This window comes from Epinephelus lanceolatus, chromosome 6 (genome assembly GCF_041903045.1).
Source record: "Epinephelus lanceolatus isolate andai-2023 chromosome 6, ASM4190304v1, whole genome shotgun sequence".
NCBI lineage: Eukaryota > Metazoa > Chordata > Actinopteri > Perciformes > Serranidae > Epinephelus > Epinephelus lanceolatus.
Window position 1 is genome coordinate 7,052,098 of NC_135739.1, and position 119,996 is coordinate 7,172,093.

Below are 119,996 nucleotides of genomic sequence, written 5' to 3' on the forward strand. Positions count from 1 at the left end.
GGTCTTTTTGCATCTCTCTGTGGTCTTTTTGTGTCTCTTTGTGGTCTTTTTTTTGTCTCTTTGTGGTCTTTGTGCATCTCTTTGTGTTTTTCTGTGTCTCTTGTGGTCTTTTGTGTTTCTGTTTGTGGTCTTTTTTGTCTCTTTGTGGTCTTTTTGCATCTCTTTGTGGACTTTTTATGTCTCTGTGGTCGTCTTGCATCTCTTTGTGGACCTTTTTGTCTCTTTGATATTTGTGCATCTCTGTTTTTTATGCGTCTTTGTGGTCTCCTTTGTCTCTTTGAGGTCTTTCTGCATCTCTGTGGTCTTTTTTGTCTGTGGTCTTTTTACATCTACTTTTGTACTTTTTTGTCTCTGTGTGGTCTTTGTGCATCTCTTTGTGTTTTTCTGTGTCTCTTTGTGGTCTTTTGTGTTTCTGTTTGTGGTCTTTTTGCATCTCTCTGTGGTCTTTCTGTGTCTCTTTGTTTTTTATGTCTCTTTGTGGTCTTTTGTGTTTCTGTTTGTGGTCTTTTTGCATCTCTCTGTGGTCTTTTTGTGTCTCTTTGTGGTCTTTTTTTGTCTCTTTGTGGTCTTTGTGCATCTCTTTGTGTTTTTCTGTGTCTCTTGTGGTCTTTTGTGTTTCTGTTTGTGGTCTTTTTTGTCTCTTTGTGGTCTTTTTGCATCTCTTTGTGGACTTTTTATGTCTCTGTGGTCGTCTTGCATCTCTTTGTGGACCTTTTTGTCTCTTTGATATTTGTGCATCTCTGTTTTTTATGCGTCTTTGTGGTCTCCTTTGTCTCTTTGAGGTCTTTCTGCATCTCTGTGGTCTTTTTTGTCTGTGGTCTTTTTACATCTACTTTTGTACTTTTTTGTCTCTGTGTGGTCTTTGTGCATCTCTTTGTGTTTTTCTGTGTCTCTTTGTGGTCTTTTGTGTTTCTGTCTGTGGTCTTTTTGCATCTCTGTGGTCTTTCTGTGTCTCTTTGTTTTTTTATGTCTCTTTGTGGTCTTTTGTGTTTCTGTTTTTGGTCTTTTTGCATCTCTTTGTGGACTTTTTGTGTCTCTTTGTGGTCATCTTGCATCTCTGTGGTCTTTTGTGTTTCTGTTTTTGGTCTTTTTGCATCTCTTTGGGGTCTTTTTTTGTCTCTTTGTGGTCTTTGTGCATCTCTTTGTGTTTTTCTGTCTCTTTGTGATCTTTTGTACTTCTGTTTGTGGTCTTTTTGCATCTCTTTGTGGACTTTTTATGTCTCTTTGTGGTCGTCTTGCATCTCTTTGTGGACCTTTTTGTCTCATTGATATTTGTGCATCTCTGTTTTTTATGCGTCTTTGTGGTCTTTTGTGTTTCTGTTTGTGGTCTTTTTGTGTCTCTGGTCTTTTTTGTTTCTGTGGTCTTTTCACATCTATTTATGGACTTTTTGTGTCTCCTAGTGGTCTTTTTGCATCTTTGTGGTCTTTTGCATCTCTTTGTCTTTTGAGTCTCTTCCTTGTTGCCAATGTGAGTGACATTTTCCAGATGTGTCAGTGCCTGGTAGGCCCGTTCAGTAATCCATCCATGCTTGTATGTTAATACCTTTTAGCCTGTTTTATTTCTTTTCTATTGGCTGTTTAATTACTGTTTTTAATTGTATTTAAATGTCCTTTTATGCTGTATTTTTTCTACATATACCTGTACTGAACCTCTGCACATTCCTGGGACAATTTGCCTTCATTTCAACTCAGATATGTTGTACAATCCTATTTAATGTTTTTTTTAATATATTTTTATCATAACTTCATGTATGTACTTTATGTATTTCCATTTTTTTTTTTAGTTTTGCAACACTTGCTTTCATTTGTATTTTTGTTGTCTCTAACATGTTTATGTTGTGCACCAAAGCACCAAAGCAAATTTCTTGTGTGTGAAAAGCTACTTGACAATAAACCAGAATCTTATTCTGATCCATTTGCACATTGTCTGGATGTTTTTGATGTTTTACTTCAGAGCACTTTGACTCGCCTTGTTGCTGAAATGTGCTGTATAAATAAACTTGCCCTGTCTTGCCCTGTCACAGCAGAAAAAATACAGGTGACACAATTTTTGTTGAAGATGGCTGAGTGCCATTAAATGTCTCAATAAACCATGTCAGAGAACTTGCACAATACCAGTACATGAGACTAGCTCACGTTAATGGAATGCAGCTGTTTTAATGTCATTAATTACACCTGAGATTTTCTTGTTATCACAAGCCAAAATATCTGCTGTGAAAAATGTCTTGCAGATTCAACATATTGCAGAGTTATTATAGTTTTGTTTGTTCATTAGTTTTTAATTTTCAGTTTAGTTTCAGTTAGCGTACAGAGTGGGTTTGCTTCTTTCAGTTTACTTTTTATTGTTTGAAACTGTTTAGTTTTTATTAGTTTCCGTGTTCATTTTATTTTTTCGTTTATTTTGTGGGGTGTTTTTCAGCGGCAAGATTTAAGAAGTTAAAAACAGGTATAACAAAACAAGCACAGCACTTTGTGAAGGCAGCTGGCTCACAGTCATGTAGACATCCCAGTCTCAATATACATTTGCAGCAGCGCCTCCTTGTCCTTATTTGGTTAACAAATTTGACCAAGTTGAGAAAGACTAGAACTAAAGACACCTCCTGAGACCCTGTGTCCTCATATGAGGACATCATATTTGGGGTTTACCGTTTACTTTATTCTACTTAACTCAGACCTATTGTCCTCATTCCTGGACACTTTATGTGCCATCTAGTGGTACTGAGACCACAATACACTAAAACATGTAAAAACAAGATGGCAGCCATCTCTGCCAAGTCTGTCTGCAGCCGATCCCGACACAAAAGTGGACAACGTCCAAAACCTGATCACATTTTATAATTGAAACTTGTTTATTTATTATTGATAATGTTTGTAGTTTGATATGGCAACAAATTTGACCAATTTTTAGCAACTAATAAGATAAGTGTTTATTAGGAAGACATTGGTGCTTTATTGTCTCGTTTCAGGACATTGGGACTTAATTATGGTTGACAGTGTTAAGTTTTTTATACTTATCAGGTCCTACTGATCCCAAATAGATTAAAAATATATACCAAACAAAAGTTGGAGTCTCAGGAGGATATGTTTTTATTTTATTTTGGTTAGTGGTAGTGCATTATTGGTGCATTATCCTGCTGGGGGGTCACTGCCATTGGGGAGTACTGTTGCCGTGAGGGGGGGTACTTGGTCTGCAACGGTGTTTGAGTGGGTGGAACATGTCAGGTGGTATCCACATGAATGCCAGAACCAAAGGTTTCCTAGCAGAACAATGCATTGGAACAAAATAATCAAAGTTATTGACTTCACCTGTCAGTGGTTTAATGTTTTGGCTGATCAGTGTATATATATCTTAGGAAAACTCATCTCTGACACAAAATTCACAGGAAACAATTTGATCAGAATTCATCGAAATAGCAAATTTCCTTTATTCCCTCTATTCGTCCCACAGCGGGGGAATTAGCAACATTACAGCAGCAAAGAGACAGACTGCAAGCAGGAAGCATCAGTAGAAAAAAACAAAGAGCAATATAATAAGGAAGCATCAGAAAGAAGCAGAATAAAATAAAGAGACAGACTGAATGCTTGATTTTACATTATTGGAAAATGAAAGTATAGATGTTGCACAGTTTCACAATACTGATATTGCACCTGAGTGATTGTAAACAGTAAAAAATAACAGCAATATATAATAATAAATAGACAGAAGTTGCATTATTGCACGAATCAAGTGTAGATATTCACAGGTAGTGTATGCAGATACAGATATTGCACGAGTTTATCAGTTGCTCTGTACGGTTATTTGTATGCAATGAATATAATATGAAATATCTGTAAAATGTGTCTTTTAGTCAGGGGTCATGAGTTTACTCTGATAGAAAAGGGGCCCCTTAACCTTTTTAAACCTGGGTCGACATTGTTTTATATAAAGAATAGGTGATTTCATTCAATATAATTCAGGTAATTTTCTTGTTTGTTTTTGTTTTCTATTTATTTATTTATTTTTGTTTAATTTTTAGGTAATTTTTCTTGTTTTTTTTTTTAACTTTTCTTTTTTTCCTTATTTTAGGTAATTGTCTTGTTTTTTTTTTTACTTTTCTTTTTTTCCTTATTTTAGGTAATTGTCTTGTTTTTTTTTTACTTTTCTTTTTTTCCTTATTTTAGGTAATTGTCTTGTTTTTTTTTAACTTTTCTTTTTTGGCTTATTTTTGGGTAATTTCTTAGTTAATAAAGCTACTTCTTAAAACTTTAAATATCTTGCTAGTTTTGGGGACATTTAATTAATTTCTCGTTGCCTTCTTTCCATGTTTTTACATGAAAATAAAATCAAGCCATTTGCTCAGGTGTCAAAGGGTTTAAGGGGAAAGTTTGGGAACCTCTGGGTTAAGGGACCTCTGCTGTTGTGGGACATGCTGCAGTACCTGTAGCAGACACCAGGTGGTGCTGTTGTACCACTTTATTCACCCTGCAGTCAACAACAAACCACAGTGTGTGTTCAGGGGGGAGTTGTCCCGGATTCAAACTTAAACTCGTGTAAACTATTGATTTATGTAGTTTCTGCGGTGAACTTGTCTCCACAAGATGACAATAATGATGAATTAAATGAAGTTAACAGGCAGTGATGACATGTGAATCCACAGGGAGTTGTTTGACAGTTGAACAGAGACGTTAGCTAAGTTTGTTCTCGCTGTCGCCGCCTCTTCAATCCACTCTGCCGCAGAGCTAAAACATTAAATAAGTGTTATCAAGTGTGTTTTCACGGCGACAACACACTTTAATGAAGTGTTGAGCTCTGAAGTTTTCCTATTGGACGGAGGAGCGGGCTCAGTCGTACGTCCGACCGTTTATGCAAATCAACTCAGCCCGAATATGGACACGGAGGAATGAAATATGGTGGAGGAGGCGAACATGGAGGACCGAGGACCGTGAGAGCACCGCGGTAGTGTTTTTTGGGGGGTTGTAAGAAGAAACGTGGATGTACCTCCGGCGGGGCTTTTTCAACGGACAACCTCGGTGGAAAGTTTCGTGTTTGCGTCTCCAGTGTTTGCGCCGACAAGTGCGTCGAGGTCGAGTTTGTTGTAATGCAGTGAAGAGCGACTTTTTCGGGGGGATAAAAAGCAGGGCAGAGGGCTCCAGCCCTCTCACCATCCCGACGCTATGCCGTGGGTCAGCGGCGGTAAGCGGAGAGAGAGCTCGGAGCTGCCGCTGCCCGCGGGCTGGGAGGAAGCCCGGGATTACGATGGCAGAGTGTTTTTTATCGACCACAACACCCGGCAAACTTCATGGATTGACCCCAGAGATAGGTATGCTACAGGCCTGGGAGCACTGGGATTACACACACTCACACTAAGTTTTAATTCAACCAGCTAACAAACTTAACAGGAGGAGCTGATACTGGACGGAGGGGCTACAAGTGAAGGCAGCTTGGTTTTAGGGACAGGGCAGTAAATTCCCTCCATTCCCTTTAATGTGACACAAGCTTGCGGTGGATATTAAAGCCACGACCGATGAATCAGATGAGATTTGGCAGCAGTTGTGGCCTCCCCAGCTCTTGAAGAGGTTCCCATGCAAACACGGGATGTAACGCCCATGGTCACCTACCACCGTGCAGCTGCTCTCATTAATAAATCTCCAATAGTCATGTATCTGTAACTCTGACAGGTCTTTGACATGAAATTAGACAGCAGCCCAGCCTTTCCGGTTTGTTATGTTTCAGCTGAGTATCACCAAACAGCACCACACAAACCCTGTCAGGCTGAGTTTTTACTAATGTGTCTTGATGTCTGTCTCAAAACTCAGACTCATCAGTGAGCTCTGTAGATTTATGACTTCCAGTGACCTGAAACATTCCTGCTTCACACACCTAACACAGTGAGCTATTGTTGTTCAGCTCCCCTTTACTTTTCATACAGTGACTACTCCGATTCAGCAATGAGTCAAGTCACAGCTCCTAATGTTGGAGTCCATCACAAAGTGACCCATAATGTATGTGTTTCACTGGATTTGACAATGCAGCGTAGTAGAGCCAGAGCTTTAAACTTCAACTCCCAGAAATCTTTGTGAAAATATGTGAGGAATGCTAGTTGGGCCACTGGGAAAGCTGCAAGGATGTGCTTTTGTGGGGACTGGGATTTCACCAGCCCAGAAACAGGCTCAATCAGGCATTCAAAGCAGACTTTGTGAGATTACTGGAAATTATAGCAAGTATTTTAACTCTGCTGCATGATGAGGGGAAAGGCAGAAACTCACAGAGCCTGACAAAAACAACAGCACGGTTGAGTTTCAGTCTCTTTCTGCGTAACATTTTAATCCAGATTTGTTGCAGCTGATTTCAGCAGTGGGAATGTAGTAGCTGCGTGTAATCTAGATAAGAAAAACCTGATTTCCTTGAAGGCCCCCTCCTCCCTGCAAGTTGATTAACCATTGTTATGTGAGGCTGATAGCAGCTTCACAAGATCTTACAGTCGTCAGCGTGTGGTGGGGGGATCTGGGGTTTTACATTTGCATGACTAAAGAATGTTTTCTGCATTTGTTCTGGTGCTGCTCGGTGATTTATGGGTTATCTCGGCCAGAGGAATGTCTTCTGTCACCACCTGATACTGACCTTCCAATAAATCACATCACAATGCAGCACTAAAGCTGACTTTCTGCTAACATGCAACAGATACAAAAAGGTGTCAGCCATTCTGTCAGTGTTGACGCTCTTAGAAAAATGTGGTTCTTAACATCAGCGGCAGATAAATGGACTGTTTGCATGGCACTTAAGCATAATGTGGATGTCAGGAGCAGGGAGATGAATGTGGCGATGATAAGAGTTTCATACTTTCCCCTGTCAAGGCCCCGTGTGACAGCTGTTCTGTTTTAAGTACAACTAAAAAATCAAAGGCTGATAGTTTGAGGATTGTTGTCTGGTATCTACCACATGTTGTTGTAGGTGTTCATCATCATGAGTTATGGCCTTTAACTGAATGTGACGTACTGCTACACGAGATAGTGCACAAGCCGCAGACTTAAAGACGTAGAAACAAAGTGATTGTGAGCAGATTCCTCAGATGTGTCACATGGAATCAGAGAAATGGGCCAGATGTAGTCAGGTGGAGGCTGATGTTTGAAGAGTTGCTCCAGTGAGGTAATCCAATTATTTAAGGCTGCAACTGAAAAATATCTTCATCACTAGGAGTGTAAGAAAATATTGGTACACTTGAGTATCATATTATGTTTTGTGATATAGTATCAGTTCTCAAAAATACTGCATCATTTACTATTAATTATTTACAAGCAAAGATGTGTGTTGTGTTTATACACCATAATGCTCTCTAGATAGCAGTTCTATATTCTGTCTTTACCCATTTGAGTCCTACACTCCAACAGCACAACTACAGTTGGATGCCACTCACATTTGAACTGATACCAGTATCTGGAATTCGGTACTGGTACCCAGTGGTACCTTTTGTCGCTACTTTACTTTCTCTGTAATAACAAAAATGTCATTTTTGAACAAGCTGAATGCGTGACGGCGCCTCTGCTGTTTTCTAATCACACATAGAGCTTATCTTCTGTCTCTGTCTGTCTGCTTGTCTGTATTAGAAATGCAAGAATTAATCAATTAGTTGTCAACTTTTAAATCAATCATATGTGACAGTGAATGGAATATCTTTGGGTTAAGGACAAAATAAAACATTTTAGGATGTCATCTTGGGCTTTGGGAAACACTGATTGACATCTTTCACAATTTTCTCACATTTTATAGACTAATCGATCGATTAATCAAGAAAATAATCGACAGATTAATCAACTATGAAAATATTTGTTAGTTGTGGCCCTAGTGTGTTTGTCAGCTCATCTAGCAGTGATTGTAGGCTATAACTAAAACAATAAATAAAATAGACCAGATGCCAAAACTGTCGTGGCAGATCGCCACTGCAACCATAGTTTTGATCTCTTGGCTTTGGAGCGCTTCTTCTTCCTGTCTAAAGTTGAACCAGGCGGCTCTGCAGAGCTCTGCAACTGTCTTCCAGGAGTTCCAGGAACTTCACCCTCTTGTCTAAACCTGATGTGTCCAGAAGCGCTCTCAGGTACCGACATTTGGCATTGATGAATTTAACGGTCAGTACCCTTAAAAGTACTTAGTAAGTTTGGTACCCAACCCTAACCCCCGTATCCTGACATGTATTGTATCAGATTCTTGCCGATACACAGCCCTATTCATTATTGATTAATCTGCGTGATCCAAAAAAAATGTCTGAAAATAGGTTTAAAAAATCCAAGGCAAGGTCTTCGAATTGTCTCACCAGACACACCAAATTAACATCGAAGAACTTGTGGCAACAAATGACGACTGTTGTTTTGCCTCAGGTCGCCTGTATCTCGGCCAAAAAGGTGTGCTTGAACACACCAGGCACAACCAATTGCCCTTCGGGGACATTTGAACTTTGAACCGCAAAGACTACAGCTGATGGCTGACTAGCACGTACGTTCTAAACCTGCGTGAGAGGAAACAACTCTCGGTACCAGCAGGCGGCGGTAGTCTATATTTGCCATTCAAAAAGGGAAACTGGAAGACCGACAGGATGGACTCAAGACTCTAGTTAGCACGTTAAGGACACAACCTGATGTTAAAAGAACAAATTATATTTACAGTGCGCTTGCTAAAAAGAAAATGAAGAACAAAAAATAATCTTAACTTTTATACAAGTTTATTTTGATCTCACGCCCTCTGTACTTTAGTCGTTTGTTTGATTTCCTCTCTTCTGTTACTTTTCTCGTGTGCTGAACTGAACTGCCAATCAGAGTGATTTCTTTCACTGACCGACTCTGCCAGCTCCGATGCTGATTCAAGATGCTGAACCAGCCGAAAAACAGGCGACAAGGGCCGACTTGTGCCAACAGTGCGGAACAAACCACAAAAGTACGAGGGACACTCACCGATGGCCAGCTGTCAGCTTGGTATGTCAGGGCCCTGAAACCAAAAACTATTCAGCGTACAATGATATAAAACACAGAAAAGGCATCAGAATTGCCAACTCACTTCCTGTCAGTCGACTAATGGTTTTAATGCTTCAGCGCTAATTTTACCATCTTCATTATACTGGTGATGTTAATATTATTAAAATTATTGGCTGATATTATCTTAAATTTTCAGATCTGTTCATATGTGATCAAATCAGCCCTCATAGTGCTGCCATCACTTTTCTTTTTTCTGATAAATGGGAAGAGAGGGTTTAATCTGAAATAACTAATTGTAAAACACAGTTGATCCCCACTCAGTATTCATTGGACCTTGGCGGTTTGTGTTGGAGACTGACATGACAGAAGTGAAATTTAGTGGAGTGAACCACGCCTTATTTGGCAGGGATCAAACGCTCCATATTTTGGGCATAATACGATCTGTGTCTGAGGTGTAACAAAGGCCGCGGGAGCTCCCCTCGAGCTCCTGGAGCTCACAGTTTGTGTGTACACCTTTTGGAGCAAAGCTGAGTGCAGGTACTACCACCCTATGATCTGATGTGTTGTACAGCTTGCAGACAGGGTGGATCGATGTGTGCGAACCTCCAGTCTGCTGACCCGCAGAGAGGCGTGTCACTGGTGGATTATCGCCTAATCAATAAAACACAAGAGCCATTGAGCTCAAACATAATTGTCAATGATGATCATGATGTGCTGTAACGGAAATGCATATCAGCCAGAGGTCAAGTGTTCCCGCTGGTACGTTGGACGTCTGCGGGCGGCAGAGGAGCTGCATGGCGCTGCTTTGGTTAGATGACAGCGTGTAGAGAAAAATTAGATGGATGTGTGAATGCAGTGTGCAAATACCTGGGAAACTGAGGGAGCATCTCTCAACACACAGCTTGCAGAAGAGCAAATGAAAACGTGTAAACACTGCACTTTTCAAACCATCTCCACCCGTCACTGCTCAGTGATGGTTATGTCTTTGAGGATGATGGACACCTCAAGCAGCTCGGGGCAGCCCTGCCAGCTCCTGCAGATAAGCCGAGCAGTTCTGTGGGACTTTTTTGTTACTGAGGAATGAGCGTTATGTTAGGCATGCCTACACTAATGCCCAGGGGCTCTGCTTGCTCGCGGCCCCAGACAAAGCAGCAGAACAGAGGCAGTTCCCACGTGTCTGCCTCCTCCTCTCCATCCTGGGCCCTGTAGGCCTCCTTTATTAGCTCTGTTATGCAACAGCCATGGCCGGCCTGCCGCTCAGCAAAGGGAGGCCTTTATACTTGGTCACAAAGCACACCAAATTCAATTATTCTGGAAAGGGTGAGCTGTGTTTCCAGCACCGAAAGGTTATTCACATGCGCTGAACCCCGCTGTTATTTTGCTTCCCCCAGTGTTTTCATTATGATGGCTCTTTTTTGTCTTTTGGTGGGGGGAGGTTACAAACACGCCATTGCTTGATCCGGTGTCATTTGGCCCTGTGTGTTTTCTGTGTTCTTTTTCATGAGCTGACAATATGTTTGTCTTCAGCTTCCACCTTGTTCCTTGTTCTGGAAGTTCAGACCTCTTTTCTCCAGCAGCTGTGGCTCCCTGTCATGTCCAGCTTTCCCAAAAGATGACCTATGTTTGGATGATTTACAGCAATAAAAGCACTGATCAGTTGCCTCGATGTTGCTTTGCGTCAGTCCTCAGGCTGTGTATCAGTGCCCTTTCTGAGCAGCCACATTCAGCAGTCAGAGCTGTAGGTTGCTTGTGTTTTATGTGTATATTGTGAAGAATGCTACCTAAACAGGACATGCCAAACTCAGAGGACCAACCTCGAGCTCTGGGCCACCATTGTTTTTTTTCCCCTTTCACACATCTGCACAATTCTCATTTGAAAAGAAAGAAAATGTAGTTGATAGCGGTGGCTCTGTCCATTCACGTTTGTTTCCATGTTTTACAGCTTATCGTGCTTTTTAAAATCCCAAACAGTTGCTGTAATTCAGCAGCGTTACAAGTGCTTGTAGTTTAGTGTGCTCACTCTAAAATGAGTGATTGCAATTTAACCTTCTGGGTAAAAAAAGAGTTTGGGTTTATATTATTGCAACAGGAGATGTGTGCAATCAGTCGACTAGTCCATTAAACATTGATTCCCTCGCTGGTCAGCACCAGAAAGAGTTTTTATCTTAATATTAAACTTATTTTATGCGGTTGCATTCACCTGATGAAAATGTGGTAATAATTATGATGGATGTTTTGGGAAATTCGCTTATTTGCTTTCTTGCTGAGAGTTTGATGAGAAAATTCGGAGTGTGTGACTCATGCAGTTTGATTCCAACCCATGGTGCCTTGCTGTGTGTCACTCCCTCTCTCCAGCCGTTCTATCTTCAGCTGTACCATCAGTAAAGGCAAAAACGTCCCAAAAATAATCATTAAAAAAGAGAATTAGATGAGAAAATTGAAAATCTCATGTCTGTATCGTAAATATGAAGCTGCAGCCAGCAGCCGTTTAACTTAGCATAGCACAAGCAAGCTTGTCCAAAGGTACCAAAATCCATCTACCAGCACCTCTAAGACTCACTGTCTTATTTGTATAATCCAAAAATAGGACATTTTGTTGTTTTCGAAAGGGTTTCGTCCATTTCCTGGCATGAGTGGGTCCCTGTTGTTTAAGGTAGGGTTGAGACAATATCAATATAAGGTCTTAACGTGACCTTAGAGGTGCTGGTCAGTGGATTTTGTTAATATTAGACAGACACACAAACTGTTTCCCTCTGTTTCCAGCCCTAATGCTAAGCTAAGCTAACTGTCTGTTGGCTGTGACTTCATATTTACTCTATAGACATGAGAGTGGTGTCAATCTTTTCATGTAACTCTTGACAAAAACAGGACATTTTGTGGTTTTTGAAGGGTTTCGTCCATTTCCTGGCATGAGTGGGTCCCTGTTGTTAAAAGTAGGGGTGAGACAATAAAATCCGATCCTGGAAGTCCAGTTGGAGTTACAGAATAATGCACCGAAAGGTTTATCAAACACCAAAATGCTGCACAACTGTTTTAATATTTAGAGACAGGAAGTACGCCATTCTTGTTACAAAGTAATCCACCGGGAATGAGTGCTTGCCAGTTCAGCCCCTTGTCATGTCGCTGCAAAGATGGAATCAGGCTCAGCTTTATTTTGGACGACCCAATGTGTTGGCACCCCCAGCTGCTGGACTGACCTCATTCAGATCAATGAGGAGACTACATTTTTTTTATGTAGGGAACAGTCTGAACATGACCTTAGAGGTGCTGGTCACTGGATTTTGTTAACATAAGACAAAGCCATGCTGATGGATTTCCTCCTTTTTCCAGTCTTTATACTAAGCTAAGCTAACTTTCTGCTGGCTGTAGCTTAAAGTGATCTGTGAGAAAGCATCATTATAAAGCGAAGATGCTCATTACTACAGAGAGCCTCACTGAATTGAGAGCAATCAAATGAATTTATACTAAACTGATTATGGTCATGATGCCACACTGCTCCCACAGTGACTGTATGTTTTTCAGTTTCACTTATGTCCCAGTAAACCCAGCTCTGCTCCACTCACAATAAGACCAGCCCTTCCCATGTGTCCACTCCAGACGCCATCTAAATGTGTACAGAGACAGAGATGTCTGTCTACTTATAGGAGACCTATTTCCATGAGATTCTACACATAATGGGAGAAGTGTCTGTTCGTCTGTCAGCTGCTTCAGGCCGCGCTCTGAAAGGAGGCTGGTCATGAATGACATTCCTCCCAAAGTTGTTTTCACATTTCTTTTTTAACACCAAAAGGAATTTTAGACCAACAACACTTGTGGCCTTTTTTCTTCTCGGAGACTGTGTCCATCACCCCGTCCAGCGAGGAGCTAACACTATGAGAATGAAAGCAGGTGGTGTTTGTGGTGCATGTTGGAGTTAAAACGGGAGACATGCAGAATTTTCTGTTATCAACTGGTGCTCGACCACGACCCTGTCGGTGTCATCACATTTGTTGTTTTCCTGGTCACATATGCAATGCTTGTCATCCAGAGGTCAAACCTCAATTCTTATTTGTAGACTTCAGCAGCTGGCTCGCTTGGATGATAAAAGACTTTCAGGGCTTGGATACATTCATCGTGACTGGCTGTTTTATCACACTACTTTATTTATTTACACGTCTCACAATTAAACGTCAATGTCAGTGCTGTGGTGACAAATTTAAATGAACACATTTGTTGGAGTCATCAACTACATGGTTTTTTAATTTAATATGAAGTGAGCGAGCTGTGTGGAGGACGGCAGCGGCAGGAGCGCCTTTGAATTTTGTTAGCTGCTTGAAAACTTGTGGCCACTGTGGTCAAGCTGAAGGATAGTAACTCACATCCAGAATGTCAAACCCGGCCTCCTTGGCTCCATAATTAAATATAAGAAGGAATATTGTGTGTTATGTAATGCAGAGTCCGCTGTTTGGCACATCTTAATTTGCACGTTGTCGTAGCAGAGAAACAAAAGGCTGAGGAGCTGCTGGTGATGACCGGACCAGACGAGGTCCAGTGGCCCAGACTCCAGTTTCACATGCCTTTCCCATGCAGCAGCCCGTCGCCAGGCAAAGGCGAGTCGCTGCAGATAGAAATATCCTCTGGGACGACCCAGGATGGCACAGATTATTCTAGAATTAGCAAATGTCGTTGACAACTAAATATATTTTGCTGGGAAGTTGTGAGATGCGAGGCAGGCCGAGCAGCATTTCATTCCTCCACAGCTGAACATGCCTGTCATTCTGTCAGTTGCTCACTTTTCTATTTCAGATATCTGTCTCATTTTCTGTTTCCTGTTAGATTGAAAGAGGATCCCAGAGAATGTGTAAAAGTTCGGAACAAAACTTATTAATAATCCCATTCTCTTAATGCTTGTGACTAACCATAGCAGCATTTGTTCATGCTCAGGCACGTATTCATTACAACTTAAATATACTTTACCATTTTAAACATTATGCTGTGATGTTTTTGTCACAACTTCCTTTGGTTTCTATTCATGTGCTGCAGAGTGACAGTTGTCTTAGATGCACATCATAGTGAACATAATCTCTGGGGATTATTTTTGCTGTGGTTATTGTTGCATGGCTATACGACAAAAATGATTTAAAAACCCTGTGACTGCAAAGAGAGTCGCTCAATTTAAGTTGATTTCAAACACATAGGTCCATATCAGTATAGAATAATATGAGGATCCAACACAGAGATATAGTTGCAGTTCACAAGTCCGCAATTGGTTACGAGGATAAACTTGCGTCACTTTGTGTAGGCTCAATTAAGGCTGTTATATTCCTTTTTTTAAATCAGTTTATCAACACCTGAATTTCTACACAAACTTTCTCAACACAGCATGAAGGGTGGGAACATTACGAGTCACAAACTTAAGACTTGCACTTGTCCATCTTGGGAACTTGGGCCAGAAATTCAGAAGGCATCATTGAAGGCCACCTGAAGCTTTTACAGTTTTTCTTTATAGTATCGTCACCATAAGTGGGCTGTGTAAAGTAGAGTAGGCTCTGTGTTATTTAGAGATTCATCATCAAAATTCATCAACTTCTCTGAACAATCCAGGTCATGAAATGAAAAACTAAATGAGGTAGAAAAAAAGACAAAAAATCTGCAGTGATTTTAAACTAAGCGCTGACATCTACGTGTCCACAATGACAATGCTAACATGCTAGTGTTTACCAGGTATGATATTTCTTTAATACCACCATTTCTTTACAAATTCCAAAAACATTTCCCAAATATCAATAAACTCTGAAGCTCTATTTCTCACTATATAGGTGAATTTTTCAAGAGCCAAACTCGCCGTTAAACCCTTCAACCAACGGCCAAGAGAGGGGCAAACGCACATTCTTCCAGCAGAGTGCAATTGAACATAATTCGTGTTTGGGAAATTTATTGGCATAGCGCTCAGGTGAGGTCGGGGCTTTTCAAAAAGGTAGGGGGCAGGTGTGCGAGAGACACAGGGCAGAAAAATGCGAATGTAACAGTGAAACACCAAATGAGAGTGAATCTGGGGTTGGCTTTAGGGCTGTACCCAAATATTCGGATATTAGATTACTCGTTTCTATGGGTAGGTATTTGTTATGAAAATCTGGTATTCGATATTCATTTTTACTTTTTTTGTTTGTTTGTTTTTTACATATTTTTCTGGTGCTAAATGTAGTCTTTTTGTTGTTGGTAAATGTAGGTTATCAATAAAAATCAAAACTTTTAAATTGCATAGTTAAAAATGTGAAAATATAGCATAGCCTACCAACTGAGCTTGTGCGCACGGCACACTTGAGCGCATCCGTCTGACGCTGTGGATCAATGCCAAGTTTTACCACTTTATCACTATTCCCTCTAACTTGTAGCTGTTTTTTCGTTATCTTTTGAATTTAATATGAATTATGGAACCGTTTTTGTCAATGTTTGTTTCCCCCGTTTTGTACAATAAATTATTGTTTAAAGTTTCAACAAGTTTCTTTTGGAGTGCGTGACACAAGTGTGTTTTGAAAATGACAGCGGACTGTCACCTGCTCAACGCATCAGTACCTTCGGATGCCGTGACAGTAATAGCCAATAATGTCAAAATATCATTTACAGACCGATTTAACAGACGATCACTGCTGCCCGGCCCGCAGGTCCATTTGCGGGTCCCGCGGGTTACGGGTCAACCCGCGCATCAGTACTCAGCTCAGTCTATAAAGGCTGTACACAACAGTAAGGCTATAGACATTATATTCTATTCAGGCCGGCAGAACCAGCAGCGCATCGGCTCTACAGTGCACGACACTGCTGATTAACCATTTTATTGCAGCACAGAGTGTCTGCCAACAACCAATTACTTGCAGAGGCTTCCTACAACTTGTTTCGGCGGTTCAGATTTAATCAGAAGACAAATTAAACAGGATGACTAGCCAATGTGAAAATCAAAAGAAAGCATAGAATAATGTACTGAAGGAGACTGTTGTGCCGTCACATTTTTTTGTGGTTTGACAGCAAAGATCCGGTCGCCGCTGTGCAAAACTCCGCAATACGATTAGGTCTGAAAAAACCCCTGAGTCCTGTCCCGTATAAAAAATATAGATATATATAGATCACAGGGTACAGTTATTTAAATGTGTAATTTGTGGTAGATTTTATTTAGTTGAACTATTAATATGTGTCATATCGTCAAAAGGGCCATCACCATCACCTGCCCCTACTACCTACACCTGCTGTACAGTCATAGTAATCCCATAGCAGCTGTCCTGTAGTGATATAGTTACTATAGAAATCAGTGTTTAGCCTCACATACCTGAGCGGAGCAGTGTCAGACCTGTACGTTGTGTAATGCATGTTGGTGACAGATTCATGGTGTCAGCAAACTCAGGTTTACCCAGGGTCACTGTGTCACTCTGCTGTCGGAGTGACACAGACAACATGCATTATGTCTCTTTTAGAGCTTCTCTGACACAACGGGGAAAAGTTATTGGTGGAAATGATCTGAAAGACGTGTTGTGTTTGCTTCACAGTGCAGATTTTATACTATTCATAATCCAAAAATGGCTGCTTTTCTGTTTTACGATACTTCAGCTCCTCTGAATGTATGTCATCAGACCACTCTGTGCGGCTGTGTGAGTGTGTGTGTGTGCGCTGTGCAGCAGTGGTTACAGAGTCTCCCAAGACCAAGACATGACTTGGAAAAACAGAGGCTGCTGTCACAAGACTGCGTAACAAACCAAACATTCACATATTTCATTCAGATCTGTCAGAGGACATGTTTTTCCCCTCTGTCTCTGTCTCTGTCTCTCTCTCTCTCTCTCTCTCTCTCTCTGGGGAGGTCGGAGGGCAGATCAGGACTGAACTCCCTCTGACATCGCACAGCTTCCCATCCAGAGCTTCTGGTGGTCTTCCCCCTGTTTGTATAACCTTTTTGACTGGATCCCAAGTATATCACCGTATTTTTACTTCACGTTTTTTTTTAATGCTTCTGATTCTTGTCATCACGGTTCCTCCTTCAGTGTATTTACATAAAACCCAACTGCTCCACCTGAGTGTTTTTTAAGTATTTACAAGTGCAGTTACAAGTTAGTGTCTGGACATTTGTTTACCTTGAACAAACACTAAAGAGGAGCAGGTGGGGAGTGTGCCTGTGTTTGCCTTGTCCTTGTGTTTGGCTGCGTGCACAATCCTTTTTACACACTGTCACCACTGTTATAGTGTGTAGTTGTTCAGTAAAGAGTTGCTTGAGTTGGCAGTTCTTATTTTGGGAATGTGTGTGACTTAATGTGGCATGTATCTGTGATTTTCTCGCAGGTAGAGGTGGGTGATGAAAAGCAGAAATGATTAAGCAATTAGCTGAGGTTGAGCCCCACATGGGGGTCACAAGATAAATCTAAAGGGTCAGTAGATCGACTAGTTAAAGGGTAACTTTGGTATTATTCAACCTGGAACCAATTTTCCCATGTCTAGGTGAGTAATGGGAACAACTTTTTTTTTTTAAAATTTGCTGAGTAATAGCTTCGAAACAGGCTGCAATGTCATGATACGGCACATATGCACCATCAATTTACGTCCACTAAAAGTGCTTATTTTGCCACTGACACACTCAGACTTTTCTTCTCACTCAGACCTTTTTGTTTAACCAGAAACAGCCCTGAAGTCATTATTACCAAAGTCACCAGACTTTTTTTTTTTCAACCAAACCAGAGCTGGTGATTGTTGAAACAGTGGAAAGACACACGAAGACAGCTTTTGTGAGTTTTATTTTATTTCTGTTGACTTTGAATCAGGTGTATTTTACAGTGATAAAACAAGTCTGGTGGGTTTGGTGACAGCAATTCCGGGGCTGTTTCTGGTTAAACAAAAAGGATCTTACTCTTTAACAAAGAGGTCTATCTCTGTGGGGATCATCTCCATAATGTTGTCAGACACTTAATAAAACAATCTGAGCCTGTCAGTTGTAAAAACAGACACTTTAAGTGGGCGTACATCGACAGTGCGCACATTCCCCGAGTGTTTACATTGCAGCCTGCAGCCCTCTCTCTTAATACTAGACAACAGGAGTGGGGAAAAAATCAATACAGCATAGTATCCCAATATTTTTGAGTGGCAATAACATATCATCACACAGTGCCAAGTATCGATTTTTATATTAAATAAATCATTAATATTACAAATACAAATTAAACTTTTGGTAGTCTACTAGAATAATATAATCAGTTGCTTTTTCAGTCCACAAGATGCATGTTGTTGCTGCAAAAATTGGCTAAAGTGAGATGAACAAACTTTATCTTATTAGATAAAACAGATCTTGACAAAGTTTTCCTTTGGGGACATTATTTACAGTTGAAAAAGGTAATAAATTGTAATATATCACAATATATTTTACGACAATACCCAGCATATTGCAACATATTTAAAATCACAGTAATATTGTGTTGTGACTTAGGTATCGTGATAATATCGTATCGTGGCTCCTCTGGTGATTCCCACCCCTAGTGGACAAATTTCAAAAATTGTTGTTTCATTTTGTCATTCTCACAAAACATGGGAATATTGTGTCCAGGGTTAAAAATACTGCAGTTACTGTTTGAGAGAGAAGAACAAAAACATCATTTCATTTATCATAAACCTTTGCGCACCTTTTTTAGGACATATGTTCTTTCAGTTTTTTTCTTGTAAAATACAGAATATAGTTTACCTCTTCAGGCCTCAAGAATTACTCAAATGAAACCATCTGAGGAGGTAAAAATCGCTCTCTGCTCACAGCTCATAGAAATACGTAATCTTAATGAGGGCTAGGGTTAGCCAAAAATGCTAGGAACTAGGGGTGAGAATCACCAGAGGATCCACGATGCGATATTGTCACGATACTTAAGTCTCGATACCACATTATCGCGATTTTAAACCAGTTGCAATATGCTGAGTATTGCAATAAAATATTTGCGATTTATTACCTGTTTTTAAGCGATAAATGAAGTCCTCAGGAAAACATTGTCAACATTTGTTTTATCTAATAAGATAAAGTTTTCGGTCTGTTCATCTCACTTCAGCCACTTTTTGTACCAGTAAAATGTGTCTAGTGGACTGAAAAATTTAGTTCAATTTGTATTTGTAATATTAATAATTTGTATGATTAAAAGATCAATAATTGGCACTGACGATACGATATTGCCACACAAAAATATCCCGATACTACGATGTATCGATTTTTCGCCTATCCCTACTGGGAACCACTGACGTATCTAATTTATGAAAATGTAATAGCCCACTACGCTGAGTATTTTAAGTAATTTTTAAGGCAAAAATACAAAACATTTTCATGTTCCAGGTTCTTCATCGTTTGTTAATTCAGTGCCGTTGCGGACGGCACTGCACTTGAGTGAATGGAAAAGGTCAAGGATTTATGAGCACACAAACGTTCAACATGCTGATCCATTACGTATCGGACACTAAAAGAGTTGTTAAAAAGGATTCTTTCATTTATTTTGCCCATCATTAGTAGCAGTATCACAATAGCTTCGTCGTTTTCGCAGGATGTTACCATCTACCAATCTTTCCAGAATGACAGGGTAAATTTATGTTCATCGCATCTCAGTCAGAGTTTTGTCACAATAATTTTACAGGATAAACAGTAAGGTTATTTTTGAGGGCTTTTTTCCTTTAATGACAGGACAGCTTGAAGTGTGAAAGAGGGAAAGAGAGGGAAAGATATGCAGCAAAGGGCCATGGGCAGGGATCGAGCCCACGGCTGCTGCAGCAAGGACACTGCCTTTGCACATGGGGAGCCCACTCTACCCACTGAACTACTGAGCACCCCATTAAACAGTAATATTGACTTGTAATCCAGCCTTACATGAGGAGGTCCACATCAGTGACATGGGCTGTAGAATTTCCCAAAAATGTGTGAAATGCAAAGGGAGTTCATTGAATTCGAGGCATTGTCAGAGTTTTGTGACGAGCCCATGTGATTCTTAATCCACCAGGCTTGTTTGACACACAAATAGCTACACACGTGCCAAAAAGAACATATTTAACTATTTATTATTAGCATGGGAACACTCTGAAGGCACTGAGGGTATGATTAACAAGTGCAGCTCATATATTTTTAGATATTGTTGCACTCTAATAAAGGCTTTATTGAGTGTTTTGAGAAAGTGGGAGTGCTTCTGTGCTTCCCACTAGTTTGAATCATCAGCATGTGTCTCACTGCTGGTGGCATTTGGCCTATAAAAACCACCTCTCTGCAACCAAAGGGAAGTTAAGATCTGGTGAAGAGTGCAGAGCGGAGAGCCGCTGTGTCTGTCTCCTGAGGAATGTGGTGCAGAATGCCTCAGCTACTCTCTCCGGGCCGTCCCTTCATTGTATGCATACCTTGGCAGAATCAGGCCTCGTGCACCGTCTGCATTGTGAGCATACTGTGGTGGACGGGGTCACTGTCACCGGACCCCCTTTTGTCTGCGCTGATTGATGGTAATCAGACAGTTACTGTATGTTCTGCTGTCATCAGACCCCGCTGGTTCACGGCTCGCTGATGTGTGTAGATTAGGAGAGTTAGCGATGTATCAGCCTGATGTCATAAGTTCTGCCCCGTCATAGTTGCTGTTAAAGCCTGACACGGTGTGTGCTGATGGGGCCTCTTACACACACATGGCTTCATAAATCATTACACTTGGGCATTTAGTCCCTCCAAAGTCTCATGTCTCATCTAAGAAGAGATGCATTGTTTAGTCTAAAATCTGTTAAGGAAAGAAGTGTCAGGTTTCACAGTGTAAGCGCATGTTGTTGTGCTGTATATATATGTATGTTTACATGCAAATATTGTATATTTATCAAACCATAAAGTCCTGATACTTGTCTGACTGATATGACGAAATTCAATCTGAACTTTTTACATTGGCTATATATAAGCAATCAACTTTGCTGCCCTACAGAGGCAGAGAGCAGAAAATCTGAAGGTGAGAAAACAGTTCAGAGCCTGAATGTACAGTATAAAAAACATTTTAAAGACTTTTTTAAAGTTCCAGTGAAATGAAAAATACATTTTCCCAGTTTCATTCCAGTTTCCCTGTGTTTATTAATCATTGATCTCATTTAAATGCCAAATGTATTTGGAAAAAGTAGTATTTTAAGAGTATTTTATATCAGACCCCTGTCTGTATTTTTCTGGTAAAACGGTTTAAAATGTTTCATGACTGATCCTGCACTCAGGTGTGTTTACAAAAGTTCACCCAATCAAATAAGACTCTGGGTGACTAGGGAGCCACACTGGTCGTATAAAACCTCACTTCTCTGCCTGTGGGTCATAGTAGCTAACAGAAATATGGAGAGAGAGAGAGAGGAAGAGATGTGTGTTTGGATATCAGTGGGCAAAACCTTTGTTTTCACTTCCAATACCATGGGGCAGAGGTCTAATTCATTTATCTTTCCCTCGTCTAAAGCTGGGCAATATATCAGTATCATATCCATGTTGTGATATGAGGCTAAATATCAGCATAGATTTTCGATATCATAATATTTTAAGTGTTGTCTTGTCCTGGTTTTAAAGGCTGCATGACAGTAAAGTGATGTCATTTTCCAAACTTACCAGACAGCTGCAGCTGTTCTATAATTTGCCTTTACTCTCTTAGGGTGCTTTCACACCTGCGTTGTTTGGTTCAGTTCAATCAAACTCAGGTACGTTTGCCCTCTAAGTGCGGTTCGCTTGGGCAGGTGTGAACACAGCAATCACACTCGGGTGTGCACCAAAACAGCCAGACCGAGGTGGTCTCAGTCCGGTTACAAACGAACTCTGGTGCGGTTGGTTTGTGGTGAGAAAGTGTTCTGACCTGGATGTGAACCAACTGCAGTCACATGACACATTGTCTGGGTTAAACATGAGCATGTTACAGTCCTGGAGGATTATTAATGTGCATCTCCTCCTGTACTACCTTAATATGCACATTCAGCACATCCAATGCATCAAAACATTGTTTTCTAGTTGGAGCCGCGCCTCGTTTTCAAACTGTATGGTTTGACTAAAATGAACAATGACAGCAATATAGTCCACGATGAGCAGCGCTAAAATCAACCTGCGTAGTTGTCCCTCCATTGTGACATTAGAAAGTGTCACATTTATCTTGCAAGTGTACTCTTCTTCAACGTTTGCTTTACTTCCTGGATTTTTCCCACATGGAAATTCTGATCAATCAAGAGCAGTTTTCTCACACAAGGCATTTGATCTGGTCTGCTTGTAAATGCTGCCGTGAGAACACAAACCAACTCTAGGCAATTAAACAACTTTGGAACAAAATTAGTCCCTGATTCAGACCAAAGGAGACGACTCTAGGTCTGAAAGCACCCTAAATCAGTGGAGTACTTCTTCTCAGACACATAACTGATGATTATTTATCAAAAATCTCATTGTGTAAGTACCGTCATCCTCCAGATCTAACATTGAGGGAAGTGTGTGTGTAGCTGACAGTCTTCTGTAAGTTAAAGCTAGCAGTTGTTATCTCCAGCTAGCTTTAACAGGATTTGGCTCTCTTGCTTTAGCTGTATTTGGATTGTCACTGTGTTTTGTTGTGACTGCACACTAAGAAATTCTATATTTCTATGGCACAAAAAATATATGGCAAAATAAATGTCAAGTCAGTTTCTGGTCTTAACAGAACTTTGACCTAATATGTGGTTACTGTATTTTGGTTTTTAGGGCAGTTGTAGCCACTTGGTTGTGATGATTTATGCCAGTGTGTCCAGTTACAATCACTGAGGTTTGTAGTACATGGAATGCTCTGTCAAAGACTTCAGCCATTAATTCAGAGTTTAGTAAGACTGACCACTGGAGACCATGTTGTTCTCTCTGCTGACCCTGGGAACGATCAACAGTTTATTCTCCTGACCACCTGAACTGATCTGGTGCCTCCCCACGGAGCACTGAACTGAACACCTCTGTGACCTTATAAAATGCACAAGCTTGTAATTATGACACTCACCAGTACGACATCAAGAGGGTTCCTGGTTTGAACCCCAGGGTGAGGGAGCCCTTCTGTGTGGAGTTTGCATGGTCTCCACGTGTCAGTGTGGGTTTCCTCCAGGTGCTCCAGCTTCCTCCCACAGTCCAAAGACATGCAGGTTAATTGGTGACTCTAAATTGTCCGTAGGTGTGAATGTGAGTGTGAATGGTTGTCTGTCTCTGTGTATCAGCCCTGTGATAGTCTGGTGACCTGTCCAGGGTGTACTCTGCCTCTTGCCCAATGTCAGCTGGGATAGGCTCCAGTCCCCCATGACCCCTAACAGGATAAGCGGTTATGGAAAATTAAAGAATGAATGAACCTGTTTTGATGGAACTGAAACACGTTCAGTGAGAAATCAGTATTTCTTTTGATATATTTTTTTGGGCATTTTTTAACCTTTATTTGATAGGACAGACAAGTGTGAAAGGGGGGGAGAGAGGAGTTGACATGCAGCTAAGGGCCACAGGCTGGAGTCGAACCCGGGCCGCTGCAGCAACAGCCTTGTACATGGGGCGCCTGCTCTACCACTAAGCCACCAACGCCCCAGAAATCAGAATTTCTAAGATTTGGCTTTGATAATGTGTCCTTACTATACGAGGAGTCTCTAAAATTTGTATCTTACAGGAATTATTATTTATGTTTCTTTATTAAAATCAGTCATTACCTACTTTTTACCCCGTAAAGCTGTTGCTTAACACATGAAATTACTGTAAAAGTTTTTATAATTTAAGTCTGTCATAGAAATACACACATTTATTACCTTTATGTATTCATACCTCATATCACATTCATTGTTTTTGCGTGTGCTGTGAAACAAAGTGTGTCCTTGGATTAATTCTGCACACACATAGTCTTAATGAGGAGATTCTGAAATTCTTGAATTGTGAAAGAGTTTTCTTTGTGATGATAATATGCATCTTAAAACGTACGTGGGAGGCAGTGATCATAAACTGTTGCAACTGTCGAGGGTCAGGACGGTGGGGGAGAGAATGAATATTTACTTTTTGCTTCTTTTCCCTCGATTAACACAGAAAACATCTTTTATAAACATGATAAATGAAGCAGAGCGCCCTGCAGGCCGGTTAATGCTAACAGGAAAAATTATGTAATGTGGGAGGGAGAAGAAGAGCTTTATGTAAAATTACATTATGAGAAGAATTTAAGCTGAAACACTGTGGTGTTTAAAAGATTATAGTTAAGTACTGCAGTGCCCCTGTGTTCATTATTTATCAGCATTAGTTTGTTTGATGCACACACTAACAGTTAACACAGACACTGTACATGATGTTATTCAGCTGATATGAAGGAGCGTTCCTTTGGGTGACTGTTGCACTGAGTAGATTTTAAATCATTTCAGGATCACCAAACCGCTGACGTTTGCCGACTGTGTTGGAGATGAACTGCCTCTCGGGTGGGAGGAAGTTTACGATCAGCAGGTGGGAGTTTACTACATCGACCACATCAACAGTGAGTACACCTCAGTTTGTCTCTAAGCACTTTAAAAAAAAAACAGATTCACTGTAAGATGAAAACTGAAGTAATGATGGTGGAATGATGATACAGTGTACTGAAGCTATTGTGTCTCAGATAAGCTACAATAAAACCTCAAAAGTTTGGGGGGGTGATTAAATTTAAAAAAGACGAAATGAAATTAATAGGATTCCTTCAGCAATTCAAATAATTAGACTGACAACAACGGTACTTTTAGATACTGACACATGACAGGTAGAGCATATTTAGAATTATGTATCATCCCACTTTTTACTAGAGCAATTTTGTTTGCCTATTTCATTCATTGTTTTACTTTTTAGCAATTATATTTTTTAGCAAAAGGAGTTGGCTTTGCAGTGTTGATTGTTCCAAACATCGTTTTAGGGCTTTTGAAGTTTTAGTGTGGTGATCAACCACCTGCACCTGAGCCCACATTATTAGAGCTTAGCGCTGCTGCGTGTGTGTGCGAGAAAGAGCGATATATAGGAGGAAGACAAGGTGGAAGGTGGACTATTGCACACAGTGTTTTTGTAAGATATTAATAACTTGGAACGCTGCGGGTTTGGCCTCGTCACTAGATGCAGAGCAAGTGCTTCACTACAGTTGGCAGCCACAGATAACAGTTCCTCTCACCTTTTCCTTTTTCTCTGCCGCACTGCCAAGTTAATGCTTGAAGTTGGGATCAGTGATTGAGCTGAGAACACTGGCATTATTCATGTCTGGCCACCACCTTTTAATTTCATCCACCATTTTAATGGTGAAGAACAAAACAAAAATCAAAGCGTTAGAATCCTGATGCAGACGTTGATCACCATGGCAGTGACTGAAGCTTCGAGTCATTCGTGTCAGCTCTATATTTTACCTAACTGAATAATGTTTTATTATCTGGGGACAGTTTTCATCAGGAACCCTCAACATAATGTTTAAAGGTGTAAATTTAAAATGGCCCTGACCAATTTTTGGATAACCGTACTTTTGGATTTGGACTGTTTATTTGGAGCACTGTTAGAATACGTTTGGTTATTCATTGCACCATAGTCTTGGAGTGCAGAGTGTGCTTTGGGCACAGACGGCGCAGTGAAAGTGAAACTTAACAGTTCATTGATTCATATAGAAATAGAACACTCTTTTTCTAAGAACAACAGCGGTCTCATTTTAGTGATGTCCATTGTTCTTCCAAACTACGAAGGTGAAACTGGCCGCACACCCCCACAGTTCCGGGCTGGGTCTAACCTGTGTGACAGCAACAGAAAGTTTGCTCTCACTCTCACGCCTCTGCGGGAGCAGCTCTTCTGACCGATCCAACCACTAACTGGTCGACTGATCAGTTCTCCACCACGCGACTCAAACTCAACAAACTGCTGCCAAGGATAAAAAAAAACTCATAAAGTTTCCACCTGTGCTGTGTTCATGGACTCACAAAAGCCTCTGAATTCATAGAGCTGACATATGAAGATCACAAAAGCACGCACACAAAAAACAAAGCAAAACAAAACAACCTGAACGTTTGCACTCTGGCCCCGTCATCAGCTACCACCACACATAGATTCTAATTCTGTGGGAAGCACTGTTGTCGACAAGCTTGGAACATATGCACAATAGAAAAACAAAGCAATGGTTTGTCTTTTGCATCACAGAATCTACATGACGATGATTTTTCCCTGTTAAACATGTTAAACATGTTAAGATGTTTGTAGCAGTCATGTTGTAGAAAAATCTGGAGTAGGAATCGTAGTAAGAAATTGTTGTTTTGTAAATTGATCTGAAAATATTAAATTAATTTTCCCAAAAAGAACAAACTAGATGTGGGAAAGCAAAAAGGCCTCTGCTCTCTCTGAAATTATTCTGTAATTCATCTTTGTTTTTGATAGATTATTTGCTCATGATTTGTGTATTGTCTTTTGTCAGAGACGACCCAGATTGAGAACCCGCGGACTCAATGGCGGCAGGAGCAGGAGCGCATGCTGAAGGAGTATCTTGTGGTGGCCCAGGAGGCCCTCAAAGCCAAGAAGGAGATGTACCTGGTCAAGCAGCAGCGTCTGGAGCTGGCTCAGCAGGAAATGTTGCTCTTCCACGAGCTCTCTGAGGACAACCGCTCCATCACCAGCAGTAAGACACACCAACATCCAGCTCACCTCAGTCACTCGCAACCCTGAATGTCATAATCGAAAAAATCTACATGAGCGTACATGGAAAGAGAAAATTAAAGGATGAGAGACGTGTGAACTCAAATGCTCCATGATGACCTGAGCTGACCTAATTATCTGGCCTGGACATGCTATAGTGTTGATGTCCCCTCAGTAACTGGTGGGGGTGCAGATCTATAGATGATCTTCCAAATCCCTGGTGCCCCCCCACCCTTCTTTTAACCACCTCCACCCAGTTTACCCTCTGACTCCAGCCAGCTGTCACACACAAAGTGTCCAGGGGGCGTCCACAGAGAGCAAAGGCTGGGAGACGACACCGGATCCCCCCTTCAGCTCTTTGTATTACAAGTCATCATTATCAACTAACTGATCTTTCTTTCTGTGTGTTCACAGCTCTCTCCAGCTCGTCCTCGAACGCGAAATACGACCCCGACCAAATAAAAGTGGAAATAGCTTGTAGACGAGAGCGGGTAAGTCATTATCGGAGGAGAACAATGGGCTGAAGCGAGGGGGCCCTTTTGGGTAGAAAGGGGGGCTGGGGTGTGGCCCCTACAGGATACTGTGGCTCTAGCTCGGGGCCTCGAGAGGATGAGGATGAGATCATCATCAAAGGGTCAGACAGAGGCTAGGTCACTGACTCACAGGGCCAAGTCGGACATTTCTCTGAGATCAGTCACATGGGTGAGGGTGTTTCCTGAGTCAGACATTTTAACCTCAAGTGTTGTGCTGAAAAGATGAGTAGAACTTAATTTAAGTGTTCCCATAGAAACCACAGCCAGAGATAATAATAATTAAATTCATTTTTTTACAATCACAGTTGTTGCAGATGAACTCAGTGGAGACAGGTGTGTTTTTGAGGATTGTATGTGTTCTTTATGATCTGTTGATGACCAGTTAAGTATACATTTATTATTCACAGGAAACACCCACAAATCAACATGATCATTTGAAGTGAAGCCTATGTGGTGATTTAGTTTAATGATTTAGTGATTTGGTACATTCATTGTGTCACAATAATACCTGTAAAACTAAAGACAGCCTCAGTTGTACTTTATGTTTAGTACCAATTAGCAAATGTTAACATGCTAAACTAATAAGATAACATGGTAAACGTTACCTGTTAACATTGGCCCAACCCCAGTCTTCACCCTGAAGCCTAAACCTTCACTGATTTAGCTGACGTCACCTTGGGACAGCACTTTGTTTGGACTTGTCACACCTTGACAACGGCAAAACATGTAACCTATGGTACAATTGTGCGTTCTGGACTTTTTTAACTTTTTCACGACGGAGGAAATTAAAGGTCCAGTGTGTGGGATTTAGTGACATCTAGTGGTGGGGTTGCAGAACTGAAACTCATCCAGTGTGCCAAGTGTGTACGAAAACTAGGATGGAACCAAATGACCAGACTTCATTGCACTTGCAGACTTGCGGACTTTGCGGGCGCACTCCTGGGAACTCTGGGAATGCTGAGGGCTGTGCAAATCCACAATTCATCCAGTCCACAAGCGGACTTTCTTCAGACTTCCAGAGAGTCTGCTTGGGGTGTAGACTTCAGCAGATCTCACTGATTTAATAACCCATTGCAATACAGACGCACTTTTTCCAATTGTATACAAAAACTTATGAATGTGTAAAATAGTTATTGATAGTTAAGCCTATTAAAATGCTACTTGAATTGTGTAGGCCAGAAATATAATAATATTAACTATACATGGGATTTATATCTTGTTATCTGCAGGAACAGATGAGTTCAGCACTATTCATCAACTTATATTACATATATATGAATATGACAGCAGCGGTAATTGAACGTTTCCACAGCAGCGAGTAAAACAGTCTCGAGGGCTGTCCATCAGCTGCTTGCAGTCTCTGCCCTCGCAGATTTACATGATGACAGCGAGGGCTCAGTCCGCAGGTCCAGAGAGAGGATATTTGGATTCAGCCCTTCTGTGCCAACACGAAAATGCTAATGGCCCTGCCCAGAGCCAGTGTTTGATTTGTCCATTCTGGGCCACTGTAGAACAACATGGTGGACTGTATGGAAAGAGCCAGTCGCTTTATTTTAACGTCTTTCAGGCTCTTGTGTCACAGAGTGGACAAGTTATTCATTTTTAACACATTTTTGTTAAAACAGCATAATTTAATAGAATTAAAATAAACAGTTGATGAGTAAACTAGGTGTGTAATATTGCCTGTGCGTACTGTACTGATTTCATGTGGGACTTTTCTTTCGGTACCGTCTGACCTAATTGTAAATGTAGTGTTTCAGTGTAACTTAAGGCAACATGCCAGTCTTGTGTTTACTGTGCTTTTTGTGGGCTTGCCCAGGTGACCTCGTATTTCATGTCACAGTGCTATGAATCGTTGGTTATTCACTCAGACAAAGTCTGCAGAGATGGGGACCTACAGAAAGTGTGCATGAAAGTCTCCAAATGTCTGAGAGAGCCCTCATGTAGTTGATGATGTGACAGTGGGACAGATCTGCATTTACTGGGAATGCACTTGAAGTCCGTGAGTGTGGAGACTGGGATTAGGCCATTGGGAGTTAATTCAAAGCACAGCTGTTCAAGCACAGCGATAGACCTTTAGTCTTGTTACTGTTTTACTGATAGCGATACACGGCACATTATGTCTGATGTCTATAAAATTACATAAAATCAGGCTGCAGAATCGTTATTTGGTCAGTTTAATATTGTGAAACTAATAATGTGACATGATCATGTCATCACCATATAGTTCCACTGACAGGGGCACGCCACTGATGAATTATTAGACTTCCTTTACATTGGCAGAAGAATCAAAAGTAGCACAGGCTGAGATATCTTGACACTTAATCCTACATTTCCCATGATGCAACTCAGCAGCATCTTTCATGAGACCCTCCCTGCCTGGTAGATTTTTACATCTTTCAAACTCAACTCCCTCAGTTTGTGACAGAGGATTTTTTCTTAAAAATGTGTTGTCTCAATGCTCAAACTGCGAATAACCCCGATGACATCATCAGGGTTATTTTGTCAAACATAAGAATTTTTCCAAAGACATCATGTCATCTGTCATGTGACAAGTAAACTGAACTTGATGTGTAAATTCAGAGGAGTTCCCACAGTGGTGGAATATAACTGGATACATTTACTCAAGTACAGTACCATATTTAGGTACTTTTTGTACTTTACATGAGTATTTTAATTTTATGCTACTTTATACTTCTACTCCATGACATATTGGAGGCAAACATTTTACATTTTACTCTACTATATTTGTTTTACAGCTTTGTTTACATATTTAGATGATTAATAGAAAATATAAATCAACTAATAATTCTGATATATTGTTACAAGCTACATAAAGTACATTAAGTGATTAAATTAGCCCCAGTTTTACAATGATGAACAATAGTGATTAATTAAAAATAATAATAATATAAAATAAAACAAAATAAGATAAATAAAATAAAATTAAATAAAACAAAATAAAAAAAATAGAATGATAATAAAATAAAATAAAATAAAACGAAATTAAAATGAAATATAATAATCCATCCATTTTCATCTGCATATCCGAAGTCTGTGTCGCGGGGGCAGCAGGCCAGGCAAAGCACCTCAGACATTCCTCTTCCCGGCAGCACTTTCCCTTAGTGTGTAATCCCTCTAGGATGTTCTTGGCCTCCTACCAGTGGGACTTGCCCAGAACACCTCCTTATAACAATAATAATAATGATAATATAATAGCAATAATATACATTATTCTGAAATGACTCATTCTGCATAATGAGTATGTTTACTTTTGGTTCTTTAAGGGTATTATAAAGCTAATACTGTTATACTTAAATAAAAATGTGAATGTAGGACTTTTATTTGAGTAGTTGTACACTGAAGTATTGGTACTTTTACTCAAGTAAAAGATTAGAACACTTCTTCCACCTCTTTAAAGTTGATATGTTGAATTATTAGAGACTAGAGTCACAGATAGAAACTTAATCAGACACCTCAGTATGTGAACCACTGTGTGTGTGTGTGTGTGTGTGTGTGTGTGTGCGTCTCTGTATAAACATTCCTGTATGTGAATAATCATGACTAAGCAGTTTTAGCTGGCGGCGGTGGCGGTGGTGGTGAGAGAAGCCCATTGTGCGCCACGGTAACCCGGTGCTCTGCCTTGTGTCCGCAGCTCTCCAGACTGAAGCAGGAGCTGGCCCAGGTGAAGCAGGAGCTGCAGTATAAGGAAATGGGAGTGGAGACCCTGCAGGAGTGAGTGTTCCTCTGCCTCTGTGTCCCCGGCCCACCCTTCCTCCCATGACCACCCTTCTCCTTCCTACAACACTCTGCCCCCGCTAATCCCCACCCAGCAGCCTTTTGCCTGTTTTATTCCCTCTCACCCTCGGTGTCGGGGCTCTATCTTTCTCTTTCCCTCTCCATGTTTCTGCTTGTGTTCACACAAAATATTTACTGAAGTTTAGCAGGTTTTTATATTTTAAATTTCCCTCCCTTAACCCTGCATCTCTTTTAAAATGTTTCACATGGCTCACAAATACAGTTTAATTACATTATTGGACATAATTCAGTTCGTCTAAGTGGAAAATGATGAGATTTGAAAGATGTGGAACAAAAAGCCCTTTGACCCATAAAGAAAACGAGAGGATTTTGAAGGAATATTAAGGAGATATTCCTCTTCAGCTTCTGGTTTAGAAGAGTTTTCCATTTTCCTTTTAGTTTGTGTTGCTATTCAAACACATAGCGTCTTTTGTGCTGGGAACATTTCTGAGCTGTTCCAAATTTCAAGTTAGAATTAGAGGCTCCACCTCTGAGAGGAAAAAAAGAGAGAGAGAGCATTTGAGAAAAGGCAAATGGAGGGAGTTTTTTGATGGAAAAGGGGACTCCACCTCAGGAAGAGGATGCACCAGTGGAGTGCAGGGAGCCAAGGCTCAGCCTGGAGAGGAAGTTGCTCCATGGAGAGGGGAGGAGGGGGGAGGTGTGGGCTCGAGAGCAGTTTCAAAAACACAGAGATATCTGGCAGCAAATTCCTTTGCACTTCCTGAGTCCTGGCAAAGAGTCCCTTATCTCTTAGATAATACACGACTCGAGTGATTCCCAGAATAGCCAGGAGAATACACAGCTTGCAGAAAACATGGATGCATCCTCCTCTGACTTTTTGTGTGTGTACGTGCTCATGTATGTGATTGTGCCTTTGTTTGTCTGTGTGTCTGTGTGTATATGTGTGTGTGCTTCCTATTGTTTCTTCTGGGTTGGTTTTTTGCCCAGTAGGGTTGAGGCCAGTAGAGACCCTACGGCTGTTGTTTTCCCAATCTCAGCTGTTGTCAGCAATATAGCTAATTGTTCTCCTCGCCATGTCGCATCAGATAAAGCACACAAACAGGCTCTGACATAGACGTGCCCCCCTCTGTCGTCACTGCTCGACTAAAAGAATTCAGGAGCTGGAGTCGGGAGTTTATCTCTTTTGGACTGTTTGCTGTACTTGTATCTGTTCTGCTCATCTGTAGTCCACCTTATCTTGACGAGTTTCACAAATTTTTCAGACACTGCACATATTTTCACCGAGCAGACCTTTACTCTGTGTCCACCAACATTTCAACTGGTGATTTAATCAAGCTGAAACAAAATGTGAGCATATTTCTCTACAGTACACAGGGTTGGGGGCTCAACTCAACACAGGCAGGCACTGAGGGGTGGGCAGTGCTTTTTTTTTTGCTAAGCATATAAACTCCCAGGCCCTGCCAATGGGGTGGGGGGAACAAAGCAGAGCTTGTTTGGGGAGGAAGAGGCAGGGTCGGGTGGATGAACAGTACCTGCTGTTGAAGGAGAGTGAAGGAAGCGGGCTGTGGTGAGAGCAGGGGCCACGTGCCAGGCCCAGTGATGGAGGAGGCACCGCGCCGCGTTCCTCCGACCAACAAACCAACCAACCGAACCCTCTCCTTGTACCCACACTGGAGAATACAGGACAACTCGCTTCAAAGCAGGAGAGCAGATTTGTTTGCTCATCAAATTTTTACAGGAATTTTGGAGACATTAATCAAACAGTCTCTCAACTTTAAAGCTCGACTTCATATGGGCTCTTTTCTGGGGTTTTCGAATGAAAATGCTCACTCAGCCATTAGCAAAAAGAAGTGACGTAGGTTAGAGCCCTGATAATAATAATAATAACTTAGTTCAGATTGGGAACGCCCACAAAATGTCACATCCTTAACACCAAGAGGGCAAACAAAGTATTCACTACCCTGCTGAGGAGATGCTATTTGACTTTCTGCGCATCAAGTAAACTTAAAAATCCAGAGTTAAAGTGTATTTTTCAACCTGGACCCTGTTTGTTTGTTTGTTTGTTTGTTTGTGTCAAAGTGACTAATGGGAACAACATTTTTTGAAACTGGTTCGGTATTGAGCGAAAGCAGCGGCCAGGCTGCAGTGTAAACACTCAGAAGAATTTACGTCCATGAACAGTGACATTTAAGACACTGACAGGCTCAGATTATTATTTTAAGTATCTGACAACATTATGGAAATGATCCCTAAACAGAAAGACCCTTTTTGTTTAACTAGAAACAGCCCTAAAATCGGCATCGTCAAACCCACCAGACTCCGTACAGTAATTTAATCATTGTGCAACACACTTTATTCAGAGTCGACAGAAGCAAAATTAAACTCACAGAAACCATCTTGGTTTGTGTTTTTACTGTTTCAACAATCACCAGCTCTGGTTTGGTTGAAATAAACCCTTAATTCACCCAGTTATGAGATAAAATATGGCGGCTCTATACACGCTTAAATTACTGTTTATTTAAATGGTGTCTGGTGGGGTTGGTGAGGGCGATTTCGGCGCTGCTTCTGGTCACACTAAATGGATCTTACTCTTTATCCCAACAGTGTTATGTTGTGTAGCCACTGGTTTAAAAGTTGTGACCCTCTAGGGACCTGTAGTTTTCCCCCTCGCCAACTCTGTCCCCTAGCTATGACTAGACATCACCTATATCTGTTACCTACAGTAGATGGCAGTAGGCACGCCCCCAGTTTGGAGAAGCAGGCGTATTTTAAACTTTACCCTGCTGTCAGACAGCCCTCTCAGATGAGGAACTAAAGCTGTTATATTGCTCTCTCTTCAAAGCCAGACTCAGTTGACAAAAACATTAATTTTACCTCACAGAACACAGGAGTTGCAGGTCTGCCACTGCTTTGATTGATTAGATTGTTTGCATCATTGTGTGACATCCAGATCCAAACTAACTTCGCGTCCGCAGCAGTGTGTTGCTTAACTTCCCTGCCAGTTCGGGGGTTAGAGTAACATCTAATTTGGAAGATTATTAACACAACATTCTCAAAAAAGGCTTGGCTCAGTCACAAAGAAGCACATTAGGGGTGTAAGGGGGTTTATATGACATCATTACCATCATGACCCCCCACAAACGAGCGAGCCTTTGAAAGCAGCACTTTTTAAAGGCTGACACAATATGTCAGCATGTGGAAACAAACAGAGGTTATCATTTACACCGGCCTGTCACATGCAGTGTCAGTATTTCATAACTGACCACAGTCAGTCCAAAATAAACACTTGAATGTTACCTCCCACACAAAAATACTTCAGATGTTCGTCTGATGATTTTTTCGTGACTTATTTTCCACTGACCTGTTTTCCAATATAAAGCACCACCCTGCTGTTAGTAAGTGAATGAGAGATGTCACTCCTCATTTGATTCTATAATAATGCAACCACATCTTTTCCTGCCGTTCCTTTTCCCGCTGAGGAAATAAGCAATAACGTTTTAGTAACCCCACATGATTGTAGTTTTACCCTTTGACACATTTTCATCAGTGCCCCTGTTCTGACTTCCTTCACATTTTGGGCCTTATTTAAACAATCTATAGTTCAAAGTCTATAGTGCCTGACACAAGTGCATTTAGGACGCGTCAAACTCCACTTTTGCTCGTTAAACGGCACATAATCTGGGCACAATTAAGGCGCAGGGGTCAAAGGGGTTGTATTTAGTCTCTTTATTCGTCATAGGTGTGTTTTGGGTCTAACATGGATTTAATCACTCAGTGTCTTCTCCCATTCCCTTTGAAACCCAGCTGTTGTAGTTATAAAGAGGAAACAGAACTAAACCTTTAACTTCTGAAATAATCAATGACGTTACGCTGTTCCCTGTATGTGAATGTGCACAGCATCTCTCTTAACAGGGAGTCAGACAGCAGCTCTGCTCTGATCTCTGCTATGTTCACATTTTATAGAATGTCATTAATATTTTCCTTGTTAATAATGTATTATTTCACCCATTTGCAACACATCCCTGTGTCCCTGTGTGTGTAACAAGCAGAGTGTACACACATTGTGAACCTGCCTGTGTAGGCGCATCTTACTATCTGAGTAATGTGACCTTTAACTAGCAGGGAAATATTGCTGCCCTCTGACTTTAGACCGGGTTTTTGTTGGTCAGTGGTGCCATCGCTTTCTAGCAACACACCAACAATGCACCTGAACACACCTTATTTAAGACCTTCACAGCAATGAGCGCACACACTGGCGCAAGTACATCAGTTGCTTACACAGCGCAGGTGCTTGCTGTGAGAATGACAACTGCGTCCGTTTGACTAGCAACGACAGTAGTGCTGCGCTGTGCGTCGCTTTGCGTCAGCTGTAAGATAAGTCTTTAAAACCGCAATGATTTGCAGTTGACGTAGAATTAATTTTCTATTTTGATCACTGAATAATCATTTAAGCCATTTTTAAGCCAAAAAGTCAAACATTTTCTGGTTTCGTGTTTCTTAAATGTGAGACATTGATGCTTTTCTTAGTCTCACATGGTAATTAACTGAATAGCTTTGTATGTAGAAAAGAAAATATTGTGCAGATTAATCATTATTGAAAATAATTGGTAGTTGGAGATCTAAATAACAATACAGCGAAGAATCTACTGACAGCAGATGATCATAGTTTAGTCCTTTGACACATTTTTCATCAGTGCTCCTGTTCCTCCGTCCGACAAACTTTAAAGTTAAGCTTTTCTTGGTTGCAACAAAGAAGACTTGTACTTATCTGTTCTGCGAGAGGAACATCATTGAAACGTAAAATCTTCCCCAAAGTTATGCGATATAATGTTTTAACAAATGTGCTAATACAATGTTGCTCAGCTGGCTGGCTGTTCAGATCAAGTTTTACTAGAATTAATGGACTCATAATTAAATTTCAGTTCTAATATTGACTTATGTGGAAGCCTGAAATTTACAAAATATTCAGGGTGTCTACAGGTCCTTAAAAAGTCTTAAAATGTCTTTAATTCAAGTCATTGAACAGTCTTGAGTTTTAATTTGCGAGGCTTTAACCGCTACAAACATTTGACCTAATTTCAGTTATCCATTTTTTAATTTCTTTTTGTGAAAATGAGTGAAGCCTTTCCATGTAAAAGGCTATGATACTGTTATTTACTCTGTACTTGCACTGACTTAACTCACCCTAATACCTATATTCCTACATAACACCTACCTCTGCACAAGACTTTATATATGCTACCTGCCTGCAATGATTACCAGCAATGGTTAAATAAGTAAAACATGATCTGTCCAAAACCCTGTCCTAAATTTGGTTAAGTTGTCTTGAACGGGTCGTAAAAAGCAGTAAATTTAATTGTCTGATACCTGTAGACACCCTGAATATGTTTTTATCAACTATTGGAAGTTAACTAAAAGTTAGTGTTTATTTTTAGACTCTATTTAAAGTATTTAACGAACAATATTGTTAATTCATGTGTTGAATTTTACTACATTTAGTCTGTTTTGAGGGCTCATAGACTTTAAGAATAATGGGAGAGAAAAGCCTAAAACACAGCGAGTCAGACTGTGTATGTGCTGATAGACACAAGGCGTGGACATAAAGCTCAAGCTGACAACTTCAAAATGTCTTTATTGGCTTTAAACTTAAAGTAGACAACCACTTAATTTAAGTTTATCCTCACAGAGCAGTTTGAACAAGCCTGATTATTCTGTACTTTCCTAAAGGATGAGTTCCGTTATACTCTGTAAACACTGAGACAGACTGTGAGATTTATCGCAAATCCTCCCTCCAGCATCAAACACGAGAGCATCAAACAGTCTGAACATCTGGGCTTTTAACACTCAGCGCCCCGGCAGACGTCTCAATGTGTGTGTTTGTGTCACAGGATCGACAGGAAGATGTCCTGCAGTCAGACAAACTACAAGCTGGACGAGGCTCAAGCCATCTTCAACGAGCTGCGGAGCATCAAGAAGGCCATCAGCACAGGCGAGAAGGAGAGGCAGGACCTCATCCAGGTATCTCACCTCCTGCTGTTCTCCTCTTTACTCCTGGAACAAACGTTGGTGGGGTATTCTCTGCTGACCTCTAGTGTCTGTTAACCTCTACTGTCCCGCTGCTTCTCATCATTGTCTTTTAATAAAACACATTTCCAGACATCTGAGTCACCGACCACGATTTTGTCAGTGAAGCAAAAAATGTAATGGAGTAATATATATAATGAATAATAGACGGTGATTCAGTCTGATTGTCAGGCCACATTTGCAGAGGCATTTCCTGGCAATCTATTTATGAACATAAACCGGAGGCAGATGAGACAGTGTATATGTTGAAATTCATCTTTAAAGACAAAGGCCGGACAATCTGACAAGTTCCATTTCTTGCTGTTATTGTTTTTTACTTTTAATTGTCAGTGAGATATTGTTGAGACAAGTTTTGTCTTGTTAAACATTGCTCCCTTCCACAGTGCCTGGCGAAGCTGACGGTGAACTTCCAAAACAGCTTGTCAATCCACGACTCGGCCGGCGAGGTGGTGAACAGCACTGGAAGTGTCGGTGACTCGTGCAGTCTGCAGCAATACTGCGACACTGGCTGTCAGACTGACATCATGGGAGAGGTAAGAGACACTGCTACTCCTCCCTGTCTCCCCCTAAAACAGGTTTTCAAACTGTGAGGAGGAGTTGAGGAGGTGAATGAAGGGGACGTGTCAGAATTTGTGCTCCTTCTTGATGCGGGTATTTTTAGATTCAGTGTGTTCAGTCATTTCTTCCAGTAAACGTCCATAAATCCTCTGAGAAATAACACAAAAAAGTCGTGACTCATGACTCCAGAGGTTGCCTGAGAATAATCATGCATTTAAGTATTCTTCAGTGTCAAGGTCTGTGCGTCCGTGTGGACAAACAGCAACTGCTAACAGATATTTTGGCACACTTTTAATGATCTAAATCTAGTCTAAAAATATGGGGCTCCAGTTGTAGCCCACAGCTAACTAACTGGGGGGTGATGAGGGATGTTGTTGCGGGGGAACACAAGTCTGACTCACTGGATGCAGACTGTGGCTGTGACTCTGCCATTGGCCGGCTATTTAGGCTGGCATTCTTCTCTCCACTATCCACGGGTTACCATTTTCAAAATCCCCAAGCAACAACACTCCCGCACTAACAACCTAACCTACACGCTGAAAATGACAAGTTTTAAAGAAGATCTGGATCGTGCAGTGAGGCATGTCTGCTTTGTTCTTGCTGCCAAGATTTACAACAAACAAAACAACTTGTGAACACATCTTAGAAAAGCACAGACTCCATCTCACAGGACTGTCATGCCTGATGTTGATCTGTTTTCTGACGCGGCCAGTCGGAGCTGATATGCCACATCTTTTCACCCTGACAGCAGCATGCACCACTGACACTGACTTCACCAGTGTACCAATCCGTTCCACTTCACATGAGCTGCTGTGATATCGTCATAATAACGTTCTGCTCGAGCCACATACAGCAAATCATGTATGCTTCACCTCTAAAGCCTCCTAGAGACTGAGTTTTTAGCAATCTTGTGAGTTTAGTGCAGCTACACTGTGCAACATGAATCTTATAAACTTGGTACGACATCAAGTTTGATGTACGCAGACTGTACGATGACAGCGCCTACTGAATCACAGGCTACAACGTAAGATGCAATAGCTTCCCATACTCAGTGCACAAGTATGCTCCGCGGATTATTACTTCTCCAACTGGAAGCACAACATAGAGGGTCACAAGTTTTGTGGGCACTATATACTGAGGTGTGTCTTTGTGTGTGTTTGCTAGCTGCTAGGTTGCTCACCTGGCAGCTGCAACTCTGCCACTACTTCCTTCCATGCTTCGTTCTTCTTTACGCAGTCATGATAAGCCCTGGATAACAAGGCTTCTGCTGCCACAACTCTACAAGGTTTTCTTCTTTGCCAGAATCCCACACAGTTTCTCTGGCTTGTTTTGCCTCCATGACAAGCTGCTGTCTGTCTGTTTGTGCTGATCAGTGCGTCATTTCATGCTGCATTTCTACTGGTTAGAAGACGTAGGTCGTAAAAGTAGTCACACAGTGAGATGGTCATCCCAAATTTCCGACACTGTCAGAATTTTATCCCAGGCTGTCTTTGATCACAAGACCGTGACAACAACCATCCTTGCACCTCTCTGATTGCCGTAGGACCACCATACAGAGCTACGACCAAAGATATCGCCAGGTTTCTCTCACGACAGCCCAAAATTGCAGTGTATTCCAGGCATAAGGCAGCCATTATCAAATTATGTTTGTCTTTTTTATCTGTAAAAGTTGAATCACACAGTCTACAGTCATCTGTTAATGTTTTCTGTGGTGTTTTCTTTTGGGGAGCCATTTCATTGACAGTGTTCACCTTCCCATGCTCAAAACGAGTAGCCCCCAAACACTATTTCACAAGGACACCATCACTGCATCCTGAGCTTAGCGCCACCCAAGACAATTGTGATTAGCTTAAAGAAATACAAACAAGCCAGAGCATTTTTCCCCCGCAGCAGAATGATAACGTTTGCATCCAGACCTTACTGACACAGCACTGTGGAGATCTGGCTGCTTGAGATGAGTGGGGTGCAGTTATATCAGTTTTGTCAGACTTTAAAAACCTCTGCCCCGAGAGAATGATCAGCTGCTCAAGTGATGACCAGATAAGCTGCAGGAAGCTCCCTCTACTCCCCTCATATATCTGACATGACTAATGGTCATGATTAAGCCGTGTATCTTCCACTATTTGTTACGTAAGCTGCTGTGACTTTGAATCATTTTATCATTCCTTTTTTTCCCCAGTATGGTTCCCAAGATGCCACACATTTAGTGGACAAAGTGAAACTCAACTGGCAGTACGAGGAAGCCAAGAAAAAGTAAGTGGGCTTGTGTCTAAATAAATTCCTTGACTATCAGTCTCACACAGCTTTACATACACACATAACATTGGTATGAAAAAAAATAATAATCCAAAGATATAAGGCAGGTTCAGCCTCACAGCAAGAGGGTCCTGTGGTTCAAACCCAGGGTGGGGGAGCCCCTCTGCATGGAGTTTGCATGTTCTCCCCGTGTCAGCTTCAGTTTCCTCCAGGTACTCCAGATTCCTCCCACAGTCCAAAGACATGCAGGTGAATTGGTGACTCTAAATTGTCCGTAGGTGTGAATCTGAGTGTGAATGGTTGTCTGTCTCTGTGTGTCAGCCCTGTGATAGTCTGGTGACCTGTCCAGGGTGTATCCTGCCTCTCGCCCAATGTCAGCTGGGATAGGCTCCAGCCCCCCTGCACTGTGTGTCAAGTTTTTTCTACTCGTACATCTGTTGTAAACATGTTTTTTTGGTTAGGCGCCTATTCAGACTTTACAGTTTAGAACGTGTAGGAGCTTTGAATATTATGTTGTTAGTATATGGCGGCTATTCCCGTGTTCAGCTATGTCTCATAAGTTGCTTGAGCAGTTTTTGGGTTGATACCATTTATTACACAGATTTGGTGCCACATTTAAGCATTTCTTTTACCACTCCAGAACTGATGAAAGTTTTCAAAAATCCCTCTGAAATACGACATCAATACACCAAGACCTTGAGGAGCACAACAGAGAAATCCATGCTGTGATTTGGTATCAAAAACTTTTGACATTTGGAGATTTCTGTAGGAATTACATTTTTCAGCGATGGGATGGCGAGCACTTCTATCCTGGAAACTGCTAAAAGACCCTGTGATTGTCAATATACCCGTGAAGGTCATTCATCCTCTGAATGCTATGGGTCTGTAGTTTGTGGCTGTGAAGTTTCATGAGGGTGTGATTATCCTAGAGGTCACAATAGGTCATTTTATACAGTGAGGTCAGGTTTAAAAGAAATGGTCTCACTACAGTGAAATGGCTACTATGGGGCCAAACATCACCACACATGAGTATGTTTAGGGACCCTAGTGTGCCCAAAACTGAATGGGACGAGCATAAAGTGAGCATGTCTGTGAAGGGGAGATTCATGGGTAGCTGAAGAGTCATTGTCATTCAGATATCTTGAGGTGCGAGGTGAAGGCACCCGTGTAAAAATGGCTTTGACAGTTTTTCCCTCGCCAAAATTTAGCCTAACTTTGGAGCACGAGTTAGCAGCCCAGTATAGCCTCTAGAAGACGGTGTCAGCTGAGGACAGAGTTAAAGTCACATCATCTCCAACAGAGAGGAGCAGATTTACCTTCATAGCTGGATGCAACTATTGGAGTTTTGAGAAATCTCATTTCCAGCTTCCAGCTAAATTCTTTCCACCATGGGCCACTTCAGCATTTATGTCGAGACATCCAGTGTTTGTCTGTTTGTTGTTTACCAGTCGTAGTACTATGACACACCGCCATGCAGCACTGACTCACAGGCCCTGTCAGCCCCCTCTCGTTCCTCGGGCCCTGCTTGTCGTCCAGTGGGAGGACGTGTTATGAATAGTATTTGCGCCCGGTGGCCGTGGCTGCTGAGCGATGTCTGGCCAGCGGAATGAGCTGGGTGGTCACATTCTTCCCTGGCCACGCTGCTGCTGACTGTGTGCTGCCTTTGTGTGAGCAGCCAGAGAGAGCTGTGCCCACCGCCTGCCTCGCTGTACACCCTGCTCCTCCACAAGGTGGTTTAATATACACACTGTTTGGTTAAATATATCCCAGCTCACCCTGTTAACGCTGGCAAAATTATATGTTGGCAGAATCAACATTGAAAGAAATTTCTGTTAGTTTTAAGAAGGGGTGATTGTGACTTGAGCTCAGGTATGTCATGAGGCTGTGTGTTATTATTATTATTCAAAGGTTTTTTTTAAATGGGTTTTCAGACATTTACACATTACACATTATGCCAACATCTGCATCCCAACCACCCTACACCCAACGGGAGACTGGCCAAATATTTGATAAATAAATAAAATAAAAACAATAACATATTATAAATAAATAAACCATAAAATTGATCATATAATAATATAATAATATTTATTACTATGATGATGACAAAGATAAATAATAATGAATAATAATGATAATAATTAAAAGAGCAACAACAACAATTATGATTCTAACAATAATAATAATAATAAATATTATTATTGTTGCTATTATAAAGAATTTAATTAAAAAAGATAAATGAAGCAAAAACTTACAAGCTCTATTATTATTATTGTTATTATCATTATTAATGATAATAACAATAATAATAAATATTATAAAGTAGATAAATAAATTAAGCAAAAAGATTAGTAAGATTTTTTTTAAAAAAATGTAATTAATAAATAAAATAATAACATTTTATCAAATAATAATATAATAATTATTACAATGTCAAAAATAATGATAATAATTATTACAACAACTATTATTATTATTATTATTATTATAAAGAATTTAAATAAAAAATATGGCAAAAATAAAAAACTTTATTATTATTATTATTAATATTAATAATGATAATAATAACAATAAATATAAAGAATATGAATTAATTAAAAATAAAATTAAAAAATAATATTTAATAAATAAAATAAAAACAATAAAAATAATTTGTATCAACTAATGATATAATAACAATAATAATAATAATTATAACAAATTATTAAAAAATAAGGCTAAAACCAAACAGACTTACAAGCTAAAAAAAAAAAAGATATCAATAAATATCATAAAGCATATAAATAAATGAATAAATGATGCAAAAAAAAACATGAAAAAATAATTAAAACAAAAAATATAGATTAAAAAAACTTAAAGTTAAAAACTCAGTTACAGGCATTAAGTTTTATTTCTTGCAGTGCAGACATTGTTATGATGTCCAAGAATGATTTCCATACTTTTAGGAATTTATTAATTAAGCTCTCATGTTTTCTCACTTCGGATGAACCGTTATCTCTTCAGCTGACTGTAGCCCAAAATAGTGTCATATTTGGGCATGCCCAGGGTTCATAAATTCAGGTTGCTGGATCTTGTGAGGTTGTGTGTTACTTAATAACTGACTTTGACAGCTTGTGTTTCAGCTGTAAGAGGCAGCCGAGTGATGATAGCTGCAGCAGCAAGAGTCCCCATGTTATTATTACGCTGGCTGTGTGCACACTTATTTTACAAGACTCATGTTGCTGTGGTGACCCAGCAGCAGCAATGCCAACCATGACATCAGGGAGGGAGGGAGAGTGAGGAGAGACCTGTGGAAACTTGCATGCTCTGTCACTGAGTCACTCTGTCTGAAATCCAGCTCACATAAACACAGTTATTTCATCAGAGCCCAGGACTCAGTCTGCGAGATCCCACTTAACTCTGTCTGAATAAACGTGTTGGTGATACACACACCTGTAAGACCGCTGGCTGATGCAGCACTTTGGCTCAGGTAGAAATTAGTGCGCTGAATGCTGTCATTATAGTCGCAGCATGAAGTGTCTGCTCGGCTCAAATTTGTGTTCTTACATAGAGCTGATTCTGCCATATTTCTATAAACACTGCAGAGTACACAGAGGCTGTACTGAACCCTGTAGGTAGCATTAAATCAGGAAACTAAAGTCATACTGAACGCGCACACACACACACACACACACACACACACACACACACACACACACACATACAGACACTTATTGATCAGTAGCCGTCCAGGTATTCACTTTATTTTAGTTTAAAAAAAAAACATATATACTACATATATACTTATTTGTTTTAGACTTTATTATATTTGTAAGAAACATAAATAATACTTAACCATATCAGTATACAAACATACATATAAGAAAGAAAGAAAAGAAATACAATAAAAAAATAAATTTAAACATTTAATTTAAAAAAAATTATGAAAATTATATAAATCACATTTTTAAAAAATCATGTTGTTATGCCAGTGTGTCAAAATAAATATATAAAAATAAAAAATAAAATAAATAATACATAAATAAATAAAAATAAATTAAATAAAAAAATTAATAGAAGTCTATAAAAATAATAAAATGTTTGTCTTTCAGCTAGACTAATGCCCAACTTTATCCCATCGTACATTTAACGTAACATTGTTTTTGTGCAAGTGTGGTAGAATAAATAAATATAAAATGGTAAAATAAATAGGTGTACAGCTTTGTTCTTAAACATTAAAATACATTAAATACAGCACGTCTTTGGGTGGAACAAAAAAATCAGTACATAAATGTATAACACCATAACACTCTTTAACTTCATAGATTAACAATCAATCAGTCAAACGTTATGTGTATAGCATCTTATATAGCATCGTGCAGGTTACTGCAGTTCACTTCACAGACACTGACTGACAAAAACAATTTAAAAATTTGAGACTGATAAACACGAGACAAAAAAATTATTGAATTTAATCAAATAGATTTTAAAAGATTAAACAACTAGACAAAATAGATTAAAAAGACAAAACAAGAATAATGCAATAAAACACATTCAAAAGATATAATAGTAATAAAAATAACTATATAGAAATTACAAAAAGGACAGTGGTAGTATGAAAGGGGGAGAGGGGGGATGACGCGCAGCAAAGGGCAGCAGGGCAGAATTGAACCTGCGGCCGCCTTTGTGCATTTGGCGCCTCCTCCACCATGTGAGGTACTTGGTGCCTCGAATAACCAGATATTTTAACGAGAATACTGTGTCTGGTGAGCCGGGGACACATTTCCACCCCTGGAATAAAGATATCTTCTGTTTTGCTTTCTGTCGGTTAACACGTTTTCCCATTGATGACTTTTTAAATTTGACATTTAAGCTACATATTGTTGTATCTGTGCTCCTAACACTAAGACTTTATTTGTCACAAACTGGCATAATTAAGTTGTATAGTTGTATATTTTTGAGGGAAGGAAAATGTGGTGTGATTCAGCAAATACAGGAAATGCCAAATTTGTATTTGATAAGAAAATTTGGCCATGTCAGAGGAGTGTGTTCCTGACAAGTTACGATTTGTTCATTGTTGATCACTGTGTATGAACTCTGTGCCATTTGCACTTGGCTGACTTGGCTGCAGCAAAGTTTATATAAACAAATGTTTGCAACCAAGTAGTAATCACAGCATGTACACGCTCGCCTCTGAACATAAATCTATCAATTGTATCAGTGCTTGACCGAGCGCCAGGTGTAAAGACATAATTTCTAATGTTCACCACATTGTTCCTCCTCGCTGTCCTCTCAGGGTGCAGAGCATACAGCACCAGCTAGCACAGCTGGACAGTGAGAGCTGGTCAGGCCGGGCCGAGGCGGATCGCGACCGGGACTTCATGCAGCTCCTGCGTGAGAAGGAGGCCCTCCTGCAGGAGCTCATCCTGGTCAGCAAACAGCAGCATTCTCCAGAGACGCTGCTGCAGCTGGAAGAGGAGCGCTGCAGGCTGGAGGAGGAGGTGCAGAGGGCACACAGCTCCCAGAGCCAGGGAGCCAATCAGAGGTGAGGAACATGACGGCCTGCACTCGGGCACAGAGACGAGGGTGCTGTCATCCTGTAAGATGAACACTATCTAAGTATTCATTTATCTTATTTAACTTGATTGTATTTCTTTGCATGGCTGTGCCTCGTGACAGGATCCTGCAGCAGGAGAAGAGGAATGCTCTGCTGAGACAGCTGGAGGAGGCGACACGCATCACCACGTACCTTCACTCCCAGCTGAAGAGGTGCGGCACACACTCATTCTTCAGGCTCTCAGCTCCTCTCTGTCTCATCATCTCAGCATCTGTGACTCCTTTCTGATATCTCTCTTGTCTTCTTTCTCTCCAGCCTGTCAGCCAGCTCTCTGACGGTGTCGTCCAGCAGCAGCCGCGGCTCTCTCGCCTCCAGTCGGGGCTCCCTGGCGTCCAGCAGAGGCTCCCTCAGCTCCATCAGCTTCAGCGACATCTACGGTCTTCCTCAGTACGAGCGTCATGAAGGGGCTGTGGAGCCACTCGACCCCCACCTACGCTACCTGCTGCCACCAGAGACCGTGTCCAGAGACTGCTCCATGTTCACCCCTGACCCCCTGACCCAAAGCAAAGCCAAACGCTCCCACGACACCCCGCAGTCCCTGGCCTCGCTCTCCTCCCGCTCCTCACTCTCCTCCCTGTCACCGCCTAGCTCCCCCATGGACACACCCTACCACTCCGCCCCTCAGGACTGCCCTCTCACCCAGATGACGGAGGAGTACATGGAGCAGGCGGGCCGCGGCCTGTTAGAGGGGCTGCGGGCACAGTCGCAAACCCTGTCGCACACCGCCATGTTGAGCAGCGAGGACACGGTCAGCCCTGCCGCCGTGCATCAGCTGGACAGCAAGACTCACAGAGACAGTGGGGCTCAGGGGGCTTTCACCTCCACAGGTAAGTCAAAGAGATCTGATCCCTGTCCCAAAGAATGGCGACTACCTGACAACTAACTGGACGTGTTTTCCTCTGTAGGAGTGACTCTGAGGGGAAACAGCGCCAACAGAAGTGGCAGGAGGGCGAGGAGAGTCTCTGCAGGTGTGTCGGAGGACGCTCTGGCCACGGACAGCGGCGTGTTCGAAGCCTGGGGCAGAAGGTGAGAGGAGGTCTACCCTCGCAGAACATTAATACACAGCTCTCTGGAGCAACTGTGCCCCCTAGTGACAGAGGAGGAAACTGCAGCGCCCAAAATACACACCTCTTTCAGCTTTGATAGACAGACACTTCTTGTGTGGTACAGCAGCAGCAGGTTATCCAGGCATTATACATGAACCGTAAACACAAATAAATGGACTTGGACTTGTACAGCTTTTTCTAGTCGTTCAACCACTCACCACTCTACTCGCTTTCACAGCACTTGTCACATTCACCCATTCACACACACATTCATACACTGGTGGCTGAGGCTACCTTACAGGTTTTGTTTTTTGTTAAATTTGTTAGTTGACGACCCGCTCTACCTCTTGAGCCACAGCCGCCGCACAAATGTTAAACATAGCAACACTAGCAGAGAGAAAAATGCATCAATAGAAACACAGCAAATAAAATAAAATAAATTGAAATAGCTCAATACATAAATACACGATGTAAGAATATTCTAGAATACACTATAAATGTAATGAGCCACTATTACTAATGTATACAGTCTAAACACAGGGTTTTTTTCCTTAAAATGCAAGGAGGTAAAGTGCAAACTCGCCATGTGCAAGGGTTACCGAAAGAGCAAAGCAGAGTGGAGTTTGGTTGAAACAGAAACTATAAAGCTGAGAGTTCTGGAAGTTCACTGTGAGACAGAGGTGAGATGTCGTAGAGAGTTATTGCTCTGAGCAGGAAACATTTCCTATTTCAGTCCCTGTGACAGTCGTGGTATTTGTGTCCTCTTGTGCAAGTGGGAATTTATGCCATCTCACAGTGTCACGTGACGTCAGTGTCTGCAAGAAAGCAAGCAAAGAAAAATAATTTTTAGATCTCAGAAATGAATCTTAAAATCTAAATCATCTTAAAGACAGAAAATAGAAACTGGACAAACATCTTCAGTTTGTGTCCAACAGGAGAGATTAACAGTTTGTTTATTGCTTGTTTTGTCGTCCCTCCAACAGAGCAGAGGAGTCTGATGAGATGTCATACATGAAAGAGCTGACCTCTGTGAGTGAGCCCACCCAGATCCAGCTGGGACTGCTGTGAGTAAACCACTAGTCTAGACTGTACTCTGGTGCTGCAGTTATTCCCTGTTAGTGTCTAACTCCATGTTTCACTTGTTCCTGTTCACAGGTGGGAGTCCAATTCTCAGTCTCTCCGACTACATCTGCTACAGCTCAAGAATTTAAACAGGTCTATTGTTAGAGACGGCTACAAAGTGTGAGTACCTTCAGCTCTTTAAAGCATAATCATTTTGATAAAACATCTGGACATCAGATGGACAAATCAACCCTCTCCTGAATGGAAATCGAAAAACTGCAATATTTTTGGTTGGGTTTTTTGCTTAAGGTCTTTTTATTGGTATTTGATGTCACACAAAATTCGATAAATCACAGATAGAGTGTTTCTGTTGCTAAAGAGACCCACTCCTATTGCACTGTTTAGTAATCACACAGAATCCATGTCATAAACAACTATATGTACTTAAAATAAGTTCAATATGACAACATTTGTAGGTGAGACACATAAAGAAATACAATAAATGATAAAAAAAAAAAAGATAAAATACAAATAATAAATGAGTAATAAGAAAAACATTCCAAAAATAAAATGAAATTCTAACATTACAAATAAATAACTAAATAAACTATACATGATATGGAGTCTGTAGTAATATAATGGGCTACTTTTGCGACAGAGGCTGTTATTTGACGCTCTAATGTGGTTATTTGGTGCCAATCAAATCTAGCAACGCTGCCTCTGTAGCTCACTTACAAATATATGATATTTATTTTTTGTTTGGTCCGATACAAAAGCCCCCCATTTTATTTATTTATTAGGGTCCGGGCAGCTAAGCTGCCAGGACACTATTGTAATCCTAGGTATTCTTCTTCTTTCTTCTTCTGAGGAAATCATACTTCCCATGGGTGAAAATTCACCAAACTTTGCACAAAGGTCCAGTCTCATGCCAGATATCCTCAGCTGTAAACTCAAGCCAATAGTCCTGATGGTGCTCAATTGACGCCAAACTTGCTACAGAGCATCTTCAGACTGTCCTACAAAACTATGTTTCTCAGATTTTTGATTTATCAAAAATTGAGCCTACAGTGCATCAAAATGTTTGACTGTAAATGGTACTGTAAACATATACATGCAAATTCTTGCTAAATAAATCTTCAATGTTCATGATTTTTTTTTTTACAAAATTCTAGAGTCATGGTAGATGATGTGTGGCAAATTTCAGAATTTTATCTCAAAGACTGAATTTTTGACAGCATTTTGAATTTTGCTCTAATGTGAACAATTGTAGTCAATGTAAAAATGGCAATTTTAAACATCAGTTTTTCACTTATGGAGCAAATCAATCATTGTTACAAACAAATTAAAAACATCTCGATGCTGTCTAGATGCAATATGTGTATTTTCAGATTTTTGTTTCGATAACTGAATTTTTTACAGTGGTTTGAAATCTGCTTTTCCATGCATGGATGGCTGCTAAACCTGCACGTCTGACTTAGTCAATTTGTGAAGCTACACATGACTTGTCACTGACTAATTAGCTCAGAGAGATAGAAATTGATTCTTAGTCTCAGAGGTTGTGAGTTCAAGCCTCAGCTGATGCAAAAGGCAGATTGTGTTGCTAAATGTCTTCCAGTTCTTCTGCTTGTTGCTCAGAATTGCCTAAAAATGCCCGGACCCGACCCATCGCTGCGCAGCAGCTATAATTTATCTATTTGGATCCCCATTAGTCACTACTAAGGTAGCTACTACTCTCCCTGGGGTCCACACAAGCAAACATTACTTCATAGAGTAAAACACATATATAATTAGAAATATGACCAAAAAACAGGAAAACTACCAAAAAATTAAAAAATAAACAAAGAAATCAAAACGAAAACAAACAAACTAAACCCATAGATTAACCACAAAATAGTCAGAAATTGTCAGAAAAAAATGATAACAATAATTTTACAGCAGATTTATTTTTGAAACAGGAAGTGAAAAACAACCTCTTGCTGCATGCCTAGTATTAATTTTATGGCCATTGCTACTATAGAAAAATTCATGGTGAAGGATATCTGAGGGGTTTTAGACCCTGTAAAACCACAAGTTTCCATTTTTACACATCAGTTTTTGTACAGATGTAACAGACAAGATATAACATGTTAATTAGTGAGCTTTAGATGTGCTTGTTTTGTGACATTTGGGCAGAGCCAGTCGAGCTGTTTCCCTCTGTTCACAGTCTTTATGTGAAGCTAAGCTAACTGGCTGCTGGCTACAGCTACATATTTATAATGCAGACATGAGAGGGGTATCAGTTTCATTTAACTGTCGGCAAGAGAGTGAAAAGTTGTGTTTTCAGAAAGGTGACGTAAAGCAGTGGTTCCCACATGGTCCAGTTGCGGGGTCCAGATTTCTCATCATTCATAGTTCATGGTCCACACAGTTTAATATATTCAGTGTCATACTTGCAGTTGGTCATGTCATCGAGCTAGTTGCTGTCTCTATTAAGTAGCTGTCTGTTAGTCACTCACTCTACAGCAGGAAACAGCACTTCAAAATAAAAGCTCTGCGCCAGAATTTCACTGTACTATAAATAAAGTGTGTTTTTAGAGACTTAAAAATATTGGTGAGTCACCTGCGGTCCTTTCAGAATGGATCCATGACCCACCAGTTAGGAACCAGTGACATAAAGAGTAGGGACATCACTCACTGTACAGTGTTACACCACACGATGGAAGAAACAGTATACAGCTAAAAATAAGTTCCTTTTTTATAGACAAAGTAATTTACAAGTCTGTATCTCATATTGTGACGTTGCTCTGTTGATGTCCAGGTATGTGAAGGTGCACTTGATTCCACTGGACGCCGGCAGGGCCTGTGCGTTTTACTGTTGTACGGCGTTGGAGCCGCAGACCCAGATGAGTTTCAACGAAGGCTTCCGCATTCCTGTCCCTGCAAACGCCCTGGCGGTGTGCGCCCTGCAGCTGTCTGTCTGCTCGCTGGGACCTCAGGCTCAGGAGGAACTACTGGTGCGTCTGAACAGCTCAGCAAGATCCCAAAGGCTCCGTCATACATGTTGCACAAAACTGATCTGCTGACATTGATATAATGATATTTTGTGTGTGTGTCCCTGCAGGGTACAGCCCAGGTGAGCCTGGCTGACTGTGAGGGAAGTACAGAGATGGTTTACCACTGGCTGCGAGTGCAGATGCTGAGCGGGACGGAGTTACCCAGGCCTGAGCAGAAGAGCCTCGGCCACCGCAGACACCACGACAGCCAGGAAGACGAGCAAAGGCCCAGAGCTATGGTGAGCATACCTGTTCAGTAATTAAGAGCAGTGTGGAGTGACAACATGAATAGAAAGTGGTCTCAGGTATCAGCTTCAGGGAGATGGAGAGAAAAGTGTTGACCAAAGTATTTTACAGGGAACATAAAATCAGATTTAGCTCATTAAAATGAAAATAAAGACATGTTATAGTTACATTAATATTAATTATGATTTGATAGTTGGAAAATCGTCTGTGTTGTGCTCAGTTTTAAGCAAACGTGTTGTCAGTGTCGACCCCTTAAAAACAAAAGTTTGCCCTTTTGTGACTCCATATGACAGGTTAAGGCCTTAGTGTGCGCAAGAGTAGTGAACAGTTATTGACTGTCATTTTTTGGTTGCTAATGCACAGCTTACAATACATTTCTCAAAGCTGGAAACACCACATCCACCTCAGATAAAAGATTAAAAAAAAACGTTACCTACAGGGCTAACTATCTTACAACGAGCTCAGTCTGTGTGTTGCAGTAGCACATTGGCTTGTTTCAGTTAACATTTTTGCAGTTGCTACAAACAGCTGCTAAACCAGCTGATTTTTGCTTTGTTGGTTTGAAAGCTGACTTATGAATTAAGATAAAACTTTTCAAAATCGTGTTTGTATGGTTAACTGACACAAAGAAGACACTCGTGGTTCTCCCCTGAGCTGCCATTGGTTAAAGGCTGAATTATTTTAGGAATATTGCTCTTATAGAAAGGTCATTTACTGTAATTCATAAAATGTGGGTGTCCACGATAGAGGCTGGGATATCATCATTATCATCATTGCCATCATTTTTGTCAACTTTAACTTTTACTCCACGAAGTTTCCTAAATGAAATGTGTATTTTTACATCTTTGTTACTACGAAATAGGGAAGGAAGGGACAGACGGACAAATGGGATAAATGGAAAACTTGGATTTTGTTTTGTAGGCTCCAACATTATAGAATTACTTTTGTTACTTAAGTACAGTTAATATCAGATACTTTTACTCAAGTAATGTTCGAATAGGTGACTTTAACTTCTATCAAAACCATTTCCTGGTGAGATATCTGCACATTAACTTAGGTGTGACTTTCCAGTGCGTCATCCACCACTGTCAGTCACAGTCAGCATTTAAACAGTAAGTTGATCAGGTGATCCCGGTGCTGTGCAGGAGAAATGATCACATTTACAACTCTTTGTGCACAGACAGAAAGTCAGACAACAAAATAAGTGGTGTTTGGAGACGTTAACCCTGGTGGGCTTTCTGTCAGAGAAGGATTTTGTGGTTAAGGGGAGGAAAAGGTTGTGGTTCTGGTCAACTTCTCCTAAGTGCACAATAAGTCGAGGCACTTCCCTGTTGCCGAAATTGTTAAGGTCGATCCAACAACTAACACGCCGTAGAATGAACAGAATTTCGTGTAACTGATTTATTTTCTTTCCCATCCCTGTCATCATCTTGTGACAGCTCAGGTAAGAATGACAGGAATGCAGAGGGCTCCGCTCAGGAGATATTTAGGAGATAATATAAACCTGAGTTAGAGAAGAGTCCTCTGAAGCTCCCACCTGCTGGCACCATACCCAAACAACAGCAATCCTGAGGTGTGAAATAAATAATAATAAGATGATTAATTTACTATGTTAAATTCATTAAAGTGTAAATCACGCCCTGCCCTAAAGAGGAATTCCTCCTCTTACTGTCGTAAATCAGCTCTTCGGTCTTCAGGTGTGAGTAACTGACAAGAATGTGTCTCAGGAGCCAAACCAGCCCTCACACTGCAGCTTCAACCTGCATGAACTCTCGCTGAGGAGGGAGGAGGGATGTTGGGAGTGTTTGATGGACGCTGTTTGACTATTTGCTCTGTGACATTACAGGACACTGTATGCACTCTGCTGTCACGCAACAACACCACCACCACCCATCTGGAGGAACGGGAGTCGGAGCTGGAGCTGCAGAGGCTGGAGAAGAAGGATGAGCCGGTGGAGGCGGTGTCCGAGAGGTGGTGACATTTTCTATCTTTCATTATTTTATTTTCAGATCTTACTATTCTGTGCTTTCACTGTACAGCACTTTGGTCACTCTGGTTGTTTTTAAACTTGCTTTATGAATAAATTTGGGCTTTAGTGTTAAAGTCACATGGATGTGTTTTGCAGGAGTTGGCAGGCGGAGTCGGTGGACAGCGGCTGCAGCAACAGCACAGCATTCACGGCTCCTTTCTCGGAGGGCCTGTGTGTGGAGGGCATCTGCATCACCGCAGGACGCTGTGACCAGACGACCAGCAAACTGTCCACAGTCAAGGTAAAGCCTGAGTAGCTGCTCGTTTTTATCCACCAGCACTGTAAGAATCTGTGGCACTAAGTGATTTATCGTTGCAGGTGGAGAAGGCCACCATGACAGAAGGCCTGTTCCCAGAGCCGGTGCGAGTCCGGCCCAAAGACAGAGGGGGTCGCTGGGGTCACGCCTCACCGTTCATGCGCAGCAGCACCATCGTTCGCTCTCAGACGTTCTCTCCCGGTGCCCGTAGTCAATATGTCTGCAGGGTGAGTTTCTGCAAACGTACAAAAAGAAACATGTTCACAGTTGTCTTCCCAGCAGGCTGGTGTCAGCGATGTTGTTTTGAGTTCCTTCTCTGCATAAAATGACTGATTTTTCCTTTCAGTTATACCGCAGCGACAGTGACAGCTCCACTCTACCAAAGAAATCACCCTTCGTCAGGAACACGTTGGAAAGAAGAACGTTGCGATATAAGCAGGTACAGTCTCCCTACTCTTTCTCAACCATGCACATACAGGAGTGTTTCTGGTTTCTGAGGTGAGTTTCTGTATGTGAGCAGCAGTCGTATCGCTCCTCCCTGGCCGAGCAGCCGACACGTACCTCCCTGGACCTGGAGCTGGATCTCCAGGCCTGCAGGACGCGTCAGAGGCAGCTGATGGAGGAGCTGAGCGCCCTGAGGGAGCTGAAGCTGAGACTGGAGGACCCACAAGCCAGGGAAACCACCGAGCTCCCCCACTGGGCCCTGAGGGATGAGCGTTTCCGCTGCCTGCTCAGAGAGGCCCAGAGACAGGTGAGACTGGAACAGCGATGGTTAAGTTTATGAGCCACGTGGGACGCAAACTCGTCCCAGCAACGATTGACTCTGCTTTGTTGTGCTTCAGGCCGGCCAAAGCAAGCAGGAGCAACGTCAGGAGGAGGCGGCAGAGAGGAGGTTGAGGAAGGCTTCCAAAGAGGTTCTGCAAATGAGGGGGCAGAGCCAGAAGGAGCCCCTGCCTGTGCAGACATTCAGGTTAGGACTGTGCTGATGTTTCAAATCTGTGTTCAAAGCATGGAGGCTTTTTTGGGTTTTTACAATATTTTCCATCATACTATACAATGACATTTTTACGTCATACTAAACTGACATTTTTTGAGGGTTTTCGACGACATACTATACTATGAGTTTTTTTCATGTTTTCGGACAACGCGCTATACTATGACGTTTTTCGTGATTTTTGACAATATGCTATGCTATGACATTTTTTCATGATTTTGGACGACATGCTATACTATGACGTTTTTTCATGATTTTGGTCAACATGCTATACTATGACGTTTTATCATGATTTTGACGACATGCTATAATACTATGACATTTTTTCATGATTTTGGACGACATGCTATACAATGGCGTTTTTTCATGATTTTGGACGACATGCTATACTATGACATTTTTTCATGATTTTGGATGACATGCTATACTATGACATTTTTTATGATATTTTGACGACATACTATACTATGACATTTTTTCTTGTTTTTGGTCAACATGCTATACTATGACGTTTTTTCATGATTTTGGACGACATGCTATACTGTGACATTTTTTCATGATTTTGGACGACATGCTATACTATGACATTTTTTATGATATTTTGACGACATACTATACTATGACATTTTTTCTTGTTTTTGGTCACCATGCTATACTATGACGTTTTTTCGTGATTTTTGACAATATGCTATGCTATGACATTTTTTCATGATTTTGGATGACATGCTATACTATGACGTTTTTTCATGATTTTGGTCAACATGCTATACTATGACATTTTTTCTTGTTTTTGGTCAACATGCTATACTATGATGATTTTTCATGATTTTGACGACATGCTATACTATGATGTTTTTTTTCATGATTTTGACGACATGCTATACTATGATATTTTTTCATTATTTTGACAACCATACTATGACGTTCATTATCATGATTTTGGTCGACATGCTATACTATGATATTTTTTCATTATTTTGACAACCATACTATGACGTTTTTTCATGATTTTGACGACATGCTATACTATGACGTTTTTTCATGTTTTTGGTCGACATGCTATACTATGATATTTTTTCAGGATTTTGGACGGCATGCTATACTATGACATTTTTTCATGATTTTGGACGACATACTATACTATGACGTTTTTTCATGGTTTTGACGACATACTATACTATCACGTTTTTTCATGTTTTTGACAACATACTATACTATCACGTTTTTTCATGATTTTGACGACATGCTATACTATCACGTTTTTTCATGATTTTGGACGACATACTGCACTATGTCATTTATTCATGATTTTGGACGACATGCTATACTATGACATTTTTTCAGGTTTTTGGACGACATGCTATACTATGACGTTTTTTCATGTTTTTGGACGACATGCTATACTATGACGTTTTTTCATGTTTTTGGACGACATGCTATACTATGACATTTTTTCAGGTTTTTGGACGACATGCTATACTATGACTTTTTTTCATGATTTTGGACGACATGCTATACTATGACGTTTTTTCATGTTTTTGGACGACATGCTATATTATGACGTTTTTTCATGATTTTGACGACATGCTTTACTATGACGATTTTTCATGATTTTGACGACATGCTATACTATGATGTTTTTTCATTATTTTGATGACTATACTATGACGTTTTTTCATGATTTTGACGACATGCTGTACTCTGACATTTTTTCATGATTTTGGGCGACATGCTTTACTATTACGTTTATTCATGATTTTGACGACATGCTATACTATGACGTTTTTTCATGATTTTGGTCGACATGCTATACTATGACGTTTTTTCATGTTTTTGGTCGACATGCTATACTATGACATTTTTTCATGTTTTTGACGACATACTATACTATCACATTTTTTCATGTTTTTGACGACATACTATACTATCACGTTTTTTCATGATTTTGATGACATGCTATACTATCACGTTTTTTCATGATTTTGGACGACATACTGCACTATGTCATTTATTCATGATTTTGGACGACATGCTATGATGTTTTTCACCATTTTTGACAACATGCTATACTATGACGTGTTTTATGACACTAATAGTATATGTAGTATGATGTGAAAATGTTATTAGTAATGTAGTAGTATAGTATGACATGAAAATGTCATAAAAGAGTGTTTGTGTTTTATGACACTAATAGTATATGTAGTAAGATCCCAAAATGTCATAAAAAATGACTTGAAAATATCCTTAAAAATGTCGTAGTGTAGTATGTCATAAAAAAAAGTCACAGTATACTATGTAATAAAAAAATAAAAGTCACAGTATAAGTTGTCATAAAAATGCTAAAAAAGTCAGTATGTCATAAAAGTCATGGTATAGTATTTTAAAAAAAAAGTAGTAAGTCAAAAAAAGTACCATAAAAAACAAAATAAGGTCATGGTATAATCTAACACATTGCGCTATGACTTTTTAAGTTCATGACATACTATGACGTGTTTTTTTTTTTGTGTGTGTGTTTTTTTAAGGTCATAAATCTTATAAAAGAATTTATAGTATAGTATTGTATTAAAGAAGTCTCAGTCACTAAATTGTTTTTTAAACAGTATAGTATGTGTAACATTCCTTTGGTAAGCCCAGTTGATGAGGGGATCAATAACAGAATTAAACTTGACAAAAAGAATCAAGGAAAACAGATAATGAGCAAAATAAAATAATTTATTTACAATTAATGAAAAAGAATATGAACACAAAAGACCTTAAGGATCTCAACTGAAAACTACTTTCTAAAAGAATAGGAAAACTGCACCAATTAAATGAACAGCAAGTTTAACTTTAAAAACATAGACAAACTTCAACACGCTATTAAGCCATCACTCGAGATGCAGGTAAGTGGATCTTCAACCAACGTGCCCACACAGCCTGATTACTGCCGTCTGGCGCACTGGCACCTACTGGTTCCCTCTTCCTGGCACGTCCCTGATGACAGCACAGGTGTGCTCAACCACTCTGTCAAGAAGGAAGGGCAGCACTTGCATGGACACCAGAAAGAAAGCAGAACACAAACACAAAACACAACCCTGTGGCTTATAACACTATTTCATATAAAATATCGTTAAAAGGTGATAGTATAATGTGTCATTTAACATTCCATTGAAAAGTCATTTTATGGGAAATCATAAAAAAATTTGTATGACATGAAAATACCATAAAAATCTCATGGTATAATATGATGTTAAAATGTCATAAAAAATGTCATATGATGTGAAAATGTCATGAAAAATATATAGTATGACGTGAAAATGTCATAAAAAAGGTCATAGTATAGTATGACGTTCTCAGCGCTTCGAGGCTATTTGCAGCGCTTCCACGGGCGGTGTGGCCCTGGCGTTACGGTCTCCTCACCGCCTCCTGTGTGCCTCGCTCTCAAATGACTGTGCATACTTGTTGTAGACTTGTGATACGCAAGCTTTGCCTCACAGAGTTTGCACTGCACCCCATTTTTGTTTATTTTGTCGAAGTTGTTCCACATGGAACTTTTTGATGACTGTAGTAGTCTCTGCATGTTTCTCCTGTTTGTAGAAGAGCATCAAACTAGCTGGTAGCCCATCTCACACCGCTGTAGCAATCCTATACTGCCCTTGTGCGGTTAGGAGCTGAATTGCATGTCAAATAAAGGGGGGAAATAAGACGGCGAATAGTAATAGTCGCATTAAAAAATTGATTTTTCAAAAATAAAACGACTATTCGAAATTCGAAAATCGTGACCCATCCCTAGTATAGTATGACGTGAAAATGTCATTAAAAAAATGTCATAGTATACTATGACGTGAAAATGTCATAAAAAAGGTCATAGTATAGTATGACGTGAAAATGTCATTAAAAAAATGTCATAGTATAGTATGACGTGAAAATGTCATAAAAAAAGGGTCATAGTATAGTACGATGTGAAAATGTCATAAAAAATGTCATAGTATAGTACGACGTGAAAATGTCATAAAAAGGTCATAGTATAGTATGACGTGAAAATGTCATAAATGTCATAGTATAGTACGACGTGAAAATGTCATAAAAATGTCAAAGTATAGTACGACGTGTAAATGTCACAAAAAATGTCATAGTATAGTACGACGTGAAAATGTCATTAAAAAAATGTCATAGTATAGTACGACGTGAAAATGTCATAAAAAAATGTCATAGTATAGTGCGACTTGAAAATGTCAAAAAAAAAATGTCATAGTATAGTACGACATGAAAATGTCATAAAAAAGGTCATAGTATAGTACGACGTGAAGATGTCATAAACAAGGTCATAGTATGAAGTGAAAATGTCATAAACAATGTCATAGTATAGTATGACGTGAAAATGTCATAAAAAATGTCAGTATAGTATGACGTGAAAATGTCATAAAAAAGGTCATAGTATAGTATGACGTGAAAATGTAAAAAAAAAAGGTCATAGTATAGTACGACGTGAAAATGTCAAAAAAATGTCATAGTATAGTATGACGTGAAAATGTCATAAAAAAGGTCATAGAATAGTATGACGTGAAAATGTCATAAAAAAGGTCATAGTATAGTATGACATGAAAATGTCATAAAAAAGGTCATAGTATGACTTGAAAATGTCATTAAAAATGTCATAGCATAGTGTGACGTGAAAATGTCATTAAAAAAAGGTCATAGTATAGTATGACGTGAAAATGTCATAAAAAAGGTCATAGTATAGTATGACGTGAAAATGTCATAAAAAAAAAAGGTCATAGTATAGTACGACGTGAAAATGTCAAAAAATGTCAGTATAGTATGACATGAAAATGTCATAAAAAAGGTCATAGTATGACTTGAAAATGTCATTAAAAAAATGTCATAGCATAGTATGACGTGAAAATGTCATTAAAAAAAGGTCATAGTATAGTATGACGTGAAAATGTCATAAAAAAGGTCATAGTATAGTATGACGTGAAAATGTCATAAATGTCATAGTATAAGTACGACGTGAAAATGTCATAAAAAAGGGTCATAGTATGATGTGAAAATGTCATAAATGTCATAGTATAAGTACGACGTGAAAATGTCATAAAAATGTCAAAGTATAGTATGACGTGAAAATGTCATAAAAAAGGGTCATAGTATGACGTGAAAATGTCATAAACAATGTCATAGTATAAGTACGACGTGAAAATGTCATAAAAATGTCATAGTATAGTATGACGTAAAAATGTCATAAAAAAGGGTCATAGTATGACGTGAAAATGTCATAAACAATGTCATAGTATAGTACAATGTGAAAATGTCATAAAAAAATGTCGTAGTATAGTGCGACTTGAAAATGTCATAAAAAAATGTCATAGTATAGTACGATATGAAAATGTCATAAAAAAGGTCATAGTATAGTACGACGTGAAGATGTCATAAAAAATGTCATAGTATAGTACGTGAAAATGTCATAAAAAAGTCATAGTATAGTTTGACGTGAAAATGTCACAAAAAAGGTCATAGTATAGTACGACGTAAAAATGTCATAGTATAGTACGACGTGAAAATGTCATAAAAAAGGTCATAGTATAGTATGATGTGAAAATGTCAATGTCATAGTATAGTACGACGTGAAAATGTCATAAAAAAATGTCATAGTATGACGTGAAAATGTCATAAAAAAGGTCATAGTATGACGTGAAAATGTCAAAAAATGTATAGTATGACGTTAAAATGTCAAAAAATGGCAGTATAGTACGACGTGAAAATGTCATTAAAAAAATGTCAGTATAGTTTGACGTGAAAATGTCATAAAAAAGGTCATAGTATAGTACAATGTAAAAATGTCATAGTATAGTACGACGTGAAAATGTCATAGTATGGTACCACGTGAAAATGTCATAAAAAAATGTCACAGTATAGTACGACGTGAAAATGTCAAAAAAAGGTCATAGTATAGTTTGACGTGAAAATGTCATAAAAAAGGTCATAGTATAGTACGACGTAAAAATGTCATAGTATAGTACAACGTGAAAATGTTAAAAAAAAAATGTCACAGTATATTACGACGTGAAAATGTCAAAAAAATGTCATAGTATAGTTTGACGTGAAAATGTCATAAAAAAGGTCATAGTATAGTACGACGTAAAAATGTCATAAAAAAGGTCATAGTATAGTACAACGTGAAAATGTCATAAAAAGGTCATAGTATAGTATGACGTGAAAATGTCATAAAAAATGTCATAGTATAGTATGACATGAAAATGTCATAAAAAATGTCATAGTATAGTACAACGTGAAAATGTCATAAAAAGGTCATAGTATAGTATGACGTGAAAATGTCAAAAAATGGCAGTATAGTACGACGTGAAAATGTCATTAAAAAAATGTCAGTATAGTTTGACGTGAAAATGTCATAAAAAAGGTCATAGTATAGTACAATGTAAAAATGTCATAGTATAGTACGACGTGAAAATGTCATAGTATGGTACCACGTGAAAATGTCATAAAAAAATGTCACAGTATAGTACGACATGAAAATGTCAAAAAAAATGTCATAGTATAGTTTGACGTGAAAATGTCAAAAAAATGTCATAGTATAGTTTGACGTGAAAATGTCATAAAAAAGGTCATAGTATAGTACAACGTGAAAATGTCATAAAAAGGTCATAGTATAGTACAACGTGAAAATGTCATAAAAAAGGTCATAGTATAGTACAACGTGAAAATGTCATAAAAAAGGTCATAGTATAGTACAACGTAAAAATGTCATAAAAAAGGTCATAGTATAGTACGACGTGAAAATGTCATAAAAAGGTCATAGTATAGTATGACGTGAAAATGTCATAGTATAGCATGTCATAAAAAAAATAGTAAATATAAAAAAGTCATAGTGCAGTATGTCTTAAAAATGTCAACTAATGTTTGCTAGTAATTTACCTCCTGCCTCACAGCAAAACAAGTTTTCGAGTCACCATAGGTCACACTGGGCTGCAGACTTTAAGAAACCGGCTTGCCTAGTAACCTTTTAAGGTCCCTGTGGAACAAGCAAAGTTTGTTGACATTTTGAGACCTGCATTGTTTTGGGACTCACTCAACAAAAACACTGCTCCACAGGGTACCTTTAAGGCTGCAAGGAAGAACCCCATAATGCAACACTGTCTGGAGGAGGTGGTGCTGATGTAGCCTCTGGGTTTGAACAGTGAAGCCAGTGAGGAGATGTCTTAATGGTCAGCAGGGCGTCAATGGTTGCTAAAGAACTCAACGAGAAAATGTCCCTACTTCTCACTTGATTTATGAATTTATGGTCTCAATCTCTAGTTTTACGTCTTTTTCAGTACAGCATGATGTTCATTTTATAAATGATCATCCAATTTAGAGTAAAATAGAACAATGAAATCATTTTTGTTGGCAGCAGGTCGAGATCTACAGTATGTTTGTATCTAATACATAAAGTAACAACCCTTGTTATGTGTAGCAGTGCTGGATAACAGTCATTTATTTTACAAACTACGCTAGTATGTGTTTTAATAAGTTTTGTTTTCTGTGTCTGCAGAGAGAAGATGGCTTTTTTCACCAGACCAAGGTTCAACATACCTCCTTTGCCAGCTGACGATGTATGAGAGCTTGCCTCTGTATTATGTGACTAAACATGAAGTATTTGTCTAATTTTCTGAGCTCATGAAGTACAAAGTTCTTTCTACCAAGGACGCGGGCAGGGTGACACGCAGATCATGTTGAAGATTAGAAGGTTTCACATTTTTTTTTCAGAAGTGTTTGCGCGGCTATTCTTACAAACATGAACACACTAGACAGTTATCGACAACAGCGCAGCTGTTTGTTTCCTTTTTGGAGAAGACGCCTCTCACAGGGAAACGGTATCTCTTTACTCCTGTATGAGTTACTTCTGTTGTTTGTGCTTACAAAAGGCTGGAAGACGGGAACAAAAGTCGGTTTGGACAAATTCACTGTACTGTAACTTATTTTATAGTACTTTTCCTTGAAGGAAATTAAAAAAAAAAAAAACGCTTCCTGCTTTTTAAGTGTATTTTGTAGCTTTGAACGAATAGCACTTCAATGTTTTTACATACAGTTAAATTGAACTATTGTCTGATTTCTGTTACCTAATTCTTAAGAGTTATTTACATAAAATGTCACTTTGTAATCCACTTTTATTACAGATGTCATTGTCCTTTTGTTGTTATGTTATTAAAATTAATATTATTTCATGTACTTTTCAATATATGGATGAATATATGAAACACTGTATTCAGATTTTTTTTATGATGTCTGTATGAACATCTGCAGTGTTACCTCTTGTGAAGATAAAACCATTAAACCACGTTTCGACGCTTGGCTTTTTAATCAGTTTATCATTCTGACCAGGATTCATTTGCTGGGATGAAGAACATATTCTGCACACACAGACATTTTCTTTAAGTGTGTCACGATGTTACACGTGATTTTTCTCTAACCACAAACGGGTTGCGATGACCCATTTTCAATCTTAACTTGCCGATTCTCGAGAAGTCCTACCACACAGCAGTAAGGCGGCTGTGTCAGCGGCTTATCTTGATATGACATCCTGTCTGAGCCTTTCCACACAGGCCGCTAGAAGCTGAAGGAGAGGCTGAATGTTGTTCTGCTGGAGCTCTGCCTCAACATGACAAGCCCTGTTAACATTTAATCAGTAGTGCTAATAAAAACTGTAGGTATCAACAATTGCTTTTTGACTAGTTTGAATTCCAAGTCAACTTATGTATAGTGTAATTTTGACTAGTAGCAATCAAAGATGTCTACAGTTCATTTCTTACTAGTCAAAATGTTAATTTCTTAATAGTGTAAATGTTAATTATAGATATCTGCAACGTAATTACAACCAGTAAACTTCTACCATTGACTTCTGTTCAGTTTCAGGTACAGATATCAAGAATTCAATTAATTAAAGATATCGACAATTCATTTCTATCAAGGATGAATTTCTTACTAGTGGAAATGTTTATTGTAGATGTGTAACCTAATTACAACTGGTCATCATTTACCATTGACTTCTATTCAAACTTAAGTACACATAACTATAATTTATTCTGAAATTTTGGGATTTCACGCCAACTTATTTATAATATAATTTGGACTAGAATCAGTTCTAATTAAAGATATTTACAATTCATTTCTCACTGGTGGAAATGTTAATTGTATATATCTACAACTAATTACAACTAGTCAACTTTTACCATTGACTTCTATTCAAACTGAATTACAGCTATCTATAATTCAATTTTGACGTAATTCCAAGTCGACATATCTATCATGAAATTTCTAATGAATGACATGTACAACTCTGTTCTCACTAGTCAAAATTTTAATGATGATATCAACAATTCATTTAATAGTGGAAATGTTCATTGTAGGTATCTGCAACTTAATTACAACTAATCAACTTTTACCATTGACTTATATCCAAACTCAATTACAGTCATTTGTTACTCAATTTTGACGTGTTATCATTCCAAGTCAACATATTCAGAATGTAATTTTAACTAGTTGCGATCCTAATTATTGATATCAACAATTCAGTTCTCATAGTGGCAAAGTTGATTGTAGATATCTAGAATTGTTCTTACATTACAAATATCGTAAACGGATGCTAGATATATAAAATTTAGTTCTGACTCGTAGCAATTCTAATTAAAGATGTATACAATACAGTTTTCACTAGTTAAAATAATTGTTGATATCAATTAATTTCCTACCAATGGAAATGTTCATTGTAGGTATCTGTAACTTAATTGCGACTAGTCAACTTTTACCATTGACTTCTATCCAATCTCAATTACAGCTAATTTATAATTCAATTTTGACATGTTATCATTTTAATTGACATATTCAGAACGTAATTTTAACAAGTTGCAATTGTAATTATTGATCAACAGTTTCAATCAACAAGTTCATTGTAGATATCTACAATTGTTCCTATATTACTGATCAAACGGTACACTAGATATCTAAAATTAGGTACTGACAAGTAGCAATTCTGATTAAAGATGTCTACAATTCAGTTCTCACTAGTCAGAATGTTATTTCTTGATTTCAACAATTATTTTTTTGCTAGTGGTAATGTTAATTGTAGATATCTGTAATGTAATTACAACAAATTTTTTCCATTTTTACCATTGATTTCTATTCAAACTTAAGTACAGGTATCCATAATTTAATTCTGACTAACTCCAAGCTAACATATCTATATGTAATTTGGACCAGCAGCAATTTTAGCAAAAGATGTCTACAATTAATTTCTCACTAGTCAAAATGTTAATTATTGATACCAACGATTAACGTCTTAATAGTGGAAATGTTAACTGTAGATATCTGCAACTTGATTACAACTAGTCAACTTTCACTCTTGACTTCTATACAAACTTAATTACAGCTATTTGTAATTCAGTTTTAACGTGTTATAATCCCAAGCTAACATAACTAATAATTGTTGATGTCAATTCTTGATATCGACAATTAATTTCTTACTGGGGCAACCTCTGGTTCACCTGGTAGAGTGTGCGGGTTTGATTCCAGCCTGCCGCCCTTTGCTGCGTGTCATCCCCCCTCTCTCTCCTGGCTTTTCTGTCCATCTCCAGATGTAATAACAATTCAAGGCAAACTGCCTAAAATAATCATCTTAAAAAAACAAACAAAATGAATTTCGTACTAGAGAAAATGTTCACTTTAAGTTATCTGTAATTTAATTACAACTAGTCAACTTGTACCATTGACTTCTATTCAAAATCAATTACAGATGTCAAAACTTTCAGTTTTGACGTGTTATAAACCCAAGTCGACATATCCATAATTTAATTTTGACTAGTTGCAATTCTAATGAATGAGATCTACGACTTTAATAATGAGACGCTTGTTGATAATGTGGAACATATTGGAGATGCAACTGTTAATATCTATAATAGTGATATTTTCACATGTATAAATCACATTTTGACAAGTCAAAACTGATTTAATTTAATTATAGATATCAGTTAATTTCTTTTCCACCTGTAAGAATATTTGTAACGCGTCAAAACTGTTTCACAGATATCTTAAATTGAACTTTTAACTAGTTAAAAAAAGTAAAAGTACAACTACAATACCATGAAAATACTCCACTACAAGTAAACTTGACAGGAAGGAGATGAAAAACTGTGATCTGAAAAGTAACTAAAACTGTACTGCAGTAAAAAGTACAGAATTTTGCTCTTAGATGTAGTGGAGTAGAAATATAAAGTTGCATAACATGGAAATACTCAAGTAATGTACAAGTACCTCGAATTTGTCCTTAAGTACAGTATTTGAGTACAAGTACTTAGTTTACATTCCATCACTGCTCCTGAGTGCAGCAAGACAAGTGGCACAAACCGTCAACACAACGAGCGTGTTGGCAGATCTGTTGTTCACATCAATGCATACCTAAACCTCCACGTTCTCCTGTGTCATTCTCAAACAGAAAAATGCAGCTCGCCATTTCAGAAAAATACCCACAAAGCCCTGCAGGCAAAACCAGTCCCAGGCCTCTGCTTGTCTGTGGTTAACTGTCATATTTGCTTCACAAACACTGATTTATGTGCGTTGCAGAGGAGACCGTCAGCATGGGGACAAGTTTGTTTTTTCTACACACTATCACCTGTAAACACCTGTAAATGCACTCTACAGCCCTACGGTCTTATTATTACAAATTACTTTTGACGTTTGTTTTACAGCTAATCCACCAAGAATGGTTCCAGTGCAACCATGTTGTTATTTCTTTTTACAAATAATGTATGATTCATGTAATTTCCTGCCGCTCTATGTTGGTTTCAGAGATTAAATTAGTTTCAGCACACTGTAAAAATCAACTTGAAAAAAAACTGACATCAGGTAATCTGCCAGTGACATCGCAGCTGCTCTTGTGGTTAACCAGAACGATGTGGCCTTCTAAGCAATCAGGAAGTCAGCACCCTGTTTACCAGTGAAGACGACTTCTTATCAGTACATTAAAAAAAAAAAACCCAACATACTTTAATTATTTTGTCCATAATTTAATATATAAATGTATAATTCTGATGAATGAAAAGGAAAGTTTTGATACAACTTCAAAGTGTCATAAAAAACAAAAGTTTTTTATAAAGCATCATCTGTTTTTCTACACTTCAAAATAAAACAGCAAGTCCATGCAGCTGGGCCGCTGTTTGCATTAAATGGTCCCGGAAATAAGAAAGATAACACGGCTGAGGCAGCGTGAACCGCTGTCGGTGTTTACTTCTCATAAATGACAGCTCCACAAACAGTCATTACACCATTCATCATATGTCATCTGTTTAATTACAGTCCACGTGCACACGTGAGTCCCAATTAAATATGAAAAACATCTCACTTACATTCATACGTGTCCACATTTTATGAACCCTGGCTTTTAAATTATGTTTTCAAAGAATAAACATTGTACTCGTCAGGCTGTAAAAGTAATTAACTTGGAGTAGCACCAGTAAACATCGAAGGTTGAAACATGCAGCACAGTGCACACTGACCTGATGCAGAGAGCAAAACGTGTCTCATCTCACATCCAAACTGGCACTTTTATGTGAGTCGTGGAATTTAAAGGCACTTATTACACTTACGCAACACATCCTAGGACAGAAGTTCACGCAGCACCCTTAAAGGAACACATCACGCCCTGTATGATCATTTATATATCAGTTATTTGCCCTCTGTTGCACTGAGCTCATGAAGAAACCTTTGGTTTTCTCGCAGGCCTGTGTGGTAAATTCATAAACAGACAAACGGTGAGAGTCATGGGGCCGAATTTTAGCAAAAGCAAAACTACATCGAAACATTCATTTACAAACTTAATCCTCATCTGAGTCAGCGGTACTATTCTTGTCTTACAGAGTACAGATAGTGAAAGTTAATCAGACATATTTATCTAATTTTCCATCTTTGCTGAGCAACAGTTTGGTGTAAAAGGCTTTAAAGGCCTGTCCCAAACATAAGCCTGTTGAGTTCAGTGATTTAAGAACTAAGTGAAGTTTTACAGTAGATCACATTTGTAGATCTACTTTTTGAAGACAAATTTAAAAAAGAAAATTTGACAACAAAGTGAAATCAGTCAATCAATCTCACACAGCTCGTGCAGCTCGTAATCTGAGTCACATTTATCCAGTCGTATGCTCAGGACTTTCCAAACAGTCAGGCCTTTGCGACGTGGAACTTAACTAAAAGTGAAACTTATCTATGCTCTCGTCAAAGCCAGACTCCATTGACAAAAATGGTAATTTCACCTCACTGAACACAGGAGCTGCTGGTCTACCACTGCTTTAATGGTGCGGCCAGCAGTGTGTGAATGGGGGACTGTGACTCGAAGTGTAAAAAGCGTTCAGTGACGCTATACAAGTGCAGGTCCATTTGAATGGTACAAGAAAGCACAAATGACACTTTTAGTTTAATTCCCTGTTGGAAAGGACTCTCTGTTTGGGAAGTACTGAGCACACGACTGGATAAATGAGACCGTTTTGGTGTTGTTTAACCCAGTCTCCTATTACTTCACCGAACGTGGCCAAGACCAAGGAGACTGTGGTGGACTTTAGGAAGAAAAAGAGCCCACCTGCGCCAGTCTGCATCAGTGGCAGCGATATGGAATCTGTCAACACCTACAGGTACCTCCTAGTTCATCTGAATGACCAGCAGGACTGATCCACCAACACAGAGGCCATCTACAAGAAGGGCATGAGCTCTATTTTCTGAGAAGGCTCAAGTCTTTAAATGTCTGTAATAAGATGCTACAAATGTTTAGTCTGTTCTTGCACGTGTCATCTTCCATGCTGGGAATATCATTGGCTCAAAGCTGGACACATTAGAGGAGCTGGTGGTGGAGAGACAGCGGTCAAAACTGCACTTCCTCCATGACAAGCCGACCAGGCTCAGGAGCTCCCTGAGTCAGAGCTACAGACCGATCCAACCTCGCTGTCTGAGGGAGCGGCACAGGTGATCATTCCTGCCAAGTGCAATAAATTCTAAAATTAATTTGCCTTTGCTAGAACTGGTTCATTTAACTGACTTGACACGCACATATATTTATTCGTCTATTTAATTACCTCCTTTTAGTCACCAAAGCCTCCTGTGTCTGCAGCTGTTGTGTTTTTACTGTGTTTTAATGTATTTGTGTCGTGTCGCTGTGATGACTATGAAATTTCTCTTCGGGGATGAATAAAGTTTTTTCCATCTATCTTTCTATCAAAATTTTTCACCGTTTTTGGATTTTTCGTTCACTGTGGAGTAGGGCTGCCCCCTAATAGTCGACCAAACGTTGGTCGACCAGAAAGGTCATTAGTCGGCAAGATTTCATTGGTCACTTATTCGCAGTAAAAAAATAAAAATTAAAAAAAAAAAGCAAACGTGAAACTATCAGGAGCTGCACCTTGTCAAAATAAATCCAAACCTATATGGCTGGACTATGTGGGAATTTAATTTGAAAGGACAGACACAGGAAGTGTCCACGCTCAGCAGTCAGACAGGAGTCAGGTTAATTTCCAGGGCTGGTACCTGCGGTTATTCCACAGGCTAGTTAATAACATGTCGGGCAGGAAATCCAAAGTGTGGGATCATTTTGAGAAGGTGAAGGACGAACCCAAGGTGATATGTAAACTCATCTTCACTGGTCGACTACAAACATGACGTATCATCTGAAACATGGAAGTAGCTACATGCCCATTAGCCCACAGCGTCATTAACAGGCGGCTCGCTCAGTGTGTGACGTGCACTTGTAGATAAAATATAGGCCTATATTAATGAAGGTTCATTAGTACGGTTTTGTATTTCTCTGTAATGTAGCACAGTGTTAACAATGTTACTGATACTATTCTTTCTCACACCTTCAACTCAAACCACCAAAATATATCATTTAATAATTACATTATTATCGTAAACATGCAGGCGACTAGTCGACTAATGGACCTAAATGACGACTGCTGGTTGACTAAGAAAATTCTTAGTCTGGGGGTGCAGACCTACTGTGGAGGTATGCAAGCAAAACAAAGTTTTCTTCACGCATTCAACACAACACAGGGTGACTAACTGATATACAAATGAGGGGTGAAGTATTCCTTTAACATCACACATACAATTAAGTAAAATAAAAATATCCTGCTCGTGTTTCCCCGTTCACCTCAAGAATGACCAGCAGTTCTCCAAAAAGCAAGTTTCTTTCAAAGATTTCAGTCCAGTCTGAGTCTTCAGGTCGACGGTCTCTATATGGGGATGGAAACGATGGTCGGTAGTTCCCCAATAGGAGGTGGATTGTACTTCTCCACCCTCATCAGCCGCCGCAGGATGTCATCCCGATGGAGCGGCCATTCATAAACGTGCGTGTTTTGGAGCCAGTTCGGGACGTGACACTGTCATCGTAAAAACACACAGAGCGAAGAAAGTCCAGTCAGACGGTGAAGGTTTTGGGGTTCAATTCAAACACAGATAAAAATGCAAAGTGTTTAGTTGCTCTGTGTATACCTAACAGATGTAATGTGACATTGTACATATGTACTGTACAAGCCCAGAGAATCACATGATTCGCAGAGGCATTTGAGTTTACGCTCTGTTTCCTGTTATGGAAATTAAAACTCACCTTTTTAGCCCCGGGGAACACAATGGGAATAAACCTGAAATTCTTGCTTCCATTCTGGATGAACTCATTCTGGAGCTAAATGGGACACAGAAATTAAGATAACGTTATAAACAAAAGAAGATTATAAAGTGAATACTTCTTCGTTGGGACTGAGGAGTAGCTGTGAACCTGTTTGTGTATGTAAACAGTGTTGAAGGTCCTCTCGTCGTTCTCCAGGCCGACAGGAGAGGCCGTCACTGTCTCGTAGTACTTGGGACTGATGATGATGATGATCAGGTACTCTTTCTGAGGGGACAACAGAACTGTCACTGCTTGTTTAACGCTCAACTTGTCTGTGAGATGCTGTCATAGTTGTGCTATTAAACTGCTTGATAAAACATGTTCACTCCTGCAGGAAGAAAAAGAGCTCAAGATGATGCAACAACTTCCCCAGTCGGCCAGATTATCATATAAAAAGGGCTTCTTTTTTTTACCTCACTGAGGTACCGCTCCATGAAGTCTATCTTGCTTATGCTCCTGAACTGCTGCTCAAAAATATCAATCTGAAACACATAAAGACATCAGTCAGAAGGTTTACTCTCTTACAAACACCTACTCAACAGCTCCTGTGAGAAAACATAAAAGGAAAACCTTCATACATACATGCGTGTCAAAGCCATTGTGTCGCAGCAGAGCAACAAAGTTGATGATCTCATTGACGTGCTTGTCGTTGTCCGCTTCATAAGTCACAAACACCTTCCCTGTATTCAAGAGCAATGATTAAATAATGAAAGGAGCAGCAGCTCGGTAAATAATCTGCTTATCTGTGGGCCGTCAGCTCGACACTTACTCTGCTCCAGAGAGAGCGAGGTGCTCTGAGGGGGCTGCTTCTCTTTAGCTGGCACGTTGCGGCTGCTGCATGGAGTTAAAAGATAAGTTAGAACATGCAATGTGAGTGGAGCTGCTTTAATATGTCTGCTGTGATGCAGGATCATAATAAAAACTCACATGTGTGTGTATCCAGCTCCAGGAAGTCTGCAGGCGCCTGGATCTAAAGAGTAAAGAAAAGAATCCCTTAAAGGCTTCCTGCTAATGATACTGCAGCAGGATGAACACAACAATGATTTACTGCTCGTGTCATTGTTTTCTCACTTCCATACAGCATGTGTGTGTGCATAGGTGTAGATTACAGATTACCTAGAACATGTGCATTTGTCTCCCCCAATAAGTCAAATAAAAAGAGTAGCTGACTTACAGTACGGGCCGTACGCTGGGTGGTACTGAGGCCAGGGAGGTTTGTTGGCCACAGGCCCCCTGTTGAAGGCATCCGCAGGGCACTGTGCGCAGCAGGCGGCTCCCTGGGGCGAACACGAGTACGGAGACAATGTATGGTGGCACAAGTTGCCTGAAGGCAGGTTGGAGCAGAGAGACAGCGGCTGCTCTAAGGTGCTCATACTGGTGCTGTGCTGGCCAGGGAGGGACAAGAACTTGTACCCTGAGAGGCAGCTATCGTCAGAACAGCTGGAGCAGTCCTTCTGGGTTAGAGAGGACGGCAGGCTGTTGGGATACCCCGTCCAGCTGCTGGCGAAGCTCGGGTGGAGCCATGTGCCATCGGCCTGGCTGGGGAACGGAGTGGGCTGGCTGTACCCGGCAGGTAAGCTGCGGGGAGGCTGGTAGAGTCCGTAGCTCAAGCCAGGGTGAGGGAGAGTGTGTTTGTGTTCCTGCTCTCTGCCCAGCCTCTGTGTGCTGAACAGGGAGTGGTCAGAGAAGACAGCGTGCTCTGGAGGGCGGTGGTGGCCATCAGGGTTAGGGGTGGAGTCTGGTTTGTGGAGTGTGCTGGCTTCTCGCTCCTCTGTGCTCATGGTCTCATCGTCCTCTTCAGGCGTGTTGTGGTGGCTGTTCAAGTATCTGCTCAACTGGCTGACGTGACTGTGAGCGAGAAACATTATTTATCTTTAGAGTGGAATTTTCATCCATGAGTCAGTACTTCAGTGTCTTTGTTTTAATGCTCGTTTTCGGACAAGTAAATATACATAGTTAAATAACTCTAAACATGAAGAGTATAGATCAATGGTTCCCAACTGGACCAGCCACAGATTTCTCCTTAGTCATTAGTCTAAGGTCCACACAGTTTAACACATTCAGCGTCATACTTGAGGTGGGCCATGTTGTCGAGTTATTTTGCTGCTCCTGTTAAGTAGCTACCCATTAGTGACTCACTCTACGGCAGGAAACAGCACTTCAAAATAAAAGCTCTGTGCCAGAAATTCACTGTACTTAAAAATGAAGTTTGTTTTTTTACAAACGTGACATGTTTGCAAGTCAGCTGCAGTACATTCAGAATTTGGACTGCGACTGTATAATAAAGATAGACGACATGACAGCTCCCCAAAAGTGAAGCCAAAACATCTCGATCGCCCCCTGGTGGCTGGCTGCAGTACAGATCATAGACCCCGCCCCCTTCATGTTATGACCCGTTCCATATAGATCTTACCGCTAGTAAGACGGTAGGAAAGACAGGAAGCTGCACAAAATTACACAGCGACACAACATGACACGCCTCTTTGAGGCGGTTCTACCAGTAGCGGTCTCGTACCAACTCAGCGGACAACGGAAAACTGACAAAAGCAAAGATGGCTGCGCCCTATATTTACCATAAGTGGCTCTGCTCTTTACTATTATTTTTACTGTTTAGCAAATTTGAGACTTCATTTAAATTACTCGTACACATTATAATGCCTTATGGGAATGCTTTACGATGTGTTGTTGTGCCTGGAATGTCGTGTATGTGTTGTTTATTCATTGGTGTTGGTGAAAGTAGCTAGCAGTGTTGCTAATAATAAAGGCTCCGCTACTGCAATAGCGACGACTGCTTTCTTGGAGGCATCCATCTTTGTTTACGTTTAGGTCGTAAATGGTACAAATGCAAACGAGGACACGTACCGCCAATTTAAACAGGAAGTTACGACATTTTACGACATCTTCTTGAGTCTCATCACTCGTAGCAACGTAAATGGATCACAGCATTAGCCCATGGGACATGGACCAAACTAAAGAGTGTCTAAAGGTGTTTCTTGTCATTTCAGGGAGTTTATAATCCCATGTTTATTTTTCTGATATTTTTGGTTTTAATTAGTTATTTGAAGCTATAAAAAGAGAGTTTGGGGCTCCTGGTGGCTTAGCGCGTAGAGCAGGTGTCACATATGCAAAGACAACGTCCTTCCAGCGGAGATTCGATTAAAGCCTGAGGCCCTTGGCTGCATGCCATCTCCCCTTTCACGCTTAGACTGTCAAAGCTAAAAATAACTAACTAAATAAATAAAATGAAGGGGGGGGGGGGGGTTGACATCATGATTGACATCTGTGTGAGCCAATCAGTGTGCCTGCGATTAACAGCTCTGCTTGCGATTGGTTTGATGGATGTATGGGCGGGAACTCGATACCACGGAGGTTACTACTGCACAGACTTTGGCTCCAAATGACGTCACCAGCGCAAGACTGCAGGAGCCATACTCGGGATATTTTGGCTTCATTTTTGTCCCCTGGGAGGACGTGGAGATGAGTCATACATCTTTATTATAAGGTCTATGATGGAGACAGTGAAATAAAATTATGTAAAATTAAGTTATTGAGTAAATTAAATTAAGAAAAATATGTAAAAAAGACTTGATCCAAAATAAATGAATAAATAATGGATCATATATTGTCGTCCATTGGAGGAAATGTTATAATGATAATAATAAAAATAAATAATAGATCAAATTAAATAACAGAGTGAGGGTAATAATGACACAATGTTCTTGGAACCGCTGTTTCACTCTTATTGCATTCTGTGGTGTGTAACAGTTACTGTCTTTTCATTATATCTTATCAAGGTGAGAGATCTACTGCGGCTGGTTGATGAAAACATTCGTATTAAAACATTTGCATATAAACAGAACAATTAAAACACTTGTGGGAGCATGCTGCTTTTCATGACAATGTTATCTCTTGTCACCTATTGGGTGCTGACGCCGCAAACACTGAAGTGGGGAGCATCATTGGGCCTCCTGCTGACATCCATGTGTGTCCAGTTTAAGATGCACCTGAAATTCTGTCGAACACATTTAAAACAATTAAAACTGGACAGGCGAAAAATGTCTTAAAGTACAACAGCTTCATTTTTGTATATCAACAAATAGAGTTAAGTGGAGCTCTAATAGCCCACGCTTCTGCTGCTGCTGCTTTGCATTCGCATGAGAGCAACATTTAAAGTGTCTCCCACACAGGGGACTTTTCTCTAAATGTTTGGTGGTTAAATACTCAGGAGACATATCAACATACACGTGGAAATTTAAAAAAAAAAAAAAAATGCTTCTCACAGACAGAAACAAGGCTCAGATGGAAAATCAAACCACAAAAATTCCAAAAGATAAACATTTGTGTCTGGATTTCTTAGTAATGATGAAAGATAAGTCACAGCCATACCCCCACTGGACTTTTCAAGGCATCACTTATAATAATATACACACACTTCCCACAAACAGTGTTTAAAACCATGTGACCTTGCTTTCCTGTAGTGATTACATCACTTCACACATGCCAGTTTTGACAGAAAGTTATTTTCAGAGCCACATATATTAATTTCCCTTCTTTAAATATAACTCAGTATAAAACAAAGCTACTTAACATGACTGTCGGGTAATAAAAACGCAGGTGTGTTCATCATACACCCCTGATAGTTCCTGTAACTGTAAATACACTCATTAAAAGCCTCTGTGGTCGCGTACACACAATGTTTGCACTTTCCACTGTGACTGACCCAGATATGTCTCCGTCTACCTTTTATTCCGTGCTGACTTCATGCAATTTAGCAGACAGGTGAAGACAATACACCCCCAGTCATACATTTTGAGGCCAACTTTACTGGTATCTATGTAAACTGGAGTATAAGCTATATTTCCATAACATAGACACTTTCACATCAGCTCACGTGTTCAGTTTAAGGCTCAAAACTTCTTAAAATTAAGTTCTTATGACCCAATGACAAACATGTGTGTCCTAATGTTTAGTTTAAGGCATTAGAAATACATATAAACCCTTAAATAAAGTGCTTGCTACATGTCGAAGTAAATAAACAGGTAACATGTTTTGTAAGTGAAGTGTAATTAGTTGACGTAACTTACCGTCACTGCTGCAAAGTCTCGAGCCTCCTTCAGGTGAGTCAGCCTCGACAAAAATGCCGACAAATATTTACCTTTAAAAAAAAAAGTAATTTTTAAAAAAGCAGTAATGATTTTTAGGTGAATATAAATGTATATTGGTCCTTGATGTCGTCTCCGCAAGACAGATGAGAAACTATTGGCGCACCAGAGCACTTTGTTCTTTAGTTTGCCGCTGAGCACCGCCCCAACGACTGACTCCACCTTTTACCCTGTAAAACACACACACACACACACACGGTTTTTATGGCTATGGTTGATTAGTTAACTGAGTCAACTGTAACCAGGCAGCACCAGTGTCAATAACCTCCCACACTGTGAAGTTCCTTTATTGACTCCTTGTGTCATTTATGAATATAAAAGCTCAACATTTATTTGTTCAGAGAATATGTGTTTACTCAAAGAGCTATGAGCTGTTGATATATGGATTAAACCCAAACTGCTTTCATTTATATAAGATGATGAAACATGAACTTGACACTAAGAATTATTTAATTTATATAGAAAGTAAAGTGTGCCCAGCTCAGATCTGGTGTTGTACCTGTAAGTGTTATAACTACAAGTGTTGCCAGTGTGGAAGAAAATCAGATTCGTACGATTAGTTTTGTTTGCCCTGTTTTATTGGGAACTGTGCAGGAGTTTGTTTTGAAAGATAAAAACATTTGTCGATTTTGATAATCCAGATGATGCACAAAGATCCTGTTCACATATGAAACATTTAGATGAGCAGGTTACTCAGAGAATACCTGTGAGATGACTGTATCAGGATAAACTATAGTTTTATAGCAGTTATTTAGAGTTAATTTCTGGGATGCAGGGTAGACAGATCACCAGACTATCACAGGGCTGACACACAGAGACAGACAACCATTCACTCTCACATTCACACCTAAGGACAATTTAGAGTCACCAATTAACCTGCATGTCTTTGGACTGTGGGAGGAAGCTGAAGCACCTGGAGAAAACCTGTGTTGACTCAGGAAGAACATACAAACTCCGCACAGAAGGGCTCCCCCACCCTGGGTTTAAACCAGGAACCCTCTGAGGCGACAATGCTAACCACTGCACCACCGTGCCACCGGTTCTTTTGAGTTGGGGGTAAGTTACTGCCTCAAGTGAGGGAGTTCAAGTATCTCTGGGTCTTGTTTACGAGTGAGGGTAGAATGGAGCGCTTGGTGCGGCTCCTGCAGTGATGGGGGCACTGCGCTGGACCGTCATGGTGAAGAGGGAGCTGAGCCAGAAGGCTAAGCTTCCGATATACTGGTCCATCTACATCCCAGCCCTCACCTCTGGTCATGAGCTCTGGGTAGTGACTGAGAATGAGATCGTGGATACAAGTGGCCAAAATGGGTTTCCTCTGAAAGGTGTCTGGGCTCAGCCTTAGAGTTAGGGGGAGGAGCTCAGACATCCAGAGGGAGCTCGGAGCTGCTGCTCCTTCGCGTCAAAAGGGGTCACTTGAGGTGGTTCGGGCATCTGATCAGGATCCTCCTGGGCACCTCCTGTTAGAGGTGTTCCAGGCACATCTCACTGGTAGGAGGCCCCGGGGCAGACCCAGAACATGCTGGAGGGATTACATACCCCGTCTGGCGTGGAACATCTCGGGGTCCTCCAGGAGGAGCTGGAAAGCTTTGCAGAGGAAAGTGCTTTACTTGGCCTGCTGCCCCCACGACTAGGCCCCGGATGAGTGGATGAAAATAGAAGGACTGATTAGGTGGAGGGTGAAAAAATATTATATATATATATATATTGTATCAATATACACAGTCACCAAGTATTGATTTTTTTTATTACATAAATTACTAATATTGCAACTTTCAGCCGCCTACTAATACAATAAAATCAAGTGCATTTTCAGTCCTCTAGAAACATTTTTGCAGCAGATAAAATGACTGACGTGAAATGAACAGACAGAAAACTTGTATCTTATCAGATAACACAGTTGCTGACAAAGTTTTGAGGATATAATGCGTAGGTGAACAAGATAATAAATCACAATATATGCTACTGCAATACTCAGCATATTTCAAAATGTTAAAAATTGCAGTGATATTGTATCATGACTGGAGTATCTTGATAATATCATATCGTGAGGTCTCTTGTAATTCTCACCCTGCTTTATAATGTGTTAATTGTAGGGCTGGGCGATGTAATGACTACGTACGATATATTGATATATCTTAAGGCAAGATGTAGATTGAGGTGGCTCGAAGCGCATTGCTGTTCTTCTTGGTAGTTGTGGTCTAATGTGTGATACGGAGACAACGCCTGAATGCAGGTGACAGAGGTGTTAATAAAAAAAAACGCATCGACAGCACAGACATTTTATATATAGGACGTATATAACGAGGACAAAGTGTCTCTCGCTCCTTCCCTCCCTTGGCCTCTCTGTTGATGCTCTGTGCAAAATAAAAATAAAAAGATTAATTTAAAAGCCCAACAGATGGAAAATAATGTTTTAACTCTGCCCACAAAGATTTCTGATTGTTCCAAACTACAATGGATTTAGGCCTACTGGATACTTTTATACTCATGTTATAGTTTAGTGTCTTGTGCTGCAAACCTTTAAACCCCTGTAGCTCCAGTGTTGTGTGCAAAAACGTTAACGTACAGCCCTGCTATTTATTGTTTTTCATAATTTTCAAACAGGGGAATAAATTCCCTGTCTTTACATTTTTATTTTGATCACGTCTGTTTTCATAAAAGTGCTTTTGACATCTCAAACGTGGATTTGACTTGCAACTGAAGACATGTCGCCCATTTTGTAGAAAATACTGAGATATATATCGTGTATCATCGTTCAGCCTGTTAATACACACACATGAATTTTTGGTCATATCGCCCAGCCCAAGTTAATTGCATTACATTTGCTCTTTGGATTTTTCCTTTATCTCTCCTGTAGTGTATTTATATATTCCCAGAAGATGTATGTAGATTGGGCCAGATGTTTTGCATGACACATAAATAAAAATAAACTAACTATAAGCCACTGAGTGCAAATTGCTCTGATATAATTTTTAAGTATTTCCAAGCAAGTCCATTCAAGCTCGACCCAAAAGGAAAGTTTAAAAAAAGAGAGATTAAAAAAACAGTGAAACACAGTGTTATCTGAGCAGATGGAGGAACGGAGCAGTGTCGACTTTTCGTTGTTTGGATAAGCAGGACTCCAACCAGTCCTTCTGCACGGGGACAGCCTGAGTGTACTGACGCACCAGATCCTGGAGTTCCTGGTTCACACAGATCAGACAGGAAAATTATGCTTTTCCTCATCTCTTATTGTCCTGCTTTTGGATGTAAAGGTCTTAAATGTTTTGGCAGCATGTAAATCTCTCACTAACCTGTGTGTGGACACTGTTCTCCACCTCTGCAACGATGTGGGTGACGTCCGGACTCATGATCTCCTCCTCGTCTCCGTCATAAGTGCACTGCAGCTAAGGATACTTTGACGACATATCTGTATTTTACTGTACTGTTTTTTATGCTTTAAAATCAGGGTGACACTTAAAGCTGGGGTAGGCAGTTTGATTTTGGCGTTATTGAGCAAAAATGACATAAAAACTTTGACCATATTGTGATTCAAGTAGTCTGAGAGAAAACTAGACTTTAAAAAATCTAGCATGTGATGGGAGACTCTGGCCGATCACAGGCCATTTCAGAGGGAGGGCGCTCCTATTAGCTGTTCTACAAATGCCTGATTCAGTGGCAGAGTCTGCAGAGAAAGTTGCTATTCCAGCACTGACAACAACGGTCTACACTACAAAGAAATCCAAAAACAGGAAGACAGACTTATTATCAGATTCTACAAGAGAGTCTGACAATGAACCAAACACAACATGTGTCAATATCAGCGAAGAGTTTCAGAGATGGAGAGAAAATGTTGCTAAAAGTTTAGCCTTCTGTTAACTGGAGCCAAAGGGTCACATCTGCGGCCTCAAGTTCATGTTTATGTAGGTGACGTTAGCTAGAGCCTCAAATCACGGTGTGTCCTCCGTCTCACTCCCCACTGCCGTAGAGCACCTCGCTCAGAGGAGAGTGGACAGCAGCTTGAAAGATGGACCCCCAGTCAGCGGCCACAGCAACCCGAATCCAACCAGCGGAAACCCCAGCTTCTAGCCCCGTCACTACTGCTGGCACCCAACCCACTGTGACACCCGGCGCTGGGGAGTTTATGCTGGCTGGACTTGAGCCGCCACAGCCTCCAACAGAAGGTCAGTTTTCCAGGCTGCTGCCTGCTCTTCTTCCAGGGAAGCAGTCCACAGCAGCAGGGAGCGACACGAAGGGTCGAAGGGTCGGCTAACATTAGCTGGTTGTCTAATCTGTGATCTGATATTCAGAGAGAGAACACGGCAAGGATAGGTGGAATAAATTTGCTGCAGGCAACCGTTTAATGAAATAATATGAAATAAATCAATGTATGGGAAACACTGGGTGACTGTAATGAAGCGTGTGCATGTGCCTGTGGTTGTCTGGTAGGAGGGGCTCAGGAGAGAAGGGTGCATTTTAAAATTCTGCCTTCCCTAGCTCTCTATTCCACGTCCCAGTAAAAAATTAAAGGTGATCAGGCATTATCTGTTGTTGGTCTAAACTGTGAAATAGTCTCCCTCTTACAGTTTGATCGTCCCCCTCTATTGAAACATTTAAAACGCATCTAATGACCCATCTCTTTTCTTTAGCCTTTTAAATGTGATTAAGATTTTTTCTGTATTTTATTTGGTTGTTTGTGCACTGCTATTTTTGTGTTATGATTTTGTCTAAATATTATAAGCTCTTATTAATTTTACTTAAGATTCTCCTATTTATGACTGTTCTTATTTGATCGTTCCTGTGTTTTTTTAATTTCTTTGTGAAGACATTTGTAGTTTTCAAATACGCTCCATAAATAAATCTGACTGAATCTTGACTTTAAATTTAGTGCTTACCAAGACCTTTTCAAGATAAATTTTAACTAAATTTAAGACACACTATTGGACAAATCATCCAGAATAGTAGTATACATGTGGTCCCATGCAGGAGTAAGTTATATGTAGAAATATGGTTATTAGAGTGAGTTGAGTTAATCTACATTTTGCCAACAGGTAAGTGCAAGTATAAAGTTAAAAGACAGTATTTGGTTCAGTGGAAGATTTAAGGAATATGTAACATCATGAATGTGTACTTTCATGCAGAGGAGCTCAAATTAAGACTTTTTAAGGACACCCTGTACATATATCACGAATTATCTTACAACAGCACATTATTGTGATCAAGACGCCCAGTCTGAAAGGATATGTGATGAGGTAGCGGGCCAGCCTCTTCCTCTCTGTTGCAGACAGGTTGTAGAAAAACACACGGACTCCCCTCATGAATTCAGGGAGCTCTGCAGGGCCGCAACTCTGGAGAGAAGTCGAGGGGCCGGTGGTTTCTGCTTCTGTCTCGTCTTCACTCAGCCTGTCTGGGTTGTGTGGCTGCGGTTCGGGGGAGGATGTTGACGCTGAGGTCGCAAAGGTGGATGCCTGAGGTGGAGCTGTTTTCTTTGCTGCTCTGCTGTGATAGTATCTGTGAGGCAAGTTAAGGGAAAATGACTCCAACCTTTCAGATAGATTCTGAGAAACATTACTTTTTAGATTGTAAAAGATACATGAACGTGGGGATGCCTCTGGAGGCCAGGTGTTTCCTGATGAGCCTCTCTGTACCGTACCAGTTGAAGCCTTTGGTGGAGTGGCCGATGCGAGGAAGATGGACACTTGCTATTTGGGGAAAACGCAAAGATAGTTCAGTGAGGGTTAGCATGACTGTTAAAGAAGTATTTCACAGCTGGAAAGATGGTCTTTTCATAAAACTGGGCTGTCTGTGCAGTAGAAAGACTACCAGAATGCACTGTGCCACACCAGACCAAAAATCGGGTGGGTGACATAGGAGGGGCAGGTCTCTCTCATGATCAACCTCTATACTCTATCAGAAAGTACAATTTGTAGTTAGAGCAACAACTCTTGAGCAAGCGAAAATCTGCCGGAGTACCCGAAAAGCTTCATGCAGGGGGATTTGAGCCGGAGCTGGGAGAGAAGCAGGGAGATTTGGGCGTTGGTAAGATGGAGGAAACTTTACCATAGTTTAGTTACGCATACTAACGACATTTCTGGTTGGGCAATGAACTGAGGGAGAGACGACTGTGACAGAGTTCAGAAGAGTTTATGTCACTTACATGAAATACTACGACAACAGAAGCAAGCAAGTAACTTTAGGCGCTGGTGTTCATCTATTGTGTAGAATGACCTGAGGGAAATCAAAGTCTTCTCATGTATTGTTCTCCAGTTAATTGCGGTTGCAAGAATTTTTCTGTGTGCACAAAGTGACGCCGACAAGATGTCCCGTACATCTCGTCAGTCAAGTCTAACAATAAGACTCTTCTGCTTTCATCGTGCCCCTCCTTTCTGTCAGTCCTTACAGAGACGTAATTATCAGCATGTTATTGGTAAGTGAGACGTCCTTTTAGTCACAGATGACTTCACTCTAACAATGTCTGGTTTTTCAATTTCACTATTTACACCACATGAAAAAGATGGTTTACTTTTTGTTTCATGTCTTCAATATTGAGTGCTTAACAGTACCTTTGTTTCTTTTAGCTGCAGCATAAATCTTTTTCAGACCTTCATCAAGAGCAGTTAGAAAGATGCCAGACAAGTTGTTCGCTCTGTCTCGCTGCTGTGCTACGATCAGGGCCAACTGAGGTGACAGGAAGGAGAAACAGCTTAAGTCAGTATCTTATCACTATCACAGTTATATCTGTTGCCACTTTGCCACATTGTCAGAATACTGTCACCACACCTAAACCCAAACCCAATGTATCACACTGTAGATCACAACTACTGCAAAGAAGCAGCATGCATCATGGAGCAAGCATTTCCAGGCAATTTCTTTGCAGCACTGTGGGTTTCATTTAAAGAGAACCTACTTGATCCTGGCCACTTAATCTGGACTGTTTGTCGTCGATGGGGAAGAGCAGCACATGTCCAAGGTCCAAATCTGAAATAAACAACATATTCATACTTAGTTTGTAATTTATTTTCATTTATCTCAACAAACGTTACAGGTGAACATGCTACAGTGGGAAACTCAACACCTTTTATGTGCATGTTTAATCAGTGCTGATGGTAAATACAGTCGATTGAAGTAAGTTCCTGTGTGTGTGTGTGTGCTATATTGTTGAGAAAGCTGAGTTTGCAGCTGCAAAATCTGTTGTTCTTCCTACAACCAGTGACGTAATCGGAGGCAGGAAGAATTACAGGCTGGATTTCATCTCTGAGTGTTCTGGGGGCGTGCTCTAGATACAGCTCAAAAACAGAACTTCTCTTTGTTTGTATTGCAAACTAGATTCGTTTCCAACAGCGAAAATGGCATATCAGAGTGTAAGTGCTGAGGATTTTATGGACACGGATACAATTTACAGTGTTTTGGCTGACTAGGATATTCAGCTGTATTTATTCAGAAGGATGTCGCCAGTGGGGACCCTCCAGAACCTGAGCTGCTGTGAGGAAACACTGACTGGTGGTGCCTTTACTCAAATTGCCCTCTGATGCCAATAGAAACTGAATCATTCTGCTGAAATGAATGTCAGCGTGGGCAGGTCTTGTTGGATGCTGTCACTGACGCCAACCCAAAGATAGAGGTTTGACTGGGCCCCAAAAAATCAGGCCCAACCCTACATTAACCAGCACAGATTCTGTCCAACCTCGACCCGAGACCATCCAGCAGTTTTAGGCCCGAGCACGATTAAAACCAGAAATTCCGCTGGAATTTTTTTAAATAACATATTCAAACATTCATTACAAGCTAGGTGCTAGTATGTTTCCTCACACCACACAAGAGGTTGGCAGAGCAGACTCCACCTCTAGGTGCACTGCCGTCTTTAAGTGTGCAAGGTGGTCCACCGCAATGTGGCGCACAAATGATCCATATCTTATGCACATTTCTCCCACTGCTGGGGAAGCAGAAGCAAATACTGCCAATCAAGTCGCCTTGCAGCCCTTCTTTCTCTCTTGCTTCCTCTCCAGTCCAATGCAACTCTTCCAATTTATGCAAGAGAACTACCAGTTTCATGCATCACCTGTGCAGTGCACTGGAGTTAGTGAGCAAATAGACTCACAAGTCTTTAAACGCTTTGCTTAACTAAAGACTGATGTCTTTCTCCCTGATTTTGTGTTTAGATGGGCGGATACAATTTCAGAATTTAAAAAAACTCCCTACATTGCAGAACCAATAGTAAATCTGCAGGGTGGTCATTCGGTGGCTCACTGAACTCTTGTGCTCGTAAACATAGTCCAACTGCGTTAAAAGTTTTAAACAAAGCCGCTGTACGTCCTTCATTTCCACAATCTTGTGGACTGAGCACACGTTTGATAAAACGGAGTTAAATTTCTCAGCATCCATTTTCAAGCTCTCTGTGTGTTTGTTTCCTTCCTGATGAGAAAAGGGGGAGCGCACATTTCCGAGACGGTGTGTCATTTAAAAAAATGCAAGAGGCGTTGCTTTGTTGCCGGCCGTTTTCTCCGGAGTGTTAAACACACTTTAGAAAGGAGTGTCCCCAGACTATCAGAAGGCGGTGATCTCTGATTGTCTGGTGGCGAGACTAGTGAGCATACGACCCCCTAACTCTAATGTTTTGTCAGTTTAAATCTAATTCTGAATCTGAACATTTTCATTAGTTATTATGGGTTGATGGCAACAGAGCCACTACATTGTCCATGACATTACACAGACTTTAAGATCTGCATTAAAAACAAAACAAAAAGTAAATGGCATGAACCCAATCTGAAGCCAGTGTTTGGGTCAGGCACCATCGGGTTTGGGCAGAGAATCAAAGCTCTGCTCCGAGAGAGTCCCAGTGTGCATTTGTGTGCATAAAAGTTTTACTTCTCACTTGAGGTGTGCTGGAGACCTTCTTCAGGATCCAAAGGATAAACTGGAAAAGACAACGAAGACCAGCAGGACCAAGAGGGCAGACAACCTCTGAGTGAGTCCTCAAGTCACCTGATGCTATGTTTTGACCAACAAAGTAATAGCTATAGGCCGGGATTGTGATACACAGCGACAACGTGCTCAGTGCATCCTGGCACATGGCGGCACTGCCAGATTGCATCAATCCACAACATTCTAAATGAAAGGCAGCGAGTTTTCCCCTTAATGGCATCAGTCTTCATTTTCTTTGTAATCTTCATGGTTAATCTTGCCTTTCATCTTGCCAGCCAACTCATACTTCTTCCGTGGTTCATCTGATCTCACCTCAAGCGCAGTAAACAAGCCTCCCCGGCCCCACCGACCTGAGTCATCTGCACACAGACGAACAAAGAACAAGGCAAACTACAGACATCAGTTTATCATACTAGGAGACATGTTGCTGTGGTAACAATATTGAAATATGGGTTTCGTACCAACGCAGTGGACAATAATAGCGTCTCCCTGAGCGGTGTGAGGATGAGTAACATCCCCCAGAACATAGTTGATGGCTGTGCTGTCAGAGTCAGTGGAGCATACGCTGCTATCATCCTCTTCGTCTTCTTCGTCCTCCTCGCTGTCCACAGACGGCAGGCAGGACGTTCTGTAGCCGCATGACTCCCACCATGCCATTCTGCATAAGAAGAAAACCGTTTGTGTCAAAAGAAAGTGAAGTTACTGAGAGCTAAAGAAAAGCGTGACTTAATCAACAAAACTTTACTTTTTCTTGTGTTTCTGCTCTTGCTGCTTTTTCTTTGCTTCCTCCTGAGTTTTGGCTCTCTTGGCTGCAGCCTCCTCTCGTCTCTGGCGTCGCATCTCCAGCTCGGCCTCAGTGAGAGGTTTCCTCTTCCTTGTGGGAATCCCAAAGGCTACTGACAGGGAAAACTGGGAGCACACAGAGAAAATCACAGTCCAACTTTATGTATTCATAAAGCAGCGTTCATACGAACGTGCAGCACAAAGTGCTTCACATAGCAAGAAAACAAAAATAAAGATTTTCGAGACAAAAAATTACAATAAAATAAAAAATATCAAAATGAATAAAATAAAATAAACATCAGGGATACAAATAATGTAAAACCTAATGATTAAAACTTAAACTAAGGCTATAACATTACTCCAAGTTAAAAGTCAGATAAAAAGATAAGTCTAAAAACAGAAGCAATCTCACACGTACTTTTATGGGACATTCAAAACAGAAGCTGTAGAGGACATAAAATAAAAGAAAATCTCTGATGTAGGGAGGAGCGAGGCCATTTAAATTTTTTTAAACAAGTAAAATAACAATTCTAGAAGATAGGTAGACAGTGCAGAGTCTGAAGCAGTCGGGTAATGGATCCATTTTCCTTGTTTTAGTCAACACTCTGGCTGCAGCATTCTGAACTAGCTGTAGTTGTTCTCTAGACTTTTTAGATAGTCCAGTCAAATGAGAATTACAATAGTCTTACATACTAGAAATAAAAATGTGAGTGAGTATTTTAACATCTTTCTAAGTTTAAAAAAAGTTCTACTTTGTCAATATTCCGACACAGAACTGAAGCCGTATTTCTTTTTCTTCGAGTTGCTGGTCTGCCGCTGCCTCTATCAGTTAGTTTTAGGGCTGACCCTTAGTTCGATGCCACGGGATTCGATTGTGAAAAATAAAAAAATAAAAAATAAATAAATAAATTCTCCCTTTTTTTTGGTGGACTTTGAACGCAACACTAACCCCATTAGGCTGAGTAAAGAAGTCATCTGGTCTGATTGTTGCATGAATTGCCTAAAAAAGTTTCACAGTAAATCAGAGAACAGGGATATTATTATTGTCACGGGTTATTTGAAATGGACAAAGGTATTCTTTACTGGTGAGTTAAGGGAGAATAGCTATCGTGTAATTAAAAAAGAAAACATCTCCGACAAGGAAATAGAAAGCCCGACGTGCAATGAATGGAGACCTATTATCCTGCTTGAACACAGACAACTAAATTCTTTCAACAATGTGACTCAAAATAATGATAAAATAGATTTTACTGATGTAAAATAATATGCTGATGGTGACATTTTCCACCGGTCCGCTGCGTTCTGAGTCTGGTTTCAGTGACACATGCTGCTCTGAGTCGCGCATCTGTCTGCTTGTGCTGCAGTGCGCGCCTAGGGTTTTAATTTTTAGTCTTAAATCAAAAGTTAAACACTACTTATCAGCAACCAGCTTCGATTTTCCAAAATGAAGTCGAAGGTAGGCCCTCATTAGTTTGAGTTTTTGTGTTACTTTGTTTTTTATGAGTTAGTTTGGATTCACTAAAGTTACACAATAACACAAACAAACTGACCAATCAAAGCAGCCGTAGACCAGCAGCTCCTGTGTTCTGCGAGGTAAAATTACTGTTTTTGTCAAAGGAGTCTGGTGTTCTGAAGAGAGCACAGGTTAGAGTTCTTCTCAAATGGAAATCCGCGCAGCCTCCCTCCATTTCTACTTGGATACAGATGTGATGTTCTTTCTCAAGCTTGAGAACATTTAATATTCTCTGAGGGGTTCAAATTATAAATTTATCACAAAGTGGCAACCCTTCATATCATTCTGTGACTGTAGTCTCTAGTGTTCATCATCACGGAGTCAGATCACTACCTCTGCCTGTATGTTGTCATTCACGCACTCTGTTACTCATGTATTTACTTTTTAATTTCTAATTTTTGTTTCTGCTCTACCCCATGCCATCTCACACAGCTTGTGCCCCCTACGTTATGTCACCCTCTTACTTAGCTGGGTACCAGTATACCATTACATAAGTGATGGCTTATGGTACAATCAGGGTGCACTGTTCTACTCCCTCTACCAGTGAACGATGCTTCTAGTGCATTTTTTCTAACGTTTTTGTTTCGTCTGTTTGTTTTTATATATCTTTTTATTTATTTTATTGCAATTCTACTTCTGCTATTACTTTCTCCATCTTCCTCTCTACTGTTACAGGTTGTGGGAAAGGAGTGGGTGTGGCTGTTGTTCACTGTGTTGAAATAAAGAGAGAGAGAGAGAGCATAGGTTATGGCCTCATCTGAAAGGGCTGTCTGACAGCAAGGTAAAGCTGTGAAGATATTCTCAATATAGCGTACACTTCAGCTGATACTGATGTTTTTTAGGTAGCTAAAATACATTTTGCTGCTGCCCCCATCCACAGCAGTACATCGCTTAGCGTCCATGGTGGTACTCCTGCCTGCGACTCCAAACTGGGGGCCTGCTGACTGTGATCTACACTTACTATAGATAAGTACCCCATGCAACCCCACTTCAAAAGATTCAAACTATCCCTTTCAAACATGTTCCCATCAGCTGTGACTAAAGGACAAAGAATCTCACTCCAGCTTTGTGTCTCAGAGCTCGTCCCTCTCCTGCAGTTTTCTGGAACTCGGCCAGCTGCTCCTCCAACAAACGGTCAAAGCTGGTCTGGTCCTCAGGGCTGGGGTCCTTACTGTAGTCCTTCCCCTCAAAGTAGTACATGTGGTCTGAAGGATGGGACAGCATAACGGTGATTCTTATATTCATCACAACTCACACATGGAAAAGTAAATATGAACTCAACAGATGAAATCTGTGGTGTGTTTTCTTGTGTGGTTATGTTTGCAGGCTGAGAACCAAAAGTAAAAGTGAGACGATCACATGCCAGAACAAACTGTTGAACAACAGAGTGTACTGTGGTATTCTAACCAGCGTGAGATAAAAGTCACATGTGCTGACCTCAAACTAGGTTAAAAGCTCTGAATATTCTGCACACAAAAACAAAGCGGCTTTAAAGATCAAACATACTCTGGGCGTCAGATTCAGAGCCGTTCTCTTCCTCCTCCTCTTCTCTGAGAGAGGTGAAGTCTTCATCCACCCACTGACCGCCACATGACGGACCGAGGATCTTCTCCAGTTTCACATCCTGTACAGAGCTCTCCTCCGAAGACAAAAGCTTATCTACTCCAAACTTCAAGATCTCACTGAGCTGTGGGGAACAGGAAACATGAGTGGTGACTTGTTCTGGTGAAAACAAAGACAGCAGGAGGTTTTCTGCGTAAAAGTGGACAAAGACACAGAAACTATAGGATTCAAAGAGTGTAAATAGTGGCGCCGTTTTTTTGTCAGAGATTCCAAAGTTGACAAACCTGCAGTCCTGCAGCAGCTGACTGAGCCTGGTCCAGCAAAGAGAAGCGTCCCTCTTCAATAACAGTGTTGGTGAGGTGCAACTTGGATACAGCACGAGAGTACATGATTTCCTCCACAGTGTCTCTTGCCAGAAGGCGGATCACTTTCACCGGCCTGTAATGAGTCACTCAGAGTTTAAAGGGGTTCTCCAGCAATTTAGCATTACACCATCATTAAAGCTGGAGTGTGGAGCTTTTACATATAAATGAACATCTGTTACAAACAAGTTCACACAATGGTGATTAAGCCTATTGCTGCCAGGGAGAGCTCTCTGTGTTGTAGTATACTGGAGTTGTGGCGACTTTCCTGCTCTGGCACAAGAGAAGTGATGCAATTTAAGTCACCACGCCTGAGCTGAAGGGAAACAGGCCCCTAGAGAGTGTGCTGGAGTTTGAAGCCAATTTTCTGGTGGCTTAGCAGTGGTACTGCAATTTCCGGGGTCCGTCACGTGATGTCATTGGGCCCAAAAAGAATTTTTCCCATAGACTTGCGTGGCAAAAGAGACGTCTGAAACTCAGTGGATACATTTTTTCGAGCACCACAACCCCTGTGAAATGACTCGTTTCACTATCAGGATTTCATCCATTCAGTTGGAAAGTCTAGAAGAGCCACAAGATGAAATAATTTTATCCTCATTCAAGTTAGCAGAGCACTAAGACGAAAGTTGGACGCTCGGCTGCATTCGGCTGTAAGTGCCCAGTGTGCCTTCTCTATGGGCCCAATGACGCAGAAGCAGCACCGATCATCTGGATAACTACATACCACAGGTATAGAGCTTTTTTGGCTTCATGCATCACTGAGCAACTTTTACAGGAATGAACGGGGTCCCGCCTTCAATGCTGTATCCATGTCTCTTAATACACTCACGGGTAGACAGGTGGAGAGGCAGCACAGCTGCAGTTAGGAGTATGGCGGAAAATCCAAAGAAGCATCCAAGAAAAGTTTCTGGAGCGGATGCACCAGATAAAATACAAGTTCAGAGAATGGATTAAGTAAATGAAGAGCACTCCTGAGGCCGGGGAGGTGCGATAAGCTCACCTGCAGGCATATGTTAAAAGCATGCATCATGAGTGTTTTATATTACTCTCACTGCCGGAGGGCACAAAAGTCCCATACATTGTCTCATGGCTCCAGGCTGCAGCCATTCAGTCCACGCTCACTCGCGGGACGGAAGCCGCCTCCGTGTACTGTACAAGGACGTAACCCCGCACCTGCAGCCGGCGGGACGGGAGGTTGTAATCCAGGGAGGGAGAGTGTCGGTTTGGCTCCACTGACTGAAAATATTTTTTCCAGCGGATGTCTTAGTTACAACATGATTGAGCTAACTGGAGTAGTTTCATGTCGTATCCGACAACGGGAGGCTTTTAACAGATGACGTCCTGATGTTAGCTTTGCTGCTGCTGTTAGCTGTCCCTGTCAGCTGCAGCCACTGATGCTTTCTAGACATCATGATTTCCCAAAATTGAATAAATACCACACATAGCAACACAAAACTGCTTTGCTAGCTCAATCATGTTGTAACTAAGATATCCGCTGGGAAAAAATATTTTTTTCACGGACCGTTTATTGAGTTACTGAGTTATTACAGACACCACTAACGGCTAACAGCTAACGGATAGCCCAGCTAATCTACGATAACCATGTTATTAATTACAAAACGTGCACACAGAAACAGTAATGTTTATTCAATCATTGTGTTTATAGACTTTACATCAGATTAGTCTAAACGGTGATATAGTGACATGAAAAATGTGATATATATATATATAGCTAAACTCTGCTGGTTTTCTACCCGAAAGTATTTGTAAAAAACAAGGCGATTCCCTCTATTTATACTGCTACAGCCTCAGGGGGCGTGCTTGTAGCAGGGATTGCTCCGTTACGTAACGCGGCTATGATTTAAGACCCGCCCACTAAATCCTAAACACAGAAACCTAGAAATACAGCTTGTGAAGCCTAGCTCCACAATTCAATTGTAAATGGTTGAAAGGCTTTTTTTACACATTTTGAGGAATACTTTTATGACCTATTTGATGTGTTTAGAAGAAAATAGCAGAATTTGCTTTACACGGACTTTAAGTTGGGTAATTTGTGAGACAGGTTTTAAAAAGAATGGTCGATACCAATACAGCAGAGGTTGAGACGCTCAGAGGTTTAGTATAATAATGCAGCTCAAAAGCATCTTTCTTTCGACCTTTTTCTCAGCCTGTTGAATGCCCTTATCTTTTAAAATCAGTGCCCCTAGTCTTAAAGGGGAACTCCACAGATTTTTCACATCAAAGTGAGTTTAAAGGTCTCGGGGAGAACCACTGCATATGTGAAACAAGATGTATAGAGACGTTTGTGACTCCTGGGTGAAGTGTGACAAGTATCAAATCAGTAATGTCACTGAGTGAGCATCAGTTGGGGCTGAGAACTACAAGTTTGAAAAGTAAAAAAAATCTAGACGTTTGGAGTTAGAAAGACCTCGGACGGTTGCTCCTCATCACGGCCTGACGCTGGCAGCTTGAGGCCACATGAGATAATGCCAGAATAACACTGCTGAATCACAAGACTGAACTTCCAAGAGCCAAGTTGCACTGTGGGTAATGTAGGCGTAAGGTTTTGACGAGGAAGAAGAATGTGTGGAATAAAAATGTCAACATCTCCAAACATCCAGTGAGCAGCAGTTCTCTGGGTGAAAATGCCTTGCTGGTGCCAGAGGTCAGAGGAGAATGGCCAGACTGGTTCAAGATGATAGAAAGGCAACAGGAAGTCAAATAACCACTGGTTCCAACCAAGGTCTGCAGAAGACCATCTCTGAAGCAACAACACCTTGTCCAACCTTGAAGCAGATGGGCTACAGCAGCAGAAGACCACACCAGGTGCCACTCCTGTCAGCTAACAACAGGAAACTGAGGCTACAATTCACACAGGCTCACCAAAACTGGACAATAGAAGATTGGAAAAACGTTGCCTGGTCTGATGAGTCTGGATTTCTGCTGCCACATTCAGATGGTAGGGTCAGTATTTGGTGGAAACAACATGAAAGCATGGATCCATCCTGCCTTGTATCAATGGTTCAGGCTGCTGCTGGTGGTGTAATGGTGTGGGGGATATTTTTTTAGTACCAACTGAGCATGGTTTAAACCGTGTCCGTCCCTTTATGACCACAGCGTACCCATCTTCTGATGGCTACTTCCAGCAGCTGACAAAATCTGCAGCAACTGTGCTATCATGTCAATATGGACCAAAATCTCAGAGGAATGTTTGAATCTATGCCACGAAGAATTAAGGCAGTCCAACCCCGTACTAGCAAAGTGTACCTAATAAAGTGGCGGGTGAGTGTATATTCATAAAGCCTGGGACAGACGGAAACATACAATTTATGCACAGTAGCGGGCTCTCAGAGTGGCTCTTAAGAAGCATCACTTTGCCCAGCAGATGAATGTAGTACATTTGCAGGTATAAAGTTTCTCTGTCTCCTGTTTTCTTCCCACACTTTTTATTCTGAACACTTATCTGTTTATTTTCCATTTGTATCAGGTATTCATTCAGTTTTGTTTCAGCGTGATTGCACGAAAAAAAAAAAAAGGTTTTCTTTAAATGTGTCTCAATAATCCCATAAGGGGTGCGCCATGTTGAAATGACCAGACACAAAAATAAACCATTCTCTCATTCATTCACACTGTAATGAAGCCTGCTTGATGATGTTTTTCCATCACCTGTTCTGACCAATCCGATGGCAGCGTGCAGCAGCCTGAAGGTCGTTTTGAGGGTTGAAGTCACTGTCCATAAAAATGACAGTGTCAGCTGCTGTGAGGTTCAGGCCCACTCCACCTGCAAAGACAAAGCACACAATGTCTGAAAACAGTGCAGAGAGGTTATTGACACACTTATTTACTCATGTAGCTTTAAGAATTATTCACAATAAGTGACAAGCTGTGACAGGAAATTAGGTTCCGCTGCTGACTTTCATGCTTTGCATATAAAATGGGGAGAGAAGTCGCTGGCCTTATTCACAGCAGTGTGTCATCCTGCTGCAGCTCTTATCTCTGTGTGATCAGTCCCCTTTCTTCTCTCAGCAAGTTCTATGAAGCCAACTGTCGGTTTACATATTCAGCTCAGCCACTGTTGACTTATAATATGAAATTACTCAGTTATCTGCTGATCTGCCACAGTGTTGTTTGGAAGACGAACTCTATCACCTGCAACAGAAACTCAATGCTGCAAATGTGTAAAACTGCCTCAGTATCTATGAGCGATGTTTACAGCAGCAGTGGCTTCAAAATTAAATGCTTCAAGATCTTGTACGGGACAACTGACCATAAATAGAGGTACAAAACAAAGTCTGAAAGATAACTTATATTACAGAAAAAAAAATCATAAAAAAGCAAATACTGCTTCCAATATTTTACATCCCTGATACATCAAAAAGCGCAATATCAGCATGATTGAAACCTGAACATGTTCAGTTGACTCCTACACATAACAAGTTCACAGTTCAGGGTTTCAGTCACCTGCTTTAGTGCTGAGCAGAAAGACAAAGATATCTTTGCTGCTGAAGTTCTTCACTGCCAGATTTCTCTCCTCCCCTCGGACAGACCCGTCCAGACGTTCATAGCTGTAATCTGAACAGAAAAGATATATTTAGCGCTTATTTGTGAAGAAAAATAAAACACATACTGTTACATTTTTGCCATTAGTAAAGAGTTTAAAGATAGTTTCCTCTGTGAATTCAGAAACATGATTGAAACTCACTGAAACATCAGACAAATTTCGGTTCTCAGTCCTTACAAGACTGCAATATCTCTGTGTTCACCTCTGTACTCCATGTAATCCTGAAGTATGTCCAGCATCCTCGTCATCTGAGAGAACAGCAGGACCCGATGGCCGCTTCACCCACAAACGTGAGAAGAAAAATACAGTAAGATACCATTTGTGCTTATGGAGGATTAAGTGACATGTCAGCAAGTATAATTAACTGCTCCAAGTGATCGGAACATTGTGTCAGCATTTAGGTCATGTGGTGACGCAATGAGACGGAGCCTAAACCGCCACCAGGTGGGGCCCAATAACAAGTAGACAGACTAACCCTTTGTGAAGGAAAGTCAGCATGCTGTCCAAAAGGCAAAGTTTCCCACTGGCTTCAACGAGATGCTCCCCCATCTCAAAAGGCTCTGGTTCCACCCCTACGCAAGGAACAAGGGAAATGTTAAAGAATATGCTCCTATATTCCATTTACAATTGTTTGGCATTCATTCATAACAGAGCATATCTCACCATCAAACAGGTACGGGTGGTCAACACACTTCCTCAGGTTCATCAAGATGTTCAGCAGCCGGTTCTTGTTTCCCTGGTCATTTCCAAAAGCCTCTGAAAACAGAGATTCACGACAGGTGATGATTTATGTTCCAAACTTTAATTACTGCCTTGGAGTGGTTTGCAAACCAGTCAAGCTGCAATTACAGGTTACGTCCATGTCTGTCCAGACTCAAATGTTACAATGACAGGTGACAATACTTCAAATATGGTTGTGGCTGCAAAGAAGCTGAACATTTTAAAACATGGATGCTTAACGCACATCTTCAACCCAGCAGCACAGAAGATCTACACAATCAGCACAGTTTCAAGGTGGACACCCAAGATTATAATGTGACATTGAAGTTAACCTTTGACCTTTTGGATATAAAATGTCATCACTTCAGCATTTAATCCTGTTAGACATATGTGTGAAATTTTGTCGTAATTAGCAAAGTAATTCTTGAGTTATGGACAAATATGTATTTTGTGAGGTCACAGTAACCTTGACCTTTGACAGCCAGAATCTAAACAGTTCATCCCTGAGTCCAGGTCGATGTTTGTGCCAAGTTTCAAATAATTCTCTTAAAGGCACTCTGGAGATATCATGTATCAGACAGATCTATGGATGGACTGACAACAGGAAAACATAATGCCTCCGGCCACAGCTATCAACAGCCAAGGGTGTGACATAAAAATGCTAAGTGCTCGGCTGCAAATATTTCACATCAAAACTATGCAATGCAAATTTGCGACAGTTGCAACATTTGTTCAAAAAGAGGTTTAAATAGATACAACTGAATTGATCTGAGTCCCCTCTGGTAAACAGATATACAGTTTGTATGTCGAGACGCTTTAACTGTGAAAAGTAAGAACAGAAGGAGCAGATCTGGTGTGCCCCGCCTATATCAAGGTTGAAAGGAGTGACAAAGTCTGCCATCTTGGATTAGACCAAAGAGCCTCCGTGTGGTTACTCCACACGTTGTCCTTGAGTTCATTAAATTTTTTTGTCCTGTGTCATATAATACAGGGTGTTGAGAAACGATCAACTGGTCGACCATTGTTATGACTCATGACATGGCGTCCGTTCCACACAAAGTGATTGGTTGTGTGTGAAAACTAAAAACTATCAACCTTGTTATGGAAAAAAAAAAATTGTAGCGCTTTTTCAAAAATATACTTACATACAAATTTATCACATGATAAGAAACGCCCCCAGTGTATAAATGCTTTTAGGCCGATAAATGTGCCAAGTTGATATATCAATCAGCCATTATTAACCTGTTGCAGAGGCTTGGTATCAGGTGTATATGTCAGCCAGTAGGTAACAAGACAATTGCAGAACAGAAATGGCAACTAGTTTTGAGATCATTCTGAAAACAGTGTCATCATTACAAAGATTTCCATTTGAGAGCACTGACAAGTTTGTTTTTCGTAATGCCCTGCTTTGTATCTATCTTTTTTTTTTTTTTTTTTAAGATATTTTTTGGGCATTTTAGCCTTTAATAGATAGGACAGCTTAAGCATGAAGGGGGGGAGAGAGAGTGGGAGGGACATGCAGCAAAGGGCTATGGGCTGGAGTTGAACCCAGGCTACTGCGGCAACAGCCTTGTACATGGGGCGCCTGCTCTATCCACTAAGCCACCGATGCCCCGCCCTGCTTTGTATGTATCTTATTTACAGTTCTTAAAAGGCCCCAACACACAGGACCGACATTAAAGAACTACAGGTGACAAAGGCCGTCTGTTTCGTCGCCTCACGTTGCCTGTGTCTCAGCCAAAATGTTGTATTTGAACACACTGCAAAGACAACAGCCAACAGCAAACTAGCACAAACGCTGTGTGCCTGCGTCAGAGGAAATAACTCTCCACACCAGAAGGTGATGGTAATCAGTGTTTCCACCGCCGATTCAACATACTCAGGGTATATGCAGGAATCCCGAGGTTAATTTCAATACCTACCTTTTTAAGACTTTTTAAGACCTTCCAAAAAAAACTTAAGACCTCATCGCCACTTTAACGCATCTTTAACTTACTAAACAGCTGTAGTTTACAATTACATCTATGGAGCACAAACATACAGCAGAACTCAGATAAGATGAGAAGGAATAAAGCTTGAAAGAATAAATTAAACCAAAGACAGGTTTATTAAAATACACCTTAGGTCATAACAAGTAACACAGCTCTACAGCTCAACATCAGCTATTCAAGGCCAACTTGCTGAAAACAACGACTTGGTGAAATTACAATATTACACCAATATCAAAACTCAGGACATGTACCTCAGTTGGTGTGTTTTGCCTTCCATCAACTTGCATTTCCCCATTTTTATTGTCTTTTGCTCCTCTGTTTGGCGCCTGGACGTGCGCCGTCGCGTGATGTCGCACAGGTACGCGCACGGCCCCGAGTGGCAGTCCGAGTGTGCCTACCTACACATCGTTTTTTGTAATAGTCGTGAGGAGGAAAATAAATTATACATTCATGGATACTTTTTGTCAAAGCTTGAATGCCAAGAAAATTTAATACTTCATAAAATCGCGATTAAGACTTTTTAATACTTTTTAAGGGCCTTAATTTTCCGACATTTGATTTATCAACTTTTAATACTTTTTAAGACCCCGTGGACACCCTGATACTGAATTGTCCGGAAAAAGCGAGGGCCAACTGGTGCCAACAGTGCAGGAAACACTACAAACACTAAGGTGCCAGACGCTCACCCATGGCCTGACATTGACCGACTGCCGACTGTCAACTTGGTGTGTCAGGACCCTAAAAAACAAAAATCTAAGGGATCTGTATAAAGATTGTTTTTGTTATGTGTTCCTTAAAAAATAACCACTGGCTCTCAAATATTGATACCTGTAATGGCCTCAAAAATCCAAAAGCATTCAGGCTTTACAGCACAGTGCAAAAGTCTCACCCAGATCCTTCATCAGAATGGCTTTGTAGTATTTTTTCTGGAGAGCCGACATGCCGTGATACACCAGCAGTTCAGTCTTCTTCGGCAGATCGACAGCCACTTCTGACTTGACTCTACGAAGCAGGAAGGGCTCCAGGATGCTCTGCAGCTCAGCAGCTGGAAACAGAGGCACAGAATAAGGGATGCAGCATGCCAGGAGAGGTATAGGAAGATAAGGGAAAAGAAATTAAAATGTATTTAATGTCTCTGATATTTATTATACACATATTTATTTCATCTGTCATCACATCTTATCTGTCAACATAGTGCCCCTAATGAGAAGGCATATTTGGATAAACATCACAGGAATAATCAACTACTACTGAATCTACTCCATAATTTGTCTCATGATGATCACACCATGTGATTTTAGTAACAGAAACAGTTACAAAAATTATGTCCTTCATACCAAGAGCAGGTTGACTTTTCACGCTGGAGTAAACGTTGGCAAAGTTGTCCGAGTCATCAGCTGTGAAGATGCTGGGCTGAATGAAGCTCAGCAGAGAGTAGAGTTCCTGCAGATTGTTCTGGATGGGCGTCCCCGTCAGCAGGACTCTGAAACCAACTGAGAACTACACAGGAAATGAACAGGGGAAAGTTAGAGATAAAGGTGGGAAAGACAAAGAAACAAACACCTGACAGTCCAAACCAGGTGTAGCTCTGTACCTGTGTCAAGACTTTGTGCAACAGTGAATTCTGATTCTTCAGTCTGTGAGCTTCATCAACCACCAGCACCTGCCACCTCCACCTGAGGAGCACAGTGAGCACTGATTACATGTAAACAGGGAGGTGATGTATGAAAACTGACTTATGACTTTGGCATCGTTTTCCAGTAAGTAAATTACTATCAATATACTCAGTCAAAGTCAAGACGAATCTTTTCTAGTGCAAGTCAAGCAAGTCTTAAAATTTGCCACTTGAGTCTGACCCCAGTCGTCATGTGACTCAAGTCCCCCACCTCTTACAGTAACACAAACAAATCTCATTTCTAAAATATGCGCCAAAAAATCAAATTAAAGTTTCAGATGAGAAACTCACCGTTTCAAGAATGAAGTATCTTTGAGACACAGCTGTAAAGGAAAGATTAAAAAAAACATGTCAGTTTCAATGTAGACGAACGTAGACAAACTTAATTTTGTTCTCATGAAATTGCCACAGACCTCATACGTAGTGAGCAGAACATTAAACTCTTGTGTGTCCGTTTCTCTCTGAAGCTCAGCCCGTCTCTCTTTGTCTCCTTTGTAACACAGCACAGTCAGAGAGGGGGCAAAGCTGGAACCAAGTAAAACACAAGTTTAGAGTGTTATATCTGTAGTTTTCAGTCTGTGGTGGACGGTGTTATGAGTAGACTATGAATTTAAATCTAGAGATGTGGATGTAGATGAGTATATGAATCTTATTGTACCATTCCAGCTCCTTTCTCCAGTTCTCCATGACAGAGAGCGGGCTCAGAATCAAAAACGGACCTTTCTTCCCCAGAGCTCCTGACATGTACACCAGCAGAGAGATCGTCTGAAGGGACAAACATGAGTATGAATTCTTGACATTCAGTAAATGGCATAAAAATCTACAGTACTGACCCTTTTTTACACAGCAGTTTACAGTTCCTATGTCATTATTTGTTGTAGTGGGAAAAGGGCTTTTTGGTATCTCGCACCCTAAGACAGGAATACTTCGTAGAATATTTTAAAACTTTATTATTTGATTTCTTCGAATGCTTTTAAATCCATTTTGAAAGACATGAATACAGAATCGTTGGGTTGCCAGTGCTTTAACTAATGTTTTGGGTGCATGACTTATAGAGCTGCAACAATAGGTTGATTAATCAATTGAAAGAAATTTAATTGTCAACTATTTTAATTATTGAACAATCGCTGTAGTATTTTTTTGAGCAAAAAAGTCAAACATTTGCTGGTTTTATGCTTCTTAAATGTGAGATGTTGATGCTTCTCTTTGTCATACATGATAACAAAGTGAACAGCTTTGTATTTTTGGACTGTTGCTCAGATAAAACATACCATCTGAATACGTCACCTTTGGCTTAGGGAAATTACGTGGGGCATTTTCCACTATTTTCTGACATTTTATTGACAACAATAAATCTCAAAATGTAATTTCCAGATTAATCAATAATAAAAATATTTGTTAGTTGCACCCCGAGTGGCTTGTGCAGCACTTTGCTCCATGAGATGTTATAAACTGTAGTATTGTCTGTTCTTTTGTTCTGTGTCTGTTTATAATCACTTTTTGTATCTTGTGCTGCCTATCTTGGTCTCTTGTAAAAGAGAGTTTTAAAGGTCCAGTGTGTATGATTTAGAGGGATATATTGGCAGAAATTGAATATATTTATGTACATATAAATGTTTTTTTTCTTTAGTTTATCATCTCCTGAAAATGAGAATCATTGTATTTTCATTATGTTCAAATAAGCTGTTTCTACAGTAGCCCAGAATGCACAAACATAACACTGGCTCTAGATAAGACCCTTCATGTTTTTGCGTCGACTACTGTAGTTAGCTACCCCTGTGCAACGAGAGCATCAGAAAAACACTGATATATAAAGATTTTTTTTTTTATGTGAAAATGCTTTATTCAATGATTCTACCTGTTTAAATCACCAGGTCTGTTTGTTTTGGAGAGGAGGAGACCTCTGCAGATAATTCAGTTCCAAGTAAAAACCTCCTGAACTTCTATATCTTAAGTTATCTGAGAAATAAGATGAGCACTCATCAGCAAGTGCTGGGCCAGTGGCCTCTCTCCAACATGCCAAACACAGGGTGTCTACAGATAAAACCAAGTTCAATTGAAGACTTTTTAAGACCTTTTTAATACCTTATATGAAATTTAAGACCAAACCTGCAGTGGAAATACACGTAACATATATGTGTGTTCGTGACACATGTATAAGCATTCTTTTGAAGTAAGCACACTGAGGTCTGTTCGAAATGAACTGTAATGGGTGACTTTATGTTTCATGTGTTTATTGTAAAAAAGTCATAAATGCTATTTATTATTGCAATTTTTCAGTCAGTGTGACAGTCATTGGGTCTGTCAGGCTGGAGAAACTTTTGCGGTAATGTGACCAAAAATATTTAAGACCCATCGAATCTGAATTTAAGACAATTTAAGACTTTTTAAGGCCTTATATTAAGAAAACTTAATTTAAGAGATTTTAAGTCTTTTAAGGACCTGTAGACACCCTGCAAATAGTGTTACAGAAACACTCATTTGTAACATAAAACGGCTTTATTCTGTGTTTTTCTGGTTTTAATCACCTTGTCTGTTTGTTTTGTGGAGGTGAACACCTCTGTGGATAATTCAGCTCCAAGTAAAAACCTCCTGAACAGTGAACACTGAATGACTCCTAACCAGGAGTTTCAGCTGGTTGCAATCTGCACTTTTAACTGCTAGTTACCACTAAATCCCCCTAAACCTTAAACTCTGTTCCTTTAATCTCAACCCATCCTTGGTAAATAAAGGTTAAATAAATAAAGGAAGACTGATGGATCTCTTACCTGACAGGTTTTCCCCAAACCCATCTCGTCTCCTAAAATGCATCCCTGCTGGTTCTTCAGGCACTGAGTTAACCACTGCACACCATCCAGCTGGTAGGGTCTCAGCTGTATCCCTGTGAGAACACCACACAGCAACATGAAACATCTCATGGAAGTTAAAGTAAGTCAGGCAGGAGAACCACCTACATTACTGGTATTAAAGCTAAAAACAAAGACGACTTTTAAGCTAGCTTAAGCAGTATTAGCATACCCGGTAGCCAGCTAACTCCATCTTCCTAAATGAATGAAGACAACTCAACGGTAATTAGCAACTTTACCTTAAGTTAACAAACCTCCGTACCTTTTAAACCCCACTTCTGTACGTCACTCTGCGTCACAGCCGTCTTCTTCTTCTCCACCACGCTGTTTTTTATCTTTAACAAAATGTCTGTCATGTTTCCAAACCGGCAGGACTAACACAAACACACAACTTTCTGTAACTCAGACATGTACGGACAAGTGAGTCCTCCTCTGTGTTGTGGAATCCAACTGCACTTCCTGGTTGCCAGGTCACGTGACGGTTGGAAAACGCGCGCGCTTCTGTCAAATAGTGGCAGAGCAGCGCACTTAACATAAAAATATGACTTGGACCTAATTAAAAAACATTAAAATACATACTTTTTTTTTCATATTTCCAATGTAATATTATTTAGTGGTAGAACATGACAGTGGGGGGAGAGAGCTCTTAAAACAAGTTAAAGGAACAGTGTGTAAGATTGAGAGGTGAAGAATGCAAGTTACAACCAGCTGAAACGTCAGTGTTCATTATTCAGAAGGTTTTTACCAGGAGCCGAATTATCAACAGAGGTCTCTTCCTCTCCAAAACAAACAGAACAGATTATTTAAACCTTTAAAAATACTGAATAATGTAGTTTCACAGTGGAAATCAGCGTTTTTCCAATGCTGTTTGGCTCGTCACAGATGGTAAGGGTCTGATTCTCTGCCTGAGCCTGATTTGAGTGCAGCCTGCTTTGCCAAACCTGTCATGCACCAGATGACAGACTTAACGTAAGGAAGAGAAAAAGGAGAAATGGTGCGAGGATGCATGTCAGCCCTCAGCTTGTAATACATGTTTTAATATTTTAATAATACAGTAGAAATTCAGGTTTTTAATCGGGTTTGGGCATAAACATGTTGCCATGAGTCCTACCCAGGTCGGACTTGGACAGAAGCTGTGCGGGTTTACACCAGAATAGGAATGGTTACAGGTTACAATGAGGGCTAGAGCTCCTAAAAGTCTGGGGCCGGCCCTGGATACATGTGCATGTTTTCAACGTTAGAGCAAATTAAACTTATTTACCTAGACAAATTTGTTCACACTTGTTGTTTTTAATGCCATCTGAAGTTTTCATATTACCCCTCAATATCTCTCTCTCTCTCTCTCTCTCTCTGATTTGTCTGGCTCAAGTGTTGAGGCATAGGCGTACATTTCCGCAGGGAAGCAGGGGTCAAAATTATTACTCCGCGTCTGTGTCTCCCCCAGTGTGGAAACGAAGACTAAGCCCAGTCTGACTCCTCTCAGTAATGAAAATAATGAGGCTGTCCTGTGTTCATTTATAAAACCATTAACACATTTATTTATTACAAATATTTACACATATTGGAAACCAAGCCCACACTCATTAAAATTGGTTGAAGTTATCAATACATACCAAAAATCAATCAGCTCGATGAATGCAGCATGAACAAGAGGAAATAAACATTTGTGGAGATAAAAGTAGAGTCACAGACTTTCTGAGGCCGATCAGTAACTTCAGTAGGAGACCTGCCGCTTTCTAAAAACACTTCATCCAGCCGGAGCCCTCTGCACAGAGACAGGACTCACTTCAAGAAGACCGACACCAGCTTCAGTAGCGCCTCCCTGCAAAGTGATTCACATAAAATCAGACATCCACATTTTGTTTCTGTACATTTCTGCAGCAGATCTGAATTGAATAAATGTTTAAATGACAAACCTCACACACGGGATGTACGACAGACTGTACCTGCAAACACAACACAGTTTACGTCACAAATTAATAATCATCTCAGACTGCAATCCACGAGGAGAAACTGTGACTCACCAGGCAAAGGACAAGACCTGCAGGATGCAAAATAACAAAGCAAGTCCGAAGTTCTTCCACTGTAAGAAATAAAAATACAACTGCTGATTAACAGAGTTCAGACTTAATCAATACTGTGTCATGTTTTTATTAATCAGAAATGATCTTAACTATTTTTCTACTCACCCAAAAGGCTGCGCAGAGAGTCAACACAAGGCAGGTCTGGAGAAATGGATGGGACAAATACTCACAATATGGATTTTTTTTTTTTACATGCTGGTTAATGTTTGACTCAGAAGATGATTCTGAATTTCAACTATTTTTATAATAACCTTAGTCACATTTAAAATCTATGTGTGTGATTGTGCTTGAGTATATCTGGATAAAAGAAGGAAGTACATACTAAGTAATACTTCTGTACTTTTACTTCAGTAACGTTTTAAATACAGGACCTTTACTTGCACTTTACTTCTTAATCTATTGTAGTTATGCATTTAATCAAGGATCTGCACTGTAAACACCAATCCATCCATGACACAAAATTTTAATGTAAAGTCTACACAAATGCCCTAGATTGTCAAAATGACATAGAAATATTATGTTCTCTTGACACAAAAACTCATCCCTTGTGAGCTTGACATAATTTTTTATGTTAAATCAACAATTTTTGAGTAAATTTGACTAAAATTTATAAAGTTTAGTCGTGTAAATACAGTTAGTGACCTCCCACCCATGTAGATACCTGGTGATGGCAGTGAAGACAGCCAAAATTGGGCCAGCTGACCTAGCCTAATTCTCGGGCATCATTTATGCCAAATTTTAGCTATATCAGGCGACAGGATGTGGCCCGTTATTTCTGCTAATGCTGGGCCAGGTCACTTTTGATAACAGCCCAGTGATGACAGTGTCGGCAGCTAGAATCAGGCCAGCTGATTTGGCCCAATTCTGGGGCATCAATTATGCCAAGTCTCAGCCAAGTCGGGCTACGGCACGTGACCCGGCTAATTTCATCTGGTATCCTGAGTTTGGGCTGATGTTGGGCCAGGTCATTTATAATAACGGCCCAGTGAGGGCAGTGTTGGCAGCCAGAGTTGGGCCAGCTGTTTTGGCCCGATTCTGGGCCATCATTCATACCAAGTCTCAGCCAGGTCAGGTAACAAAACATTGCTTGGCTAATTTCATCTGGCATGCCGAGTGTGGGCCAGTTCTGGGCCAATCCATTTTTGATAACAGCCCAGTGATGGCAAAGTAAGCAGCCGGAATCGGGCCAGCTGCTTTGGCCCAATTCTGGAGAGTCACTCATGCCAAAACTCAGCCAAGTCAGGTGACCGGATGTGGTCCGACTTATTTCTTCTGGTGTGCCGAGTCTGGGCCAAAGCTGGGCCAGGTCACTTTTGATAATGGCCCAGTGATGGCAGTGTCGGCAGCCGCAATCTGACCTGCTTATCTGGCCTAATTCTAGGGCTTCATTCATGCCGAAACTCAGCCAAGTCGGGCTGCAGCATGCGACCCGGCTAATTCATCTGGTATTCCGAGTTTGGGCTGATGTTGGGCCAGGTCATTTATAATAACGGCCCAGTGATGGCAGTGTTGGAGGCCGGAATCAGGCCAGCTGATTTGGCCTAATTCTGGAGCGTCATTCATGCCAAAACTCAGCCGAGTCAGGTAACAGACGCGGCCCGGCTAATTTCATCCGGCATGCCGAGTTTAGGCCAGTTCTGGGCCAGGTCATTTTGGCTACCTGGGCATTAGAGTGCCTAACATGAAGTTATGCTGAGGTGAAATAAACTGTGCTTCCTGATTCAGAATTTATCTCTTTATCGCTTTATTCTAGCAGTCGAGAAAGCTCAGCTCGCAACAATGAGCTTTTATAATTCAATGAAATTTTGAAAATGTAGTAAAATGTGCACTCAGTGTTTTTATGTTCATATACCATGGATTTAAATGCTCAAACAACAAAATGTTTAACTGACTTAAAAGTCCCGTCAGACAAGGGTCATGTGACACATTTATTTTGTGTCTGGTGTACTCAAAACTTTTTTGTCACTGTATCGTACTAAACTAAAGTTTTGAGTGCAAGCTGTTTCCAAAAAAAAAAAAAAAAAAATCTTAAGTCTGTGGGCCTGTAAAAAACTAGCAGTTTTGCACTCACAAGCATTATCGTGGTGGCCAGAGCTCTTGTTTTGTCACACATCCTTTTCAGCTGCTTCATCGGCCCCATCAGAAACATGGTGCTGTTGGATCATAGGATTAAAAAACATGTTGAAATATAAATTCTAATAGAACAAACCTCCTCAGAATAAATCCATCACAGTTTCATCATCAGCTGCTTTAATGTGAGCAGTTGTTGTGGACACTGACCTGCACAGAGCACATATATTTCCAAAAGTGTAGAAGACAATGAAGAGGGTGAGTCCGATTTTGGGGAGGAAGAGCATACACACTCCCTGCAAACACACACACACACACACACACACGAACTCAGTTAATTCATAGTTTACATGTTTGACCTCGTGGGTCACACATGAGCTGCAGGTTTCATTTCTGAGCTGCACTTTAAGGCAGCGTCAGGAGTGATCATCACATCTCCAACATTCCTCAGAGCCAGAAGAACCAGTAGGGCCACATCACCTCCTCCCTGCCTCTTCCTTGTTGTGTGGAGCACGAGACAACAAAAGCAGATTATAATATAGAAATTATAACTCACCAAAACTGTGCACGCGCCCCCCACCACGAAACATGCGATGAATCCCTTCACTCGGTTTCCCCAGCCCAGAGTCGAGGCTTCATTGACGGTCTGCGGTGACAGAGAGTGGATTTAATCATCATCATGTCTCTCACCTGAGATTGAGATTAAATATGTAGGTTCACCTTGTGTTTAATTTTACCTCCAAAATGGTTCGGTCGTGACTGCGCGCCTCTTCACCGCTCAACACCGATTTTAATTTATCCATGGTTGAAAAATCTCTGAAGACAGGACTGGGTTAATGAAGGAATCTGGTTGTTTCCTGGAGCGACAGAGAAAAAATCGCCGGTTTCCTTAAATCAGTGTGGATGGACAACAACGTCACGTGGCTGCTGCCAACCTGAGGAGCTGTCAGGGATCTTACCTGGCCAGGTGGATGACTTCACACCTGAGCGGAGAGACAGTAGAGAGGTCTCACTCTGATGTTTTTCGCCCCTTCATTCACGTGAATGAATTTACAGCACAAAATTGACCAGATTATGAGTTCTTATGAAAATTAAGATTCAGCCTGCTACAGGAACAAATGACTTCTTAATAGCTGTGTTCTATTTTGTATATATATTGATTAGATATTTAATTAGTGGGCTTTCTTTTTTATTTTTTGTATTAATTTAGGCATCATTGGTCAGAGAAAACCATCACATCTTATTGACATTTTCACTATTTTTTGCAGTGGCATAATGTTACTAAGTAGGCTACATTTACTTAAGTACTTCTGTGCAGTCTTATGGTAGGTACTTGCAGATTACATGAGTATTTTGGCAACATGAGGCCTACTAATTAGAGTTATTTTATTAATACAAATAGAAATAAATAGCTTGTGTTTTTACTATGAATTAAGATACTTAACAATATATCAGTAATTGATATTATTGTTATTTTTTCCAGCCCTAAATGTATAATATCATAAATTTATAATCAAAGGACATTTGTAGGACAGCGAGCTTCAATCTTGAAGCCAGCGCTGTCAGACATCAGCTACATTTTACAGAACTGAGTGACTCATCTTCCTCAGCACAGACGATCTTTGTTGACGTCTGTTGCCCATAGATACCGTATGTTGTATTTGTCAGCTGTAGGATAACAACCTCCTGCTGGGATGAATCCTGATGCATAAGTGATCATTTTGTGTTAATATTTTGATTTTACTTGAATAATGATATGAAATAACACGTATAGTATATATTTTTATACAGTCTATGGTATAGTGACACAGGTTTTGGTCAGATATACTTCATACACTGTAAAAAAGAATCCACAGGTTCAAACTTGTGTTAACATCTTGCATGCATGTTTTTAAATAGTTTCTACTCACATTATTTAGTCACTTCTATGAGTATTTTATAAACTGATAAACTAGTTTAGAAAAACTATTAATATTTGCTTTGACCTCAAAAAGCTTAACTAAGTTAAACCAATTTAATATGTATCTAAAAGTTGTAGTGCTATTTAGTGGTCAGATTATTTTATTAAATATATTCTAATTAAATTTAATCCCACTCAAACATGTCAAAAGTGTTTTTGATTTTGACCAACTTTTTAAAATAAGTTAACTGACTAAAACACATTTTTATCATGAAACATGTTTTTTAATGGGGCTCACAAAAGAATATAACTTTTAAATAATAGGAAAGTGTTAGTATAAACTGTCTCTATAGGCATCACTGACAAATTATCTCAATACATGGCATAAATTCTTTTTATACTCCATGTTTTGAACTTTTAGACCTTCCTTGGACAATATTTTGCACATACACAACTACCACTTTTTAAAAAACGCACACCTCTTTGATTTGACCTATATATTCTTTTTAAATAGTATTTTAAAAATATTTCCATCATGATTTTCTGTTAGTCTGTATTTACGTCTCTTGATTTTTGCAATACTTGCTTTTATTAATTTTATTTTTTCTTTATATTATGCACAAATACTTGTATGTGAAAACCTACTTGTCAATAAACCAGATTTTGATTCTGTTTAGACCAACCAACTGGTTCGGCCACAGGGCCCTGATTTCTCCTTAGTCATGAGTTCAAGGTCCACACAGTTAAATACACTTATACTTGCGTTTCGTTGTATTGTCGAGCTAGTTTGCTGTCTCTCAGTGCTTCCCAAAGTCAAGGAAGCTTCCTTGGTGGGATGGGTCCTTCCAAGTTGGGTACTACAAAGACTAGGCAAGACTCCTTCCTAGCATTCATTTAACATTATTAGAACAGGCTAGTGCGTGCCCAGGTGGGCATCATTGACAAGGCCTGCCTTTGGCTCCATCAAATTGTGCGCAAACAATTGTTAATACTTTATACCCATTGAGGATACACACATGCATCCTTGAAAAATACTCTGAAGGAAGGACTCTGTCCTCGGTAGAATTCAAAGGATCCTTGACGTTGGAACAGTTCTTCAGCAGGATTTGATGACGTAGCATTCTTGGAATTCAGCCGTTTAAGGATCCTTCCTTGACTTTCAGAAACACCATCTGTCAAGTAGCTGTCCATTAGTCATTCACTCTACAGCAGGAAGCGGCAAAATAAAGTGTGTTTTTTTAACACATTCATGAGTCACTTACGGTCCATTCAGAAAGGACTGTGACCCACCAGTTGGGAACCACTGGTTAAGACATTAGGCCACGTTGAATGAATACTGCCCAAGAGAGGACCTGCACAAACAGCAATAACCACCATAATAATGTCAAATAGTAAAATCCAAACAGTTAAACATTTTAATAAAATTCTTTTTTTTGGTGTTTGACTTTGACACATGTGACTCAACATTATAAAACAAAAAAAGCCATGTAAAATAATCAAAGATGTGTTTTACAGTAATATACGATGTACTGGTGATGATGATTGTCTTCACCACAAGGTGGCGTCACTGAACACCAAAATGTCTGACAAGAGAAGTTTGTCAAGTCAAATGAAAAGCATGCAATCCATAAAAAAGCTAACCCTTATGTGTTCACTTATACTGTATGTGCAAATGAATAATAAAAAAATGATATGACATGACAGGAGTATATGAAAAGTGTTAGGCCACAGTTAAATAAATAGCACTGAACAATGAGAGTAAGGCTAAAGGGGTTACAGCTGATTAAATAAGGCAGAGGTAGAGATATATTTCTAAAGTAAAGCATCCAGAATCCGTGTCCTCGTTCCTCTTTTGTCTGCACACTTTGCTTCGAGTTGTACTTCTGCTGGAACTGCAAACATCATATCCCTGATTTAATTGTGTTAAATTCAAGTCACAATGTCCTGTTCATAAAATCTCATCCTCTGACTCCGGATCTCTGTCTCTGGGCTTCAGAAGTCCCATTTCCATCGGAGGAGTCTTCCTCAGTCTGGAGCGAACCACACTGCAGAGAAACCACAGCAGACAGTCAGACATAACAAAGTGTTGTGAGAGGGATATTTAAGGTGCTTTCAGACCTAGAGTCGTCTCCTTTGGTGCGAATCAGGGACTAGTTTTGTCACAAAGTTGTATAATTGCCTAGAGTTGGTTCGTGTTCTCACAGCAGCATTTACAAGCAGACCAGATCAAATGCCTTTTGTGAGAAAGCTGCTCTTGATTGGTCAGAATTTCCATGTGGGAAAAATCCAGGAAGTAAAGCAAACGTTGAAGAAGAGTACACTTACAAGATAAATGTGACACTTTCTAATGTCACAATGGAGGGACAACTACGCAGGTTGATTTTAGCGCTGCTCATCGTGGACTATATTGCTGTCATTGTTCATTTTAGTCAAACCATACAGTTTGAAAACGAGGCGAGGCTCCAACTAGAAAACAATGTTTTGATGCATTCAAGGTCCAAACAGTTTAATATATTCAGCATCTTACATGTGTATGGCCATGTCGTCGAGCTAGTTTGCTGTTTTTATTATTCACTTACGTAACAGCAGGAAATGGCACTTTAAAATAAAAGCTCTGTGTCAGAAATTCACTGTACTTTCAAAATAGAGTGTGTTGTTTACAAAGTCACTTGCGGTCCACTCAGAATGGACCCACCAGATGGGAACCACTGATTTAAGACACTCAAGTTGTTATTCACAGTGTGGATGAATCTTCCAGAACAAAAGCAGCAGCTTATTAGAAGTCTGGTCAGGGTCTTACCAGCCGACGATGCAATAGATGGTGCCCACCATGAGCATGGCGAAGGCGAGGTGCCAGGAGTAACACATGGTGATGAACATCATGTTGTTGTGGTCCTTTAGGTCCCAGTCAGGGCCGTGGGGAGGGTAGAGTACAAAACCAATCTGCAGCCAAAGAGAACATCAGGAGTTATTGCACACTGCTGTAAACATGTGCTGATACGTGCACACATACGCTCAGACTTACCTCCCAGAACCAGCTCCCCTGCAGGAGCGTGAGGGTGCAGCGCAGCAGCTCCAGGATGATGTTACCGCGGTGGAAGACCTCCAGGAAGGCAACCAGAGCCTGGCCAAAGACGGCGTAGAGCAGGAGCTGGTGCACATGGACGTCCAACATGCTCCTGCCATGGAGGTGGTAGAGGAAGAGAAATCCTGCGGAAACAGGAGACAGGAGACATTAATGGAACAATAAATAAGAACGCTGAATAAAATATGTTTTCATCCATTTATTGCTTTTTAGTTACATATTTATGAAAGATTATTTCTGCCAATGTGATTAAAAAAGACCCTGTAAGTCATTATGAGAAACCTTTTTAATTACTAATGACTCTGGGATTAAATTTTTTTTTTTTTTTTTTACAAACTTAAAATAATGACTTGGTATCTTAAAATAATGACTTGGTATCTTAGAATAATGACTTAATATCTTAAAATAATGACTTAGTATCTTAAAATAATGGGCTCTAGTTTCCCAGCACAGCGCAGGGTGGCGAACCCCGCGCAGAGCTAGTTTTGAGCAGCGTAACCCGAGGCGCGCTCAGTTTGGTAGTTTGGCAGACCGAGGTGCGCTGAGATGGGTGTGGCAGCGCAGTAGGGGGAGGTGTTGACAGATCCAGCTTGGCGCAGTGACAGTTTCGTGCCAAAAGGCTTCACCGAAGGTGCGCTAAAAGCTCGCCAGCTGAAACCGGGTCTACTGTCAGTGCAGGGGGAGCGCAGCCGGTGTAAGCCGAAGTTCGGCTGACCGGCGGACAGTGCGCACACATCACCAAAACCTCACAGGCAGGTTTTCCAGAATGTCAGGCACATTAACAATGCAATATACCCACAAAAAACACTATTCAATGCAACTATCTGCAATCAGCACATAAATGTATCTCTATATCGACTGTCCCGTCACATCTGATGTCAGATCAAAGGGGATTGGCACCGTTTGGCACGTTTGGCACACATAATGGAAACCCAACCTGATTTGATTAACACAGCTGCAAACTAATAAGTTCACATCCCTCTCAGCCAACCACAAACAGCCACAGCATCAGATAGGGAGTATATATTCAGCATCTGTCATCTTAGAAAAGTCAAAAGAAAAGAAACAGAGTGAGACTGCGAGAGAGAAAGAGAGAGCGCGCGCACACGAGAGAAACGCAACATTGATTTACAATTGTGGTGACCTCCTCCCAGGCTGCCTTTGCATCATCAGCCCGTGGAGGTCTGCTCGCAGTTCCGTATATTCGGACACTGCGAGCTTGGTCCTCCGGGACCAAAACATCAGTTTCCTCCTGGGAGAAGTTTGGCCGTCCGACGCTGCTGCTCTCTTCTGCCATGGTGAATTGAGTAAACTCTCATTACACCTTCATGCGGCGCATTTAAGGGCGAGGAGAGGGGCTCATTTGATTGGTGTGATGTGTGTAAAACCCACTCCACGCCTTCTCTCCTCCCTCTTTCCGACTTGCGCAGGCAGGAGGGATGGAGGTGGGAAAGAGGAGTAGCTGCGCCAGGCGCACGGTGTGCCAAACTTGCAAAATCCGCCTGGCCACACCCAGTTGGCGAAGCGCAGGTGCGCTGTGCCCCTGCCTCGCCCGGTCTGCGAAACTAGAGCCCAGTGTCTTAGTATCTTAAAAGAATAACTTAGTATCTTAAAATAATAACTTAGTATCTTAAAATAATGACTTAGTATCTTAGAATAATTAGTTTGTATCTTAAAATAATGACTTAGTATCTTAGAATAATTAGTTTGTATCTTAAAATAATGACTTAGTATCCTAAAATAATAACATCTGGATTCTGACAGGTGGTGTGTGATGAAGGGGTATTTGAGTTCATCTGATTTGACTATTTGGTTGGAAACCACTGGTCTAAATAAATAGTGTCCAACTGAAGTAAAATACAAAATGTCCTTTTTCTTACCTTCATTAAAGAAAGCGATGGCCAGCATTAATCTGTCCAGTGCCAGCGGAGCGGCCTCTGTTGTGTGGAGGATCAGAGACACAGTCGCAGCCAGGCCAAAGAACAGATACATGGTGGCGTGCTGCCAGTTCATCAGTTGCTCCCAGTGTTTCTCTGCAGAGTCGTACAGCTGGAGTTTGGGTCCGCCTGCAGCGAACTGCTCTGCTAGCATCCCTGATGAGCACAGCAGAGGAAACACTCAGATCTCCTTGATTAAAGAACGACTACTGCAAACACCTATTTGTGTCATACTTTACTCATACAACATGCACTCATTAAAGTTTATACTATTAAATTGCTTTGGTGTGTGCTGGGTTTATGCCTAATACAACTCCTGAGCAGCCAAAATTTTATTGACACATTAAAAGGCTCATTTGAAATCAGCTGTTTTTTTACAAGCTCACACTTTCTGTCTTTGTGTTTTACTTGCCAACAAAAGAGAAGAAGAGTATGACAGAGCTTTCGATGATCTCCAGGCGGCGCTGTGACGCTCTGCTGGCCAGCCGTGTGGATCCTATATTCTTGTTCCTGCGGCTGGCGTGCCACAGCGAGTGCTTTACTGTCCACCAGATCCCAGCTACCAGAAAGAAGCTTCCAGGGAGCGCGTGGCCTTTGAAGCTTCCCATGACTCACGACACCTGAATGGCAGGAGGAAACAAATCCATTAGCAGCTCTTATAAATAACTACATTACTGCATTGTAATAATAAAGGGAGACCATGATTGCTGTTATTTCAGTGATCTAAGAAGACTTTATTTCTCTTTGCACTACATCGACTCACACATCAGGGTTTTATTCTCAACATGCGTCTATATAAGACCACCAGGAAAAAAATGTTGGTTTCTTTTAAATGCAGATCGTAAATGTTTCAAAACAAACAAGATAATTTCGATTTGTACACAGTTTGGAGGTGTTGCTCCAGTAGCACAGAGAGAGTATTATTAGCTTGGCTGGCAAATGTCAAGGAATAATAAATGGGAAGGGAAAAGTGGAGGAGTGCCTGCAATTTAGTTAAACAGCATAATCAGCCATAATTAGTGTGTGTGTGCTGGAGACGGCCTTTCATCTGACCTCGACAGGAGTGTGTCTGCGAGAGGAAAGAAACCTGTTAAAGGGCCAGTCACTCCAGATCAAAAACATATTTTTTCCTCTTATCTGTAGAGCTATTTATCAGTTTAGACTGTTTTGGTGTGAGTGTTGGAGATATCAGCTGTAGAGATCAACAGACCTTGTTGTCTGCAGTTTCATGTAAGAACTATTTTCTTTCTACTGAACTACACCCCCCAACCTCATCACCGTGCAGAATAGGGCTGCAACTAACGATTATTTTCATTGTCGACTAATCTGTCGATTATTTCTTCGATTAGTCGACTAATCGTTTTATCGAAAAATGTGTCAAAATGTTGAAAAATGTCGGTCTGTCTCTCCCAATCCCCAAAATTATGTCATCTAATGTCTTGTTTCGTACTCACGCCAAAGGGTGTTAGTTCACCGTCATGGGAGAGTGTGTAAAGCTGCCAATATTTGACCGTAAGAAGCTGCAATAAGAGTATTTTGGGGTACTTTTATAGTACTTTTCTATGAAAAATGACTCAAACCGATTAGTCGACTACTAAAATAGTCACCGATTATTTTAATAGTCGATTAGTCATCGATTAGTCGACTAATTGTTGCAGCCCTAGTGCAGAGAGAAGTGTGCATCTAGCCATGGACAAGAGGCTCATGCTCCTGACAGTGTGAGATGTAACAATATTGGCATCCTTCCTTGCTTGAGGGTCGTGTCTAGACGGTAACCCCAGATCCACAAAACTCCCACAAGATTTTGTGTTTTAAGTGATCATTTTATCCCAAACCATGATCCTTCCCTAACTCTGACCAGGTGCTTTTCATGCTTAAACCTAACCAGACCTGAGACAGGAATATTTTGAAATAGCTCACAAGAGTTTTGCAAAAAAGTTACCATCTGGCAGAGAGACCTCGGCTGAGCTGTGATGTTAGCTAGCTTGGTGGTGCTAGGTGCTAGCAGTAGATGCACACTTCCTTCTGTGCAGTGATAAGGTTTAGTGATGGGCAAAAATGAACAAACAAATCTTTTTGCATGACTCCTTTTAGTGTCTAGTATGTAACAGGTATGTAATAGGCCTGTGAAATGTCCGAGTGCTTTTCCCACTCGCTGTTATCATAGGGTGCTGCTCACACTGCCTGCTACGGTGAGTGAACGAGAATCAATTAAATTAGACCTGAGTCGAGCGCTCCGACAGCCAAAGCCAAGGGTGCATTCACGTGCTCCTCAGATGGCTGTTCTTCCATGAGCTTTACGGTGGAAACAACATGGATGCTACAAGAAGAAGTGTTGTATGTCATTGCTCAGTGTTTAAACTACACATTGATAACAAAGAGCAAATGAAACTCATCAGGTGAGCCATGAAATATGATCGGGAACTAATTTTTCAGATTGTTCTGACACCACATGAACGCAGCATGAGGCTGCAGAGGGAACTGAGACGGCTGCTACTCGCCCCTTGAAGAACAAAAGATTATTGGTCAGTGACATATCTGTAACATCATATTGAGCTTACATAGCCTCCCTACATAGAAGTGAGATGATAAATCAATGCCTTAAGTTTTTGGGAAGTTTCCTGGGGCAAGCAGCAGGTGTCAAACAAGTGTCACAGAAAGACTGATCATTTTAACCCACCCCATGGTTACTATCTAGCCATGACCTTGGCTGAGCTGTCACATTAGCTAGCTCAGAGGTGCTGTTGAGTCTTTCAAATGAATTTCTTGGCACTTTGAGCACCACAAGCCGAGTGCCATCTAGTTCCATTATACTGGAGAGAAGGCAGAAATCTCTACGGCCGATATCGCCAACACTCTGCAACTCACACCAAAACAATCTAGACTGATAAAAAGCACTACAGGTAAGAGGACATATATGTATTTTTGATTTTGGGGTGAACTGTCCCTTTAAGGGCCTCACAAGGCCTTCACCGCTTCATGTGAACCTGTCTGCAGTTGTCAGTTTGGGTTACACAGACACTTGCTCCATGAATTCACATTGATTGCAGTCTCTCTCTGGTAATGATTAGCCATTGTTTCCGTAACAATTAAACCCGCGCCTGATTGATGTGTGCCAGTGTGAGACCAGGCTGTCGTCACCTGCTGTTTACCCCGACACGTTTACTCTGTCCAAAGGGAACAAACATGAGCGCAACAAAAGGACAAAATGATCAACCGATTTCAAAGTCAGTCATGTGTTGTGCACTCTTTTATCCATTGTGTGGGTTCACTGTAAATATGACATGAAGAATATCAAGACGCTTTATCAACCTGTTTGACTTCAGTCTCCTCAGCAACATATAATGCTTTGTAAACTCTGAGAGCGAAGCAGGAGTGACATCAATAGTGTGCAGAGAATCAGGATAAGGTGCATGGCTGTACTCTCCTTTGTGATGGAGATGACAGACAATATTCTGCCCGGCAACAAAGGGAACCTTTTGAAGGAGGACACTGAATACAAACAGATTGTTTGAGATGTTAAACTGAGCTCATCTGTGTTCGACGGCCTTTTAGCCTGTGCGACCGCTCCAGATGGAGGAAAACACTCCAGTCGCCATGGCGATCGCTCCGCTATGTTACTGGAGGGCTGCTGGAAGACTCTTCAGTGTTTGGCTGATTTGCTCATAATCAACAACAACATCTGTGCAGCTTTGTGTCCAGACTCCTTCAGTCGAGGGTTTCAGTGAATAAATACACATTATATTAAACTCAGTGGTGGAAAGCAACTGAAAACATGTACTCAAGTACTATGCTGGAGTACAATTTAAAGGTGCTTTGCTTGAATATTTCCATCTTATACTACTTTGTACTTCAACTGTACTACAATTCAGGGGGAAAAATATGTACTTTTTCCTCAATAACATTTATTCAGCAGCTTTTAAAATGAGCCCCTCCTTGATCAATTATAATATTAAAATATTGCTTAAATGTTGAGCCATCATTAATAATGATCCAGAGGGGCCTTCTGCATGAGTGCTTTTAGCTTTGATACTTAAAGTGCATTTGTTGCTAATTACTTAAAAGGTTCAGCATGTCAGATTTAGGGGGGTTTAGTGGCATCTAGTGGTGAGGATTGCACATTGCAACCAGCTGAAAGGTTAGGTCTCCAGGTTAGAATTCCTTCAGTGTTCACTGTTCAGGAGGTTTTAACCAGGAGCCAAATTATCTGCAGAGATCTCTTCCTCTACAAAACAAACAGACCAAAAAATATTTGACAGTTTCTACAATCAGGCTTCCACCTCACCATCTGTGTCACCAATTTCCTGTCTTCAATATGTTCGTAATCATGGGTCAAAATTTTACACATCACAACTTTTGCGTGGAAAGTGGCGTATGCCACTTCCAGGCCTCATTTTATGTGCGCGTAATGTTTAGAAATGGTGATTTATACTGTAAAAACTCTGGTAACTTAAGATCCAGGGGTTCCGAAGGTTCTCACCAGGAGTTGAATTAACCACAGAGGTCTCTTCCTCTCCGTAACAATCAGACCTGGTGACTGTTTCCAGTAAAAACCCTAAATAAATCAGTTTCCCATTAAATATCAGTGTTTTCCCCAACACCGTTTGGCTTGTGGCTGACGGGCTGCTAGCCCTGCTCACCTTTATTCTCTAATAACTTTAGATCCACATGTTCAGGAGGTTTTTACCAGGAGCCAAATTATCTACAGAGGTCTCTTCCTCTACTAAACAAACAGATTTGGTGATTAAACCACTAAAAACACTGAATAAAGCACAAAATCAGTGTTTTGCCCACCACTGCTCATCTAAGGATGGAGCTGCTAGAGCCAGTATTGAAGAAAAAATGTTCCCATTGTATGTTTCTGCAAACTATGGATACATTACATTTGCACATTATTTTGGTAAGGATGTGGTTAGGTTTAGGCACAAAAGCCACTTGGTTATGGTTAGGAATAGATCATGTGTTGGCTTCAAACACCCACTTTCGTGGGCACAATCCCATCAGGAAAAGCAGTGATGTCTTGGTAAAAAACGACTGCTTGTCACGGCACTATCCCCACCAGCAAAACAGCGAGAGGTCGCTAAAAACCACTCACACGTGGTTCCTAAAAATCTGCTGGAAACACACCAATGACTCGCTGAAACACAAATGACACAACCACAATATTTTGGGCTTAAAGCAGTCATGTTTGGTGGCGCAAAAGCTGCTGGAAAAGCAGGGATGGGTTGGGGGAAAACACCAGTGTTTGGTGGCACAATAAAATGACGTTCCATTTCTGCCAATATATCCCCCTAAATCCGACACACTGGACCTTTATAACCTTTATAAGTGCTTGTAACTGTATAGTGACCTCAGCCCTAGTCGTAACAATTGTACTGGTTTGTTTGATTTAGTATGTCATTAAAACCATTTATGCACTGGGCGATGAGACCGAAACCTATAACCTCAGGCATAGAGGAAACTATTTGAGAAAACTATACAATTTCAAACTATACAATAATGAAAACCAAAATCACTTCTCCCAATTATATACGCAACATGATGCATTTATACCCTTTAATGATTGCATCCTGCCCCCTCAACTGCCTCACAATGGTTTGGTCCGTGTCCACATACACTGGCACAGGACTGACTGTGGATCAGAGTAAACTGAGCCCCAGTAAGTCACTACTTTGCAAAAGTTCACTTAAAACAAGAGACACGTCCGACACCTTTATTTACTTCTACTTTCCAACAGAATAAAACACGTTACCAGTTGTAACCAGACAGTCAGCGTTTTGTTCACTTCATTACCTCTCGGTTCAATCATCTGTGCAAATGCAGCAGTCGTACAAACCGCCCGGCCGCTAACAATCATTCAAACTCAAAGAATTTTGGACCAATTTTAGTCACAATTTACGTAAGTGTGTTTACAAAAGAGAATACTTCATTCTCATACGAATTTTTTTTTTTAATTTTTTTGTAAATGGTAACTGTAATATTTCTATATTTAAAATCAACGTACCTTAAAGGGATAGTTCGGGTTTTTGGACATGATGTTGTGTGAAACGCTGACCATCTGTAGCTCTGATGTGATGGTGTCACTACTGTCAACGAGCCTCCTGCTTTGAGAAATCGCCCGTAGCTTACCGGAGAAAAAGTAGTTCTGAAGATGTACGGGGGACACGTAACCAAAAGGTTTTAAGCTACAAAAAAGTATGCATGTGTTTTGTTAGACTATTTCAATAACAAGTTCGCACCATTTTGGTATTCCTCTGTTTACCTACAGCAGCTGACGAGGGTGTGTCGTGAGCCGGTGTTTGCGCTGTAGTAGTAGGTATATATAGGGCTAGTACATCTTTTCCTCACTAATAATAGCCTACTGGTTCTCTGTTGGAAACAGCCGATGAAGTTTTCGTTAGCCGTTGCTATCCTGCGCACCTGCACGGCGTGGTGATGAACTGTCTGATTGATTTCTGTTGGCGTGCTGTCTTGCGGGCCTGCACGGCGGAGTGATACTGGCCAGAAAATAGTCCCAATTGATATCAAGGTCTGACGTAATGCGGGGATGTTTTAAAATTATTGAAGTAGTCTAACAAAACACATGCATACTTTTTTGTAGCTTAAAACCTTTTGGTTACGTGTCCCCCGTACATCTTCAGAACTACTTTTTCTCCGGTAAGCTATGGGCCATTTCTCAGAGCAGGAGGCTCGTTGACAGTAGTGACACCGTCACATCAGAGCTACAGAAATGAAGACTGATTAATCTTATATATATACTTACAACTTATAATTTCAATGTACATAGCACTGTGCATTAGGGCTGCAACGATTAGTCTACTAATCGATGACTAATTGACTATTAAAATAATCGGTGACTCTTTTAGTAGTCGACTAATCGGTTTGAGTCATTTTTCATAGAAAAGTAAAATACTCCTATTGCAGCTTCTTACATTCAAATATTGGCAGCTTTACACACTCTCCCATGACAGTGAGCTAAAATCCTTTGGCGTGAGTACGAAACAAGACATTAGATGATATAATTTTGGGGTTTGGGAGAGACAGACTACAGACTCAATAAAGTGATTAGTCGACTAATCGAAGAAATAATCGACAGATTAGTCGACAATGAAAATAATCCTTAGTTGCAGCCCTACTGTGCATATATAAGTTGTCCTACATTCAGAGGCATAATTACTCAACTTGTTTTGAGTGAAGCCACAATAAACACGTTTGGTGCAAAATATTTTTGTTTGATTTGGTAGGGTTGTTCATTGAAGGATATATTCTGCCTATAAACCTGCATTTATTTAGAGATTTATATTCTTGTGAAGCATTGTGGCAGAGACACAATGAGTGACACTTATTGAACGACCACATAAATATACAATGACAAGATAAATTCAAACTGAAACTATCTTCATCGTGATTTTCGGTCTTTGTTCTAAGAAAAACGACCTCATATTTGATGTACATTGCCTCTCACTAGTCATTCTTGGTCATTCTCAGACTGTATTGATGAGGGGTGCTGTTCTAAACATTTAAATTACTTTTAATATGATCATTAAACACATTTGACCATGCTGGTTCCATTTATACGTGTTGCAACAGTAAATTTGACCGCAACTTTGTTGGCCCCCCCCCAAAAAATTGCTCTTAAGAAATATTTCTGTTTATTGGTATCTAACTTTTCAAGGCCTGCATACAGAGTGCAGACTGAGATAAGTCATGGGTGTTATTTAAGTTGCTGGTGACATCATGGAGACCCTTCCTTCGTGGAGGCTGGCTTTATATTCTAGTTTAGGAATCACTGGCTGAAATAAAGGAGTTTAAATTGTTGCTGACAGTGACTGAGCATTTAAAGTCGCCTAAAAATAACCATTTGAGGACATTACCACAAAGTGCTCACTGTGTTTTTGTCACTGAGGAAGAGCAGACACAGGATGTAAAGTTTATGGAAAGATGATTACAGCCTACAGAGCAGACAGAAGCATAAAGAGTAACTCATTGGATGTGTTAGCATGTGATACCTGAGTCAGTATCTGAGATTATTGGGTGTAAAGATCAGCATAAAGATGAGTTACTGAGTCAAATATAACAACTTTTTATGAAGAAGGTTATAAAAGCAACATGCTTCTCTGGAGGTACAGTGAGTGTTCTCCTACAGGAGGTTGTATAAAGGCACTGCTTTCCTCTGAGCAGGACACAGGAGCCAACAGTTGCTTTAGAGTGGAAGAAAAAGGGGGGTCTTACCCAAGTATGTTTGTCTCTGGAGATGAAAAGTTCCTTCAGCCAGACAAATCAAAGCATCCTCATGTTCTCATCTTATTTTAATAAAGAAGAGAGAAGTCTCCTCTGCTGCAGCTCAGGACAGTAAACATCAGCTGTCTGCTCTCAGTCTGATCCCCAGCTGCCTCCAAAACGTTTCACAACCTTTTTTTTTCTCCCAATTTTTCCGACCCTAAACACTTAAAGCGTTTTACTCCCCATTAAACTCTCCCATTGGACTACAGAGGTGAGCTGGCGTCATCAGGGCGTGCAGTCATTGGCTGCAGTCCACGTCACTCTCAGGTGTCTACTGTCCACGTGTGCACTTTCACTCCGCCTGCTCGAGCTCGTCCCGGTCCCGCCCTGCTCGGTGGAAACCGCTACTTTCCAGCCAGAGGAGGCAGACCGGGCCGGGCCGGGACACAAGACCTCCGGCACGTACACGCACCGCGGCTGGCAGACTTCCGTGTCTTCAGACGGAGGTTTGCACCGTGACTTCACTGCAAACCGAGCTGCACTGATTCAGGGTATGGAGGACCAAACGTGACTGACGTATCCAAAAAAAAAAAAAAAAAAAAAATACATAAAATAATAAATAAATGCTGAAATAAATATAAAATAAATAAATACAAAAATAAATGTATAAATTAACATATAAATAAATACGGAAATAGATTAATAATAAATGTTTAAAAATATATAAATAAATAAATGCAAAAATAAATGTATAAAAGAATAAATAAATGTATAAATAAACAAATAGACCTGAAAAAAATAATTAAAAGAAAAAAATTAATGCTGAAATGAATACAAAAATAAATTAATAACTAAATGATGAAACAAATATGGAAATAAACTGATGCATGCATAAATACATTTAAAATAAATAAATTAATTAACAAATAAATGTATAAATAAACAAATGTGAAA

At 40.4% G+C, this 119,996-nt stretch overlaps 5 protein-coding genes across 5 annotated transcripts; 1 reads left to right on the plus strand and 4 right to left on the minus strand.

The window, feature by feature from the left end:
• The first annotated feature begins 4,551 nt into the window (after positions 1–4,551).
• Positions 4,552–62,330, plus strand: wwc3 (WWC family member 3). The gene is made up of 23 exons (XM_033622183.2): positions 4,552–5,300; positions 24,283–24,392; positions 26,325–26,525; positions 26,957–27,033; positions 30,731–30,810; positions 36,723–36,852; positions 37,302–37,451; positions 39,656–39,729; positions 45,008–45,256; positions 45,391–45,480; positions 45,584–46,155; positions 46,234–46,354; positions 47,358–47,438; positions 47,530–47,616; positions 50,234–50,429; positions 50,537–50,707; positions 52,561–52,685; positions 52,840–52,984; positions 53,062–53,226; positions 53,346–53,438; positions 53,520–53,750; positions 53,842–53,969; positions 61,522–62,330. Exons 1-23 carry the CDS (start codon positions 5,155–5,157, stop codon positions 61,586–61,588), a joined length of 3,489 nt encoding a protein of 1,162 aa, XP_033478074.2. The 5' UTR covers positions 4,552–5,154; the 3' UTR covers positions 61,589–62,330.
• A 3,888-nt stretch (positions 62,331–66,218) lies between these two features.
• Positions 66,219–74,970, minus strand: traf3ip2l (TRAF3 interacting protein 2-like). The gene is made up of 10 exons (XM_033622491.2): positions 74,751–74,970; positions 73,583–73,678; positions 70,841–71,514; positions 70,594–70,636; positions 70,436–70,500; positions 70,249–70,346; positions 70,080–70,148; positions 69,775–69,891; positions 69,607–69,681; positions 66,219–69,379 (listed from the first exon to the last, which is right to left on the minus strand). Exons 2-10 carry the CDS (start codon positions 73,642–73,644, stop codon positions 69,233–69,235), a joined length of 1,350 nt encoding a protein of 449 aa, XP_033478382.1. The 5' UTR covers positions 73,645–73,678; positions 74,751–74,970; the 3' UTR covers positions 66,219–69,232.
• Positions 74,971–76,555: 1,585 nt separating this feature from the next.
• On the minus strand, positions 76,556–100,214 carry chd1l (chromodomain helicase DNA binding protein 1-like). Its single transcript, XM_033622489.2, has 25 exons — positions 100,006–100,214; positions 99,666–99,778; positions 97,556–97,662; positions 97,311–97,422; positions 97,189–97,220; positions 96,817–96,898; positions 96,560–96,722; positions 96,112–96,267; positions 93,175–93,267; positions 92,987–93,083; positions 92,714–92,787; positions 92,412–92,522; positions 91,617–91,731; positions 87,873–88,026; positions 87,532–87,712; positions 87,085–87,230; positions 84,475–84,638; positions 84,191–84,387; positions 83,990–84,088; positions 81,715–81,785; positions 81,371–81,485; positions 80,401–80,509; positions 80,052–80,318; positions 78,122–78,203; positions 76,556–78,010 (listed from the first exon to the last, which is right to left on the minus strand). The coding sequence occupies exons 1-25, from the start codon at positions 100,097–100,099 to the stop codon at positions 77,888–77,890; spliced, it is 3,057 nt and encodes a 1,018-aa protein (XP_033478380.1). The 5' UTR covers positions 100,100–100,214; the 3' UTR covers positions 76,556–77,887.
• Positions 100,215–101,253: 1,039 nt separating this feature from the next.
• sft2d2a (SFT2 domain containing 2a) lies at positions 101,254–104,840 on the minus strand. The gene is made up of 8 exons (XM_033622452.2): positions 104,635–104,840; positions 104,454–104,543; positions 104,108–104,193; positions 103,899–103,980; positions 101,933–101,968; positions 101,768–101,826; positions 101,660–101,689; positions 101,254–101,565 (listed from the first exon to the last, which is right to left on the minus strand). The coding sequence occupies exons 1-8, from the start codon at positions 104,698–104,700 to the stop codon at positions 101,526–101,528; spliced, it is 489 nt and encodes a 162-aa protein (XP_033478343.1). The 5' UTR covers positions 104,701–104,840; the 3' UTR covers positions 101,254–101,525.
• A 2,358-nt stretch (positions 104,841–107,198) lies between these two features.
• Positions 107,199–119,510, minus strand: tmem45a (transmembrane protein 45a). Its single transcript, XM_033621223.2, has 6 exons — positions 119,052–119,510; positions 111,232–111,439; positions 110,763–110,975; positions 108,823–109,007; positions 108,598–108,740; positions 107,199–107,842 (listed from the first exon to the last, which is right to left on the minus strand). Exons 2-6 carry the CDS (start codon positions 111,425–111,427, stop codon positions 107,746–107,748), a joined length of 834 nt encoding a protein of 277 aa, XP_033477114.1. The 5' UTR covers positions 111,428–111,439; positions 119,052–119,510; the 3' UTR covers positions 107,199–107,745.
• Between the last annotated feature and the right edge of the window lie 486 nt (positions 119,511–119,996).

Bases quoted from the DNA above. Each gene is read 5' to 3' on its own strand.
- wwc3 (XM_033622183.2), top strand. From the start codon at position 5,155: ATGCCGTGGGTCAGCGGCGGTAAGCGGAGAGAGAGCTCGGAGCTGCCG. The intron at 47,439-47,529 runs GTGAGTAAACCA...TCCTGTTCACAG, and splicing joins CAGATCCAGCTGGGACTGCT to GTGGGAGTCCAATTCTCAGT. The intron at 53,751-53,841 runs GTGAGACTGGAA...GTTGTGCTTCAG, and splicing joins TCAGAGAGGCCCAGAGACAG to GCCGGCCAAAGCAAGCAGGA.
- traf3ip2l (XM_033622491.2), bottom strand. From the start codon at position 73,644: ATGTCAGCAGGAGGCCCAATGATGCTCCCCACTTCAGTGTTTGCGGCG. The intron at 71,515-73,582 runs GTGACAAGAGAT...TCTCGCTCACAG, and splicing joins GCGGCGTCAGCACCCAATAG to TCACGTCAGCCAGTTGAGCA. The intron at 70,347-70,435 runs GTAAGTGTCGAG...TCTTGAATACAG, and splicing joins CTCGCTCTCTCTGGAGCAGA to GGAAGGTGTTTGTGACTTAT.
- chd1l (XM_033622489.2), bottom strand. From the start codon at position 100,099: ATGACAGACATTTTGTTAAAGATAAAAAACAGCGTGGTGGAGAAGAAG. The intron at 97,221-97,310 runs GTCTGTGGCAAT...TTTCCTTTACAG, and splicing joins TTCTGCTCACTACGTATGAG to CTGTGTCTCAAAGATACTTC. The intron at 93,268-96,111 runs GTGAGACTTTTG...CTCTGTTTTCAG, and splicing joins CATTCTGATGAAGGATCTGG to AGGCTTTTGGAAATGACCAG.
- sft2d2a (XM_033622452.2), bottom strand. From the start codon at position 104,700: ATGGATAAATTAAAATCGGTGTTGAGCGGTGAAGAGGCGCGCAGTCAC. The intron at 101,969-103,898 runs GTGAGTGCAAAA...CCATTTCTCCAG, and splicing joins TGGCCACCACGATAATGCTT to ACCTGCCTTGTGTTGACTCT. The intron at 101,566-101,659 runs GTTTGTCATTTA...ATCACTTTGCAG, and splicing joins TCGTACATCCCGTGTGTGAG to GGAGGCGCTACTGAAGCTGG.
- tmem45a (XM_033621223.2), bottom strand. From the start codon at position 111,427: ATGGGAAGCTTCAAAGGCCACGCGCTCCCTGGAAGCTTCTTTCTGGTA. The intron at 110,976-111,231 runs GCAAGTAAAACA...TGTGCTCATCAG, and splicing joins ACTCTTCTTCTCTTTTGTTG to GGATGCTAGCAGAGCAGTTC. The intron at 108,741-108,822 runs GTAAGTCTGAGC...CTTTGGCTGCAG, and splicing joins AGGGGAGCTGGTTCTGGGAG to ATTGGTTTTGTACTCTACCC.